The 144,179-nt window shown below is 43.1% G+C and overlaps 4 protein-coding genes across 9 annotated transcripts; all 4 read right to left on the bottom strand.

The window, feature by feature from the left end:
- Positions 1 to 18,235: 18,235 nt before the first annotated feature.
- HLX (H2.0 like homeobox) lies at positions 18,236 to 22,233 on the bottom strand. The gene is made up of 4 exons (XM_054630475.2): positions 21,355 to 22,233; positions 20,590 to 20,769; positions 19,938 to 20,122; positions 18,236 to 19,135 (listed from the first exon to the last, which is right to left on the bottom strand). The coding sequence occupies exons 1-4, from the start codon at positions 21,926 to 21,928 to the stop codon at positions 18,794 to 18,796; spliced, it is 1,281 nt and encodes a 426-aa protein (XP_054486450.1). The 5' UTR covers positions 21,929 to 22,233; the 3' UTR covers positions 18,236 to 18,793.
- Positions 22,234 to 58,914: 36,681 nt separating this feature from the next.
- MTARC2 (mitochondrial amidoxime reducing component 2) lies at positions 58,915 to 68,408 on the bottom strand. The gene is made up of 7 exons (XM_054628943.2): positions 67,917 to 68,408; positions 67,592 to 67,765; positions 64,371 to 64,533; positions 62,863 to 63,003; positions 62,139 to 62,200; positions 61,979 to 62,050; positions 58,915 to 61,465 (listed from the first exon to the last, which is right to left on the bottom strand). The coding sequence occupies exons 1-7, from the start codon at positions 68,162 to 68,164 to the stop codon at positions 61,336 to 61,338; spliced, it is 990 nt and encodes a 329-aa protein (XP_054484918.1). The 5' UTR covers positions 68,165 to 68,408; the 3' UTR covers positions 58,915 to 61,335.
- An 8,904-nt stretch (positions 68,409 to 77,312) lies between these two features.
- On the bottom strand, positions 77,313 to 81,996 carry C3H1orf115 (chromosome 3 C1orf115 homolog). Its single transcript, XM_054630327.2, has 2 exons — positions 81,090 to 81,996; positions 77,313 to 78,764 (listed from the first exon to the last, which is right to left on the bottom strand). The coding sequence occupies exons 1-2, from the start codon at positions 81,375 to 81,377 to the stop codon at positions 78,645 to 78,647; spliced, it is 408 nt and encodes a 135-aa protein (XP_054486302.1). The 5' UTR covers positions 81,378 to 81,996; the 3' UTR covers positions 77,313 to 78,644.
- Positions 81,997 to 84,201: 2,205 nt separating this feature from the next.
- MARK1 (microtubule affinity regulating kinase 1) lies at positions 84,202 to 143,186 on the bottom strand. 6 transcript variants are annotated; one of them, XM_054629925.2, is made up of 18 exons: positions 142,866 to 143,158; positions 120,174 to 120,377; positions 119,537 to 119,590; positions 111,849 to 111,897; positions 110,667 to 110,732; positions 109,629 to 109,699; positions 108,590 to 108,646; positions 104,652 to 104,888; positions 104,445 to 104,564; positions 100,239 to 100,338; positions 99,506 to 99,618; positions 98,170 to 98,323; positions 96,915 to 97,108; positions 94,212 to 94,312; positions 91,923 to 92,081; positions 90,887 to 91,141; positions 88,380 to 88,424; positions 84,202 to 86,304 (listed from the first exon to the last, which is right to left on the bottom strand). In XM_054629925.2, exons 1-18 carry the CDS (start codon positions 142,914 to 142,916, stop codon positions 85,950 to 85,952), a joined length of 2,385 nt encoding a protein of 794 aa, XP_054485900.1. In that variant the 5' UTR covers positions 142,917 to 143,158; the 3' UTR covers positions 84,202 to 85,949. The 6 variants fall into 6 exon arrangements, 5 of the variants coding, with proteins under 5 accessions (XP_054485900.1, XP_077032049.1, XP_077032050.1 ...); XM_077175934.1 differs by having other exon boundaries at positions 90,887 to 91,138; positions 142,866 to 143,156; XM_077175935.1 differs by lacking the exon at positions 88,380 to 88,424 and having other exon boundaries at positions 142,866 to 143,159.
- Between the last annotated feature and the right edge of the window lie 993 nt (positions 143,187 to 144,179).

Raw genomic sequence — 144,179 nt, 5'->3', positions numbered from 1 at the left:
GGTGGCTGATTTATTAGCTTTCCTGTTTTCATCAAAATGTTCAAGTTGCTAAAAACCCACTCTGCTAAGCCTAATGTGTCTGGCATTCATCTTCACCTCAGTACCATCTGCAATAACAAGCAACAGATCCCTGATCTACGGCTGTAATACCTCTCCAGGACTATCTGCCAGTAAAAAAAATATTAAACAAAAAGAAAATGAAAGGATGAGTAGGATGAGCCTTCCTCCAGCTTGGAACAATTCCTTGGTCCTATTTTCCTTGGTAATCACAATAAACTGTTACACTTTCCTTTTCTTTTGGGGAGGGGGAAGGGGTTTCTGTTTTAATGAGCTCATAACCTGGCAAATAACAGAGGTTTTTCCAGTTCCTGTGGGAAGTATCTGTTCTTTTTATTTCTGCAATAGTGAAATTAAGCTGTGAGCATTGGGCAAACAATTAGAAATGTGTCCTATGATCACTTGCCCCAGTGAAGCTCTTATGTTCAGCGACATTTCCTTTCTACAGCTTCTCCATTCCAGTCTTGGTGGAAGCACCACTTTGCTGACAATAACAAGAGGGAAAAGGGCAATTTTGGTTTGTATGCCTGTGAATGAGCAACTGAAGCACCATTCACCCCATAACATTTACACTCAAAAATTTTCTTAGAGCTTTCTTAAGAGGACCAAAACCCTGACCCAGAGTCAGGTCTTCCAGAGGGACTGCTGCAGGCTGCCAAGGAGGGGGGTATAAAAGCAGGGTGAGGTATTAAACAACCCCTCCCTTACACTATCCTACCTCTAACAACTTCTAAGCCTTCCCATGCCTGATGTGTTCACATCCTTGGTGCCCCTGAGTGAATTTCTGACACAAATTTGTTGTCTCCCCTTGAGTTTTGTTATCTTCTAGCATTCACTATAACCTTGGAAAGGCTTCCCCTTTTGTTGGCCTTCACCCTGGTTCCTGTTAGTTCCATTTGAAGGCCCCTTGATTGTGCACAGGAATGTGTGTCTGTCTCTCTGAGTTCTTTCTCATTTCTGTACTTGAGTGATAGCACTGAAGTGTAGCTTTAGTCAGGCTCAGATGATCTTCAAGCCTTCCAGAGGCACAAACGGCAAAGGAGGGTATGGCAGATATACCATGGGAGGCAAGTGAACCCTGTGTGTGTGCCCCACAGGCTGTGAGCTCACAGCTGGCTGTAGAATCACTTCTAAGTAAGAAAATTGCAGACATTTAGCCTCACACACAGATGTCCTGCAAAGAGAAGAAGGAGTTCAAATCTCTGAAAGTATTATGCTGTGAGTAGTTCTGCATGCAGGTCCATTAGCAACAAACATGTTGGAGGAAGAGTATTATTGTGGTAATTTTATTGACAGAGCTGGAAAATCCCTTTGTATCACTTCTCTCATTCTCTTCACCTTTTGGTTTGTTCTGCATAAACACAGTAGTACCTCTCCTAATTTGGGCTCTCCAGGCTAAGGCAAGCAATATAAGAACTGCAATGACTAAAACGGTGCAAAAGAGTTGACAACCAAAAAATCCCTCAGGAGCAATTACTTTCATACCTTTACTTTAAAAAAAATAAAAGACAAGCATTCTTGGAAGGAAAGGTGTGAAAAAATATTTAATAGGCAACAGGAGAGCTTCATTTGTAAAATATCAAGAGCTCATCTCAGTAGAGCTTGCTGAGATCTTAAGGGACATTATTGCATGGGGAAGAAAGAGTGAAAATCCATCCTAGCCAAATTTGAAAGGGAGTATCAGTACCAGTTACCCTCATTTCTGACTTTATCTTCATGAAAGCTACCTGCTGAGATGTGGTTAGATTCCCTTTGAGACATTTGTGTAAATATGAGTCTAAATATAAGTGATTGGAATATTCAGTGCCTTGGCATATACCTGGGAGTGTGTGTCACAGCAGAGCTTTTGGCCACACAGAAAAACTGACAAAGTGCAGGACCAAAGAGTGACATTTGAGGTGGAGAGTTCCTTACTGTTCCTTTAACAGTATAGGAGTAGACTGGACCTAGATGGATAGAAAATTGCTCTACAAAATCAAATATACTGATTTGGAATAGAAGTATTTCACACAGAAAGTGCCTGGGGCATCTGGTAAACAGCCTGAAACTGGATAGCTGAACTTGGACTGCAGCACTTGGGGATAAAGTTAGTGACAATGAGTTTTTTAACAGGATTGAGAACAATTTGGATTTTTGAGTACTATGAGATCTGATGAAAAGCACCAGGAGGGAGCCAAGTGTATAATTATTGTTGTTATTAAAAGCAATATTACAACACTGATATTATGAAAAAATCAGCAGATGGCAAATGCCTTTCAGTGAAGGCAAAGGCAAAATAATGTGTCTGGTAGCAAGGAGGGAAGCTAATGATTATGTGCTAAATGAAACAGCCATTCAGCATGCTGGTCAGGAAAAAACATTTGGGAGTCATTGTGGAAAAAACATGGAAACCATTAGCCCAGTTCAGAATAGCAGAAAAGGTAAAAGCAAGAGAGGCTGTGTTGTTCCTGCACAATGCTCGGGAAGGGTGCCCTATTTCTGAGCTCTCCTTGTGTTGTGGATGTGTTCACATTGACCACAAAAGCAGGGGTCCCATTCAGCTGGGCAAGGTCTCCCTGTATCCAAAAGGAGAGTCCCTGCTCCAAGGTATTTAGGGTAGAAATCTCAAAAATGCCAGAGGTACTCAAGGGGGAATCCCTGGTTGTCCCACTGAGGGCACAGGGCCCTCTTGGCCATCCAGATCCAGAGGAAGGAAGCCCTTCTGTCTCCAGCATTCTGGGAAAGGCAAACCAGCCAAGGCAGCCAGCAGGACCAGGTAGAGGTCACAGGTCAGCACCTCCCGGCTCTCTCTGCCCACAGGGTGAGAGGGCAGGATGCTGTCTCACACCACCCCAGCCAGAAGGATGAGGTCACTATTGCCATGACCTGAGCTCACACCCTCCCAGAACCACATGGAGCTGCTTTGCCCGGGATGGATGCTTCATTTCTGAGCCAAGCCTGTTGAAAGGGGTGAGTGAAGCTCCTCTCCATATCCTCAGTGGAAAGCAGGGCACATGGCTGAAGCTGGACGGAGGTTACAGTGAGAGAATCCAAGAGTTGATTTTAACTGTGTGATGGGGATTATCTGCACAGCATTCAAAGGGTACAAAACAGGGCTTCATTTGTTATAGGATGACACAACTGCTCCAGCTCTAGCTGTCCACAGCTTCCCCTACTTCAGCAGCAATTTCTGTCAAGCCTTTCTGACTGCCAGGGCCAGACCAAGCCATTAGCACAGAGGTAGATGATGGCTTTTGTTTGCTTTTCTCCTGATCCTTTTATTTTTTTTTTTCCAAGTGGGGTCTACTGCTAAACTCTAAGAGTGCTTTGCTCATTTAAAAACAGAAAGGTCCAGTCATCTTTAAGTGACTAGCTTGCAGCCAGTTTTCCCACAAAAATAAGCAAACTGGAGAAAGGAGTCAGAGCCTAAGCCCTTTATGGGAGATTGATTGTAAAGCTGGTGGTAATGTGACAAGCTGATTTGTGGTGGCTCCTCAAAGCTTGTTTCAACTGTAAACCTCAGTCACATTTATTTATTGTATCAATAAATAAATTTATTTATTTATTTTTGAACATAAATTTATTTAAATTTATGTTCAAAATGCTGCTATCTCATGCCCTGACCATGGAATGCCAGGCATGGGGAGGGCACAAGTATGTGTCTGTGTGTGGGTACATGTGCATTCATATGTCTGAGACACACTGTGCATAGCCTCTTGCCCGCAGTTATCCTCTCCCCTGCTCCAGTGTATGCTGGATCAGGAGTCTGGCTTGCTGCCACATTTGGTGATGCCAAAGTTTCCATAACAGCACCAGCCTGAGGCTTCATGGCTCCTTCACGGTGACCAGGACCCCTTTTTGAGGCTTAATTTGCTGACTGTCCTCTTTTCCAGTGATAGCTGCAGCAGCTGTTTCTTCTTCCTCCATAGCATGTGGGTTGCCAGAAAGCCTGAGGGGCACACCAGCAAATTTCCATACTTGGATCTAGGTCTGTATTTGCATCATATTTTCTTGAAACAGGAGTCACATGGTGGGTCTCTCTACTTTCTACACAAACATGATTTAATGTTTTCCTCAGCAGCACTGAGCTCATATGCTATAACTTGAAATTGTAAGGAGGATTGGCTCTTCTCTCATTAACGTAATCACTTTAGAGTAGTTGATATGTCCTGTACCCAGCTTATGATGTAGAGTTTTATGATGTATTCCTTCACCTCCATATAAGTCTAAACTGGTCATAAAAGATAGCCACTTACTGAAGAAAAATATATTAACGTTGCTGAAACTAGGACAAGAAAGAGATTTTCATAGCAACGAATAAATAAATGCCTTGGCACATGTCCTACTTGTTTTGCACAGAAAAATGCAGATAAAAGGGAAAATGCTATACCCTTCCACCACTTCTTATCTTTTACTCTGACCTTTGACTCTTTCCTTCCTTCTCTCATCAGCTGTGATCAGAACCATAATATTAATAATGCTAAAAGCACTGCAAGCCTCCTGCTGGTACCGAGGACCCCTGGATTCATTGGCAACACGTTCTGTGACTCCAGTGGCAGTCTTGGAAATGTTTTTGTCATTTTTCTCAGAGGTATCAGCCCACTGGAAAAATTAATAATGTTGAGAAGCAGGACTGTGCTGTACCTACCTCGAGTACCAGAAAGCAACACTGAGGCAGACTCTGGTGCTGAGTAAAGCTTGTCAAGACACAGAATTAGATTGGGTTAAAAAGACTTCTGTATTTCTGCTCTCTTCTGTTTATATGGCTCATATCAACACAGTATTTTAGTATGTAATGTCTATTTATATATTTAACAGTTGTTAAACTTCTGTGCAAAGCACTGTCTTGGTATTTTTATTTTAGTTTAAAAGTGAGTCAAAATACAGTTATATGTGTAGCATGATTTAAGGCTACCAGAGCTTTCCAGTGCAAAGGACAAAATTCAAAACTACTTTTTGAGAAATTGTGGATGTCCTTCTTCTGGAAGTATTCAAGGCCAGGTTTGATGAGGCTTTGGGCAACCTGGTCTCATGGGCCGTGTCCCTGTTCATGGCAGGAAGGTTGGAACTAGGAAACCTCTCTCTCTAAGGGCTCTTTCAACCCAAACCATTTTATGATACTAACATAGACCCACCTTGCCCATAGCCATGAGGTCCTCCCTTCATCTGAATTATGCATCCCACAAGGAGTCCTTCACTGTAGGACAGGATTATAAACACTTGCAGGGTAATTTCCAGCAAGGCTACAGTAGGAACAAATTTGCCAGAGCTGGAAAAATGAATCTGTCATCACAAGATCAGTACTTGCAAGTAAAAGTGTTCAAGTTTAGCTTATGAAGTTGTTTGCCTTGGCTTCAAGTCTGTCACTTTTAAGAGATATTTTGTATTTCAGAAGCATAGAAGTGAAGGAGTGTGTACTTCCATCTATATTTCAACAACCTCTGGCTTTGGAAATATCTCAGACAGCCCATCTCTCCACGTTTTTTGCTGCTCATATGTAAAAAATGGCATGATCTCTGCTATTTCAGCAGGTGGCTTCTCACTGTAATGTGCTCCATGGGCTGCACAGGTCTGCATTTTCCTCCTGCAGTCGCGCACCTCCGCGAGCAAAGCAAGCTCAGCCCTCACATGATAATGTCAACAGTGCAACCCAAAAGTCAAAATTTGGAAAAAACAGTGCCAAGCAAATGGATCCACACTGGAAGCAAAAACCAAATACCAAATACAAGAGCTGAAAGCTGGATTCGTTTCACATGCCTGAGTAAGAACAAACTGAATCTGTCAGTCAGCAAAGGGCAGTTACAAGGAATTGTCTCTCAGGAACTCCACTCTCTGCCATGGATGAGAATGTTTTACCTCCATCAAGCATGGGATGCCTATCCATTTTCATATATCATTCCCAGGTAGTAAGAAAAAATTAAATCAATCACGAGATTCATAATAAAAAGTAAGTATGTATCACTTCATCATCACTACCTCTCTTAGGTAACAGTCTCTCATTGAGGATTACAAAGATAGGGTTATTGCCCCAGATAAACCTTCTTCAATATCCTCTCAGGCATTTCAGATTTCACTCTTCAAGGGGCAAAACAAACCTGAAAGGAAAAAAACTGTTCCCAGAAATGCTTGTTAACAGAAGTTACCTCCTGCCTTTTAGCAAGGCTGTTTTGAGGGGAGCAGTTCAGCCTTCTGTCAGAGGCAGTCCCCAATTCATGTTTGAGGGCATTAACTCCACCCTAGCTGAATCCAAGACAAAAACTTTAGGCACCAAACACCTCTGAATCACTTCTTGCACACAACTGATTAGTACCAAGGCAAAAGCTTTCACTGCACTAGAGGTGAGCTTAGAAAAGCCAAAGCTGAAAATAATTCAACATTCCAGTGCAACAGCAGATTAAATAATTGCTCAAGAAAATGCATGCAAGGCCCATTATTGGTACATAGGAACATTTTAGGAATATTTTAGTCAACTGCCTTTAAAAAAAGACAAGTATGGATGAAAAATACCCACTTAGCATTTCTTTCCTACAAGGAGCAGCCTAGGCTTTCATTTGACTGATTTTTCTGATTACTATTCCACACCACCCTTTTTAAACAACGTCATTCAAGGAATCTTACCTGCTGTGCTTTGTGTAAACTGCCTTTAAAATACTTACATCATGCTAAAATTTCTTTTTGAAAGGTCAAAAAAATTGATTAAACAAACTCAGTCTTTTTTTCTACCAGCAGGCTTATTGCTATCACTTTTTCTTTTTGCCCTGATTCTTTTTCTGCCTCATGGTTATAGAGATAGTACAGCTGGCAAAAAAATGGGGACAAATTTAAGCCTAAGTAAACCTTGGTCATGATGCATCAGATCAGTGAAACTTAGGCCCAGAATTGAGACTTCCCCAGCAGAAAACCCTTACTTTTAATCACTGTCTTTCACAGCACAGATTTTGACATAGGCTTCCATCACTGCCAGCTCCCAGGTTGCTGGCATGGGTGAGTCTCACCACAAGGGCAGAGGTCCACACAAAGCACAGATCTCCACAGTAGGTTTGCCTCAACCTTTACAAAGGGAAGGAGAGAGCTGTCAGTGTTTCTTAGGACCAGTCTTGTTGCGCCCAGTTTGAGCAATGGGGTCTTTGTGAGGTTGCACTGCTGGCTGGGTCAGTTCCCACTCAACCATGTTGTGCTACCAACCACCACCAGCACTGGACTAAAAAGAGCAGGGACTGTGCTGAAATTTGGCCCAGGAGGGACAGTGAGAGTTTAGTTGGAAGGGGCACTGACCAAAGGAGAGCTAGACAGCGCTCAAGGCTTCAGCAGCCCATCAGCTCCTGGCATGGAGACCACTCCACTCACACCTACCCCACCGTTCATGGGGATGGAGAGCCACCATGCTGGGATTCATGCACTGGCAGGGTCTTCTGGCCTGCATCTGCTCCAACATCAGCCAAGGGGGACCCTAAAATAGCACCTTAAAAATTTGAGTGGGAAGAAGGAAGGGGAAAATCTGATTACCTTCAAGGCAAATGGCCCTTTGATATCAAATTCCCAACCTCATGGCAGCAGCCTGCTGGTCTCTGGGGTTCAGTGTGACCCCAGAGTGGGTGGGCAGTGGGTCACTAAATGGTGCATAGTGACCCTGCCAGCAGGTACATGGGCTGGAGAACAGCTCCTTTCTAATGATGAGGCTGTGGGCCAGGCCTGGGGCTCATCCATGGAAGTGTGGAGTGCTCCAGTGACCTGGGCCAGCTTAGGAGCTCATGCATTTCAGAAACACACTAAATAAATAAGTGGACCCAGGATCAATAACCACTGCTCCTGAAGGAAATCTATGCAATGAAAAAGTCATCAGTCCTACCTTTTTTTATCCATTCCTCTCATTCCTCAACTTGAATTTCTTTCCATGCTGTGCTTTCCCACTCCTCAGCCCCTGCCTTCAAATGTCTGTTTCCTTCAGAGCTGCAACACTGGCCACAAGCAAGGAAGAAAAAGCTGATAAAAAATGATACACAACTCTCACTATTCCACAGTTTTCTCTAGGCAGATTTAGAAAGGTCCCGAATGCAAAGAGAAATTAAATCAGCAGGTAGGAAGACAGATGTGAAGTGAAATTCAAGATGCTGAAAAGCTGCTTTTCTCCAGAGTTCCTACTCTCCCCTCTGCCCGGAAGACAGGAAAGAGCAGAATGTTCATGACAGAGGAGAGAAAACTTCAGGGGGTCTTTAGGGGGAACTCAATCAAAGAAATTATTTTCCCACAGACCAGAGCTGAACAAACCTTAATGGCTTTTTCCTGATTGAAGAATAAACCAACTATTCATTTATGACTTGAAGTGTATAAACAACCTTCCAAATGTTTTCCAGTTCTGTGCATACTGATGCTCATGTCTTTTCTGTTTGGGTTTGGTTCTCACCAGCTGATTTTGCTAATGGGCTAAATATACATCATGAAGTTACATCTTAAAAAAAAAAATTAAAAATGGCTAATTAAAAACAAGGGCCAGCATAATGTTATGTGTGTGTGCATAGAGAAGCACATGTATTAGAGATAAAGCATAAGCACATGGTGGGCTGGAGGGAGGGTGCTTGCACGGGGAAGGCAAGGGCCCCTGTGCAGATCGCTAGTGAGGGGACAATCCTGCTCGGCGTGAGCAGTGACAGAGCAGAGGGGCTGCTGGGTGACTTGAGCACACACGGCATCGCTGCCGGGACATCCTGCTCACGGGACTTCTGCCGGATGAACGGCTCTGGATCGCTTTGTTTGTTTGAATGAAAGCCGACGTTTTAACAACAATAAAGGGCAGGCTAAATAATTCACTGGGCCGGTGAGTGTGACCCCTGAGATTATGGGCTGCGTCTCAGAAACTGAACCCCATGGCACCTTGGTTTGTATAAACCTCCAGTTTGGTAGACGCGATAAATTGTAACATGAGATGGCAATATTAGCATCTTCCCTTGGCTTTCCCTCACCGAATAGAACTGCAGAGGGAACACTGCTCAAGAATTTCCTTTATGCTCGTAAGTAAATCATAAAACATCAGGGAATGAGACGGGTTTATGGCTTTCCAGTAAAATGCGATACAACTCGCAGACGCTGAGTGATTTCACAGTTACCTTCCCAAGTGCGGCAAACAGAACAACAACCAGGGGGGGAAACCTCAACACCGTTTGCTTCTTGCTGTTGAAGGCTGACAATGAGGTTGCAGGAGAAAATAACATTTGTGACTTCCGAGCCTACTGCCTATGGACAGAAATACCAGCGGTTATGAAGCCACGGGACACTTAAAGCTAATTTATTAGAGGATTGGGCTCAAAAGACTGAGCGCCGCCCCCAAAAATTTAAAAAAAAAAAAAAATTATGCCTTCACTGCTGTTTCAAAGTCAGGGACGTAGTTGGGGTTCAGATTTTCGTGATGCCTTTGGCAGCCCCTGCCCGTCCGTGTGCTGCTGCAGTGTGTATGGAAGAATTAAACTGTTTTCCCCGAAGCGGTCTGTGCCTTCGGCGGAGGCGGGGAGGGGAGGTGCAGACCCCGGGGGACAGTGAAGCCCCCCCGGGTAGGTCTCTACCTTGTCCCTGGGCAGAGCCCGGCTGCCTGATGCCGGTCCTCCCTCTCCCCGCCCGCCCCAATATCATCCCTCTTCCAGGCGGATACTTCAACGCCCCTTACACCTCTGAGGCTATAAAGAAGACGGTCGGAATACAATAAAATACAAAAATTCGCCTCTTTTGTCGCACCACCCCCACCCAGGCCTGTGGGAAGAGGGGGAAAATGAAGCAACCTTCCACCATCATCCACTTTAAAATGGGAGTGGACTCCCCCGCATGCTCCCCTCGGGGTACGCCCGGGCGATGACTCTCACGGGTCCCGCTACATACGCCGCTGTGAGGTGCCTTTCCCTCTTTCCCGGCTCAGCATCTGCGGTGCTGCGCCCCAGTGCTCCCTGTTTTCAGGTTTGGGAGAGGTTCCCGACGCCTTCAACAAGGGAGAAGAGAGAGAGAGAGAGACCGAAGGGGAGTCCTGAAGGTCAGCGGGCACTCTCCTCCGGGTTGGTAGCCCGGTGGCATCTCCGAGCCCGGCTCCTCTGGGCGAGCATGAAAATCTGCCTCCCGCCCGCTCCAACCTTTATGGCTAAATAAGTTCACAGTTTACACACAGTATAACGTCGATATTGCTCTTAATGGTTGCGGGAAACGGGGTCTTCGCAGGGATCCTCATAAAAACCCTTTATTTAGTTTCGAGCATTTTCTTGTAATCAATGAAAGTTGTCTGTTATCTCCCGGTGCATTTAGCGGGGAAGTTTATTGCCTGCCGGGCGGATTAAGGGCGAGACAGGAGTGCACCATACATGGAAGGGACTCCCGAGTCCCTAGATCCGTGCCTCGGATTCATAAAATATAACCATCCATTACGTTGCCGATATCTGGAGCCAGCAAATATACACACACCATAAATTGTCGCCGGCGGGGTGCGGGCCGGCCGCGGGCGCGGGGGCTCCGCCCGCCCGCATTCCTGCCCGGCCGGGGGGGGCGCCGGGGGGGGTCCCCGGCCCATCCATCACCGCCGTTATGACTCTGCGATGCAGCAAATGGGTTGTGTAAAGAGGCAGCGTTTGACAAGGTGGCATGGTTATCCTGTCCAAATGATGCATAATATTAGTATTAGGGCTTAGATCATCGCATGCTTTTAAAATCATCACCGCTAACTAGGGCTGGTGGGGGGCGGGGAGGGGAGGTGGGGAGGTTCCTGGGGGCTTCAGTGGGCAAAAGTTTCCATGTAGATAATGATTATAGATGGTGGGATTTATGGGGGGGGGGGGGGGGGGGGGGGATGCGCGCACAAATAAACACGTCTACTGTAGCGGAGAGAGGAGCCCGATCCCGCCGGGGCCGCGGGGCCGCCCCTCAGGCCTGCTCCGCCCCGGGGGTTTGCGGGGGCGAGGGATGGCGGGGGTCCGAGCAAACCGCAGCTCCGGAGAGGGCGTCAGGACCTTTCCCACCTCCACCCCATCCCGGACATCATTCCCAAAGTTTCAAAGTTTTGATGATAGAGAGCTCTTCTTCCTCACCCACCAGCGGTTAACGCGCCACGGCTGCAGTCACAGTCGCTGGTGGGTGCGGGCGGGAGAGGACTCTCCGGGGATGGAGAAGGGGCCTCTTGAGGCGGACGATCCCTATTAAGATTTGTCCTTGTAAATACAATGCTGTGAAGCTAACGGTATTAAGTATTGTATTAAGTTCTAGAGAACTGAAGAGCTACGGTAAAAAGGGAAGCCGTACAGAGCCAAGCCCGAGCCAAAACTAAGCTCCACATCCTCCCTGTTACACCACTGGTAAAAATACCATCTCCTGAGCCGTGCTGAAAGGCTGTAGCCATAAGAAGGGGCTGTTGTATCAGCTGCAGTCTAGGCCCTTTTCTCCTCATCAACAGCCCATGTTTGTAGACTAAGCTCACGCTACTTCATCAAGTCATCTTATAGTCACTGTCCTGGGCATCTCTGTTAGGGTCCAGACAGGTCTCGTTATGGCCAGGAATTAAACATGCCTGGAATCTAGGCACTTGTGCCGAAAAGATATTTTAAAGACATTGATACCTCGCACGGTCCAGTCATTTACACAGACAGGTATTTGCAATGAGCTGCTTTTACACATAAATATGCGTGTATGTATGGCCATGTCCATACTCCAATACCTACGTACGGATTTCTGCATGAAAGGGCTGAAAAAGAGAATTCCGACATACTTCTACTGTCGTTAAAATAATTATGATAATAGATAAGTTCAAATGGATTGCTTGGAAAACACAGGCTGTAATTCCCTCGAGTTGTTTTTCATCTGCAACTACATGTTTTATTTATGTGGTGTCAAAGGACAATGACAAGGCTTAGGGCCAGGTCTTGGGCTCGTCCATGGGAGCGTGGAGCGCTCTAGCGACGCGGGTCAGCTTGGGAGCTCATGCATTTCAGAATCGTACTGGGTTGTTTTCAGGGAGACAGACCGGCTCCATGCCGCATCCCATCCTGCTTCCTCTTGCTTTCCATGGCTACGTTCAGGCACGGGCTCGGGAGTCAGATGGAGCTGGGGGGGGGTCTGTCCCGGCCCCGCACGGGTCACAGCCATTGTAGCTCGACTTAAATGGACCAAGGCCGGGCGGGCTCCGGGTTAGGGGGTGAGGGGGCCGGAGTGCCTCTTCATTTCGTATCGGTTCTGACCCTTTGCCTCGGGCCGGCACCAGGGCACAGCCCGCGAAGTGTTTCAGCAAATCCCGGTGACGACGGTGATGTGAGGAGGATAAAATTCCTGCTCGGCGTGATTTATCACGCTGTGCCTGACCCCTGAATACTTGACTTACACGGCTGGTGACACATTACCCGGGAAATGAGGCTGGAGTGATTTGCGTGTGTGTGTGTGTTTGTGAAAGCGTGTCACTTCCCCACCGACCCCTCTCTTGGGCTGCTGGGCAAGAAACTCTCCAACCTCTGTGTTCTCTCCACCATCCCCATCCTTTCATCACCCCCACTCTGCCATGCATGTGACAGACCAAGTGGACAGGGGTGGTCCCGAGCAGCCGCCTGTTTTCGTGGCCGAGGAAAGGAACTGGTCATCGCGAGGGGGCGGGAAGTGCAGGCGATGGCACGAAGGCCAGGAGAGATGGCCTAGGACCAGGCATAACTGGAGGGCTGTGATGGCTAGAAACCTTTGATTTGGGGTTTGCCCGGAGAACGGGAGTGGAGGAGGGCGACCCGGGTTTTTTAAGGCAAGCAGAAATTTGATTATAGTGTACGGCAGAGCTCTGTGATTTGCGGTGAGCGGATTTCATTAGCTACGGCCGTTTGAGTCTCGGAAAAGCTGCTCAGAGCCGCGGGGCCGGGAATGAAGCTGACCCCGAGGGCGGGTGACGAAAGGGGCTCAGTCGTAGCGCCGGTTCTCGGGGCCGGGGAGAGCCGCCGCGGCTCCGGGCTGCTGCGGGAGCGGGGCTGGCACGGCCGGACACTACCCATGCCGCTCCCCTTTTCCCCGGGATCGGCCCCGTCGCCGCTTTCCCCACTGCTCCGGCGGACAGGGACAGCCCCGGCCCCCGTGCTTGCTTTCCGCAGGGGGAGTGTGGGTCACAGGGCTCCTTTCGCCCCACCTGCACTCATGTCACCTGCCGCAGCCGGCACCGAGGCGAGAGGAGAGGGCTTGGCTCTGCTCGCTGTGGGGCTCAGCTGCGGCGTTTCCACGTTTGCTGAAGATGACGATGGTAGGTGGTGATGGTGGAGGCAGCAGCGGGCAGGAGATGCCCGGAGCGGCCGCGCAGCCCAGCCCGGCCCGTCGGGGGCTGCCTGGCGGGCCGCCGGCGCTGCAGTAGGATCGGCTCTGATTGCCGTCAACGAATGTCACCAGCAGAAGGAAAAACAAAAGCTGCTTCCAAAGATCGCGCAGCAGAATTTGGCAAGGTTCCTAAAGACACCAATTAGCAAAGGCTAAACCCATTAATGAAGTGGCGGCTCTCTGGTTTCAGCCAGGTGGTGCAGATCAGAGCGCCAATATCTGCAGCAGAGCCCCACTTCCCTCCAGCCGGGACCTCACAGCAAACCTCCACATCAATAATACGCTTAATGGACCTCATTAGGGCTGGGGCCGCGAGTCCCGGCCTGGGAGCGGCGGAGATGAGGGGAGCAGGAGGGCAGTGCTCCCCGCGCCGCGCCGGGACGGACCCGGCTCCCTCCAGGGGCGATGGACGGCGGGGCCGCCGCTCCTTGCGCGGGTCCTGAGCTCGTGGGTCTGTACGAACTGCGTTTATAGGCGGTTCTTTCCGAGATAAGCGGGACCTTGGTATCGCCTCACCGGGCTCACCAACCCACAAGCCACACACCTTCCCTTATAATCAAAGCTACCTCTGCCCGCCGAGCCACGAGCATCCGCCGCGGCCGGGCGGGCTGCGGAGGGCGGCGGTGCTCCCGCAGCGCGCCCCCGAGCCGGGGCTGTGCAAGGGAAGAGGAAGGGGCTTCTGCAAATGGATTTAAAAAGAAAAGCTCCCGGACCACACCTCTGTAAAAAGGGACCGGGGGAAAGGGACGAAATATTTCCGCTTCAGCTGGGGAAAAACATAAAAAGGGGTCGGGGGGGGGGGGGGGGGGGGGAATGAAATCCGAAGTAGTATAAACCTGGCTGAGGTGAGCTAGCATATTTAGCTAATGGACGTGGACTCTGAAAAGAGACCTCATATTTCTCTCCGAGGAGTCTCTCCAGGTCCGCAGCCGAGAATACACACAGAAAACGTTGTGCTTGAATTATAGCTGAGGCTTTGCTTTATTTGAATTCACTGGTGTTTATTTAAGAAAGTGAATAAAGGTTTTGTGTAAACAGCCATTATTTCTGATGAGCGCTCAACAGTAATAAGAAGGGGGTGGTTTTTTTAGTCGAGATTGTGGCAAAAGTTGACATTTTGGAGATTGCAGTTTGTCTTGCCGACGCCAGGCAGTCCCGAGGCATGAACTGCAGGGAAAGCTGTGTGTGCCTGCGAGTGTGAAACGGCAATGCCGAGCGCACTGGGGTCTGAAAACAATTATTTTTTAAGACATCAGCTTAAGCCCGACATTAAAATAAAATAAAAATATTTTCCTAAGGAGCGGGGCCGGTCTCGCTCTGCTAACGAGGGAGGCGAACTCAGGTTTCGCTGCCGCCGGCTCCGCGCCCACGGGGCTCTGGGAGGAGCAGCACCGAGGCGGGGGAACCGCGGCGGACACCCCGTCCTCGCCGGGCAGGACAGCGGCGGACCCTGAGGCCAGTTCCTCATCCAGCCCTTTTGCACCATGCGTCTCTTAATTAAAATATTGCTTCTGTTTTGTTGTATTATTGTTTTGGGTGTTTTTCTTCTAATGTGGCTGTTATTTGTGAGGTTGACTCAGGTCTCTGGAGATGGGAGGTCTCTGGTAAGAAATCGGGCGAAAAGAAAAGTATCTCGTTGGGTTTCCTAACACAGCGCCGGGGAAAGGTGGGGTTATCGGTAAACTGCTTCCCGGGAAGAAGGCTGGCCGGACCTGGCTCTGATCACTCCGGCTGCGCATCTCTGCGAGTATGGATGCCCCTAGACAGGGCTGGGATATCGGAGCGGCACGGCGAGGCCTCCCGCTTCTGTATTAATCCGATTTCCCATACATGCCAGGCAGGAGGAGGCAGGAAAACCTCCGTGCGGTAGCGTGTACCGCTCCCGCTTCTTGGTCTCTGGTACGACTTTTCATTATAAATCAGCGCGAAAAATTTCTGCGGGGCGTCCGGGTGGGGAAGTGAGGAGACGAAGAGAGTTTGTGCGGTGAGTCTGCCCTGGCCGGGACCGCGGGGACCAGGGCAGCGCCGGGGAAGCTCCTGCGGCCTCCGCGTGGGGACCCCGGCCCCTCCGCGACACCTCGCTGTCACCCGGCCGCGCTGTGGCGGGCGGGGAGAGCCCGAGGGGGTTGCGGTGCCCGGCACAGACATGGAAAGAGTCACAGCGGATTTAGGGGAGGTGAAGAGACCGCCACGAAAGCTGCTGCTCCTATTGAAACACCGTCAGGGATTTTCGTGTCTACAGTAAAACAGTGTGCTCGGGCGTCTCTAGTTCAGAGACAACCAGCATCAAAAGCCTTTCGTGTTACCCGGCCATAGCAAGCAAACAAAATAGAGGCTCCTCCAAGTTTTCTCTGATCTGTTCTGGGAGCGCGGGTGTTGCGTTGCACTACGGACATGTCGCCTTCGCCAGCCAACGGCGTTGGAGCTGCCTGCGGTCACGACATTGTCCCTATTTTTTCCTGCAGAAATAGAGCAGTAACTGCAGCCTCGCGGGACGGAGAAAACTTCCTTCCCTGAAGAGACGGGCACAAATCCCTCCATGGGCTCATCTTTTCCTAAACTCGTTTTCGTGGCTTTGCTGTACCTGCACGAGCACAGCAGGGGCAAACTGGAGAGATGTAATTAATTTTTCCTTTAGCCGGGGGAGAGGAAGAAACCCACCCGCCCGTTCCACCACTTGGCCCCTTGACCCGAACAGCACCCGAGGTGCACGGAGCACAAAAAGTGGGCGCAGGATGAAGGATTTTTATCCCATCCCTTCCATTCCGACCTGAATGTCTTTACCCAAAGCTTGAGTCCCAACAGCATTGTTCCCCCCCCCCCTTTTTTTTTTTTCTTTTTTTTTTTTTTTCTTTTCTGTGTTATCTTAAAATTATGCCATAAAGGCATTGCCTCGCTCTCTCCCCGACTCCAAGTCCAGGCGGGCGTTGCTCCCGTTATTTGGGGAGGCCGAAGTGGAGAGAGCCTAGACCCGCGCAGCCAGCCCTGAGTTGGAGGAGGCACAGATTCCTTTAACCCAAGGGAAGAGAAACTCTTTCCCGACGCGCTTTTCCTTTCTCATCTGACAAGAGCCACTCCAAAACCCTCTCTCCTGCACGGGCTAGTCTTCAGGAAGCAAACTAAAGAGGCAAACAAATTCCTGCGGTTCCGTGAGCCGCACCACGGTGGTTTATCAGAGGAGAAACAGTCGTGTTTCGCTGGGCATCTGTCCCGCGGCTTCCCTTGCATTTATGGGAGTTCCAACATCATGGCAAATCCTGCGCTGATGGGAGTGGGGCTGAAAGCGAACTGCAGGGCCCACACCGTGCCCCGATTAGCCGTGACACCCCCACGATTCCTCCCTGGCAAGGTTTTAAAGGCAGAACATTAAATTACAAAGCCCTTCCAGTTAATTTCTTCCCCCGTCCCACTTCTCTGTCCCAGGACGGGTCGTTCAGGGACGGCGCCCGGGGAGCACTACCTCGTGCGAGTGCCGCGGGCATCCAGGAATGCATCAGAACTTTGTGAGCGCCCCCCTTGGAGATCACCCTGCCTGTGATGGCTCTGACGGAGCCTCTGCCCTCTCGGTTACACGTTTTTACCAATTCGCCTGTCCCTTCTTCGTCCCGCAAGATTTCTCTTGGCCTGCTGTATGCCCCAGCTTCTTCTCCCCAGGGCTTCTGGTGAGGGAATTCTATGGGTGTTTCCCTTTCCTCGGGGCTTTGCTCTCGCTAACAAGGGTGGTCCCCGAGGAAAGCGTCCTTCCCGGAAAACTCCCCCGGCCCCGAAGGACCTTCTGAGAAGCAGCGGGCAAAGGCCAGACGTGCACCCGCCTCCACATCACTGGACGACACCGGCATTTTCCCGATCTTTCACTTTATTCCTCTGTCTCCTCTTTCTAACGATGTCCCAGGTTCAGCGCCCATCGGCCGAGCTTGTGGGGAAGAGGGAGGGCGGCTCGGCCTCTCCTGCCCTTCCCCTGCCTCCGTGAGCAGCTTCCCTGCCCTCGCGGATTTCTGTGCCGAAGCAAAAAACACTCTTCCCAGAGGGAAGCACGGGAGCTGCTCACCGCCGCGGCTATCGCCCTAATCCGTGCTGCTTGGCAGGTGAGGAGGGGGAAGCAGAATACCTCAGAAGCAGGCCCCGTCCTCCCTCGTGGCCCGGGAGGAACGGAACACGGAGTAACGCGGCGCTTTATATCTTTCCGAGGGCGAAGCTAACTCTGAACCCGAACGAAGCCGTCGGATCCCGGCCTGGACCCCGGGGGAGTCCCGGCGGAGCCGCCAGGCCGCACGCACCGGGAGGCTCCCAGGCCCAGCGGCACCCACCGGCGCAGCGGGAGAATCCGCCGTGTGTCCGCCCCAGCCCGGTGCTCACCCTGCCCCCATGCCACCGCCCGCCTCTTCGCCGCGCACAGTGCCTCTATGACGTCACATCGCGCCCCCGGAGTCGCACAGCGGCGCTGTGACGTCACGGGGGCTTGCGGAGAAGCGCGCGGCGAAGCGGAGCGACAGTAAAGCGCGGCAAAGCGAAGCGAAGCGAAACAAATCACACACGTCGTGTCCCTCCTGCTCCCTAAAACTGCCCCGACAGCGGCGCCCGGGAGTCGCGGTGGGTCGGGCAGCCCAGCCCTGCCTGGCATCCGTAACCAAAAGCCACCTCACACGGCACAGGCACATGCGGGGCTACGAATGGCGCTGGTGACTTTCTCACCGGGGGCACAACTTTGCGTCATCAAATCCAGTCCTTGTCACTGCTTTCATAAGAAAAAAAAAGGAAAAAAAAAAAAAAAAAAAAAAAGAAAAGGCTGCCTGGGGAGGCTCCGAGGCGAGGAGAGGCAGCTGCTGCCTTCGAGCGGGGTGAAGGAAGCTGGGGCAGTCACGCCAGCCCTCGCCCCTGGTGAAAAGACTGACGTGGCTACAAACCATAGCAAACATTTTATTTACAGGAGTTATATATATATATATATATATTTATATATTTTGTCAGTGCAGTATTTCTTGGCCGGATTATTCGAAGCAACAAGTTGCAACCAATGAGGACGTTGGCAAAATACTTCACATTGTAAATTGGTTGGGGGGTGGGGGGGGGCGGGAAAGGTGGGTATTTCTGAGAGCGTTCTCGCAGTCCCTCGCTCGGATTTTCCTTGGAGAGAACGAGAGGCGGGAAACGGATAATTAAATTTTTTTTAAAAGGGGAAGAAAAGGGAAAATCCCCCGATCTCCTGCGGGTAGCTCTGAGGGAAGGGCGGCCGCCTTATGCTCTGCCGCCCCGGGACTGGGGCTCCCGCTCCGCCTGCAACCTCGACCCCTCGCCCCGGGCCGGGCCGGGCCGGGCGCTGGCCACAGGCGGGAGCGGGCTGGGGCCAGAGCCGAGGCCAGGGCCGGGGCCGGGGCCGGTGCTGGGCCGGCCTTGCCGCGCTCCCAGGGCGGGGGAAGGGACATAAATTAGCGCACAGGTCCCGGGCCGCCCCCCACTATAGACCGCTCCGCGGCTCGGGGCTGGCGGCGGCGGGCGGCGGGGAAGGCAGGCCGGTGCTGCCGGAGGACTTGCCCAGCCCGGCGGCGGGCAGGCTCCGCTCGGCGCCCTCAGTCCGTTCCGTGTCGCTGGGGGCCATGTCGAGGGACTCAGCGTCGCTGCTGTCGCTGTCGCCGTCGGAGCGGCTGGGGCTGCGCTCGGGCTCCCCCGGGGCGGCGGGCGGTGCGCCGGCTCGCTGGGCCGCCGGCTCCGGCTCCGGCGGCGGCTCCTTGTCCTTCTGGGCCTGCGCTTCCTTGGAGTGCCGCCACTTCATCCGCCGGTTCTGGAACCACACCTTCACCTGCGGCCGCGCCGCCCTTAGACGGGCGGCCCGGCCCCACCGCGCCCCGCACCGCGCCCCGCGCAGCGCCCGGCCCCGACCCCTTCCACCGGGACCGGCAACGCGGGGAGATGAGGAGGCGCCGTCCTCCCCTCCCGCTGCCCACATCCTTACGCGACTAAAGGGCTTTTTTTGGTTTTTTCCTCCTTCTAGTTAGTGTATTTAAATACCGCACACACCCCTCCCCGTGTTTGTTTGTTTGGATGGAGTTTTTTTCCTCTCTCCTTCTACTTCTTCTTCCAGGAAACCAAATCTTGCTCAAGAAACCACAGCGTTATACAATTCTGTGCGCTGCGGGCCTCAATAGTGGAATCATTACAGAGTGGCGTTTAATGCTTCCGTTTGAAGAAGTGTTTTCACTTCCTCAGAACGAAGGATTTCACAACGCAAGGAAAGATTTAGAACAAAAAAAAACTATAACAAAAAAAAAGGATATTAAGAATAGTGTTTTCGCTTCTACTTCCTTTGCCCTAAACTGCCTCCTACAGCACTCCAGTAAAGCGCACACTGATGACTTGCCCTGGCCCTGCTCATCTCTCCGCCCAGCCTGCTCCTCGGTGGCCAAAGGAAAGGCAAAAATTCCGCGCCGAGTCACGGTACGCCACGGAACCTGGGCGCAAGAGATGCTCGGGGCAAGGTGCAGCTCCTCAGACAGGCTCCCCACTCATGATAAAGGAAGAGAAATCACTATGAAACTTCACTGCCCTCTGGTATTCATCTAAACTGGAAGTAAGGTTTGAAATAAAAACGAAGCCATTCTTACTTGAGCATCTGTCAGCCCCAGCATCGCCGCCAGTTGCTTCCTGTCCGGTTTGGTGACATACTTCTGGATTTCGAACCGTTTTTCTAAACCTTTCCTCTGCAGGTTGGAAAAAACAGCCCTGGACCAGGAACGTTTCCTCTTGTACGTCTGGGGCAGCGTGTCCTTGGTTAGAACTGCGTACGGACCTGGGGAGGGGAAGAGAAAAGGGGGGGAAGAGAGAGGGAGACTGCGTTATTAATATTGCAGCCTGAAAGGAAGCCTTAATTCGATCTAAATAAGAGTTGGAGTGCGCTGTGCAGGAGGGCCCGGGCCAGCATGGCTCTGCCTGCCCGACGGGTACGTGTCCTGTCAGCTTGTGCTGCCTCGAGCGCGGGCGGAGCTGTATGGAACTCGAACTTCTTCCTCTCCCACCTCCCCGCTTCTTCTCTCTCGGCCCAGGTTATTACTCCTTTACTCGATGGAACGGTCCTCTAGATCAGGCCCAAGGCAGCTCTTCCTCCCCCCCACGCAGCCCGGCCTTCGCCCAAAATCTGGACCTCGCTACACACACCCGGCCTTGCAAAATTGCCTGGTGAGTCCCTCCGGGAGGAAGGGGGCTACTCCAGGACGGAGGGCCCTGTGCCACGGGAGGGTCGAGGAGGACGAGATGTACCTGGAAAAGTGTCTTGAAACTGGTGCTGCACTGAGCTCCTTGGGTTTGTGTTTAAGGGACCCAGGATAGCAGAGGCCTCGTTAATAGGGTCTAGAGACGCGAAGAACTGGCCGGCGGAAGGCTGCAAGTTGGGGAGATGAACCCCAGTTTGGCGGCTCGTAGTTAATAAGGAGGTCAGATCTGCGAGCACAGGAACAAGGAGAGCTCTGTTATACCGCGGTCGAGACCGACAACCCGGAATGACTCGGAGCGGGTGCCCGGTCGGAGGGGCTCGGGGGGCCACCAAGCAGCCATCTCCCGCCCCCAGGGGCTCTCCTCGGGAGAGGAGACCCTGCCCCGGCAGCGAGACATCCTCCGACATATTTACTCCCTTGGTCAGGATGTTTACAGACCGCGAGGAGAGATGGATTGAGGAGAAACAATCACACGGGCTGTGTCCTAGGAGGCAGAAATCCCCGGCCGTTCCGGGAAGTGCGGAGCTCTCCGCTCGCTACTTTCACGCTATCGCTATTTTCCCCGGGGCGTAAGCCCTGAGCCCCGGCTCTGCCGTGCGGAGGCCGGAACGGAGGTGGCGGGGGGGGGGGGGGGGGTGTGTGCTCAGTGAGAGCTGTTAGAAACTTTGATCTATAACTTTTTTTTTTTTAATAATTCTTTTCTCGCCTAGATCGAAAAGTTTTCTAATCGCGGGTGTAGTCGCTAATCACAGTACAAGTAACAGAGCATCGAGAGCGTTAGCAGGGAAAGCGGATAAACCAATTTCTCTACCTCTCAGCGTGTTGCCTTCCTTGACTTTGGGGTCAAACTCCGCCGATAAAATGCGGTCGATGCCGAATTTCAGATCCTTGCTGGCGGGCGCCGGCGCCGAGCCGTGCGTGTGGCCGCCGGGCAGCCGGGCGGGGGCCGGGGCGCCTCCGCCTCCAGCCGCCGCCGCCGCCGCCGCCGCTGGGGACCGGTGCTGCGGGGGGCGGTGGTGGTGGGAGTGGTAGGCGGTGGAGAGCGGCGAGAGGCGCGGCGGGAATGCGGCGGCGGGGGCGTCGGGGGCCACGACGGGCGTGGGCCGGAGCGGCGAGGCCGTGGCGTGGAAGGGACCACCGTGGTGCACGGCTCCCAGCGCGGCCGGCATACCGGTGCCGGGCCCTCCGGGCAGGCTGTCGGCGGCTCCGGCCGCCGCCTCGCCGCCGGCGTGGAGGATGTCGGCGATGCAGAAGGACGGCTTCTTCGCCGCCGCGGCGTCCAGAGGGAAGCAGCCGCCGGCCGCCGGCCCCGATGCAGAGCAATACGCCGCTGACCACAAGCTGAAGTTGGAGGCGTAGAAAGGAGCCAGCCCGGCCGTGTACATCCTGCCCGAGGAGGGGACGCGCCGCTCCGCAGCTCAGCTCCCGGGTGCGCGCCGCGGAGCTGCCCGCGGCCCCGGGCGCATGGGGAGGGATGGCAGGGCGAGAGGCGGCTGGTGGAGCACTTCTCGGAGGGGCAAGGAGAGAGAGCCAACCACCAAAAAATGACGAAAAGAAAAAATTAACCCTGAAAATTAAAAAGAAGTCCCCAGAACCCACAGCCAGACGAAGAAAGCGAGCGGCCGAGGAGCAGAGCGGCGCAAACAAAACAAACCCAAACCAAACCCCTTTTCCTCGCACTGGGGGAAGAAAAAAACATCCACCCCTCCACAAAACTTTCTCTGGCAGCGAGCAGCCCTCGCTCCCTCCCCACGCCCAATCCGCGATCCGCGGGGCCGGGCAGCACCGCCCGCCGACACGCCCACGCAGGGCCGGGGCTGGGTTCGGCCACCGCGCCCACAGCGCCCGCTGCGTGGCCCCGGACACGAGATTCGGAGCGGTTTGCCCCACAAAGTACACCCTAACACACGCCTATACCCCCTTAAATTGCGCTCTCGACTTTGAAAAACCGCTTTTCCCCTTCCCCCCAAAAAAATACAGCGCAAAATCGCCGTGCTTGCTGCCACCGCGATTTCCAAACGTTTGAAAGAAACGCGCGGGGAAATTCTTGGCTATCGGAAGCAGGTCTGTTCTCTTGGAAACAATTCTCAAGGACATATGTTTTCTTCCCGGATAAATGAGCCTGGGATAGTCTGGAAGAGAAGGAGTCCATGCTGATGCATGCAATATATGTATTTATGAGAGCTCCCAGATATTCTGGGCCCAGGACACCTTGGATCCTGCATTAGTAGCGATTAATTACCTAGTATTATTTTGACGACAGTGTAATTTTAGGATAGATTTTTGTCAGGCTCTCCATCCCAGTGACTGCATCTGCTTGCAGACCAATTTTACCTTAAAATTACTTAATAATTTCTCAGACATTTGACGACAGAACTATCCACATTTTTTTTCCAGTACACCAGAATCACATGCTATATTCACTGCAATGATTTAGGGACAAATCTATGAAAGCATCTTTGGCGCATTTTTTTCCCTCCCCTCTAACATCACATTTGTCCCGACCTTACTCTGAAAATCAACTATTTCTTTATTTTTAGTTTTCGTATGAGTAAAGCAGTCGCTGTCGTTTTGAGCAGCCTGCCGGGTCAGACGATTGAAAGTTTACTTTGATTTTGTTTCAGAAATATCATATTATTTTTTCCAAAGCGTTTCCCAAATTCTGACGGTTTTGGGGGAACCGCCAGAAAGGCGAACTATTTTTCTTTCGCCAGGTATGAGGATGTAGCTTCTGTGGGGATATTGAAACCACCTGCAAGCGAGAGTGAACGTGTTCCTTAGCCATAACCGCGTGCTATAACGGATGAAGGTGAGTTTGGCTCCCCGGGAAAAGCCAGGCACTTCTTTGCTTTGGTTTGGTTCTCGTTAACGAGACAAAACCGAAAAATGAAGATGGGCTGTCTTGCCAAGATGTGTCCGAAACCCGAAGGAGGCGAAAGAAAATGTTGATTATGTCTCAACTTTTCCTGCCCCGACATCGGAAAGCCCCTTTTCCTTGCATCTCTCCCCCATTCTCCCTCACGGCAGCTGACCCCAGCACTATCCTCTAGCTCTCAATCCGAATCGAACGACTTCGGTTCCACCCATGTTCCCACCGCCGGGCAGAGCCACTCCGCCAGCCCGCCCGAAGGACAGGCAACGAAGTGTGCCTTGAGTGCTGCATCTCGGCCTCAGACCGTCTCGTTAAATTATTGCTGCAATTACCACTGCTACCCGGGAGCGTTGGACCAGCCCGTGCCTGTTCACCAGGCAGTCAATGCAAAGGAGAAAAAAACCCCAAAAAACCAAACGCGGTGTCTTTGTTGTTGCTGTTGGTTTTTTTGTTTGTTTGTTTTTGTTTGTTTGTTTGGGTTTTTGTGTGTGTGTGTGTGGTTTTTTCTTTTAGGAGCTGATTTCAAAACTCCTATCGCCTCGCTGCCGTGCAGGGCCCGTGGGATGAGCAGCACCAGGGGGACGGGCCCGTTTGCGGGCACGGCCGCGGCTCCGCTGCCTCGGTGCCGCCGGAGGCCGGGATCCCGCTGTCATCCCGCGAGCACTAAAATAACACAAAAGGAAAAGCTGAACGCCTCGCACCAAAGCCCTTCATCCCCGGGCTGCGCCTCAGGAGGGCGAGGGAACCGGGGAGTCCTGGCTGCGGGGCAGGTGCTTTCCCGGGGCTCGGCTGCGCTGCGCACCCGCGCACCCTTCGCGGCCGAAACCAGGAGCACCTGCCTCACCCCCCGGTCTCTCCATCTTCCTGGGGACAAGGGTGTCCTTTCTCCCCAAAGGCCTCCTCCCTGCCTGCCCGGGGACGCGCAGGGCTGCGCGCCGCGCTGCCGGGGGAGGCAGCGGCCCCTCCTCTCCGCGCAAGGAGGGAGAAGGCTGCAGGAAACCCGGGGCTCGCTGCAGTCCAGGTCATCTCCTGTTTTTTGAGAGGTTCCAACTCGGACTAAATGAGCGGATGTGCCTGCGAGATTTGTCCCAAAATAGAAGCGGCTTTAGTATTTTAGGATACAGCAGAAATCCTTATTTCTTCCGGAGAAAAACTTCATAATGAGCGCGAGCACTTCCCTTTTCAATATTTGTGCAACTTTATCTCGACCAGCAAGTTGCTTTGGTGACGCAAATCCGCCCTTGTGTATTGCAACTACAAAAATAAAAGCAAGGAAATCAATTCCCTTCTAGCAATGAAAACATAAATATACAGCTGCGACTTTCCCCTTTAATCTTGCTTTCCGAGGGACTCGAGAAGGAGGCGAATGAACTGAGCGGCAGAAGCGATGCTGCTTTTTTTTTTTTTTTTTTAATAGAGTCTCGAAGGACGTTTCTTCTTCTTCCTCGAGGCCGACAAAGGAGGTGGAAAAAAATTATTCGAGTTTTTTATAGGGGAAAATAGAAGGACTAAGCCCGAGCTCTGCAGCTCCCCCGTCCCTACTCGAGGGCACGGAACCGGGAGCATCCCGGAAAGGGCCGGGCGCTGCCTGCCAGCGCCCCGCGGGAAAGGACGGACAGCCCTTTCGGCCAAATGCCTGCCCCGTCCAGCTCCCCGACGAGCTGCAGGCAGGTCGATCCCACGTATCCCGCCGGGATGCTGGCAGCCCGAGCCCCCCGCCGCCTCTCCCGAGCCCCGAACGGTGCTCGAGCCCGACGCAGCCTCTTCACCTCACTGGGGGCTTCCCGTCACCGCAGGCAGCGCTCGGCGGCCGAGCCGCGGGGAATGCGGAGCCAGGTTTGCCCTTCCGAGCCGGCCCAGGATGCTGACAGAGCGGCCTCCAGCCCTCCTTCTCCGTCGCCCGCGGCTTGCGCCTTGCCTGTTGGATTTTAGGCTTCTGTATATGCTCTGATTATTCCTATGTTTGTATCTAGAAACGTATATGTGCGAGATAAACAAAAAAAATTTGAAAGTTAAAATACCATTATATCTCTCTGGAAGAGTACTTGTAAAAATAAATATTTAATCCTCACGGGAAGCCCTCCAGGAAGAAGGTTCGCTCGGGTGGCATTAGCGGAACCTCTGCACCCCTGCCCCGGGCGGCCCGGGGAGCCGCCCCCCCACCCGCCCGCGCCGGGCACCCCCCAAAGCCCGTGCTCTGTCGCCACCTGCCGAGTCCCAGGGACGGGGCTTCCCCACCCTTCCCAAACCTCCCATTTCCAAAGAACCCACTCTGGGGATGCGAGAGCAGCGGGCAACCACATTTGGGGAGCCCCTCCCTCCGGAGCCGCCCTGGGCTGGGGCTGCAGGGTGGGCAGGGGCGCAATGCGGGAGCCGGGGGGGTTCCGGGGACTGCCGCCCCTGCTTCTCCCGCACCGCCGCGGAATGCGGGGAGCGTTGCAGCAGGGCCGTCCCCCGACCGCGGGCCGAGACCCCCGGCCGGTATCCGCCGCTGGAAGCGGCCGCCGCCGCCGCCGCGGGACTGGAGGGACTTCCCCCAGCTGAGCACAGCTCCTTATCTGAGAGGCTCAACAGCAGCGCAGGCAGGAACTGCCCAGAACCGCAAGCGAACCCAGAGACTGAGCTGGTCAAACCCTTGGCGTTTCCTTTCCATTGTTTCACGCGTTATTTAGTTGAATACCTGTGTCAGTAAGTCACGACTAAGGTTATGTCATCTGCTGAGCAGCCGTGGAAGGCATCGGAAAGCAGGCGGGATCTGGGTTTCCGTGCAGAAGGGCAGAATTTCAAGCTGCCTGCGGGTGTATTTTAACTGCTGTTTGAATTCGAGTCATGTGCTTTTGGAGGGCAGCGCCTGATCCTCCTCACCTGCAGCTTTGTAACAAGGAGAGGCTGGGATGCACACCCAGGAATCCTAGATGGGAATTGAGTCCACAAGGCATGCTAAAATTGCTCTGGAGCAAGATTCCTCTGAAATGCCTATGTTGTAGTTGTCTGAAAACTCCACGGGGTTTTCTGCATGTGAGCAGTCCCAAGAACTGTTCATATGTTCCAGCAGAGTAGATCCCATTGAACGGGTCCATATGGGAGAGCTGATCAAAGCCTGAACCTCCCAACTCCAGGGACAGCACACCAACCACTGAGCTGGAGACTTGTTTCACGTAGTCCCCCAAATACTGTTTAATGCCTCAAGTCCCTTCAGACAGAGAGGGGACCTGAAAACACTGATTCATCTCTGCTCTTGAGTGCCTGGCTCAAAGATCTGGGATGTGGGAGGGCACCGCATCTTTCCACAGCCATGCACACAAAAGAAAGGAATGATCTTTCCTCTCTTCTTTTTTTTTTTTTTTTTTTTTTTTTTGGTGTGTATGTGTGTGCATGTATGTGTGAGACAAAAGCTGCAGATTCATAAATAAATCTTACAGAAGGGTCAGGGTAGGAAATATCAGCTGGAGAGAAGTGCCTCCTCACTTCCCCCAGGAAAATAAGGCAGCATTCTGAGGACTAGCAGGATGAGAACCTTCCTTCCCCAGGTTTTCCTATGAGTTAGAGCAGGCAGGTTCTGCTCACTGTGTTGGCTTTTACAAATCCCATTTTTAGCGCACCTGATGCTGTGCTGGGAGATAGACACTGTGATCCTGTAATGCTGTGATGGTTTAAGCTGCTTGAAGTTACAAGTGCCAGTCTGACATTCTCCCTGCATTCCGGCCGGACTGCTCCTACCCCTGGGGATATCAAATTAACTCTGCCAGTGAGAAAAGTTTTATACTGCCATAGTACCCCAAACTAGCTTTTTTATCATGTGGCCAGCCAAGGTGAGGGTGCTGGGAGAAACACACATTTGGGGGACAGGCTGGCAGGACTGCTGTGACCATCTTCTAGTCTGCTCTAACGTCTCATCAGGTCACCCATTAATTTAAGTGCTGCTTCTTGTATCTGCTTTCTGCAATCTAAAATAGGTCCTTCATGCATGGAGAGCCCCTGAGTTTGTTTTCCTTTCCATCAGCATCATATCATACACACCATCCAATCATGCTGATTTCATAGCTTACTCCACCTTCCAGTCAGACCATGATCTGCTTGCAGGGGGACTTATCATGGGCTAGTTTCGATTTCCCAGGGCTCACCAGCAGAGAGTTTTACAGAGAGCTGGTGTGCAATTAACCCTCTGCTGGCTGATTAAAGGTGACAGGATGTGCAGAAGAGCTGACCCCCTGCACTCATGTGCAACCGCCCATCAGGTAAGCATTTGCTTGCACATGCTGGATTGAGTTAGCACAGTGCACAGTGACTGAAAACAAGCACCACTGCGTAAAATGAAGGTGATTTGACTCTCAGTGAGAAAAGACCATCCACAGGTATTTCCTAAATCTGACAGGAGAGTGTAACTACACCTGTTTTCAGCAGAGACCTGAATAGGCAGCTCCTTAACTGAGGTAAACTACTGCTGTTGAGGACAGGCTCAGGGTACCTCAGTTCAAACTGAATATTTAGATGCAAGTATAGATGAAAATTAATGTTGGGTTTTTTTTTTTAATTCCCATAATGGATCATCATCTCTATGGTTTTGCCAGAACAATCCCAGTCTATTTCCACAAAAGCTGGCTGATGCCTTTGGCCCTTTGCTTCTCCAGCAGCAGTAGATTAAAGTTACAGCACAGAAAAGCCATTCAATATTGAAGAAGGAAATACTAATAACTGCCTAATAAAAGTCTTAGTAAGAAACAGTTTCCTCCTTCTTGCCAACAGTGGTAAAAAATGTGGGGAAGCTGGAAATAAAGATATCAGAAGGTAGACACATAAAAGGCAAAATCAACCCCATAAGGAAGGCAAGTTTCTAGAAGAAAATTACTCTGTAAAACTCATCTGGATTTGAGAATATTTATTGTTTTTCTTCTGCCCCTCTTTTCATGTTCAAAGTGGATTTAAACACAGTAGGTACGTATCAGCCCAACTTTAAAACCAGGTCTTTCCTTGCTATTAGCATGTATAAAACACCAGGAAAATAATGTCATCAAGGCCCTTACAAAAAGTCCCGTTTTAATCTTTTTTAGTTCAAGGGAGATGCTTCCTGGTGGATGCCAAATGGGAGTGCCAGCCAGAGGAGTTTTATGGGCCCATAAACAAACGTGCCAGACTATACAGCATTATATAGCACCCTCCAGAGCTGCTTCCCTCACTGGAACTGAATCTGCTCTAAATAAAGTCCAGCCATGGCTTGGACAGCTCACAGGTTCCCTGTGCCAGGCTCCACCAGGTCACCTCCCTGTGAGACACCCAGGAGGGTGGGCAGATGTCCTGGAAGCTGAGCAGGATGGTGTAAGCTATCCCCTTCCCAGCTGTGGGTCTGGGATGCTGCCTACGGCAATAGCTGCTCCTCCACGCCTTCAGCAAATGGAAACAAAAACAGAGGAGGCGCAGTCAACACAACAATGCAGCACACAGGGGAAGTAATTTCCTACTGATACCTCTAACGCATCATTTTATATCTCAGTGCCTGGGATTTGGTTACCTTTATCTTAGCCAAAAGACTAGCGGTCATAAAAGGTATTTTGCTTTTATTTCTTCTAAAAAATATTATAATGAGATTTTGATTTATCTGTCCTGTAGCAGTGAATTCCAAAGTCTCATTATCTCCCACATCTGCCTTCACTGTCCTGTTCTTAATTTTTTTTCCTGATTTCTCAGCTCCTTGAGGCATCCATTCATCTCAGAATTGTGAAATGGAGAGAAAAAAGGCAAGGCTGACCAGTTTTTCATTTAATTTCATTTGTCACAGTGTCTAACCCAAATGTTTACTCTTGCCCCCCAGATGTATAAACTCCTTTCTAAGCCAGGACATTCTCGTTTTCCCAGCTAAGCAATCCATTTCATTTTGAGGCCACTCTGAATGGTAATATGAACCGCAACACGTTTCAGGTCTCAGCCTAACTGCAAGGAATAAAGACATCGGAGGTGGTCCCATTACTGCGATCTTTCTCAAAGCCTAATGAAGCAGCACCCTCTAGTGCAAGCTAACAATAAAATCCTTATTCACAACAACCCTCCTGGGTCACATTTGGTCTGGGTGCATGGCCACTGGAACTGCTGGGAGTGAGCTCAGCCACAAGGCTTTACTCTTCTCTCTGAAACTTTCTCAGATTTCCTCCCTAGAACCCTAGGATGCTTTGGGCATCCGTTTGATGTTGAATGTTCTCCAGGGCTCTGGCATACCCAAGCAGCAGCATTGCCTGCAGCCAGGAGGCAGGGATGGCTATCGTGTCAAGCTGCTTTCATTTCTGTGGGGATACTGCTACCCACCAAAGTCTGGAAGTAGAGAAATACTCCTTGTGAGGAATCTGTCTCCCATCTTGGGTGTTTTGAGTTATGTAGGAGGTTTCCTACCTGATTTGAAAGGACCAGAAGCCAAAGTGAAGGTGAAAAGGAGTCAGCTGATGCAGGGAGGGGGCTGAGCTGAGGGTTGGGCTGCAGGAAGCAGGGCTGGGTGTGGAGAGGGGAGCTTGGACTTTCACATGGAGAAAGGCACTGGTTTCTGGAAGCTCTGGGGAATAACCAGGTGTGAAAGCTGAGGTTGAGGGCAACATGGTGTTGTATTACTTCTGGTGCAATTTGCTTTCATTACTAGCAATTTCCATACGTTTCATCAGTTTTATTGTTGTTAGGAGGAAAGAGAACAAGAAAATGACACAATTTTGGCAGACCCTGAGCAGGGGGTGACCTGCGGGGTGAGCGAGGGGGAGCGAGGTCATTCCTGGATGCCATCGGCCACAACACAGAGTCAAGTGAACTGTGTCGTGTCCCACACAAAATCCCACTGCTCCAACGCATAGCTGGGGGTTTTATGAAAACACAGACCTCCCCTCTCACACTCTAAAAATAATACCAAGTAAATGGCTACTTGAGATTTTGTAAAAATTAAAAGAAACCGTACCTGCTTCACCAGAGGTGGGAATTTTGTCCAACATTTCAAGACTAAACTTTCCTTTCATTAGGAGCTAGAAGGAAGCTGAAGTGCTTAAAGCAGGGAAGGAGAGTAAATCCCTCAGTGTCAAAGCAAGGTGATGCTGAGGTTTGGGAGCCACTGTGTGCCTGCACAAACACAGGGGTTGGCATTCACCCCAGGCACATGCAGTCCTTACAGAGTGAATACCAGAGCCAGAGCCCTGGGGAAAGCAGGCAAGGCACCAGAGCTAATGAGTTGTATGGTGGTTTCACCCAGTTCTAATGCTTCTGCTTTCCTAATATACCACTGTGAGACCAGCTGTGGCTTCAGTGTTAGGGAGAAATGTAGGAACTTCTGCTTTTTCTTGAGACGTGAGAAATAATGTCCAGAGTGGTGATTTGGTTTTGGGGAGGGCTATTTTTAGGCTGACGACAAGGAGTTCCACAGGGTGAGGTTGAACCATGTGGGTAAGGGGGTGGAGGTGGCCTGAAGCCATCTCAGCTCTCTCCAAATATGAGGCTGCCCTGGGGAGGAAGCAGGGGTGGAGGGAAGAAGGGAAGCAGGGGTGGAGGGAGGGAGGCTGGACCTCTTCTCTTGCCCAGCCTGGGTGGGGGCCTGCGAGAAACAGGACAGCAGCGCTTTGACCCTGGGCCATAGCACTGTAGCACTGTTCCAGTTTTCTGGAGAAGCTCTTCCCCTCATCACCATTCCCTACCACCTCTGGGGGCTTCTGTATAGAGGCTGGATACAGTTCTGCTAGGCTGGGAAGGGGATATCTTACAGCAGACACAAAAACCCATTGCACTGGAGGGAAGAAATGCTTCTCTACCTTCTCCGTCTCCACACTGTATGTTACTATTCTCTCCAAATGAAGCAAACATCATTATTTCCCATTAGGTGTTCCTGGTGTAAGAGTATTTCATTGAAAAATGGTTCTTTAATGCTAATGGGAATTATACTCCTAGCGTGATTTATATTAATAAGGCATGTGCAGTTCCTTAGTACATTCAGATCCAGATGGGAAATGGATTTTTTTTTTCATCATTCCACACAACATCTGATGAAGTGCTCCAAGCACACAATTTAACAAGCTATTCTCCTCTGGCCTTACAGATGAAAAATAGTCCGTTGTGTCAACTCCTCAGATGCCTATTTTTACACCTTCTGTTTGTTCTTAGTTTGACGTTGTTAATCACGGTCCCACCAAAGCCCCATTGTTCAGCTCTTCAAGAAGAATGTTGTTATATTGACTGTGCGTCAGCCCAGCTCTCTCTGGAGCTGCACTTGGATGAAATTAGATAATTTCCATTAGGAGAACAGGCATTATTAGTCCCCAATGCCAAATTGGAAAGAGAGCCAAGATTACTATTTCTGGCCATGTTCACCTCAGGAAGGAACCTTCTCAGCTTTAATGGGATTTTGCTATTGTTGGTTGCCTTCTGTTTGACACTGGGCCAGCAGGGTTGAAAATTGTTTAGAAAGCTGCATGAAATATAATAGAGCCCAAGCCATTTGCTGCAGCACATTCCAGCATGATGTTTATTTTGAAAAAGAAAAAAAAAAAGGAAAAAATTATTGTCCTTGGCAGTGAAAAAAAATCCCACTAACTTGACTTACAGAACATATGCTTCTTGTTGCTGTTGTGCTTTCACAACATGCTGCCAGGATTGGCATGTTACACAGAGAAGTGATAAATCTAATATTATTTGTAATGATCTCCAGCACTTGTAGAAGCAGATCACAGGCACAGGCAGCAACTTTATGACAAGAAAACAAGGTGAGGGATGATACCAGGTCAGGCCCAAAGGAAGAAGTCAAGTCCCACAATAGGCAAGAAATGTGAGTCCTTGTGCTCTGCTGCTCGGTTTTCCTATCTGTAAAATGGGGTCAACGTCTCTCCCACAGGAAGAAATTAGAAAAACATGTGGTCCCTGAATGTTGCCTTTGTGGGTGCTGGAGGTCATCTGAGCCAGGCTCAGCCTCTCTCCAGCCCCAGGGGCACAGCTCTGCCCATCTCACTGCCTGCATCTCTCTAGCCGTGGCCAGGCTCTGCTGTTACTGCTATTGCTTGGAGGGCAGCTCTTTTTTCTCCCCTGTGTCACACCCCTCACCACCACCTCATGTGAACACCTCTCCTGCATCTCAGGATGCTGATCCTTAACATCCAGTGTGAGAGTGGGGATGGGGCCTGAACTCTGCCTCAGCCCAGAATTCCTCATGGGCTTCTTTCTGCTCCACATAGTACTGTTTTGTTCTCTCAGTGCCATCTTATTAACAAAAGCAGAGTTGACTTTGGAGTGAAGGTTTCTGGTTCCTTGGCATTTCCAATGTGTAAGCTCTCTAAAGGTACCAAAATGCAAGACACTTTTGGGATGAGATCAGAATCCAAAACCACATTTTCCTGCCGGGCCCCTTCAGAGCCAGACCCACCTTTGCAGCACTTTACCCCTTGTCTATTCAAGCCCTTATGAAGCTGTGCAAATAGAACAAAGTTATCCATCTTTAGAAAAATAAATAGAGCAAGAAATCTTCAAAGCCTTCAGATGAGGATCCACACAACAATGTCGGTGTTATCCCTGGGCAATAAACCAGAGCACTCCTTTGTTTATATAACCTAGTGTTTACTTCTGTTTTAACCAACAAACATTGACTGATTGCATAGTCTTGGCTCAAAACCATCTGACAAATAATTAAAAATACAATTGGGCTAAAAGGAAAAAAAAAACCCACGGCAGATGCCAGCCGATACATTTCCTCCACACAGAGCTGCCACCCACCTGCATGGAGCTGCTCGGACTCAGCCAGAGCACAGCAGTGATTGTCCCCAGCAGAACCAGTTCCCAGGCCCCTGCCTTGACCCAGGGCATTCGCCACCCACAGGGCCTGCTCCCATGGAGGCTCTAGTGGAGCTGAGCTGGCAGGTGCTGTTCAGATTTGGCAGATGCTGGGCTAGGATGATCCATTTCTGTGCTTGCTCATCTCCCACACCAGCTGTCCAGTGGCACTGGCATTTTTAGGAGAAGTCTGAAGCTGACCCCAGGTTGTCCTTGCCCAGAGCATCCTTTGGCATTGGTCTGACACAGGAGAGGTTTTGGGCAGGCTCTGGGAGATGTTGCCCCTTCCCCACAAAGCTTGGCAGCTGGAGGAGGAGGAGGTTTCTGTCCTGCAGGAGGTTTCTCTCCCTACAGCTCCAAGTGCCACCACCCAGGTCAGACTCTGGTTTTGCAGCCCAGCAGGGGACAAACTGGTCCCAGTGTGACCTGTTGAGGAAAGCCACCCCTGGTGGCTTGCAGAGACACTTCTCCCTGCCATATCCCTTCATAATTGTCACCCCTGGCAACTACTGGAAGTGAGGTTCTTGGTATTTTGGCACATGAGTGTGAAGTTCATGGGCTCCAAATGGAAGTGTCCAGACATTGTGCAGGTCCCCATTTTCACCCCTCAATTAACTCTGGAACTGACTCAATGAGTGAAATGTCTGGAAGCTGTAGTCAGACAGAAAATAATCTGTGTTTACAAGGCTGGGGGATCTCATCTTCACCTTGGCTATCTCTTCACTTAGTGCATTTGTCCTCTCACCAACATTTTTTTTTCTCTTCATGCTGTGAAATGTTCATTGTCTCCCGTTAAGGAAAGCTTGATAAGGATCTTGCTGAGAGCGGCTTTTAGGAAAGCCCATTGCTCAAAAAAGGAACCAACTATTGTAGAAGCCAGCACTTCAAAGTTATAGCAGTATCTTGTTTTTTTGTACCAAATAAATAAATAAAATGAAGATGAACAATGTGTTTCCATTTAAGGAGGAGTGTGGGAAAATCCAGGTCTCATCAGACTGGGAAGTGGAGTGGTATATGCTGACTAAGAGACTGGAAATAGCACGGCTGTCAATTGAAGGAATTCAGGCTTGAATAATCACATCAGGCAGGCAACGTCAGATGGGGACTGTGGCCCCCAAACATGTCCATTTGAACTCCTTGGGATTCACATGAGGAATCACACATTGGCTCCACATGTTGCTTGTGCTTCTCGGGGAAGATCACTGGGCCTTCCTTGCACCGAGCTGGCAGGAACACAGATCTACCGAGACACCCACCACAAATCTACAATTCCAACATGGAAGAGCATGCCAGTTATCTGTGCCACATTATGTTGCAACCAAAGCTGGTGCCAGCCCTTCCAAAACCTCTTTCCTTGCCTTCAGAGAGCTTTGAGTGGGAACTCTTAGGACCTGGACCCTGGGTGACAGAGGGACTGCAGGTCATTACCTTTGCCTTCACAAAGGCATTTTCTGCTCTTCACCTGGCATTGGTTGATTCATGCCAGGATCAGCTGGATGCCTCAGGTCTAAGAAAAGTGCCATTTTTTTGCAGCCTGATCCATTGTCAGGATGGCAGCTGTTTCCCCTTCTCTTGTTTGCACCCCAGGGTGCTGCAACCTGTGCCATGTCTCCATCCTGCACTGCCAGTGCTCTCAGCTCAGTCCAACCATCAAGGATGGTCCAAGTGTCCCTCAGTGTTTTCTTTTATGTCTAATTATCCTTTTTTTTTTTTTTAATTAGCTGTTGAGGAGGGGAGAAAAGAGCAAGAGAGATCCCATCCTTTGGTGCTGTGGGACTTGGTACTGTTTTAATAACAACAAAATATTGCAAAGGAAAAAAAAAATTGCAGTATATCAGCATGTTTTTAAGGTTGGTGGGAAAAAAAAGACCTCTAGTCCCAGCGGTATCAGCAAAGAAAATGTCCATTGGATTCTAGTTCTTAAAAAAAAATCTGAGTCATGCAGAAAGCGCTGGGCTTGGGTAATGTGTGGTTACTGGAGTGCTCAGTGAGGGGGGAGGGAAACACACGGCCAGCCCAGAGCCTCATCACAGCCTCGTGAAACTTAACATGACTGTGTTCTCTAAGGAGGAGGGTGCTGCAAGCCCAGGGGAAAAGGGAAAAAGAGGGGGAGAAGAACGGATGTTTTGTTTCCATCTCACTACAAGCTTGCTAAATTCAGCCCTTCATTTGCTGAAAAGAAGAACTGGAAATCCCACTCTGCCTGGCAGGACAATTTTCCCCCTAGTCGTCAAAGTCTGGAAAATGACTGTCTGCACTGCAGGAATTTTTATGAATAGTGAATGACAGTTAAAACTTTATTCCCTTGCCCACTATTTTATTGACACTTACATGAGTCCTACAATCTGTACCCACAAGGAAACCTGTTTTCCAAAGGTGGGATCAGGCAGAGACCCTCCACAGCTGCAGGGAGAGGGTGTTAAGTACACACACATGCACATACTCAAGCATGAGCAAAAGGCAGCACCACAACAGAGAGCTAGAGCACCACGCAGTCACTTTGCTCAGAGGATGGAGCTAGAACCATGGGAGAGGATGAGAGGATTCAGATACTTCACTCTTTTCTGGAAAGAGGCTTCTTTGAAGGTAGGCAAACAACAGAAAGAATCATAGAATCACAGAATCACAACTCACAGCCCCATCCCAGAGAGCTAAGGGAAAGCTGCCTGAGCTCAGGGCAGCCTGTTGGTCCTTCCAGACTTTCCAGATGGCATTTGGTTCTTCCTATGGTTTAGGGTCCACCATAGCATAGCTTTTGGTTTGAGGGTTACATGAAAATATGGATTCCGCCATAGTTGTATGATTTAGGAGCTCATTCCTCAGGTTCAGACTTACTGCTGGTGTCTTAATCCACCCCCCACTACAAGTGAGCTTCTTTATCAAAACCATTCAATTTTTCAGGTTTTCAGTTAAAAAAAACCCCTTTGTTAAATGTTGTCAAAGGAAAACCTTTTATTTTTATCAACGGTTCCCAAGGACATGTATTTTCTCAACAGCTTCATGGACAGGATATTCCAGTGGGAAAGATATGGGTTTTAATCACTGTCCCTCACCCATGCCAGGTGGAAGGAAGATGTGTTTTCTGTGGCTTATACAAAGATCTCATTTCCAAAAGGAGCTGGTGATAGTGGCTGCTTAGCTAGAGGCAACCCAAAGGGATCTATCATCAAAGGACTGGGTCCTCCTGCTTCCTGAAACATTAGAGCTTCAGGGCATGACAAAAATAACTATCCCAAAATGAACCACACAGAATCACAATCCCCTCAAAAAAACCAACCAACCAAAACCAAATAAATGGGTACGTTTTTGCCTGTCATCCACATGCAGGCTGAGGAAGAGTCCTCTGAGATCAGATCCAGCTTTACAGAATGAAAACAACTAGAATATCACACTGAAAGCATCTCTCTAAACACAAATATCCTCACTAAGAAAAACACTTCATAATCCTCCTATTCATGACTGTGCCTCCAAATTTAAACATGCATTTAAAAAATTAGGGGAAGGGTGATGTGCAGGAACAGCTTGCTTCTTTGCTTTTTTTTTTTTTTAAAATCAATAAAACAGTCTTTAAGAGGCCCCCTCAAAAGAGTTCAGTTCATTTATTTTTCTTGGAAACTTCCAGTCTCCTTAACTCCTTTTAGACACATAAGAGGTGAATGATTAAGTTGAAACTATTATCTTTGCAAAGAACATCTCTGCTGGCTGCCGGCCAAGAGAAGAGGAAAAGTGAAATGAAATAAACAGGCTGGAGCTATTGTGTCCCTGACGGGTCCTTGTGGCAAGGTGCTGGGAAGCTTGGAGAAGTTGAAAGGAGGTCCCTGGGTGGGGACTGCTAATGAAGCAGGGCACATTTTGGAAGAGTTTTCTCTGGCCAGAAATATGAGCGTGTGAATAACTTAATGTGAGACAGAGTCAACCCTTGCATTAACAGGTGCCACTTGGAGCTGCAGCCTGCTGGTGGCCACTCCTGCCAGCTGTGGCTGCCAACTTCCCTTCCTCTGATTCTCCTACAGAACACGAATCCAAAACCCTTGCCAGTGAAGGGTATGGAGCAAATTCAGCTTTACAGTGCCCTACTTCATGAGCAGGCATAATGTCCATCACTACTCATGCTGTCTCCACAGGGCTGCAGCGCTCAGTGCTGTGCACAGGGAGAGGAGCCCCTGCAGTGCTGGGCAGCAACAAGGCGAACAGCAGACATGTTCTCTGCCCCAAGATGTGTACCCACCGAACCAGTTGTGTACCAGATGTGTGCCTGGATCTGCCACCAGTCAGTAACAGCCTGTGTGTTCAGTTTCCAGTTGACACATGAACTTTGGGCAGACAATGCCAGGTGAGTTTGAGAAGCATTCAGGTTCTGTGCATAAAGAGATGAGCAATCTCAGGGTCTGACTGCCAGGGCTCCAACAGTTACCACTCCCTTTGGGACTCCAAGGCTGGCACGTAGCTCAAGGACAGCACCAAGGCACTGCTGCGCTGGCATCAAGGAAGCTCAAGGACACATCTAGCTTTTGGTTCAGGGAGACACAAGCTCTTAAGCTGCAGCTGTCTGGGGAGACAATTCACAGCACTAGGATGATATGGACACCAGGCTGCTCAGGGAAGAGGCTTGTGCCAAGGGACTGGTGTGCCAATAGCCAGACTGCTGGCCTTACTATGGACCCAGAAGGAGATCAAACTTGATGGCCCACTGGGCTTATCCTCACAAAACACCCAGACAAGTGAGCATCTAGAATGATTACAAACACTCTGTAACAGCTCCATCTGATACAGCAGAAATTACGTGATGTCCTTAAAAATGAGGTGATTTAAAAGACCTAAATAGTTAAAGCCAGCTTTATTTCCAGATTTCAGGCTATGGATTTAATTTGTCTTGAGAAGAAATATGAGCTGGAAACCACAGATTTATTACTACAAAGGGATTACGAGCAACACTTCAATACCTTGCTCACAACAGAGACATCAGTCAGTGGACAGAGCAGTGGGATTCATGAAGTCAATTACACAGGATGCACATATTGAAGTTGCTTCAAAAATTCCTCTTACTTGCTAATCTTATTTTAAAAAATGGTTGCTAAGGTATTGAAAATTGTCCCTGGATCTGACTGAGCCAAGGAAAAGCTTGAAATGACCACCATAGGCCCATGTGTCTCACGTACCAGCTGACTTGCTTTGGAATCGCCCTATTGGATTAATTAAAAAAAAAAAAGGCACAAAAGGGCCAGAACTAACATTTACGTCACAAGTCACATCTGGTCCTATAACTGGTTTCCTGTCGGCTGTTTTCAGTGGAGAAGGAAACCCAACTGAAGCAGTATCCAACAATGGATTATAATTCCCCACCTTGAAATCTCCAAGTTTCTTGGGGAAAACCATGGTGTACAGCTGACCCTCAGCGTGCTGCCGTGAGGACAACAGAAAAGTCAAGTGCTTGGCTTTGACAGAGTGTTTTCGGATCCATGTAAGGAAAGGAAAACGCAGAAAATCTCCCCTGTGAACTTCGTACGTGCGTACGTAGCCCCAGACAGCACAACAATGGCAAAGTCACCTGCCAGGCTGAGCTGTTGGAGGAGAGGAAAACCCATGAGAAAGTAACAGGGCTCATTGAGGCTTAATCTTCCAGCCACTTGCAATCAAAAGACAAACAGCCCAGCAGCAATAGCAGTTGTAGCACATGTGTGTGGAACAATTGCACAGCAGCCAGGACAAGCTGTTAGACTGTGGGTCACTTAGAAAAGAGCAGAAAACCTGGCAGACTACAGAGAAAGGGAATAAAAGTTTAGCTTAGTGCAAGCCATTTCCAAAGAAAGTTTGAAATGTGCACCTATTTCTCATAGGTGAGAAAGGGTGGGTTCTCTGCAAGAACAAAAGGGGGGCATGATGCAAAGACTCTTACTATACATCTTAGCTTAGATAAGCTAATAGATAATTTCCTTTGCCTCTTTCATACCAGAAGGAACAAGAGGGAGCATCTGTTCAGTGTTTCACCAGAGCCAGGATTTTCTGTGCTTGGATTTCAGAACTTGATAGATAAATCCTGAAGCATTTCAGCACTAAGGCACAGAAAATCCTTATTCCACTACTGCTGCTGCATATAATCTTTCCAGACTGCATGCCCTCCTGCTGCTGCAGCAGCATGTCTGGATACCAGGTGTTCTGCAGAGATGTCCTGAGCAGGACCGAGCTCACCCTGGATTTGCTCAGCCTGTCACCTCACTGCCCCCACAGCAGTGATGTAGCTCTGCACACTGGAAAAAAAACAGGTATTTTTCCCTTCCCTGCACAGTGAGCACCACACAAGTCTTCTATTTTTAATTCTTTTTTTATAGCATTTGGTCCTGATGGTGGTGGGCACCCACAGCTCTTGCTGGCTTAGCCTGCCAGTAAGAAGCTTTGGCTGCATCTCTGTGTGAGCTGTTGGGAGAGAGCAGCCATGACTTCCCCAAGCAGATGGAAAAATGATCTGCCATGAGCACTGGATCCAGGCATTCAGTATGACTGTTAATGCCAGATCTGCGGGGACTGATTTCTGTGCTATGCCTGTCAAGCCTAGAGCATCAGTCCCGTTTCATTCATTTTCTTCCTTTTCTTAAAGAAAATCTAAAAATTATTCCAAAACTATTGTTTTAGCAGACATCCGATAAAACAGACATTGTTAGGGAAGATCACCACTGCTCCCTGAGCCAAACAGATTCCCATATTTCCTGGCTGAGGATGGTGACCATCAGGACAAGCATTACGTATCAGCTTTGCTTGAGCCTGAAGTCAGTGAACAGCAAGAGGGTCTCCATCTGGAGTCATTTTATAGCACTAGCACAGCCCTCCTCCAGCAGCAGCCGCTGCCTGCTAATATAAAAATACTTGGGAGAAAAAGCAATACATTTTATTAGGTAGGTAGGAAGGGAAAAAAGCTCTATTCAAGACTTCCATTAACTTTTATGAGTATCTCTAAAGACATTTATTTTTACAACAGCATTGAAGCAGAGGAATAAAACCCAAGTTTCTTGACATTCACAATTTCTTACTAGAAACAAGTCCAGAATGTCTGTGTCCAAGCTCTGCTTACATGAGAAGCTCTGAAAGCCTGAGCCTGTGAGAGGAAGGGTGGCTCTGTGGCATATTCTGAGGTCATAATCTGGTACTGCCTCAGGCTCCCTGAATGAGCTTCTCTGCATCACTGTTTTGTGCTGGGGATGTTCAGGTCTGCTTCTGGAGTCCCACCAAGCACTGAAATAACCTGTTCCACTGCAGATACTAGCTTGTGATAAACAGAGGTCACCTTTTGCCTAAAAGCTTAGTATTTCTACCCAATTAACACCATGCACCCTCTCTTGACTTCGGTAACTCTCAGCATTCCTGCTACCCGTCCAAATTTCAGCCCTTTCAAAGCCCACCACACAGCTGGCCTTTGCTGTCTCCGGAGGCAATGAGATCCTTAGCCTGGAACCACCTCATATAAAAAAACTTCCTCTGATCTGAATTTACCACCTTCTAATTTCATTGAATGCCCCTTTGTTCCAGTAATCTGCCCCACTAATCTATTTTCTCTAGACTATTATTTTCCTTCCCCTCTTAAAACCTAAAGTTATGTTACGGAAGGAGAAAAACAAAAAGAACAGAAAAGAAAGAAAAAAGCTTCCCAGGAAATTGTTCTGATAAAAACTGGTCATATTTTATGGTGTGGCCTTGCTGCTCTCTACAGCTGTTGCAAACAAAGCTGGATGACGTTGGGCTGCTGGGACAGAGGCCCAGGTGTGGTGCACTGGCATGGGAAGGGCAGAAGCCAGGGAGCAGAGAAATGGAGGCACTGTGCTCATGGGCACCAGCCCCAGCAACATCCCCAGCACTGCCAGCATCACAGCTGGGAATTTGTTTGGATTTAAGGCCATGATAGGCAAACCCTGAAGCATTCCACCATTGCAGCTCCCACCCAGACACTGCCCCCAGAGAGGGGAAGGTCCCTAACTGCCCAAGCACGTTCTGATTCTCACAAGTTGTGCTTTCTTTAACTCAATGGAAAATGACAAAAATATCCCTTGGATGAGTAAAAGCCCCTCAGCAGGGAGCACTTTCCTAAAGAGACTTCCAACACCAGCTGGGAAGCAGGAAGCTGCTCAGGGTGTCTGCAAGGCTGCTGTGGCAGGTGGCTCCTGCCCTGCGCAGGTCTGGGGATGTGCTTTACAGTGCAGTCACTGCAAAATGTGAAGGAGAAGACACTCAGCCCCCTCTGCAGACACAGTTCCATCCTGTGTCCTTTATGCTTTCAGGTGCATTCTTAAAGCAGGTTCTGATTTGTCTGTGACGCACTGCCCAGCAGCTGTGCAGGTTCTGCTGGGAAGGTCTGAGAAGCCCACAGAAGCTGAGTGACATGGGACCAGATTTAATACTGGTGCAAGCAAGGTGGTCACACTGGGCCCCTGCTGGGTTTTTACAGTCCAAGGGGATGAATGAACACTAGATGCTCAGCCTTGGCAGCAGACATTTGCTCCTGGGTTGCCTTTTGTCTTCTGCCTTCCTTTGAGCCAGTTGAACAACTCCAAAAGCTCCAATTCTGCTGTGCAGCTTCTGGAGTCATTTCCCAAGAGACCCTTTTGAGCAACTCAAGCAGCTGCATCCTCCCTTCACCCAGAGGCTCTCAAATGAAGAGAAGACCTGTGAAGAAGAAGACCTGATACCACAGGTGCTTATTATTCCCTGTGGAATAGCCCAGCTCTCATGCCCAGTCTAGGGCCACTAAGTACTGGGATGATGCAGTAATCAACAACCCCTCCAACTGCTTCACCCAGCAAATCACCAAGCAGCTCCTGCACTGGAAGGCTGGTGCACAAGAGGCAGAAGCAGCAGCTTCTCACCCATCCCTGGCTAGAACAAAGAGTAGGGCTGACTCTTCTTCAGGGCTCAAACCCAGAAACTTCAGCTCACCCTTGATTCCCTAGCACAAGTGGAGTCCAGCTTTGGCTCCTTATCCAGGCTGACACCATTTAGACCTTCCAAAGGTTCTAAGCAGCTCTGAAGGATACAGAGCAAAGCATTCAGTGAACAAGCATGGTACAACCACCCTGTTCAGGTACTTGAAATTTAGATGGAAAAATGCCCACAAATGCCTCAGGATATTGTATCCTAAAGTGAGACAAAGCTTCTTTAGCTGGAATGGCAGGCATTTATCTTTTCCAGGGAAAGAGGCTCTGCCTCCTTACTTTGCTTCCAGTAATCGATGTCCCATGGGCAGGACATGCTGTGCATGAGAACAGCACACTCTGCTCAGTGCACTGGGACTGTCCCCCACTGCAGGGAGGAAAATAGCTCAAGGCAGCTCCATTTTAAACTTAAGAAGATTCCTATTTCAGCCAGGATAGCTTTTTCAACTGTTGTTGCATGTCTCTGCAGCTCCTGCTCCCAGTGCAGAGAAGCTCCATGTCCTGTCAGCAAATCGTCCAACTCCATAGCAATATCAGAGACTGAGTACATGAATCCATCTCTCTTTTTCTCCACTTCAGGAAAGTTTATCTGGGGATGGGGGATGCTCTCCATCGAAAGGCCAGGGCAGCAGGCTCAGCCTGGAGCTGGGCTCCCAGCTCCGTGTGTGGTACCCGACTGCCCTCTACCTGAAAGTATGGGACACACAACGTGCAGCTCCTCAGCAGCCGGCCCCTTCCCACCCCGTGCAAAGCAATGCTGTCAGCTATAAAAAATTAGAATAAATGCATCCAGTCCTCAGGACATACCCTCTTTAGTTTCTCAAGATTCATGTCACAATGCCCCGAGTAAGGAAAATGTGCCATTGCAAATGTTTATAACATCTGATTTAATGTTACAGAGTTTCTCCCCGTCATAAACCAGAACAAATATTCCCAGGATTTATTACATCCTTCCCTTCAGGGCCTTAAGCAATTGCACTTGATTAATTCAGCAGTTAAACAGCACTGAGCAGAAGCATGATAATTTTGCACCCAAGATTCCTAAGACACATACCACTTTCCATAAGGATTTAGGTCTAAAACCAGAGAGCTGAATCTTTAAATATGTAGTTATCCATATGCATAGGATAATATGCAATGGATGTTTCCATCTTGCAGAGACATGCTATGCTAAGTCTCTTCTTGCTCCCTGACATCAAAAATCACTTTTTTCTTCATCACTTTTTGTAGCAGTAAATATCTGTTCCTCAGCTTACTATGTGAATAGGACAGATATTTGCAAACTTGCCTCAGTGCAGTGTCATTTTGAGTGAAAGAAACGTTTCTCCAGTACCACTGTTAACAGGAGCTAAAAAGGGTGGAGACTTTCTGGTGCATTTCTCCTGTAAACCGAAGCAGTGTGGAGAAACTTCCCTTTATCTGAACCCACACATAACCAAATTTGACTCAATTCTGCTTCCTTGCAAATCTATGGAAGAGTTTTGAAAATTCACTGTTTCCTTTCTCTGCACGAAAGCCTGACAGCAAAGTGTCCACGAGGGAAGTTTCCATGATGTTGGTAGCATGCTGGTGTCAGAGTACAGTGACAGGCGGTTCTCCACAAAGGCATTGGAAAAACAAAGGCCAATAGTTTCTTATACATTTCCTTGGGACCTCTCAGGGCAGGTCTATGCAGCTATTCAAACACCAGCTAGGAGATATGAAAGGGAGCTGGAAGAAAACAGGGAGACTTTCTGCTTTGCAGCTTCTTCTAGACTTCCATTCTGCCCTGAGAGACCTACGAATCAAAGAAACTGTGTAAGCCAAGGAACAAAGCCAACCTTTTTACATACAGTTAATTAATTTATGGAAGCGAAACCAGAACAGAGCACTTGTGGTCACTGTATTAGTCTCGAGGTTCTAGAGCAACAGCAAACCTATCACTGCAGTGGGTACTGGATAGGGTGTACTTCAGTCAATTATAATGTATAGAATTATTATAAATGAAACTCTTTGCTGTACATGGCCATTTGCAAGTACTGTCAGATCCAAGTCTTTTTACAGCTGATTTTTCAAGTATTGAAAAAAACATCAAAACAATATTAATTGAATGCTCCCTATGCCCTTCCATATCCTCAAAGACATTTACACATCTTCAAGTAATCAAGAAAAAACAGCCTAGATTGTTTGCATCAGATGGGCCATTACTGCTCTACAATACCTCCTGGAAAACCATGTTAACAGTGCTTTGACAATAATGCATTTGAAGACACACAAAAAAAATCGTGGAGTGTATGGACTAGTGCTTCAAATTCATTTGAAATATGGCCTAGCATTTGTCTTGGCTGCATTAACAAGGTCTGTTTTACCAATACATTTGTATTTATGATGGCTAAGGGCAGATTATAGTTGTTAAAATTTGTCCTCCTGACATGAAAACACTACTTTGTCATTAATACATTTTGTAGCATAAACTATGATGTCAGGTCAATGTAAAGGGTAAAAACTTTCCTAAAGTATGCACACATCATTTTTTTAAAGCTATTGAGCCTAATGGAATAACAAAGGTCATAATAACAAACCATTACAGCTTTGGTCTTGGCAACTATGTCCACAGAAGAATCCTCTAAGAAACAATCATCATTTCTCCAATGTTATGGCATTAGGACGACAGGAATGTTTCACAAATGAGTCATGTGAGCCCAGAAACGCAGTAGCTATGTGAAAGCTGAGCAATCAATTATTCATTTGTTTACTGAGAGCTTTCTCAGCTGACATTAACCAGAACTTCTTAAAAAAGAAGAACTTTACAGCTGTCCTTGCCTGTCCCACGAGGCTGTGCTCAGAGGGTGAAAATTGCTTAATTTCTTAGTAAGTAATCTGGTATTTTTATTGAAATAAACAGCAACATATTGGTTAATTAACTGGGTTCAACCTGAGATCCAGCAGGTGCCAAAATATCAGAGACCCAGGTCTGGGTGGATGATAAGATGTAAGACAGGGCAGGAAAGAGGACCTTCAAGCAATCAAAATGGAGCCCTTGCTCCAAATGCAGTACATGAATTCCCAAGTAAGCTTTCCTGTGCATGGCATATTGAGGATACATATACATACCTTTGTGGTAATAATGCATGCAATTAATCTGCTCTGATTGAATTATATTTTTCTCATTTCTTAGTGATTGTTTACCCCAGACCCTAACAAAGCTGTTAGATTGAAAAAAATTTCAACAACAAATTATTATGATTTAAAGAGGTTTAAATATCACACCTTCAACTCTCTTTAATCTATGCTGTTTTTGCCTTTTTTGGTATGAAAGGCCCATCCAAACCAGGGAAAACTGCCACACAAACAGAAATGAGAAAATTTGGACATAAAAACAGTGCAATGAAATTCAAAGCAAGCTCATAAAAAGAGCTAATCTGAGAGGGACAAAAATGTTGCTTGGGTTTGTTAATTTGTTTTTTTTTAGTTTCCCCTACACACTAAAACCAATGAGGAACACTAAAGCTTACGATAAATGCAGACTGCATTTCTGCAGACAGCACAAAAATGTTTATACATGGGACTCCATGTATATTTCCACCAAATTACATCTTAACTCTGTGAATATTTTGGATTAAGCCAAGTTGATAAAGACCTGAAATAGTAATATCCTTCATGCTGACATTCCCTTTGTGTTCAGGCTGCATTCTCAAGATGCTTGCTATCTGTGATACAAAAAAAAAGCAACTATGGAATTGGAGATTTTGTTCTTTTCTAAATTGCCAGTAAATAAAAAAATTCCTCCTTTGAACTTATGGTATTTATCTTGATCAGTCAGCCTCAGTTTAATTCAGTGGTCTTTTCCAGAGTAAAAGCAAAAAATGTGTGCATATTTTAGGAGAAATATCACCCTTCACATTGGCCTGCATCTTCTTCTAGAATCAAGGGCAGTAAAAATGACAGTTTTAACAGTGTAACTTATGGCTGGACTCGGTCTTAAATACCTTTTTCAAGCTAAATGATCCTATGATTCTTTAAAAAGCCTGTAATATTTCTGGGGTTTGTAGAAATAATTCAGATTTTGGCAAGAAGAGAGTCCATCAGGATTTAAGAGGTGGTGTGGCACTACTGTGAGATCCACTTGCAGAAGAAAGAAGGGTCTCACTTTTCATACATTCTTTTAGCATTTCTAGAGATTTTACCTACCCATCCCATGCATTTTTCTTGAACCCACTGTCCCTCCTCCATCATTTATAAGAACAGCTGAGTAAAACTGGTGCTTACAGGAATAACAGCTGGGATAAGTGGAGTGCCTTGCCAACCAGAGAAAGCTTGGAGGAGAGCCAAGAGTCCTGTTTTTACTTCTTCCCCTGACCATGCCTAATGATGCTGACACTTCAGATAGATAATTACTAAGCACAGTTCCATCTTCCAGCTTTATGAGGAAAGCAAGTATCAGTCCACCCATATCAGAGATAAAATACAGAAGGCTCAGAAAAGTTGAGCAGGGTCACGTTAGGCAGAGCTAGGAACAGAATCCCTGTCTAAACAAAAGTCTTATCCATTTCACCCCACCACTCTCCTCTAAATGACTATGCCACTCCTGTGAGCTATGAGTGCCTGCACATAAAATATACCCTGTCTACTTTCACTAACAGATAAATGAAGAGATAACCATTACCAAAACAAAGAGCAAAGGAGAGAATTGGCTTTTCTGCATTAGACACTGCAAAGAGGAAATTCAGGAGAATTTAGGGAAAACCTAATTCCCATCATGCAGCTACAGCAAGAAAAGAGATAGATACAATGTGCACCACCACTCTTCCAATACAACTATCTCTATTATCACAGACTTTTCAAGATACTTAACCATCTAATACAAAAACCTGCATAGAAGGAATCTGGTAATTGTTGCCTTTGATAGACATACCTTTAATCATCTTTTCTTTTAAGTGTGTTACACTTGTCTCAGAATTGTTTTGCTTTGTCTGGGTTTTTTTTTGTGGCTGCACACATGAATTGGAGGATGGAGTTATACAGGACACATACAATATAAAGACCAGAAGCTGACTGAAATGAAAGCCCATAACCTTAAATCATGTATAACTAGACACCATAAAAAAATCTCATTTAAACAAACTTTTCAGCATTTCAGTTGGTTGGAGCTCTTATACATGAAATACATTGTAAATACAAACACTTATTGGAAACACTATTCATTTGCACAAGGTCTGAGCTGCTTATTCAGATCAAAAAATGAAGCTGTCATTACAAAGTCTAAAAAGTATAAAAAGTAAGACTATGAAAAATGAGAATTTGAATATCTGAGTTACAGTCCTGTTTTCAAATAGTATACCATTTTATGAAGTTATTTGGAAAACTGATGCAATATATTAATAATTTTCAATGGTAAAAATGTCAGGACAATATTATTCTATACAATTCTAATAGGTTAAGAAAGCAAATAATGAGTGTTATTAGGAAAGAGAGCCACGGCAAGGAACCACCTCATGAACACTGCTGAGTAAAGACAAAGTAAACTCACAAGGACAGAGTAGCAAAGGGAGAGGAGACAGGTGGTGAGAAAGCAAATGAATGAAGACTATCCCAATACAGATAATGGTGCTCATGGCTAAGTGACTTGCAACAGCTGTTTTACAGCATTCCTTGTGCTTGATAAAAGTTTTTCAGGTCACTGTCCAAGCTATAATTGCACAGAGAAGAAAGCAAAACCATCCCATCCCTCTCATCTAATCTAAGTGTGTTCTAGTTACATTGGTCTATTAGAGAAAGTACAGTAAACAAAAACTGCCTTCCCTGTCACATTCCTTCTGTTTCCTTACTCTGCCAACCAGATAAAACATATGGTCTAAAATATAATTGACAATAATTTCAGGACTGTTGTTCTATTAGACATAGTAAGCATATATTGTAAGAAAACCTGAAGATCAAACATTAATATATCACTTGCTGGCATGAGAGGAAAGAATAAATAAAGTTTGGCCAGTCACAGAATCTCTGTATGAGTAATATTTTTCCAGAGGTCAACATGATGCAAAACACAACTCAGAAGGGGTATGGGAGTGAGAGAGAGAAGCTTTCTTAAGATCCCAGCCAAAAGAATTGCATTTTCCAGTATTACCAAATCACCTAAACAGCAAGGGGAGCAAAGTTCCCTGAAACATTCAGCCAGGGGTGATCTGAGCTCCTGTAACAGCAACAGAGCCCTGACAGGTGAGCAACAGAAACTCTATTCAAATGTGAGTTTAAAGAGTATTTATATTTTATCTATGATTTAAGATCCTAACTTTTGTATTTATTTAAAAAGCAGCAGCATTCTCAAACAGCTGACAGTAAGAGTAAAATACAGCTTTACTTCTTAAACATCTGGAAAAGGATAAGAGTAGAAGAACAGTTTGCTGACAACTGTAGAGCTAGCACAGATTTAGGACATTGTGCTGCCAAATGCAAAGCTCCTTCAGGCATGAGCAAAGGATCCTCAGCTGGATCTGTCCTTTGGGATGCAACGGATGTCAGTCTTTCAAATTAATGATTCCCTTTCCTGGAAACCTACAGTTTGTTGTGACTATGGGAGCCTAAAGTTCATGCACAGTCCTAAGACAGACTAGAGGTCATGATGAATTCTTTTATCTGGAAGAAGCTTATGAGTTTTGTTAGATGATCAAAAATAGAAAGTTCGGTTTAGTTGCATTGAGGCCCTTTATAGACAGAGTTCTCACTTAATCTTACAGCCATCTTAGTGAGTAGGTACATGGCAGCAGACCACATCAGGACTTCTTGGATGCAGACTTCAACTGGAACAGGTCTCACAGCAGAAGTGCTGTTGCCAGTGCTGCATTTTTATATATAAATAACATAGTAACACAAACAGGGATGGTCCTGTGTGGTAAATTTATCAGGCTCATCAGCTCAGACAAAAAAAAAAAAAAAGCAGAGCTCTGAAGGACGCAAAACTAACCCCTGCAGTTCCACAAAAACATCTTGAAGGAAGGAAAAGACAAACATCATCTGTAGCACACTGAGATCTCAAGTCAAATCCTACTCACCTTACTCAGGAGAAATGATTTTTCAGTTTCAGCTCTAGGCCTTGGAGATGCTGGATATATGGATTTTTAGGGCTTACAAACCCTTAACTTTCACAGTTTAAAGGAGATAAATCAAAAAAGGCCAGTGATTAAGGCTATGTGTATTCAAACAAGAGCTACTGAAATGTGGAACATGTCAGTAATCTAAAAAAGGACCAAATAAGCCACCCTAAAAGCACTTTTCAGTGGAAATTGAGGGTAAAAATACACCATATTGCACTGTGAGCTTTGACAAGTATAAATAATAACTGAAGAGAAACCACACAGGTTTGTTGTCCTCACTGGATATGTGAGGCCAATTCAGCTTGTCAATGTGCCCACAGATTGCATACAATCTAGATTTTGTTTACTTTTTTGTTGTTGTTGTTTTTCCCAGAAGGTGCAGGGAGAGTTCAAGAACAATCTAAATTTCTTTAGCCTGCCTATTTTTTCTATCCAAAGTTATCTACTGCACAACAGGCAGGAATTAGCATTTGTTGTTAATGATTTAAAATGCCATATCTATTATGCAAGTGCCTGAACCCAAGGGCTAAAATGTTCCGAACACTTTTCTGTACTTACACTTCTAGAAAGAATTTACAGAGTAAAGTACCAATAAAAAAAACAAAACAAAACAAAACAAAAAAAAAAAAAAAAAAAAAACCAAAAAAACCCAAACCCAAAAACCAAAAAAACTCAACCAACCAAAAAAACCACCAAAACAACATAACAAGGGGCTGGAAAAGACTGAGATTAACCATTCAATTTAAATCACTACTCTGTTACACAAGGTTTGTCCAACTTGTTCTTAAAAATCTCAACCAGAAAAGCCTCTCCTCATGTCTGCACAGCCTTGTCTACCTTCTCTTTCTCTTGAAAAGGAGGCTCAGGGGTGACCTCATTGCTCTCTACAACTTCCTGAAAGGAGGTTGTAGCCAAATGGGGGCTGGTCTCTTCTCCCAGGTAACAAGTGACAAGACACGAGGAAATGACCTCAAGCTGTGCCAGGGGAGGTTCAGGTTGGACATTAGGAAGGACTTCTTCACAGAAAGGGTTGTTAAACACTTGAATGATTATCCAGGGAAGTGGTGGAGTCACTGTCCCTGGAGACATTCAAGAAACAACTGGATGTGGCATTCGATACCATAGTCTACTTGACAAGGTGGTGTTTGGTCACAGGCTGGATTCAATCTCAGAGATTTTTTTTTAACATAAATGTTTTTATCATTCCCTCTTCATCACCCAGAAAGGTTTTCCTAATGCCTAACCTGGACAAGCCAGCTGCTCAGCTATACACAAACTGAGGGCTACCATACATTCATGACTCTTAAATCCTATCCGTTTATGAGGGCAGACTGTTTGGGCAGCAGTAAAGTTAGCGAGACAGGATGCCCTGCAGAGAAGCCATTCTGGTTTCTGTTCCAGCAGGACACATTAAATCCTCAGTGAGCCTTTTGCCCTTCCCCTCATAGGAATGAAATGCAGTTTTGCCACCACTGCGACTGTGGATCAACACTGACTAATCTGTGGTGGTAACACATGGTTATCACCAGGCTTTGCTTCAGAAAGGGAGACAACTACCACCTGTACTGCAAGGGAAGAGGAACTAAAGGTTCTGTACCCAAAAAGCAAAGGACAAGACAAATAATCACCCCTGTAAGCAGCAACCCAAGCTCCTCGCAGCACAGTGGAGCAGCAAGCAGAGATAGCCCTCAAGCAAAATTCATGTGTTACCTCCATTATGGATTCAACCTGGCAAAGCCCTGCTAGCTGGCTCAAAGTTCCTTGGCCTGCACCACCACGGGCTTCCAGACCCAGCTAATGTGCAGTCTGCCTGCTGGCACACCAAAGGCTCCTGGATGCTGCCAGCTCACTGCACATGCCCTGCACAGCACACACAGGCTCCTGCCTGTCTCTGAGAAATGCCTGGCAGCCCTCCAGGAGCCAGCACTTTCTAATTGCAAAATGCTGCCAGGGCTTGACTGTCATTATCAAAGCATTTTACCTCTCATGTTTCACTCCGCTTTCTCCAAGAAAGAGAGGATGATTATCCATCTCCCTTGGGGTTTGTAAGGAACCAGGTGAATTAACATACCTGAGGTGCTGCAAGCCCTTCACGAGGTGACCAAAGAAGTATTTTACAAGTGATTTCTGGCTCTAATTCAGAAGTGGTTTCCTGCTCCTGTTGGCTGCAGAAGCAATATTCAATCATGTTTTCACAAACTTGTGAAAGAGGGTTTGGAGATTCTTGGTGCCCTCCACCACCCATGGGTGCCACCTCCTTTGCACAGAGCTGGTGCAGCAGTGTTGAGCATCAATGTGAAGCAGGTTCCTTGGGCTGAATCACAGCAGTCCAGTGCTCAGAGGAGGGATTTCCCCAGTGCTCTTCCAAAATGTAGTGGAAATGTACCTGGCTTTTTTGTAATACGTGAAGAGTGCTTTCTTCCATTTGTTCTGATCCATCAAAAGGACATTAAAAGAATGTTGTTAAAAATACTTAATTTTGGCCAAAACGAAAGGGAGTGAGAGACAGCAGTGTATGCTTTGGGGATGAGAGCACTGAATTGAGGAATACCATTCCTAAACCACAATGCCACCTCAAAAGCTTCCCAGAGATTTCTTTTCCAGGTAATTGTTTTTCCAACTTGTTTAGACCCTGTTGCAGAATTTGCCAGAGCATCTTAAAGCAGAGAAGAACAGCTTGAAAGGTTTTGTTTAGCATAGTTATTCTTTCTCAGTGACTGACAACATACACAGCGTTTTCAAGAAGCTGATGTATGTCAAACCTTCATGTCACCCTTGTGTCTCTGCCTGACATGAGCTTATTCCATGCAATTTGTGTAAGGCTCCCTGCTATTCAGCCATACCACTAGCAGGGACTGGTTCCAGTCACATATGCAAATGAAACAAACAAAACAAAATTAGGCACAAAATTTCACTTGGGACAGCTCTGAAGAGAGAATCTTGGTCAGTTATTTATTTCTTGGCACTGATGAGTGCCAAGACTTTTAATTTCCTTATGGGGTGAAGACTGAACGCAGAACTTCTAAAATCAATGGGATTAGACATAAATAAATTCACTCTAACCAAATCAGCCTGGGGCATCCTATATCCCAAATTGATTTTGCATCTTTCTTTATTTCTCAGTATATCATCTTCAAAAGGTAGATATTTGGCATGCAGCTGATGCATTAATCCAAAGCTTCTGTGACAGTACAGGCACAACTAACTGGAAAACCCCACATGTCCCAGTACAGTGCAAAAGACAGCAACAGATTTACTGGAGTTTCAAAACCAAAATAAGTGACATTATTTTCCAGAGAAGGCCAGCAGCCAGCCCTCAACAGAAGTGTCACAGCAAAAGCTAAAGCAGGCTGCAGCTGGTCATTGGCACACACAAAGCTGCTCTCCAGTTCCACTGGGTACGCCACGTGGCACCATCCAGCATGTGGAGGCCTCTTTTACCAGGCTCTAGAGATGTGCACACATTGGAGCAGTGGGACGCTGCTGGGTCAGCTTGTCACCTCTGTGCACAGTATCCCCCCAAGTGCCATTGGGACACCTCCAAGGTGCATAGCCCTTTGATACAGTACAGCCCACCAGGCACCAGGGGTTGGCATTTTCAAGAAGGGACTCCATTTATGACCATACACTCTCCAAAAACCTGCCTGACATACTGGGGTAAAACAGAACTCCAGGAAGAGCCATGAGGTTTCTATGCTCCCAGTAGAACTTGCCCTTATCCAGTAGAAACCCATTTTTCACTGGGCTTTGGCAAACAAAAAACTCAAATGATTTTCCATTTTAATGGAATTATGATAGTTGTTCTCCCTTTCCTTTCCCTCACCTCACCACACATTAAGGTGAGCAGAGTCCCAGTGAAACCCCAACACTCCCTTCCCATCTGGCTGTACTACACCCTGAATGGCTACATGGTCAATTGGACTAAGAGCCACTGAAAGGTCTAGGAAAGATGTTCAACTTGCAGAAAAGGAGACTGAGCACTCAAAGGCACTAAGAGATGCACAAAGGCACTAAGAGATGTATGACACTGAGGGACTTAAAGTGGAGCAGGAAGCACTGAGGCTGAACACTTAGAAGAAACTTCCTTTAAGGTGCCTTACACCAGGTCATTAACCAGTCATTAAACACAGATGAGGAAAGGAGTAAGAAGACTAAGCCAAGAAAAATAATGGAAAGAAAAAAAACAAAAAAAAAAAAAACCAAACAAACCCAAAACCCCAACAACAAATCAATCAACTTTTATATCTTCAAAAGCCAATTATCACAACTTCATCTAGGGCTGGGACACTGTGTACCTTCCTGCTTTATTTCACTGATGCCAGGAGACTTTTAGTCCAGAGGATGTACCAAAAGTAATGCCTCCATTTTTATAGTGGAAACCTGCCAGGAAAGAAAACAGAAAAGTCCATGCAAGCATCTATAATAGGTTGTGGTGAGTATGAAGCAAGAATAGCAAGTCAGGGAACCTTCATATTTTGCAGGAATGGAACTTCCATTCCCTTCCACAAGTTAAACATACTATCCCAAAAAGATTTTCTCATGGGAAAAAGTAAGCAATCAGGAATGGAAACAAACTGGTTAGAATTGATTATGTTGCTAACTCTGAGATGACTTCAGACATTCGTTTGGGGCAACCTTGGGGAATGTGACAAAACAAAGTATTTGAGTATAAACGAAAACCAACCATTTTGAAACCAAGGTTGATTTCTTAGACATTCAACAATAAATATATATGCATGCATATATACACATATTCCACAAACAGCTCACTACTTTATGGGTTTAAGATGCAAAGAAAAACATCCATATTGAATTACCCAATTAAAAAAGTGAGAGAGGACAGAAGGAATGGGATTGCTTTTTTCAAAACCACATTTGTGTTGCATGATTTTTTTGTGGTGAATTTCAAGATTTTGCAATTTTTGGGAGAACATGCAGACTGAACATTGACTTTCCACAAATAAATATAAACCCTAAATAAAACCAAAAGCATTATATGAAGTCTATTTTAAATAATGGACAATCAAATTTTATTTTTTTAAAAGGGATAAATGAAGTTGGTGTAAGTGTGATTGCTTTCAGACTCACCTGCAGGCATATATCCACCAAATTTACAAATTTTAAATGGTCTTTAAATCCAGCTCCAAATCCACTTTGACAGCTCCAACCTAGATGAACAGTTAAACACACTGACCTCCCCTTTAATTAACAGAGGATATGTTAAATAGCATCTGTGGGAGGCCCCTTCAGAACAGGCATGCAAGACACACGTACTCTATCTAAACATACTCCATTTAAAAGGGCAAACAATCCCAGGGGGATGGGGGCGGGCAGGAACTATCTGTGATACTGACTAATAGCTTTAAATATAGTTTATTTTCTTCAAATGTAGCTGGTACCAAATGTCTTTCTGTACATAGAAAGTTCAGTGGGGTAGGAACAGCTATTTTAGGGTTGATGGAAGGTCAGCAGAACACAAGACAAGCACTGGTGTTCCAAGGCTCTTGTAAGGATGCTAAACCTGAAAGGGCTTTTTAGGAGAATGCATTTTTACTAAAGAGATGCTGGCAGAGGACTTCATAATGATTATATGCATTAAATGAAGGACTCCCTTTTTGATCAGCAATGTGACTTCTCTACTGGTTGAAGCTGTGTTATCAGGAATCTTTTTCATAATAAACAGCAGAAAAAAGATAGAATTTTTACTTTCAGGGTTTGGAGGTTCTTTATGGGGGGAGGGAGTATTTTTGTGTTTGTTTTAAATTAAATTAAATAATATTTTAACATATCTGTGCAAATAAGGTGATAATTTTCTTTTGAAAAGAAGATTAAAAAAAAAACTTCAAATGCAGTGACTTTCGTGGTCAAGCAAAGTTAACTAAGGCTTCATACAAACCCTAAACTCCACAGGTGCAGGAGCTAATCTCTTCTGCTCCCCATGCAAGAGACTACCTAGCTATGCCGTCCATAGCTCCAGTTTCTCTACAGCTGGTAAGTACAATACTTACTGTGTAGGTGGTGAGGCACTGGCACAGGATGCAGAGCTGTGGATGTCCCATCCCGGGAAGTGTTCAAGACCAGGTTGGATGTGGCTTTGAGTAACCTGGTCTAGTGGAAGGTGTCCCTGCCCATGGAAGGGGGCTGGAAATAGATCATCTTTTAAGTTGCTTCCAACCCAAATCATTCTGTGTTTTGTACAGAATTAAAAAGGGGAAAAGCATACTATTTTTTTTTTAATTTTAGCAGCTGCATGTTCAAACTAAAGAAATCAGATAGATTTTGCTCTTGGCAATCTTAAAATAAGTATGTATGTCACTTGCCCCTTCATGGCTGCACATCACTGATGCCAGCACTCCTGTCACTACTTTCCAAGAGAGATTCCACAAGACCAACCTGAGGCCAGGTGATAAACTGAGCGAGGTTATCAGCAGTGCAACAGAACTCCCAGCAAGCTGTTTAAATTTTATCTGCTCTCAGCATCCTCCCAGGTGCTGATTAGGCCCAGCAGCTTCCTGGAGCACAGTTGCTCCCAGAACAGGTCCTCTGAGAGCGCACAGCCAACACTGCCACTCTGCTTAAAAAAGAAGAGTCTTGCTCTGACGGAGACCCCAGCTGACCACTTGAACAGGTGTTGCGGTAGCACAGCTCAGCACCATTTCTTCAACTAGAGAGCAGCAATACACTGGGTTGTCTGCAAGCAAGGTGCAGCTCAGACCTTCTGCTCCTTCAGATCCAGTGCCCAAGAGCTCCTCTTATTTTAATTGGCTTTTGAAGGACTCCAGTGTGCGCCTTTCCATGTCAAGTAAACTCAACCTTTTCTTAAAACCATCACTTCCAGGGCTGAGAAGATACTTTCAGAATTCCATAAAACACATTGTTTTATTTTTCCAGACTTTTTGCAACTAAGTTTAGAGTGATGGATCCAATTGTCTTGCTGGTTCTCTTCAAGGATTAATTACACAGTAACCTGCACCCCCTAATTAGGATGTTTGTGACTCACATTTCTGAGCACAGGAACATGAATTGGAAGAGATTTAGTTATGCTAAAAGTCCAGGATGTGGAAAACTATCATTGGACAGCTGTATTAAACAGAAATAAAGGACAACTGAAGGAAATTAAACTTCATGTTACCTGTTCCTTGAGGTAATGACAAAGACAATATTCTGCTTTATCTTAAATAAATTCAAGAAATGGAGAGTGAATACAGACCACCAAACTGCACAACTGTAAACACAGTGCAAAGGAGTTTTTCAGGGAGTGACGTCTTTATCTTTGAAAGAATCTAGGACATTGCTGGTACTCTTTATCTCTACCACGATATTCTTGCAGTCCAACTATCATTGTGACTTTTGATCTTTTACCAAAAATAACAAGTTTTCAATGGAATCAGGAAGTTGAGCCAGTGGCCCATGCTATGTGAAGAGATCAAGCAAGTATTTTCCTAGTCTAAACTTAATGTCTATTTCTTTGCTTTCTGCAGACAGAGAAGACTGCATTCTTACCCATCTGTTTTAATTTTTTTTAGTCCTACATGTCTATGTGTGAAATCTTGAAAAAACTGAGAGATTTAGCTGCCACTTTTAACTTATGCCAAAGGGATTTAGGTAGGTCTGCTAAAAATAACTGTCCATGACTTAGTATAAGTAATTGTGGCTGCTATGACTGAGGAATTGTCATCCTACATAATCTCTCAAAGACAAGCCTCAATTAACAGTGAATGAAGCTGGTTTTTGGAACTCAACAGTAAAGATGTTGTGAGGGTTAGCACATCAGTGAAGCACAATAATTGTTTCACTGTGCTTATTATCTAGTGACTACAGAAAATGAGAACACTCAGCCATTAAACAAGCAGTGATAAGCTGTCAGAACAATTTTGTGCCCTAGAGAAGATACAATTCTCTACAATACTGCTCCTGGAGAACAGGGGAATTTCAACCAGCCTAGCTATCTCACACATAACAATCAAAGGACAAAGGGCAAAAATGAGAGGTTCCCACCCAAACTCTTCACTGTGATGTACCACCGGCTGCTCCATGTCCTTGTTCTGCACAGGTGGAAGATAGTCTCTACCTGATGTTTAGCTCAGGCTACAATTACTTGTGGTTTGATTTTATCAGTGTCCATAAGTACCCAAAAGTGGGTATCAAGAAGAAGGATCTCTTCTTGGCGGTGCCAAGCAATAGGACAAGAGGCAATAGGCAGCAACTGATGGACAGAAGTTCCCCCTGAATATGAAGAACTTCTTTAGTGTGCAGGTGACCATGCACTGGAACAGACTGCCCAGTGAGGCTGTGGAGTCCCCTTCACTGAGGATATTCACAAACTGTCTGGACACAATCCTGTGCCCTGTGCTCTGGGGTGACCCCGCTTGAGCAGGAAGGTTGGACCAGATGACCCACTGTGCTCCCTTCCAGCCTGACCCTCTCTGTGATTTCCAGAAGTCGATGTGATGAGCTGTGGCCCACTGGGGAGAACAGCATTCCTCAGGCCAGGTGATTGTTGAATACTGGGTATTGATGCTATTCCACAACCAGGGCTCATTCTGAGTCCATCTGCACACAAACACCTGGAGAACACGGAAGCACCCAGCACCCTGCCTTCGTTGACAGTCCCATCTTGAGCAGCTCCAGCCCTAACATACACCCTCTACACATCTAAGCCTTGCTCATTTCCTTTCCCCATCCAACCATTCCTGTCCTCTGGTCACGATGAGTAAGCAGATTTCTTAAAAAAAAAGGCCCAGTGTGTGAAACCCTTACTGAGTTTACCAATTTCTTCAGATAAAATGCAAAGAATTACGAGTAACAGTGACATTCTAAGTTGAGATTGTTAACATTAACACAATGAAGATTATGTAAAATATAATATTTTACATAATAAAATATATTCTCTTCCAGCTGAAGGCTGATACACATGTAGGCTTTATGCCTGCATCACTTTTTAGAATCTCCTGCCCCAAAAGAAAGAGACTTTGCAGTCCTCAGCCCTGCAGCTACCTAGCACAGGGAATTTCTAATGGATCTTAAAAGACAAAAAGGCAATTTAAGGTGCTAGGATAGACCAAGAATGAACAACCTGTGGCAGCCCTTTTTGAAATTTTTGCCATTTGTAGAGGCAAGAGATTTGTAAATCTGTTGTCTTCTTACAGAGCAGCAGAGTGATGCCTTTGGAAGGCTGTTTTTCTCCTCAGAAAGCAGAAGCAGATCTTTCGCAGGTTTTCTTGGATGAAAATGTACCCACCACAGATCTTAAGCAACCCAGAAATTTCTGCTTTTAACAACTGTCATTCTCGTACATAGTCCTCTGCAAGACTATTGGTACAATAAATGCTGCAATAAAAAGTTTTTGGTATTATACTCTGAGATATGACATGGATTGACTTGAGTAAACTCTCATACTTTTAAACATTTTCCCCTATTTTCATATGTCCCTGGAAAAAAAAAAAAGGCAAGTCTATAAACATCTTCTTTTTTCTTCCCTCCTTACCAAATATCAATTAATGCAAAACCAGCACACTTATCTAGGATCATATGGGATGCAAAACTGAGTCTGATGACTATTTATATCTAATGGTTCTGCTCTCTTACACATATCCTCTGGTTAACTGCATATATTTCTGAATTCAGAGGTAGGATTAAAAAAGACAATCATCAGTATTAACTATGAGATCCTGCTAACAACAGTCAAAATTAAATGCTGAAACAGAAAACAAAAAAAATTTCACAAACAAATGTTACGCCTTAAGAAAGCTGAATTCATTAGAAGTTTATACTTTTGTTTTCTTCTTCTAGAGTTAAAAAATTAACAATTGTTTAAGTACACAATTTAAAAAACAGTGGCTCATGATTGACACATTTTCAGTCAACTTTCTAAATTACTTAAACAAAATCAAACACAATTCCTACAGTTACAGCAAATCAACAGTCATATGAAGATATTTACAGTGCAATGTTCTAACTCATGCTCTCAGCTTTACAAAATGGCCATATAATTGATTTGAGTGTCATCTGTGAAGCATGTTGCCCCCCCATACAGACCAGTTTTAGGATTCCAGCCATATTCTGCTAAGAGGCTTAACAGGAGTAAATCAGGAGTTTAGATCTATGGCCTCTCCCAAACAGGGATGCAGATGGCAGTTTCTTCTTCCGAAGACAGCCCCATATCCAAATCAGCCCAATCAACAGCAGCCTAATGAGGGGCAATGGGATCTATACCATGATTTGTGTTATGTAAATGATGTGCCACTAGAACAACAGTGGAAAAAATAAGTTTGGCCAGAAGCAAAAAAAATCAGCTCTTTTTCCTTCCGCTTCTGTGACTTAATGAAGAGACACATTCTTAACTAATTGCTTTGGCAGGCCAGCAGGCTGCCTGTGCTTAATGATACCATTAGGAATTCCACAAGTTTTCAGCTTCTAACACTAAGAACTTCCAACATGTGCTTTTTAAGAGTGAACCTTGGAATTCTTTTTCTTTTTAAAAGATTTTTCTTTCATTTCTTCCCACTAGCCACTGCATCAGGCATAACAATACACAAATATGCAACATGCACTTTAAACTGGGCACTTGTCTGTGCCAGGAAAACTTAATATTTACAGAGCAACCCTGCCAACAAAATGGCATTCAGAGCAACTCTGAGTTCACAAATAATAGAAAACTACCCCCTCAACATGACTGCTTCAGTCTTATCACGTACATCCACCTGCACTTTCTCAAAGCTCAACAGCTCTTCATTTTACAGGTCTGAGTTGTGAACATGCACCAAAATTCCCTTTTCATACTTACAACAGAAATGAAGAATCTAAACATCAGATAGGATCATATTTGTCCTTCTTCACAATTAATTTGCTTCCTCTTTTAGGCTAGGGCAACACTTTTCAAATATAGTAATCCATAAAAAAGAAACGAGCAGACAAGCATTCGAAAGATGGCTGGTTTTTGTCCTGGAGGCTACTTAAAAAAAAAAAAATCACATAACATTTAAAGAAAAGATAACATTGCTGTAATTCAACTAGTTTTCTCCCTTATTTGTTTTATGCAGCAGAAAATATAATTGTCAGCTTCCTACAAACAGCTGACACTTTGGATGTATTGGAGCTGGACTGGGGGACAACCAGAGATTTAAATGTAGAACTAGTAAGGATGTTAACAGGCTCAAACTGCAGCTTCCCAAACATCTGCTTAGCAGCCTAACTGTCTACATAAAGGGATTCACTGAGCCAGAGAGGAGCTGTGCATGAGCCCTACAGTATTGGCCTGGACAGCAGCTTGAACAGGGCAGGCTCAACATCAGATCATTCCCTAAGGCTTTTCTTCCCCTCCAATGCCCATGAAGTCTCTGACACAGTGAACATCCAGTTCTTTTAGTCAAACTGGAAATTCTACTGTTATGTTAGCAAATGCATCACTACTCTACAGCCTCAGTGTTACTGTATTGCTCACAGGATAAAAAATTGACAGTTCAAACTGTCAAGCTGTGGTCACAAACTAAACAAGCCCACAGCCTTACACATCATTACCTGGCACCTCCACCTCTACACCTGACTATTTAGTCAGCTCACAATCTTTCTGATATTGCTTCAATCTCAAGAGACAATAGCAATCTTCAGGAAACAACTGCAAGGAAAGAAACACTGCTAAAAACTACCTCTGGACATAGACAAGGGGCAAGATGATTAGGACCAAATGAGGGAACCAGAGCCCTGCCATCTGCACTCCATGAAAACTTGTAAAGGCAGCTCTGTCTGTAAAGACAAATACACTTTGTGCTTGGCATGACTGTTTTTGTGGTTCTTTATAGGCACTAAATGTATCTAACATGTGATGCAAACTCTTGTACACAAATTTGGATTCCAATATTACGGTTGACACAAAATTTTAGGAGGTGTGATATTCAGTAGTGCTGTGAAGTCTGTTATGGATCAGTTTCTTCTACCACAGCCTCCAGGAAAACTAAAGATGTGGTTACTACAGGTATGCCAGAAGATTACGTGATCTGAAATGACTGGCACTTCACAGTGTCAAAGAACCTCCTGCACCTTAAAAAGCACAAAAAATATTGCAAGGAAGAAGAAAAAGTTATGCTGGTGACTGTATACATGGAAAAAAGATCTGCATATCAAAGTGAAAAAGCATCTTCTGATCAAAGTCTCCTTCATTCCCAGACCATCTTGTACACAGGGTCTCCAACTTGAATTGTTCCAGTTTTGTCAACAGCAAAGTATTTCCCAAAGAGAGGGCTGGTTTTGTAAATGTGTTTCTCAGATGGGTCACATAAGCGGTAACTGCAAAGAGAAAGCCCTTCTTTAGAATAAGTGGTAGCAAAAACTACACATCAAAATATCCGTGATGAAAGAGAGGACATGCAAATAATGATGCCTTGCCTTGGTCATTATATTAGGCTAAAAAGACCCAAGCAGTTCAAATGGAGGGAAAAAAGCCTGACTGTATTCACACCTTCATGTTTAATATATACAAAAATATTTTTATAAAGAAAAGTCAAAGAAGCAAAGTTAGACCTTTAGATACCTTTAATACCCGCTACCCCAAGCTTTCACTGTAGCAGATATAACAGAGATAGGGAATGTGGAGTTTGCAAGAAAGAAGGGAACATCCTGAATTTTCTTACCACACAGAATTGCAAGAAGTAGACGGGAAGCCAATATACACAGACCTTCACACTGCATTATTATGTCCCACACGCACTTCAAACCACTTTTAAAACACTAGTCTCACATCTGTCAGGGTCTAGCCTAAATCCTCTCCCACAGTCTAAGAAAGAGTGGTATTTTTATAACCTTTTCAATGTTTCCAAGGGCTCCTTCCTGTCAATGACCCCAGTGTCTGGATTAACAGTTGTTAAAATACACCTGCAATGACAGACAGTGCCAAATCAGTCAGGGTTTCTTATCATAAACCTCTTTGTTCCTATGTAAAATAAAGGTCTCCAATGTTTACCTGCCACAACACACGGTCCCTTTCATTTCCACATCACCAATAAGAATATCCTCCCAGGTGTCCTGAGGGAAGTAAACATTAGGCACATATGAGACACAAGCACATGCAATTGCTTTTCCAGAAGAGGCACAGTCATTCACAAAAAGGTGCACCATTCCAGATGATCACCTTTACTAGCACCTTCAAAATATGCATAGTTACACCACAGTACTATAAAGAAAACCCTACTGTCATTGCATTTATCCAATTCAGGACACACTAATAATTCTATCCGAAAAGAGAGACACACAAGTAATGAACCCTGTTCTCCAACATACACTTGTCTGAAGCACCAAGCCTAAAGCAATTTGTTCTTGCTGTATGGGTGATAATCTGATCTGTGGCCTCTGGTAAATCTACAGTTTTGCAGAAAGGAAATTTTTAGGGGAAGTAAGTTTTTGCTTGTCATCTACACAAGCTTTCTATTGCAAATCCTCCTGGGACATAAAAATCTATTCTGGCTTTAGGAGCTTTTTCAGTTTGAGAAATAATCATTCATAGACCTGTGACCTCCATCAATGTTTCACATGCACTGATGTGAGCTGAAGCTTTATCTCTCTGGAACTCAGTTGTAAAAATCACATAGCAGCTTTCCTCACCCTTGTTGGCACCATCACACAAAGCAACTAAGTTACAAAGAAACAAAAGCAAGCCTTCAAAAAGACATTTAAGACAGTTATTTTACCTCCTCAAAAGCACTGCAGTCTGTTACAAAAATATTTGGCCTGAAGTTCTGTATCTTAGCTTTCTTTTCCAGCCTGGTATTTAGATCATCCATTGAAGCTTCGGAGATGATCAAGACTGGACTGCAGTCAGGATATGCAACCTACAGAAACAAACACCACCAAATCCTAAGGCTGTAAGAGTATGGGAAGAAAGTCAGTGCACAGCGAAAGACAGATATTGGAACCAATGGCCTTTTAGGCTGCTCTGTTCAAGTTTTGATTTTCCTGAAAGTAAGTTAACAAGGAAAACAACAGGCTCTTCCCTATTTCAGTCACCATGGCAATTTTTGTGCGCTCAAACTGCCTTATCACAACACCAGAGGGAGTTCTACATCCAGAACAGCCCATGCTCAATTACAGCTGTCCATTAATCAGTCTAGGATGCCTGGGCAGTGGGAGGGCCATATAAGCAAATAAGGTAAATGAACAGTACTTAAAAACCTCTAAACCTCCAAGAAGTGGAGTTCCACAGAGGTGGGAGCATTAAAAAAAAGACATTTTGGTAAGAATTTTAGTATATAACCCTCCTGCCTTTCTCTTACATTAGTCTTACTCCATTCTTGTACGTGCCTTTCAACCACAAGATGATGAGCATTGAAATAACTGTCCAAAAATTCTACCTTTTCTTTCTTGCTATGATTCCAGAACATCAGCCCTCCTAATCTGATGTCCCCATTGCTGAAACATTGTGTCTGTATTGGTCTCAGTGCCTTTACATAACAAATGCATATCTATAGAAGTCTATAATTGGATATACCTTCTTCTCTTTGTGCAGCAACAAGCATGCCCTACAAATAATAACATCGCTAAAGCAAGGTACTCACAATTTTAATTTGTTTAAAAACCTTACATTTGATACAATTCAAAGTATCTTCACCTGAGAGAACTGTTCAGAAAAAAAGAAGGGCAGCAGTGGCTAAAATGATATAAGGATGTCTGAGCACAGCATCTCCTTTCCATACCTTTCCATGACATTTCTTTAATACCATACCTTCAAGCCTCTTCCACAGAAAGAGACAAAACCTCTGAAACTTCCTTTTAATTCCTAGGCCCACAACTGTAACCAGCCTGTTTAAACATCATTCCTTTGAACAAAATACAAAGTAACACAACTTGTATCAGTATACTCCCTTCTATGCAACACAGATTACACCATCAAAACATCATTAATGATGTAACTTTTTTCTATTCACTAACACAAAAGGGTATTGTATTCTGCAATGTAATAGTTCCTCTTCAAGTATCAGTTTCAGACTCTTTAGCTGTGAATGGTCAATAGTTTAAAACCAATTTGAAGTAAAAATTAAGCAAGTCACCTCTTTACAGAAAAGAATACTCACATGGCTGTATTACACAACTACACACCTTGCTAAACTGGGCTCAATCGCCAAAGATAAAACGGGCAGTTTCTGGTGGGTGGGTGGAAATGGTTAAAAGGACATACTTCTGAGAAAAAGTGTTTATTTACCTCATCTGTGTTTCGGAAAAGAGCTATTGTGTCCTTTGACTTTCTTGGCACCATGGAGGGCTCAAAGTGCACCAGTCGACAGGGCTCTGAGTTCAGGAAGGTGGTGAGCCATTGAGCCACTTCATCACCACAGTCTCTGCCTTGGATATCCTGTCCAAACACCCTGGAGAGTCACAACACATCAGCAAGTTAGCTGGAAATATCACGGTTCAATGAAGCTTCTTATTCAAAGGTAAAAAACCTGTTTTAATAATGGTAGCAATATGTAGAAAATGAATCATTCCCAAAGGGCAACCTCCTTGTGGCCACTGTGTTTTGAAAGCTAAAGAACATAGACATGACCAGACAATACCAGCTGGTGAAAGAATGAGCTCTGAAATAGTGTTAATGTGCCCAGAGCTGACTGCCCCATCAGTGACAGTAACCTACCTGCTCCCCCTGCTTTGAGGGAAAAGGGGCCTGCTCTTGCATTTGCACGTGACTGCTGCACCAAATGATTTCTACTGAGAAGTCAACTGAGAGGTAACTAATTTCAGAAAATGAACGATAGTTTGAAATTATGTGATTAGTTACCACAACTGATATGTACAAATGTTATTAATTAAGTGTTCCTAACTGCTAAGGAAACTTTCCTTCAGATTTTAGTGCTGTCAAACTTTAGCCAGAGATGAGTGAGACTCTTCAGCTCAGACTTCACATACAAAATAGCTCAGTATCTTAAAGGAGGTTAAAGATTTTTACTGCAAACAAAGTCCATGGGGCTCAAAAAGCCACTGCCAGTAGAATACAAACAAGTTTATGCAAGGAACATTTTCCTGGCAAAAACAGGTAAACCTTGACTCAACCTTTCAATAAACTTTAACACCAGTCATGAGTAGTTTTGTTACACTTTTCAAAGTAGGGATTTTGACCCAAATGCACTGCAGTTTCCTATCTGCAATCAAATCCTGGGCAGCTTGAAGCATCGATATGCCCATGAAGTTCATCTAGCCCTTACATCATAGCCCATGAGTAAAGAAGGGCCCTAAGAGCCCTTCTTTACTCGTGGTGGAGTGATCATTAGGGTGCTGGAAGCAACATCCTTGCTCCATTTGCTGGGATTCCTGTGTCTATCCTGTGACACAGGCTGGAATTAAAGGTCATTGCTCCAGATAGCATTCAACTGCCTTTCTCCTCCCTCCATCCCACAGTTCCTGCATGCATGTCTGACTGGCAGGACAACAGTGGCAAGGCTCTTACAGCTTGCAACACTACTGCTTTCCACTCAGGAAGTGGATCTGTCCTAAGCACTCAGTGCTGTAGGGATCCATGGGGATAGATCACACAATTTCAGCATTACAACACATACTGACAAAGGGCACAGAGCATGAGGTTTCTTAGCCAGAGGGAAGCACACTAGCATTTGCACAAGCAGAAAACATACCTATACAATGGCTTTAGTCCTATATTTGACTCTCCCAAGCACAGGATTTTTAAATACCTGTGTAAAACTTGCAAGTAGACTTAGTAGTTTTCAAGATCAGCACACGCACAGCTGTATCCAGCCAGAGGCTCTAAGGCACTGCTTCAGCTCCAGCTTACAGGGCATGAGCTCCTATGAGCACCCATCTGAAGGCAAATTTATTAAGGCAAAGAAAGAAAAAAAAACCAAACAAACAAGAAGAACGTATCACTGAGCTCTAAAATTGGATAATCCAAGAAATCCAAGCTAACTTCTCATTACTGCAATGTATTAGGCTATTTAAATATTCTTCCAATGACACAACAAATTTTAGAAAGACGACATGGTTTTGCAGGACGTGTGCCATTGGCTGACACACAGGCATTATGCACAGGTTTGTAAAAGCTGTTCCATTTCTCCAGGAGAAATGCTACCACTTGGAACTTGCATCTGCCTTGTATAAACAGAGATACTGAGCTATGCTGATCAAGGCTTTCCACAGCAACAGACTTATGCTAAAAGCCAGTGCAGTTCTTTGCCAGCACTCTTTTAGTTACTATTGTAGCAGCTGGTGCATCAACCATCTCTGCTATCCAAAGAACGAACACTCACAGTACCTTTGTAGGGCCTTACACCACTTAGAGTTTCTAAACACTTATATATTAATGGACATTTTAGCAGAGAAAAGGTTTTCCTTGTCCTGCTGGCAGTTTTCCAGCATGGATTTCTATACATACATAAAATAACTAGGCCTGCAGTCACACAACAAAACTCTAAGCACAAAGCTAAATCACTGTTTGTAACCCATCCACCTGAAACTCCTTTGGGGTAGCACCTAGCAAGGAATGCCCTAAGTCCCTGGGATGCCAGTCTTTCCCTTGTGACCTCAGGGTGAGCCTTGGACTACCAAGTTTCCAACTGAGGCACCTCAGTTAAATGGCAAAAGACAGGGACCAAGGAGTCTAAACCCCAACATTTCACCAGCTCTGAATGGCCAGCGTGCATGCAAAAATGCTGATGCACATTGTAGTTGTGATCAAGAAATACCAAAGTACATGACTGAGGCTCTGAGATGCAGCTGCTCACCCAAGCACGAGCAAGAAGACTAGAAGTAAAAACAAATAAGCAAACATGATGTTCTATGAAGACAGAAGATCACAGTTCATTTGGCAGATGTGTAACCCCTGGTCTTTGATACTATGTCATCTTTTCCTGAGATTTTTTTTCACCAGTTTAGCAGATTAAAAGAAGAGCTTTTGTTATGACAACCATTCCTGGCCTCCTGTGTAACACATGGCAGAGAATTTCACAGAATTACAGAACAGTCTGGATTAGAAGCAACCTTAAACACCACCCAGGACAACTCCCCTAAAATAAGCTGAGGCACCTTCCACTAGACCAAGGTATTCAGAGCCCCATCCAAACTGACCTTGAACACTTCTAGGGATGGGGCATCCACATCTCCTCTGGGCAACCTGTGCCAGTGCCTCACCACTCACACAGTGAAGATTTTCTTCCTAATAGCTAATCTAAATCTACTAACATCATTGTGCCTTGTCTTGCCAGTACAGGCTCTGGTTTGAAGTCTACCTCTCTTAAGCAGACAGTGAGAAGTACCCACACAGAAAAGACACAGAGGTACTGAACTTCTACACTCCAATTTCTGCATAAGAAAATGCGAAGCATTTCATATTACATACACAATCCTGAAAAGAAAAGCACATGAGAAAGACAGCATTGAGAGAGAGGGAAGGGGGAAAGAAAAATCCTCCTTCAATACCTGCAGTTGCGGACGGGATTTTTCTTGGAGAGCTTTACAGGCACGCTTATCTTCTCCATGTCCCCGGCCTCCAAGACCAAGTGCCCGTTTTCACAGATGGCAGAGACAAGGACGAGCCGCGGCTCCTGGCGAGCTGTCACCATGTGCCCGTCCTCCCTGATCACGAGCCAGAACCTGCGGGGCGTCGGGGCACAAAGGCGCCCAACAGCGTTAATGCCGGGCTCGGCAGCACCCGCACGGCAGGTGCTCCTTCCCAGGCCCTCAGGGAAACAAACACCCGACAGCCGCGGAGCCACGCGGAGGCTCCAGGCCCCGGCCGGCCTACCTGTCCCGCAGCTCCCCGCTGCGCAGCCCCATCGGCGTCACCTGGGCCCGCCGCACCGACACCCCCCGGCACGACTTCACCGGGTACACGAAGAGCCTGAGCACCGTCCCGACCCGCTGCAGGCGGCGGCGGCGGCGCGGGCCGGCCCAGCGCCAGGCCCCGAGCAGGGTGCCCAGGGCCAGCAGCGCCGCCGCCACCCAGAGCCAGCCCTGCCGCGCCGGTCCTGCCGCGCCCCACAGGCCGCTCATGGCGACTGGGCCCCGCTGCGCGCCCGGAGCGGCCGTGGGTGGGAGCGGCACAGCCCGGCCCCCTCACACCGCCCCTCACACCGCCCCGGCCCCGGCCCCGCCCAGCCTTCGGGGCCTGCCCCCTGCCCCGGCGCTGCTGCAGGCTGGGCGGAGCGCGGACCGCGACCTTCGGTGAGAGAAAGGGGGCGGCGCAGCAGGGAAAATGCACGGCTGAGCGTCCGGCTTGGCAAAGTACCGGTGAATGATGTGTTCCGTCTGATACGCGGGCTTTTAGTGAAAGCAGCGCTACAGGAAGTGTGGTCTGTGTGGGAATACACAAGTGCGTCAAATTCGCGTTGGGTTTGTCTCAGGGAAGAGGGGAACAGGTGGATGGAGGCGTGGAGGGCAGCAAATGGGGTGTCCAGTGCTGTTCGGCCGCCTTGGGACATCTGCACACCCCAGCTGCCTGGTACCAAACTCCTAAGACCCCTTCCGAGAGCTTCCTGTTTGTTGGCAGGGTCTCAGGGAAGTTGCTTTGTGGGATAACCAGCTGCAAGGCAAATATGACATCAAATACAGGCTGGAGCGACAAATGTCACTGTTGCCACAGGTCTGTTCTCACAGGCAATGCAAGAGCTTTGGGATACGATGGCCAAACTCACAAACTGAAATTTTTATGATAAGTCTGCTGAGAGCAAAGTCACAGAATACAGAAGATGGTGAAGCTCAATGTTGGGCATTTCTGGGGAGATTCAGACAGCCCAGCCACAATGGAAGTACTCCATCAGCAGCATCCTGGTGGAGAGGGACGTTGAAGGCTATTGTGAACCTTTTTGATAATGGGTACGTGTGAGCAATCAAGCCAGGAGAGTTACTCACATTGACCTCAAGAATCACTTGATCACAACCAGGATCAGAAAATGTTCCTGTGAGTGGGAATCACCACAGATTGTAAAAAGTATGTTGGGACTTGTGAAAACCTGCTGGTGGATGAAGACAATGTGATGGATGTCAGAAGCAAAGGCAGTGACAGCAGATCTCTCCCTATTGGTGTGACCCCCAAAATCTGATCTTCCTCATGGGCAAGAAGGGAGTCCACAGAGGAGTCCTTTATTAAAAGGACCAGGGTATGACTGTGAGTAGGAAATCATGACATAAATAGTGCCAAAGAGACAGACAGCTGCCTGAACACAGAGAAGGGAATTAAACCTGGTTTTGTTGCAGATGACTTTGCCTGTTTCTTTCAGATGAGGGGTGCTGGGCAGGCAGCAGTGCTGGGACACCAACAGTCCACCTGAGTAGGTGTGGTGCAGAAGGGAGTAATGTGTACATTCCTCATCAGGATGCCCTGAATTACTTTTGTGGTCTCCCAGCCACTTTGGGTAGTTGCTCCTTGTTATTCACGTGTTACTAATTGATGTTGGGGTAAAGGTCCCTGGTCACATTAGCTTGGTGAAAAGACAAGAAGGAGGGACAAAGACAAAAAGACAAGAGAGCCTTTGCCCTCTAGTTCACCACTTTGCTGTTCAAACCATGCCCTAATTTCAGTCATGGGTTTTGGGACCTTTCTCCTTCTACAAGTACACCACAACATTAAAGATAAACAGAACTTGTGTTTATTTTGAATTTGCCCCCTGAACAAGCTCAGTTCTGGAAATTAAGTATTGATCAGCAGAGCCTTGTGCTGGTGTTGGATTGTGTGGGGGATGTGCAGAGACAGCCTGCTGCCTGCTCACCTTCCATGACACTTGAAAGCCCTTCTTATGCTACCTTACTGGGACACCCTGTCCTCCATATCCCTGGGTTCCCCACATTGCTCCAGGTAAATCATAGGTGTTAAACTGCTTGGTCTGGTAAAACCAGACCTGCCCCAGCATCTTCAAATCATTGACCCACTGAGTCAAAAATAATTACTTGTGATTGCTTTTCTGACTCCTCCACAGACACAAGAGGGGAACCAACCCTGCTGAGCGGACTGAGAGCCCTTGCACTCTTTGGTAACCATTAATCTTCTGATTTAACATGAAGTCTATAGTTTGTTGAATTTAACTGAATTCACACAGAGGTCTTTAATCTGCACCTGCACCCACATGAGCAGAAAAATGCTATAAGGGGAACCAGGCATCTTATGTGTTAGCAAATATTCAACAAAACTGCAGCAACTGTCTAATGTCTGATAAGCAGTGCTTGCTAGCAGGAACCAAAACATACTAACAAAATACTAAAGAAAGAAAAACAAAAACCGGTTTTAGAATTTAACTGGGAAAGCAATGCATCACATGAAATAAATGAATAAAACAAACTACTATTTATGCTGGCCACTCCTGACAAACATTAATGCTTATTTTCACGAGCTTAAGGCAAAAATGAAGAACTAACTCCTGTGGTTTCTTGAGCACAGTATTCTCCACTGTGCAAACTACAAAGTGCAGAATTATTTTGCTCTCTGAACTTCTCTGTGTGAGGCATCAAAATAACAGAATTTAACAGAATTTTGAGAGAATTTTTTCTGAAAAAAAATTGGGTGATTTACTGCTTGCTTGCTTTGTCTGGGTGCCAGAGAAAATAGGTCTGGAGCATGTATATACTCTACCAGCATGAGAATTTGGAGAAGTACAGACCTTGATGATTGTGAGAAGCTACAGCTCTTTCCTAGCTGCACATTATGGGCAGTACAGCGATGTAAAGAAGCAGTTCTTTTGGTTCAAAGGACTTGTTAACTGAATTCAGAAATAACTCACTTTGGCTAACATTTGGGTGTTAATTTAGAGAAATATTTCAAAATCCAAGAAGGACCTTAAGCTTTCATTCCCTAGATCTACTGACCTAAGGAGCCTAAGGAGATTTTATTTAGACCAGCCCTTCTGTTACATTCAGCCCTAACTCTTCTTGAAGAGTATGGTGAGAAGGAGCTTAAGGAAATAACAGAAGGCAGCAGCATCTGTATAATCTCTCTTCTGCTATGAAACACAGAGCATAAAATCAGAAATAGCTGTGGACAGCACAATTGTGGCTAAACGTTTCAGGTTTGAGTCTGCAGGCTTTGAGGAAAGCCCTCTTGCCCCATGTACCTCTCAAACAGCCTCCAGTAAACAGCCTGACCAGCAGGTTTGTTTCATCCTCCATCCCAGGCACACTGGTTCTTACCTAGGAGCTGTCGGCTCCTTGTACTGTTAAGCAATGTGAATAGAGCCACTCAGACAAAATAGGTACTGGTTTTGTTGCAATCCAAACAGAGCCTCTTGTGTGACAGAGCTATGTTTGTTGTAGCCAGAGCAGGCACAGTATTCCTGCCCTTAAAAGCAAATGACCATGTTTTCAATTGCTGATAACATCATCAAAGTTCAGAACAGTTGTGTTGAAATTCTCTGCACCAGGATCTTGTTTCAGGTTTCCTTAAAATGTGTCTGATCATATGAAAAATTCACAGTGTCAGCCTTGTAGCAAACTGGGGCTGGGCTCCCTCAGTCATGAAAGTGATGATGCTGACATGTCTTTAAAAAGCATGATGTTAACTCAGTAGCACAGGACAAATAATCAGGTAGAAAAAAATTTTATGGAGAATGTAAAAGGCATATCTGCCTTCAGATGTAGTGGGCAATTCGAGATAATTCTAGAGACAAACCTAGACACTCTTGTAGCAGCAGCTCAATCGGAGGCCTAAGATAAATGGTGAAGAAAGAGTTGAACAATTTTATTTGTTTCTACTACAAAAATGACCAGCAGCTGTGGATCTTCTAGGTCTTCAATACGTACACAGTGCTGTACTTTGGAAAGGTATATATTACCACATTGAGGGGAGAGGTTTGGATAGACATTATGGAAAAAAAACAGTGACACAAACAGCAAAATGCTGTCCTCAATTAGGTGTCATTGTGTTAGGATAGAGCTAAATGTAGCCTGGGCTTGTCTCAGTAAAGGAATTAAATGCACACATCAGGGCTATTGCAATTGTTTTTTCAGTGACTCTCTGCAAAAGGCAGAGATGAGGGGATAATGTGGCAAAGTACACTGATTTCAACACGATATGATAAAAATCACGTTATACTCACACACACACAAATTATATCCTTTATATCCTTTTTCCAAAGTTAGAACAGACAATAATTTCAAAAATACCTTCACAGAGAGGAGGGGAGGATAAAAGCATTGCTGTTTCCTCTTAAAATCTTGCAGGATATCAGAGTTCAGTGAATCATGCACTAGAAATGAGCTCATTGAAATTCATGTGTGGAAAAATCTCAGGTGAGCAATTGGCGATGACAGAGTTATAAGTAGAGTCATTAATAATAGATGCCTTTTAATGGAGCCAGAGCAAAGAAATAAAAGGATCTCTCGTTTTGATGAGGTTTTTCCTCTATGGAGAATTATTTATACCCAAAACCCAGATGAGTTGATTGGCTACTTTGGTAGCTGTCAGCTGTCATTCCAGACATATAGGAAGATGAATTGAAAATTCTCTTTTTCTTCCAGTCAAAAGCTAAACTTCAGTCTCTCTAAATGCACCAGGACAGCACAGAGATTGTTTTTCCTGGCAAATGTTTGGCCCAGTATTAACAGAGGCTGTTGACATTATGAGTTCTCCCAGTGTTCTGTAAATGCTATTTTCCATCTGAATATAACATCCATCAGCAGCTACAGGTGTCTGAGGAGTCAGGGTAGAGCTGTGTGTCACCTGGGAGAGCAGGTAAGGACCAAAGGAGAGAATTTGAGGGGAGCAGGGCATTTGTTCTGCAGCACAAACATTAACACTTCTGCAGCTCTGGTTTATCAGCCATCATGGGGCAGGATGGGATTCACCAAGGACAGGAAAGTCCCCACCCTAATTCAGGCACAGCTGAAAAAACAATCTGATGCTAGTTTAGTGTCCCAGGAAAGGAAGGAGCAAGGAGTCCTTTATGGGAAGCAGAAACAGGGGAATACAGAAAGCATGAGGAGGCAAACTTGTGGTTTGCTGGAGCTGGGGTCCAAGGCACTCCTGGGTGGGGGGGATGTCTCATTCCAGTCTGCCAACCTCCAGTTCCAAATTACACATCTCTCCAGAAAAAGATGAGATTTAGAAACAAGAAGTGGCCGTGGCTCATTCCCTTGCCTTCAGTGAATCTTCCTTAAGGAATCTTTTTGAGAAGCAGCAAGAACTTTGGGGCAAAGTACAACACATTTTTAAGTGTTGAAGGAAAAAAAAACCCGACACAAGAACAATGTTCCTATGGCTTTACATTTGAAACCCTTGGACAGAGGAGGCTCAGGATTCCACTGGGTAAGAAACACCGGTGTACAGAGGTGGACGTTACACTGCAGAGACCCCACATCCTGAGGATGGCTCTGGACAAAGAGGGAGGCCAGCCTAGGGAAAGGCAGGAAATCCCTGAGGCAGAACAACGGGGAAGGCTGACGAGGCTGGAAATATGTGGGTTTTTTCCCCAGGAGATGGCAGTAAAGGACAACAGGCTTTCAGCCAGCAGAACACAGGGAAGTGAAAGCAGTGGTGGAAGCTGAGCTGCTCCTCAGGCAGCGCTGCCATCCTTGCCAGTCGCTTCTTGTTACCAGGAACAGAGCTTTATTCTTCGCGTCAGTGCTTCTAGCGAGGGTGAGGAGCTCAGACTTCATCATTTCCATACAGTAGGTAAATTAAAAGCTTTTTGCTTACCATAGCAGAATCCCACTCACAACTTCATCCAGAATGGAAGAAGCCCAGGAGGTCTCTCCTCCAGCATCCCACTCACAGCTGGTGAATGCTGCATTCGCACTGGGTTGCTTCCCACTTTGTACAGTCATGCCTTGAGACACTCCACAGACAGACTTCAGCTTCCTGAAGTAACCTCTTCTCATGCTTAATGATCATATTACTGCTTTCCCTGACTTGTTTCTGGCTGAAAACTGCATAGTTTGGGTTTATGACCATGGCCTCTTGCTGTCTGGCTGCAGATTTCAGTAAGGAGCCTGGCTCCATCATGTTGGAAACCCTTTCTTATGTATTGAAAAGCTGTTGTCAAGTTTCTCCTAAGTCTTCCCTCCTCCAGGTGAACAAGTCCAGAGCCCTGCATCTCTCTTCATGCATGTTGCAGGATTCAGAAAAGTGCACCGCCCTCTCTGAGCCCGGTCTAGACTTCACCCCAAAACAGGCCTGGCAGCCTAATACTACTTCCTAAAAGGAGAAAAAAGGGAAGGATTTTATTCCTTTATCTTCTCTTAATTTAATTATCTCCATTAATCTACAAGTTCTTCAGGCTCTCTACTTTTCCTTGAAGAAACAAGATTTCCAAAGCACACTCTGTACAGGTAATTGCAGCTATTTTGTGCATATTTTAGGATCAGTTTTGTCTCAGAAGAGGCCAGTGTTCAGCAAACAAGGGACTCGGGATAGAGAAAGAGAGACAATTGGTTTTACTGCACCCCAAAACAAAACCTTCCCCTTTCCCAGTCTTACAGACAGGCAGAGATCAGAAAGGACATTAATCCCTGAAGTGATCCATGACCTGGGAGGGGCAAAGATCTCAAAGTGCTGAAGTGCTGTGGTGTGGTACAGCTCTCCTCAGTCACTGCACTGCCAAAGCAAGCTGTGCAAGAGTGCTTCCTTGCTGCTAATGTTACAGGACAAAGGACAATAGCTCTGAGTCCTCTGCCATTTCCTCAGAGCCTAGAGTAAGCCAGAGGAGTAATTAAATACTCTGGCAAAACCAGCAGAAATATGTTTTTTTCTGCTTTGTGACTCATTGGGCAGTCACCAGGAATTTAAAGTAAAAGTGACTTGCCAGGCTGTCTGGTTTGTGGAGTTTGTTTCTGAGAAAAGCATGGACAAGTTCACTATGTATTTCTTGCCACTCTTGCATGTATTCACCTTCCCGAACCTATTTATCCTGCTATTTTTCATAAAGCACAGTGAAAGGTGTATGGGAATCTGAAGGGAACTAGATAGGACAGCAGCACACCATTGAAGACAAACCTGGCAAATGAAGCCATGGGTAGAGGTTTCATGCAAGGGGCTGAAGGGAGGAATATATTTTGTCCAGCTCAAACATCAAATTGAATCTTCCCCATGTACTCACCACGGTATCCACCACATCTCACATTGTTTATGAGCAAGTCAAACATCTATTTTGGTCCTCAGAGGCACCAGGAGTTCAGCTGCAGACAAGCCTGCTTTAATAAGAGAGCCTCTGTGCACCTGTGGGTTGAAAATTGTCCCTGCTGGGGTGGCTCCTCCAAGGACCACTTTGCCAAGAATACATGACACCTGTGAAAAAGCCAAGATTCAGTCCCACACTGCCCTCATGGCTTGGCACCTGCCAGGGCTGGGAACCTAGCTTCCTCACCAATCCCAGCCTCCTCCCCATCACCAATGTCTTGCTCTTCTTCATCTCACATGCAGACTTTCATCATGGCAGCTCTGCTTCAGATGGAGGCTGCCCATTTTGTTGGTGGAGCAGCTGACCTGCCAGCCAATGTTGAGGGGGCCAAGAAACATTTCCTCATCTCTCATGTCACCGAGACAACATTCAGCAACAGAGCTGCAGGACCTGCCCTGTTCCATCTGTTTGTACCATAGCCAAGCCAGACCTGGCCCAACAGATGCTGCCATGACTGACAGGAAGTACAGCCCTCTGCCATCCACCCAGCTGAAAAATGAACCTCACCCTCTCGATTCAGATTTTCTAGACACTGCTTCCTGAGCTGGGCTAATGAAGAGAGTAGCAAACCCTGAGGCCAAGGCTTGGCCTCACAAATTCCCTTCAGGAGCTGAGGAGTGAATTACTGCTCAAGGAGAACTGATAAAGAGCACTAATTGGTAACTGCAACGAGAACCATCAGTTCATTTTGAGGGGGAAAAATGAATCATTAGCTGGTTTATTGCAGCAGCATAGGTTAGTCACTTACTTTTTCTTTCTTTGTCCTCTTTCTTAGTTTTTGGTCTATTTTAGAAACATTGGCCAGCCAAAGCTGACTCACCAATATGCCTGAGGCTTTTCTTTTCTCAGGCTCACACAGAAGCACCATGGGACATGTCATTCAGGTTCTGTATGGATAGCAACCAGGTTATTCCCTTAAAGTTGCACCAGGTGAGCAGAGACTGGATGTCAGCAGGCAAAAGTCCACTGTGCTGAGCAGTTCAGGAGCTAAGGTTCATGTTTACCTTTGTGGAAAGTCTGAATGGACTGGACTGTGTGTGTTGCAATGAGGGAGCAGCATTATTAGTCAGGGGACATTGAGACAAATAGATGGGACACTCACTCCACACAGAAAAATGGAGACACAAATCTCTTCCCGCATGGCTTAAGTAATTTGAAAAAAGGTCTAATGATTTATGCTGTAAGAGCACTGTAAAACATGGAAGGATGTAACAAAATCTAAAGTTAATCCTAAACTCTGCAGGCTGGTGTGGCATGTGGGTGTTAGGACAGCCCTGTTCTTATTGCATTATCAACAGCCCCATGGCATGCTGGTGGGGCAGATAAGAGGGACAGGTCCGTCTGACGCCTGTCGAGACTCCATTCTTCAGAAAGTGAATCAGAAGGCTGAAGGCCAGCTTAATGAAAGTAGCAGGTCCTTTTGTAATATGACTTGCTAAGGTGAGACTTGATTGGTCTCTAAGTAAAAACCTCTCACACTATTGGTGAACTATGAATAGCGTGCTCTGGAGAATTGTATCTATAAACAATGGTTACAGAAAGAGAGATAATAATTGTTTTAATTCTTTTCTCTAAGTTTCCCACAGCTTCTCACAGCTTCCCAGGAAAATCCTGGCACAGCTATGTCTCTCTGTTCAGAGGTTATGTGATTACTACAGTCTGTCCCCACAAAAAAGCTCAAGAGAAACAACTGAAGGTATGAAATCAATGAGCAAAATCCCTTTGTGGTGGTTCCTACCCCAGCTTCTGCAGCCTTAGATCCTCTGCAGCCTCATCTCCACACCTTGCTGTTCCTGAGCATTTCCACATGCTCTGGGCTACAATCATGTCCTACCAGGGTCCTGAGGCCACAGGCAAAGCAACATGGGGAAGTTTACACTGCAGCTTCCCCTCGCTGGCTGGGTTGCTGCTGAGAAACTCCTCCTTTGTGCGCTTACTTAGGTGTGTAGGTAAAAACAGACATGGATCTCACGGCTTTTATTTACAGTCCAGTTACAAAAGAGCATAACACCCTGCCCCCCCCCCCCCCCCCCCCCATCGGATTCATTTGCTACATTTAAAAGAAATACAGTGTGGTTTGCCAAGACATACAAACTCCTTTGTTCTGAAAAGGCAAAGAAAGCAAGTGAACAGCATTTTTTTCCAGTTAAGTCAACTCCTTGATTACAAAAACACCATCAAAACTAGAAAGATTTATAATACACAGAGAAAGTGCTACCAGGGAAGTCAGTTACGACTACCACAAAAAACTGACAGAAACAAACAAAAAAACCCCACAAAATTTTTAAGGCCCATAAACCACCTTGTTCCTGTGTCATCAATATATGGTTTATGTCCCTGGAGGTGTGACATGGAAGCTTCTGCACCTGCAGCACTGAGCTGAGCTATCTGGTATTGACATCCTCTGCTCACAGCTTTGAGGTGCAGAAATGATGATGGAGCTGGCAGGTTATTTGGCCCCATTCTCATACATCACACCTGTACATTCTTATACCAAATGCTGTATGTATATTTTTTTCTCAGATGCAGCTGGCAAACATTTGTTTTTACCCTGGTGAACACCACAGAATTAGGTGTAAAATGCCCCAGCTTCCAGAATCAAGTACATCACATATAAACTCCATTCCCAGTAAAAAAATACATGCAGATTTCATAGTAGCAGAGGAAAAGTTTAAAATGTTAATCACAGTGAGCCTTTAATACCCCAAAATCACAAATACACACCTTGTTTTCTTTCTGTATTTTTACATCTTATGATTATTTAAAGGCTTGTTATGTCCAGGGTTTGAAATGAACAACCATGATGCAGCAAAGCCCTCCGTGTCTCAGGCCACATTCCATTTATGTCCAAGTATATTTTTAAGTACACTCATAATCTTAACCCTCTCAGGTAAAAAAACACAACAAACTCAGAATCTCAGAAAACCAAAGACTATCTTTTCCTAATCCTCTGTTATCTGTTTCCTCCACTGCTCTGACAATTTCTCTCACTATCAAACTCATCTCCACCTCTCCAGCAGCTCTGCCGTCTGTTGTCCTTCATTTCTCTCTCCCTCATCTACTTGCTTTTCCATCCATCCTTGGCTCCCTTCCACACAGCAGGAAGCTCTGGAAAACCAACTCAAGCCTGAAAACAAACTTCAGTTCAATTATTCAAAGATTATTTTCTCATCCTTATACTTCTTTGACTTGATCTGATTTTACAAAGCACCAGAATTTTTTTCAGAGAAGAGCACTCAGTCTTGGAAAGGGCCTGGTGCAGGGGCTCAGGGCTGTTGGTCCAAGAGGTTTTTCAGATCCAAGTCTCAAATTTAATCCTGAGAAGGCAGCAATGGCCTTGTGTCCTCTCCCATGGGGCACAGGGAGCTGCGCTAGCGGACGAAGGATGCCACATGTGCTGACACTCCAAAGGGAGCAGAATAGGCTGCTGCTAATCCTTGCAGGCCAACCACCAAGTAGTGACAACCCTTCTGCAGAACCTTCCCGACATTCTGGGGAGAGATGAGAAAACGGGATAAAAAAAGGACAAGGTGAAAGAAAATACCTTCACATAAAATCATTCCAACAGCCAATGTCACAGCCCCAGAAAATTAAATTCTCCCATAGCTAACAAGGGCTGGAGAGTGGAAAAACATTTTACCACCTATTTTTACATCGGCCTACACACCCACAGGGTATAGTTAAACTGAACGGATGCAGCCTCCACAGGAAGCCGGGCTTTTACATGTGATTCTATTCAAGAATAAAATTAGTTTACATTCACCCTAGTTTCTAGAAGTACATAATTCCCACATTACATGTTCTAACTATGTTAGCAATCCTAGAAGTTCATAATGTGCCAAAACTGGAGCTAAACAAGAAGGCAGTAATCACTGAGAATACTTTTATGGAAATGTCACTGCTTTTTGTCAAAATATTATTTTTTTGTCAAAATAAGAAAGTTTTGGTCCACATCAGTACACATTCAGGAAGTCACCTATGTACTGCACTAGAGATAAAACTTGCCATGGATTATTTAACTGAAAACCTTAATCTAATTTTAATTTCATTTTTGATAGTTTTTGCTCATGTGGCTGCTCTCAACTGGGGAATTAATACAATGTAGTCAGATTTGGAGAAATATAAGAATTAATTGTCAGTAACTCCTTATGGTTATGTAGGACTAGATTAAAATGACCTCTTATAACATGGAAAAAACCAAATTTGAGTAAGTATTTTTAAATCAGTGAAATCCAGTCAATATCTATTATATTCTTATGATTTCTTAAAGCTGGATTACAGAGGTTCTGGCACATAAAAACCTTCAGCTGTCATGATGCAACTACACAGTTAAACTTTGCTGGTTTTACTCCCATGGAAACTTGCTCAAAAGGAATTAAGATGCCAAAATAAAATGTGGCTGGGGGCAGATCCTGAGGCTTGAGGAGGAGATGCAGGGCCTTCCCTTCCTATATCTGCCCCTGCTTCACTATGTCACGCTGGAGTCTTCTTTCCCCCTTCCTGCCCTTCACTTACGCAGACCTCATGTGTTCTTTGTTGAGTTGTTCTTTATGCCAGAGCCAAACTGGCAACCCTTCCCTGTGGGAATGTTATCTGATCAACACAAAAGGGAATACACAGTGCCCAAGAACTGGCCTGTGCTCTAAACACCATTAAAAGCCAACAGCAACAGCACCACCAGCAAAGTCATGACCTTCTGCAACCATTCTCACAAAACTGTACAGATTAGGCCTACAGGCTTGAGACAGCTTCCTACTGCATGGGACCTGGAAAACACAGTGCTGGAAACTCAAAGAATCAAATTCATCATGAAAGAATGAAATATTCTGTTAATTTCTTTATTAAACAGTAGGATTTGAGAGGCAGTTCCTGACAATGTTGACATCTGTAAACTGAATTTCAAAAGTAACTTTGACAGGCTTAATGGCATTTTCTGCATGTCAGACATAGCAAGCATATCTTTACCAAAATAATGGGGTTTTTCATAGAATGCAGTAGAAAATCATATCTCATGCTGACATCTGTAATCTCAGCAGCAGGATAGGATTCCTGACAACAGATAGGTTTCTCCTGATAACACAGAAACTATTTTTTGCTACGAACATCCAAGACATACCTGAGATGTACTTAAGTGACATGAACAAGAGAAAACAATAGAATTCTTCCACCATGGCAGTTTTGTAACCAAAGGCACCCATCTTCCGGTGGGAGGAAAACCAAACCACCAGACTGTAGGACTTGTGATTTCCCACACAGGAAAGCAAAAGAACAATTTTGATCCAAAATTGTTGTTACAGATGAAGAACAAACTGCCTTTTTTTTCCCCCCGGTAAATCACAGCAGTGATTTCTAAGGGTCACCTTGGCCAAAGAATGTCCTGCAGGGCTTTTTACCGTTTCTTTCGGGCACTTCAGTAGAAGGGAAAAAAGTGCAGGCCAATTAAATGGAAGTTTTAAGAAATAGTTTTAAAATTATGACGCCGAGGAACGCAGAACCAAGCGAGACAAAACACCCGTCACCGTCACATGGATCAGCTTAGTGTCATTTTCACTTCGAACAGACAAATTTTGTGCTCTTTGATCCAGGCGACGGTCGGTGTCCGCCTCCCACCCCCCCCCAGCAGCACCGGCTCCTTCCCGAGCAGGTCCAGAGCAAGCCCTGACCCCACGTCGGAGCCGGGCGCTGGCTCTGAAATGCCGGCGGGATAAGGGGCATTCCGAGAGCCCCGTGGAACTGTCGGTACAGCAGACCCCGTGCCGGGGGTCCCCATGCCGAGGGTCCCCGCTCCGGCCGTCCAGGGCGCGCTGTGTCCTCACCTTTCCGTACTTCTTCAGGCGCTTCCCGTAGGGCCGCTTGCCGGGAGCCCGCGCCGGGCGCAGCGGCTCGTAGGAGCCAGGCAGGACGGCGAAGCGCACCTTCCTGCACCCGGCGCCCTCCTCCTCCTCCTCCTGCAGCGCCGCCGGCCGCGGGGCCCCCGCGCTGCCCCCGGCCGCCGCCGCCGCCTCCTCCTCCTCGCCGGGCAGGATGGAGACCTGGTCGTCGCCGGCCCCGTGGCGGGAGAATCTGCCCCTCACCTTGGCTCCCAGCCGCGCACCCACCGTCATGGTGCCCTCGGGCTCCGACCCGTCTGCACCAACCTCGGGCGCTTCCTCCGCCGCTGCGCCACAGGTGTGGCCGGAGGCGGCCGCTGCCCCCTCCCCGGGGCGGGACGGCCGCGGGAAGAGGCGCCCCGGCCTGGGGCAGACGGGCGAGGACTGGCGGTGCTCCGGCTGCGGACCCTGGCCCTTCCGCCGCTCTAGAGCGGGAAGCCGGGAGCTGCTGCGGGAGCCCGGGATTGGAGTCCGTCAGCTCAGCGGGGACAGGCAAGCGCTGACGGGGCGGCACAGCCCCGCACCGCGCCCGGGCTGCTTCGGCCTCGGCGCCGAGAGGGCCGGCGAGACCCTTGGAAGATCCTTCCGTGGCACCGCACGCACTGCTCCGGCCCACGGCTTTCCTCGTCAGAGAAAAAGGTAACGCTCTTTCCTCGTCAGAGAAAAAGGCCAAGCTCCTTGGACATCCCTCAGTTATAGGTGTTCCTACTAAAGTCACGGATGAACAGCCTCTTCTGTGTCCAGGGCTGCGTTCGAATACCCCCCCTGGGCAAGGGGAAAGTGATGAAGTTTCTCAGTAGCTTTGCCCAGATGGTGGGGGAGGCTGTGATAGCCCCACCTCCGCGGCTGGGGTGCTGCAGTGCTAACAGCTGCCTCTCCTAAGCGGTGTTCCTCTGTGTTCCTCTGCTAGGGCACATCAAGAAACACAAAATTGTACAGGGAGGATAGATACAATTTATTAAACCAGTTGGTGTATTTATCAAGATTATGCATATGAAGGTTTGGACAGGCAGATGCAACAAGGGGACAGACTAAACCTTTTCCCTTTAGTAAGAAAAATCTAAGAAACAAAGCCTTGAACCCGCATCTCCCCAAGATGTGTGTGTAACATTCAGAAAGTAAATCCTGCACTTCACAGTCTTACCTGCCCCAAGGATGGTGATTCACCACCTTCCCAGCTCCAGAAAGCTGTGTAAAGAACAGGGGGGCGTGACCCTGAAGGGTGGAAGGTGTGAGCTAAGTCTCAGGACTGTCACTACAGGAGAAGAGCTCTATCCCAATAAATGAGAAGCTCTGAGGTAGATAATTTTTCCCTATCTTCCCAAGAGAGGCAGACCTTTCCCCACAGACTTGGTTTGTACCTTGCAAGCTTGCTTCCCTTTCCAGAACTCAACTATCAAAAACCTCACAGAATACATCTTTCAGCTGAGATTTAGTGTCTCCATTTGCACGGTGGCAGGGGAATCATAACATGTTCTGAGATGAATAAGTTCAAGGTACCCTCAGGTGTATGACACCAGATACTAAAACCTCATGTCTAAACAGTTCATGGAGTTTTAGCATCATCCACTACCATGTGGCATAATGACCCCACTTGGTTCCCAGCAATGCCATTCATTTAGTGGACCAGGAATGACTGTTTATTGTATTTTCACGGATTTATATACATTTTAATATTTTTAAACTGGACTGTGTGAAAAGAGATGCACTAGTTTTGGAAATGTTGATATACCTCAAAGCAAGAAATGCAAAAAACCTCCCAACCCTGACTAGCTGAACCATGTAGTAACCTCACTGGTCACCCTCTACCCATCCCAAATACTGCTGCCAATAAATTACAATTGAACTCATGAGGTCCCTGAAGATTTGAGACATCTGTATCCTTGCCTCAAGCTGGGAAGTTTGATGTGGCATTTAAAAACTCTTTTGTATTTCTAAAGTTAAAGCTGTGCTGATAAAATGCCACACCAGTCCCCTCCCACATGGAAGTTGGGAACATTTGGATCTGAAATACAGCTTATCCCACTCTTACCTAAGGAGTAACTGATAGTAAACAGGTCCAGCATAAGGCAGCAGTTGAGGGAGCCCAGAACCAGACACTGAGGTAGGGTAGGCACCATCTCACTGATCCCAGACTAAGACTCTGCTTGCCAATAAAACAGGAGACCTTTTTCAGAACTGCTTTCTTTGATCTTCCTGTCTTACTCCTGCTGGGGCAGCAGATTTGGAAAGCCAAATGCTGCACTTGTGTGTGCACACACCTTCTACACTCAGACTGTGTCCTTGAGGAAGCTCCAGGTGTATTTGCTATGGAGAGCATGAGGTGGGTCACAGCTCATCTTCCAGCAAGGCAAAAAGAGGGCACAGCGTTTAGGAATCAGGGCAATTTCACACTGCTGGCAGCCACTGGACAGAACACCATTTGCAAGCTGCTCTGATATATAAACATTAAATTGGCAGTGCCATGTTTCATGGGAAAGTTGAACTAAAATTTGTCAGCTCTGTCCTCTGGAAAAGCTAAGTGTCTTTTATGGAACATTGCTACATCTCTGGTTACATGGAGCAGAGAAAACCAGTGGCAATCTAGGGCAAAGTTAGCCATGGAAAAACAGCGCCTGTAGAGCGGGAAGCTCTCCTAAGTACTTAATCTACTGTCTCACAGCATGACCTATATTTTTTTCACTGAACCTTCTGAAAAGGCAAAGGGTTTTGTTTCATGACCAAGTTCACACGTGACCTTAGATTAGCATCACGGTTACATTCCAGTTGTGTATTTTTAAGAATAATCGAACATTTATAGACATTTATGGGTAAATTCAGTAGACACACAACCCCCTCCTCCCCAGGTCGATTTTTGGTGAATTCCTGTAAAAGCTCTTGGACATCCATTTCTCAGCAATGCTAAAGCACCAATAGTTTCTGAACAGTGCAGGACTACTGAATCTATGCAATGCTAATTCAGAATTCACACCATGCTGAAGATGGAGCCTGTGCACCTTGAAACTGTTTTGCTACCTGCAGTAATGATTGTGCTTTTATAAAGGGCAAACAACAAGTATTTTAGTATGAGAACTGTTCAAGTAAGTTTTAATAGAGTGCACCAGTGAATCAAGATGACTTGCATCAGATTTGGTTCAATGAACATCAGATGAAAAAAAAAGAAAAGGGGCTACAGTTCTTTCTTTCCAAACACCACCCTTTTTCTAAGGCAACAATACACGTCCATTTCCGAACATAACTGTTACATAGGAAAGCTACATCACAGTACAGTATGTAAAGTCCATCTTGGTCAAGAAGCCATTAGAGAATGGCACATTTACTACACTTACAGCTTTCTAACTTAGGGTTACAGAGTTTACCACAGCTTTTTTTTTTTTTAATTTTTATTTTTTAAAGTGACGATTTCTTAATGAACTTTCTATTCTTCACAAGAGTGTGCAGATGGGGCCCATATGTTGATATTACAGTAATTACGACATTAAATAACATTGCACAACCAACCTCTATGGTTAATTCAGTACAAAAGAACAAGTATTAAAATGTACCAGTACTAGTGGTTTTACATAGTTTATAATCATTAATTATGAAGGAAAAAAAAATGTGGGGCTGTTTTTTTTTCTTTTCTGTAGGCAAGTGCCTAATTACAAAGCTGCACATTACAGGCATAATGATGTGGAATAAATACAAGAAATCTGGTAAAATATTAAACACAAACAGGTTACATGGGAACAAACTGTACAACCACAAAAGCATAAATCAACAATTTATCATTATAAACAATGTATGTTTAGCTGTAAAATATTATGTGGAATTGCATGTATTCTTTGGGGGCACATGTTCCAAAAGCCAAGCTAATTCCTGAGGTGGTATTATTAACTTACACAGTTGGTCAACACTTCAGATTATCTTGTGCTATTAAACAGTCCCAATCTTAAGAGAGTTCCATAAAATGGAATTTGTATTATTCTGAAGGCAGCAAATAAGTGATATTTTACACCAAGATATTAAAATGAAATTATTCTGGTACTTTATTTTGGTGCTACATTTGTTAATGGGCCATGGGAATAAGCACTGGAATTTGCAGACAGAAATCACTTATGCCTGGTTTCTGTTCTCCCACAGCTCCAAGCTGGCCAAAGGCAGAACAAAGTTTCTAAACTGTAAGTGCCAACACTGTAAACATATTTATTTGTCTCTTTTCTTCAACTAAACACTATCCAATAACAAAGGTAAGAGCCAAAGATAAGCAGGAACAGTCTCATGTAGAACAAAAGCCGATTACTCATCGACTTTTGGTTCAACTCATGAACTATTTTTAAATAATTAAAAATGGTCATGCTACAGTTGTGAAAACTAGTTTGTGCATTTGACTCAGGACACAAGTTTTTTAAAAAATGCATGGTAGAGGTAAGACTTATAAAACCCACCAAAAATGTAAATGATAGGGAAGAACTTTTCCAACTCAAAGCATCAAACATACATTTCTGTGCAGAAATCTAGACAACTATACAAGATCTGAATTTAAGCAGTCATCTTTTTATTATACAACTCTATGAACATAAAATGAACAGAATGCTCTATATACTTACCTGTACATGTGAACATAACTTCTTTAGCTACAGTTATTTAATATAGGTCATACTGGATTTAACTTTACAATTCTGAATAACTATGTATAACCTTATTGCAATAAGGGCAATTTCTACATGGGGAGTTTCACAGGCCAATCACATTAGGCGAAACCAGTACATTCAAAGTGTAGATCATGTATGAATCTTCCCTGATCCCAAAGAATTTAGGTTCTCTTTACAGCTTAAGCTCGTTTGCTATCTTGGATGCAATGTTCTTAAATGCAATAGAAGTCCCAGATATTCTCTTGAAGCGAACTCCATTGAGTGACAATCGTGGCAGTTTGCAGACTTCCATCTCCCACTGAACAAGGCTGTCTTGTCGTGCATCACCGTGGACACAGAAGAGCAAAAACCTCTCTTTTTGTTCATAATCACAGTTATTGGCATCTAACACCTTCCGAATCTCTCTCATCATATCGTTCGGGTCCATGGAACTTGTGGTCTTCATACTCCACGTGAAGCGCAAGGAGCGTGGCTTTGAATCTTTGCTATCCTCCTTCTCTCTGTCTTTAGGCTCCCCAGAAACACTCCTGGAACAAGTGACACAGAGCAAAGTCAAAACCAGAGCAGTGTAGCTGAGAGAGAGAAGAGAAATACAGTTCTTGAACAGGGGTTTCTAAACTGCCATTGAGATGCCATGAGTCACGGGAAAGCTAATTCAGAGAGTGGGATGAACACTGCTGGAACAGCCCTGCCCCACGTGCTGCGTGTGTGTGCTCAGCACAGCACTGTGCCACTGTAGTGGCACGCAGCAAAGCAAGTTTGGAAACCCCTGCTCTACAATGTTCTGATGACAACATATGCAATGGGAACTGCAGCAGACACACGTCACTCCATACTGCTCCAAAGAAAGTGGAATCTATGTAAAAGCATGACTGAAGTTCTGCTGATTTCATGATCTGGAGCATGCCATACACCAACAAAACTGAAGTTGAGGGACACAATCCTGAAGCAGAAATCATACGGTAAAAGCAGCAGAGGAAGAAATCCCACCCTGCAATTCACAAGTCTTTAGTTAATTCCCTCCCTTCTTTTCTGCCTCCCCCCCCCAAACCCTTTTGTATTTGTTTAGATTTTTGACCTCTCTCTGTGTCAAAAGACCTTATAATAACATGTTTTATTTTAACTGATGAGGCAGATTTTGGACTGTAATTTGGTTGAGAACAGTCTGTTGGTCACCATTTGAGTACATGGCCAGGAGCTTTTACAAGTAAGAAACAGCAATGTGTATTTTACAAATACAGACAAACTATTTTATTTGATAAAGGACAAAATTGCAAGGGAGCAATTTCCAATTAATGCTCTTAGTCTGATGCTTCCTTATCAAATAGATTACTTGTTCCACTGCAGAAAATATTTTGAGAACCAGCACTAATTATTTTAAAGTAATTCCACAGTCAGCTGTTATCTGCTCTTGCCCCAAGGTACTCCTGACGCTGAGGCCTCCCCATCCATCACTGGGGAAAGGTGCTGCTCTCATTTCAAGTCTATAAACTGTCATCATTATTCAGAGAGGAGTCAAAATAAGCATTTTTAATTCAACTTTGTGTGACCCCCAGAGAACCACATTGATATTAAGGGATAGAGCAGGGATAAGATCTCAAATGACTTTTTAGCCCAAAACAGACACTGTAGGATGACAAAAAGCAGAGAAAGCTAGAGAATGAAAGCAAGAGCTGAAAGCAACTTTACATTTAATTTGAACACTCAGTCTCTTTTCCCTTTCCATAACCAAGAATTTGACAGCTAAGAGACTCTGAATTGAAAAGGGCTAACTTAGATAAATGCATTGTGCATTATATACAGTGTATCTGGGTAAGAATGTACTGTTCATTTTTTTTAATAGAGGCTTTCTGTTTTGAAAACTAAATCAATACTTTCTGTAAGTGACCAGTTTAGAATGAATGCAAACCACAATGCCTGTTCATTAGAAAGCAGAAAAATAAAGAGGTATGTACTGTGCTTAAGCACACCAAAAGCAGAAACATGGCAAAGTAGCAGATATACTGGAAAATGAGCATATGAAGAATGTTTTATTGTTAACAAAGCATCTATACATTTGTGTACAGTGGTTGCCACAGAAATTCAATATTTGGCAGTCACCAACCCTTCTGTCTGAATGTCACTTGCTTTATTTCTTAGAGCAAGTGACGTTCATTTCTCAGGGACTATAAGGTGTTTACTTATGGCAAGCAGCAGCTTTAGTAATGAGCACAGTATGTAACTATAATAGAAATTTAATAGATGCATATATAGACAGACACACAAAGTATTTACACTGTCCACTGAAACCAAAAGTAAACACATTAAATATTTGTAAGTCAAATAATGATTTTAAGTGCCTAAAGGATTGGTTAACTCCTACAGGGGGGTTTTATTATTCAAAGGAATACGCTTACATAAAGTTTTGTATTAAATACTTCGCAAGAAAGCAGAAATGAGGGATAAAAAGGACCTCAACAAGACCCCCTCCCCCCAAATAGAAAACATTTTTGAAATACAGAATACTTAAGCACTATTCTCTTTTACATCCTGATTTAAAAGGCTTTAAGAAATCACTTGATTTGAAAGACCTAGGAGCGAAGTATTAATAGTGACTCCTCACCTTGAGGTGTCAGTTCTGCCACTGGCTTCGCCTTCACTTGGATCCCTCAAAACAAAGTTAAGGTTGAGATTCAATGATAAAGGTGAAAAATAAAAGTTAAGAAAACCTACACCTAGAACAATGTTAAATAGCTACTGACGAAAAAAAGAATCAGCATAATAATGTTAAGCCTAATACTATTTAAAAGAATTTTTTCACAGCTGTAATTTTAGTTTCCCTTTATGACACCTTAGTGTTTTCTGGCTCTGACATGTAATTGTTTAAATTTTTTTCCCCAGCTGATGTCAAAATTAACACGTTGTTCTGAACCTACTGCAGACAGAGCAATGGCCACATGTAACTCCAGCAAGCACCGAGGAGCAGTTGGTCAAGGTGGTCTGGGGGGGCTCCACTCTGCACCCTTGTGGGTCAGGCCTTTTGTATCCCTGAAAGCACTTTGAGACAAGCCCATGCTTAAGCACACTCAAGCAATTAACAATAAGATGTGCCTAAGAGTTTGAGAGACCAAATGTTTGCAGCCCAGTTCAGGAAGGTTACTTCAATGTCTGCTTAACTTTAAGCAAATCAGCTGTTACACTGACTAATTCAATGAGATTACCGGAGAACTTGAGATTAAATGTATCTTTAACTTGTTGCATTAGAGATGTACTTTGCAAGGAACTGTTTTATATTATGTTTTTTTAGTATGAAGCAACTTAAAATAAATTCCCAGATTGTGTAAGCCACATAGGCATGTACCTAGTGCTGCTGTACCAATACTTAGCTCCTAATTTCAATTACCTGATTAATGTAATACCTTCAAAACACTAATACTTTAGTAACTAACACCAGGGAAGTATCATTTGACATAAACCATTGATTCAAAATACTTCAATACCCTATTCACTAAGCATTCTCATTAGGCATTTATTTATATACTTACCAGAATAGGCATTTACCCTTGTCAAAAGTTAGTAAAAAAAGTCTTTCATGACACCTTCTAGTAAAAATATGTTTTAAACCATTATTTTCTGAACAATACAGAAGTTATGTGATCCAACTCAAAGAACAGCAAAAAAATAACCCCCTGGACCTCCACCCAGGTAATCCCAGCCACTAAGTCTTAAACACACCAAATTAAAAATAAAAAATTAAAAAAAAAAACACCCTACCATCACCAGTAACAAAACAGACACCCTGCAAGGCCGTGACAAAATATATTTTTAACATTATAAAACATACTAGAATCTTCTATAATAAAAATAAATTTAAAATATATAAATTTAGGATCTCTTAATTCTAAACACATCATTTAAAATATAATTTTAATATTTTAAGATAATGTAAACATTATTTCTTTGTTCTAACTCTTAAAAACAAAGTCAAGATACCATTCCTTGCAAAAAAACAAGGAGCTATAACACAAAAAAGCAGCCTGTACTGTTGAAGTTGATTAGTTACTCAACAGAAAATACCTTTCTTCCTATTTAGACATCTACACTGTCAACAGTTGACTAGCTTTACCGTAATACTTTTTTGCTGTTTAAAATCAGAGAACAATTCTCTCCTTACAACTATATAAGTGCTGGAGATACCAATAATGGAAGATCACAGTCCTGTATGTTCAGGTTTCTGGAAAAAGAAAATAATTCATACACTTTTTTTCTTTTTAGGTCTTCATAGGAGGTATTACTTAGACACACACTGATGCACTATCAGCTCACCAGGTGAAATTCATAGATAAATCACTGGTAGAAAGAGGCAAAATGAAAACTACATCCCCTTTTGGGAAACCTCTTGTGACTGCTAAGTCAACAGTCATTTGATCTTGAACAGTGTATTTGTAAACCTTTCTCAGCACCTCTCCTCACAGGATTATTACTGATAACATCATCGCAGGAATGAATGCAGATCCAGGATGTGTGGGTTTTCTTCTTTCAGAAACCTGAACTTACATTTGAAGAAGCTGCTGACATAATAAAACAGGCTCTATGATACTGAAATACTATTATTTCTGCACCTCCAGATTTCTGCCTGCTTCTAACTTCTCATTTATTCACAGATTTTAGAATTACTTGAAATAACTTGTGAACACCTACTCCTTTTAAGCACAGCAATAAAGTGATTGTAAATATCATCCTTGCAACAAACTGCATCCAATTAAAAAAGTAAAATATTGTTAACATTAAATAATGACTTATTTTGAAGTCACTCTTTTCAGTATTTAAATGAATTTGATTTTACTTTAATTGTATCACAGCTGTGAAACAGGGGTAAAAGCCCCTTTTGACCAGCATTCTCTTGTTCCTTTAAGGTAAAGAAGAATAGCTGGTCAAACAATGGTTACAATATATACACAGAAGTGAAACAAGGCAGATTCTGGAAGGAACACACATACAAAGTAGCATTCTAACTAAATTTATATTTACTTCAGAGTTAAACTGGAAATTGTCAGACTTCCTTTTAAAGTCCTGCTTACAGGCTGGGCTTTGGTAATTCTTTTTTCTCTTGAAACTCGAGGTACCAACCTGCGAACGAACTTGGAGGTGATCTTGCTGATGATGCCTGTGGACGTCCCTCTCCTGGCATGCGCGAAGGCGCCGGTCTCGTGGGAGGGCGAGGCGGGCGGGCCGTTGTAGGTGGCGTTGCGCCGCTCCCGCAGCTGCTCCCCGTGGAAAGTGCTGCGGCTGGAGCTGCCCCGGGGAAAGCGGGTCCGGTCTGGAGTGGTGGTGCTAATGCTATGAGCAGATGGGGAGGCAGCAGGCACTCTCTGAGTTGCACTGCTGGGAAAACAGAAGCATAAATAACGAGAAAGACCAGGCTAAAAGCCCTCCTACATGACAACTGTTTCTCAAAGATGGGAAAGAAACCCCGCTCTTGATTCTTTTAAACAACTGAATGTGCTACTGATTTGCTCTTAGGATTCATACTTGGTTTGATTTTACAATGAAAATATCTCTTATTTCTATCTCAGGTATTGGAGCTGTTAAAAAAAGTATACACAGATAATAGGACAAAAGGAAAAAGGTTAAAAAAGTGTGTAGCAAGATCTGAAAGTGCCCCCAGCATTCTTCTGGAAAAATGTGTTCATTAATTCCCTTAATGCACTCCCAAAAAACTTCATGGATATTGCTTAAGTCATAACCTGACAGAAATAAGTGTCTAAAGCTATTCAGGCAGTTAATAGAAAGAACAACTATACCATGGTGCTTTTAGACAACAACGAGTTTAGCAACCTACAAATCAGAAAGGTTTACATTCCAGTATTTAATTTCAATTTATGGTGGCCTGTGTTCTACAATCCCACCTAAAGTAGTCAAATTTTTAACTACTTAACTTTCTGAGAAGTCTCTGGAGGGAGGCAGTCAAAGAATTTCTTTAACTGTATACAAACATGCGCCATGCACAACATCAGGTTTAAATCATCATTTAATACCCACAATACTTGAGCAAGCTCCTTTTTAAAACCAGAATGCGATGCAGCAGTTTTGACTGGATTACAAACACTTTGATGTCTGTCACAAACTGAACAAGAGCAAAAAAGAAATCCCACCAATCTGTTACCTTGGTCGGTAAGCTTCAGTACCATCTTTGATGGTTGGCAGTGTGACTTTGATAGGGTGACCAGAGGCAGACATAGACTTTTGATGCCGAGGGCGTGTAGAGACAGAGGCCACTGCAGAGCCTGCAGAGGATGTGCTGCTTGCAGACATTTCTGTCAGGCTTTTCCATGGTAGCAAGGCAGCAGGGATGGATAAATGGGAAAAGAAATATTAGTGTAAAAAAGAAGAGAGAAAAGAACTAATTTATTCTTTTAGAATGAGCAGTACTGCTTAATTAAACAGAAGACTAGGTGACCAGGCTGCCTGAGTCAGCTAAAGTAAAGAATACAAAATTCTAAAAAAATTATGTTAATCCATAAATGAATTCTCCATATATGTTAAGTTAGGCCTTATCTTTGCTCCCACAATTAAAGCTTACACACACATTATTCAAAGAAATGAAGAAAGACTGCAATGAATACCAGGACATAATTAAAAAATACTGAAAAAGAAATTCACAAAGACTTAAATAGATTGATTAAACAGATTTTCCTTTTGTGAATACTCTTATTTGTAGTTAAACATCTAAAACATGAAACAATTCGAACTGCTGTCACATTATCACTTGGAAGTTACTGGTTTTTAAAGGACCAACTTGTCGTCCTCTGGACAGCATCCTCCAGATGCTGCTGGGCTGGGTCAACCCTTTCAATGTACAGTTCCTTCTATCAGTACTTTTATTTTTCCTTCCTTAAGTGGCAAGAAAGATGAAAGTAGTGGCGAAAGTATTATGCCATTAATTTTTAAAACTAAAGTCAAATGAATTAAGGCAAAACACAGCTTTGCCTCTACAAGCATAAGTGAAATTGCATTAATAATGTATTAGCAACTGGAGTCCCACAGCTAAATATCAGTAGCAAAGAGGTAAAGACTTCAGATGAATAATTCGATGACACAAGACATTCAGCTGCACCAAATCCAAATTCAACTGCAACATACTTGCCATTCTTGTAGGAAGGGCAAATAATAAAACTCAAGAGAAAATTCTTCCTAATTTTTCAGAATATGCTCCAAGAACTGAGCACAATATTCACTGCAATCATGAAAAGAACAAGGATTAAGGATCTTTCAATACTATAGAAAAAAATCAACTGTAAAATTAAAAACTTTGGGAAAAGTCCCTTCTGTTTACAGTATTTTATGTATTAAATCTCTTGAAAGAAAAATATCTCTGTCAGATCAGAAAAGTATTGTAATACATATTATAATGGTCTATCTAAGAAACATCTGTTATCTGTTTGGTTTTTTTTTTCAGAGAAGGATTTTTACTACCTTTGTTCAAATACTTGAAACTATATACAAAAAAGCCAAAAGTGTTTGGGAAAACACTTTTGAAAGCACCCATCCAATAATTTGAAATTAAAATGCTTTAAGGAAGTACATTAAAAAGCAGAAAACTAATTTTAAGTGTTTAATTAAATAGTTATCTTTCATGTGTTCCACAGCTCATAATTTTACTGTAAATGAACAACCCTGTACTTCTTATTTCTAAAATTTTATGCATCATTAAAAAATTCAAACATCATGATGGAAAACAAAAGAAAACTAGTTTACTAGGTTACACTACTTCATGCTATGAGCTTTTTATTTATTTTACAGTAACTGTTGTATTTGAATAGCTTGAAAAGCATCAGAGTAAGAGCTGTTATTTGAGTCTCAATTTTAAAAATCCAGGTTTTTTTATACTCCATTAAAGCCAGTATTTTATTTTTCAGTCAAGTACAGGGGTTAAATAACACTAAGGATAAACAAAAGATTTTTAAAAAAGACTAACTGGCAGTGTTAAACACAATACTACTCAACAAAACATACTAAACTGAGCTTCATTGTCATCCCACAAACGGACACAAACTGGTTACCATCACTATGAAAATACTATTTAGGCCAAAAACTTATATTGAAAGCAATTGATAAATTTTAACCATTTCAGCTTTTTGAGTGGTTAGAGCAGAAATTAAAAAGGATCAGGCTACACTGTCAGAGTAATCCATCTGAAGCTCTCCACAGCACAACTGCCCACCTAGCAATTAGTTGTTAGCACAATTACTTCCTCCTGTGTTGGAAGACAACCCTCAGTAATTAATGTGTCCATAAAAAGAAGCAAAGGCTGACTGACACATTTAGCTTAAAAATTCATTGCAAACAAAGAAGCAGCAGTGGAAGATAAAAACATACACTCGGACTTTATGTATTTCACATTGTGATTCAGTTCTTATACCCAAAAAAATAAACAAGGAAAGTTGAACAATACCTGTTGTCCTTCCCATTCTGTATTGCAGAATAGCGATCTGAAGAACGTTCACAAACGTAAGTGTTCCTCCTTGTCATTCCACTACCAGAAAACACATTATTCTAGAAGAGGATTAAGAGTAAAGTTAAATACTTTCTACTGTATCTATATTGGACAAAAATCTAAGCATTGGAAGAAGCAAATCAAAACAGTGTTTCAGCTACTTATGTATATTGTTAATGCATTCAAATGTACAAAGTCAATCTGTCAACACAAATCACTTATATCATCAGCTGTTTTTTCCAATAGCTCATTCACCATCTCATTACTTCCCCACTGAGAACACACTGAGAGAGCACAAGGAAGTTTAATTTTGCTGACACATACTTTACTAAGTATTATTATGCAATTCCCACATACTGTATTCCTGTATTATTTGTCCCTGGGATCAAATAAACTGGGATCCTAAAGAACACACCTATAGCTGACTGAAAGGTTTTCCTGCACAGCATAATTTTCCAACAAGCACTCCGGTTTGTTGCCCCTGTCAAAAGAGCTTTCAAGAGGAAAATGGAAATACTATGAATCTATGTCAGTCAACCCAGAAATTATGATGCAAATAAAATGGCTAACACTTCTTGTTGCAAAAATACTGATGGTATTTCTTTCTGTTGCTAATTTCCATTTGGACAGACTTCCTAAAATAAGCACAAACATACTCTCCCATCCCTACCAAGCACAGGTTAGCTACTGAAGGCTTAGCTTTAGTACATGACATACAATTCTCACTTTTCAATACACTACATACTGAATTTGGGGTGGGAGAAGTTGCACTGCGCCAACATTACATTCTGATGCCTGCTGGCAAACGATTTCAAATACCCTAGACTCAGGTACTGTAGGACATCATGAACTCTGCAAGATTTACTATGTTTAGGTCTCTCTCACCTACAGTTTTACAGCATTAATATGAACCCACAAAGATCACTTAATAAACTGTTCTAAGGCCAATTGTAAGGAAGATTGACAATTGCAATAACTGTTTCTGAAAGTCAACTCCCTTGAGTTACACAAATATGACTGATGGTCATAAATATGTTTTCAAGAAATTCTGCTTTCTGAAGGTAACATCACATTACCCCCAAAGTTACACAAAAATATTTTTAAACTATCCACATTAAATTAGCTTTTTTCACTTTAAATGTTTGAGTTTTAAACAAAAATATTCACTATCCGTGTAAGCTGTTCAACCTTGAACTACTGTTGCAGTATCAGACAACAATATTCCCTAATCATGCCCATCACAAAGCCTTTCGAAGTCCCCAGTATAGTAACAGAGCTAAAAATGCACAAATATTGAAGTTGCCATTAGCAAGTAAATCAATTTCTCATTCTTCACAGCAAAGATACTCCATTTAATTAGTTCTCACAAAGCAGAGAAATGCTTGTGACATATCAGCTTGTACCACACATGACTCTAATCAGCTTTGGGGCAAGACATTTTGGAAAAGCTCAGATATGAAATCTAATCTTAGAAGACTCAAAGTTCCTGCATGCAATCCACACAACCATAATTTCAAAGATTTTTGTGGGGGTGGGGAGACAACCCTATTTAAAATTAAAAAAAAATTAAAGCATGTGCAGATGTATAGCAGAGACAGCCTGCAGAACATTAGGAGTTAAATGAACTTCAGCATTTATTTTGCTTTCAGAAAATCCTAATAGAAATGCACATCATCTTTCCAGAATATTCAAGATGGAAGCATACCGAATCCCAAAGGACAATGAGAATTCCTGCTGCCAGTCAAGTGTACTAACAGATGGCAAGAGTTTTTGTATTTAATAGACCATGTCTCTTAATAGCACAAAGTATACTCGAATCTTAAATCATGATTCATGCCTATTTTTTTCTCCTCACATGAACTCCTGCTCCTAAGTAGCTGTTTAAACATCATGCAGTGTTTAAATTTTTTCACTGTGAACCCTAAACATCAATCCTACTACACATGAATTACCAAAAGGCAAAGTAGATGCTTTCACAGTAGAAGAGAGAGACTCTCCAATTTGGAACAAAGGTGTTTGAGGCAGTAATATGATAGCAGTTTACAGAACTGTGAATATTGTAACAGAAGCATTAAGAAATTATTCATTTGCTAGTTCAGTTCCTTAATACAACAGCCAGGTTGTAAATCATATTAGCAGGCACACACACCAGGGAACAAGTGGGTTGTTCCAACTCATTTCACTCCATTTCTGAAGTCCAAAATTAAGTGGTTTCAGAGAACCCAACAACCAAATTTACAGAGAAAGTTCAAGAGAGATATGATGTAGGATTAATCAGATGAAATCCCTGAATCAGAAGTCCCTTGACTTCCTTTGTAGATAGACAAGCATTAGAAATCAGAAAAAGAGCATCCCATATTGGCTCCATTCTTATGTTCTTTCCTTAAATGTCCAGTATTTTTCTTGACAGAAACTGAAGTTTTCCCAAGTGCAGACATTCTCATGTTTACTGTTATGTTAGTGTTAGAAAAAGTAAAGTTGAGGGGGAAGGGAAAGGTTTATTTTAAAAGACATCTACTGTAGCCTATTTCTGTCTGCCAGTAAAAGTTACCAGAAATAGACTTAGTGGCTTATTCAGGACCCATTATGTCTATAGTAATCTTGTGCTGCACATTTTGTTTAAATAGGGAAAAATAAATATAACAAGCCACTGGTACTCACACTGGTAACTGCACTTGACTTCTTTCTTTCTGGACCCACAAGTGGACTTGCAGCCATCTCTCCTTTGGATCCTACTGTAGTGCTGCCGAGTTTGCGTGAGACATCCTTGTCCCAGTCCTCTTTCTGCTCACTTTCCACACTGTTTGCCTGAGACCTTTTTGTGTATGACACAGCAGGAGGAATTGAGGGGCCAACTGCCAAATAAAAATAGAATTAATAAATACCTAAAAATAATCACTGCATTTTTCTTGGCCAAAGTAGCCTAAATATAATTCCCCGAGTCCAAAAAAAGCATTTGAACAACTCTGACGGCAAACTCAGCACACAGATCAACCTACTAAATCGAGCTGTGACAGCCTGTGCTCTTTTTCCCTACTCTCTCTTCACTTCCAATTTGCAGTTCAGAATTACTTCCCATTTCACATCAATATGTAAAACCTAGAAGAGCATTTTAATTCTCATTTTAAATCCATGCATTTTGTACAGTACTATGAAAAAAGGAATTAAAATATATTTTTCAAATTTTTCTTAGTACTTTTTTCTGTATATCTTTTCCTCTAAATACTATGAAATATTATTTTCCCCTGAAAACCCTAGGCCTACTTTGTTTACAAGCATGTTTTTACTTGAAAAATATCACAATTATTTTCCCCTCATCATTCTTTAAAATGTTTTGGGAAAACTCCTCCATCAGCAGACTTTTACATTCCTTTGAAATAAAATCATATCAGCTAAGAAAATGCAGAAAACAGTAATGTAAATTAGGCAGAGAAAAGGGTAAAACATTTTAGAAATATTTATAGCAATTTGACAGCTGAGGAAAAAAAACCCTTTCATTTAATGTTTTAAATATGTATTCTTTTTTGATAGAATAATTTTCACCTGAAAATGTTTCCTGAATACTTAATAAATTTGTTGTCTCTTGGAAGCAAACAATTTGGCCCCATAGCCAAATGTAATGATAAAATAATTGGTTTGCTGCCCTTGGGGTTATCCAGAGCAATAACTGCCATTAGTTCCTAAACACAAAACACCCTCAGCGTCTCATTTAGTGAGTGAACCAAGTAACAAGTCCAAAGAAATAAATCTATGAGGTGCACGGATCCAGATTTACCACAGAAACCTTCATATAGACACACATCACGATCAGGTACACAACAAATGTACAGTATGGGGGCCTTGCTAGGCTTACAAAACCCTGCCCATTCCCACTAAGCTGTGTCTGTAACTTCACTTGTTGGAATGTCATCCCCACCGTGGTCGCTGAACCGACGCTGTTTCTGGTTGGTGGAGATGCTCCGCTGGACCTTCAGGTGAGCAGGGGACTGCACCGAGCTGTTGTTGAGGTCACTGCTGGGGCGAGACCTTTGACCCAAGCTGCTGCTGGACAAGGAATCACCTGCTTCAAACTACAAGGAAAACAGGTTTTCAAAGCATAAACAAAATTCAACTCTACTGGTACTTCTATAGCATTATAAAGCAAAAAGTGCCAAAGGCACTTAAAAAAAAATTAACATTGTATCCAGAGTTGAATATTCTTCAAGATTAATTTTATCACTTCATCTCTGTTTAATGTGCTTTAAAAACACATAGCTAAAGCTGCACAGTTAATGAATGCTCAAAACAAAATTAGAAGGATCATGACAGAAACAAAAATGGTGCTATTTTAAAACCAAAGCCACAGAGTGGTTTTCCCTGACTTTTTAAATTTTATTTTTAATCCTAAGAGCATTCATAGCTCCAGAACAATTTTAAAATGCACTGGACTGAGTCAGGAGGACTAAAAAAGCAAGTACTGACTAAAGGATCCTTTATGGCTTTCAAAACATCTTTATAAGGTCTGTATCTCAGCCACTGAGTTGTTCATCTTTAAGAAGACTAAGTTCTATGTAAATGCAGAGGAGAAGACAAATACCCTCTTCCAAGCAATTTGAGCCAAAATGATTTTAGACCAATTCCCTCCATGCGCTGCCATCAGAAGGGAATTCTGGCTCAGAAATGTGAGAAAATGCACTCAAGTATGCACATATCAGATCTACACTTTCTTGGAATTGAAGGAAGGCCAATGAAGCAGCAGGGAAAAAAATTCCTTCAAAAAGAAAGAATTGATCTTTGATTTCTTGAAAAATCCATGTGGTCTACAAGATGTACGGATCCTTCTAGTTCCAAAAACAATCACAAGATTTTCTGCCACAAATCTATTAATAACTACAATGCAATAACTTACTGAATAATTCAATATACTATAAAACAGTATATGAATGAAAAAGGATGAGCACATTTCTGAGAAATAAGGATGTCACATCTGAGTAGCCAGAAAAATAATTGTTATTAACTATTTCATATTTTAACTGAAAACACACATGACAAGAAGAAAATTCAGCACTTAAAGCCATGACACTTCAGATTAACAGCCAGCTTTTTAAAAAAGCAATTCAACACATTTACAAGCAAACATGAACATACTGGAGGATTTAATTTATTTCTTCATATGGGAACTAGCAAGATATCCAAGAGGATATGAAAAAAAACACCAGCATTCAACCCAGCAACATATAAAGGCCAAACCAGAAAATGTAAACAGCACTTACTTCAGGTGGTTTTCTACCTAGAAGCAGGTAAGTGGCCATGACTTCATCGTACTTTTGGTTTACTAAAGATTCATGGATTTCTTCTCTTGAAAAGCCCATTGTGACCATAATGTCTAAAAGTAAAAAGGGCCAGATATATCAGCAGAATGCGTTTGGGTTTACTGACAACTTAAGCACAGTGAAAATAGAAAAACAGCCTTATAATTTACAAGTAACTAAGATTCAAATCAACCCAGTGAGGTTTTCTTGCTGTGCAAAAATAGAACATGCTACTAACTCCTCGCTTTTGTGTTATTTTTGTCTTAAAAACTCCCAGCTACATTATACAACTCTTAACTAATTTATAAAACATTCAATGTTATTCAACAACAAATAAAGCACTGGCAAATAGAAACTGTGCATAGCTACTGGGCCAAAACAGTAACTTTGTCTAACCACAGGGGGCAAGAAGTGTTGCCTTCATAAGAAAATCTGCCTCTTCCTGTCTGTTAAATTCTGTAGTCTTATTTGTCTTTTGCTGTGCTTCAAACTAAATTTCAAGATTGATGTCAGCTCAGTGAAGTCACAAAAGTAGTTCTAAGGAGGCCATTGTAATGGAATTTCTCATTTAAACAAAAAGAATGCATTTTACCTGTATGATGGGATTGTAGGTGAAATTCGTAAGAGCTTAGTTTGCCTTCCAAGATAAAACTGCCTGTGTGCACCAGATGTAACATCCTTCTGAAAGTCTTACCTATTCTTTTGGTGTCATTGAAATCTGGTTCAGGCTCAGTATATGGTTTTAGTTCTTCTTCTTCATGGCCAACATTCATCCACCGATCCTTCATGATTTGCTAAGAAAATAAGAGCGCTTTAGGCCAACATGCTCTTTACCATACCCCATTACACTTGTGCTAGCTTGTCTGATGAAAAGCAATTTCATAGGAAAAGCAAAATTCATAATAATCTGAATGCTGCTCTTTCCCTCATACTTTTTCTCCTCATGTCTTATTTTTCTTTTATCTTTCACATCCTTATGCTCCCATAAATTCATTCCTCCTATTTACCATTCCCTATACAATCACCCTGCCTAAAATACCAGAAAAAACACTGAAAAACAAAATCTTTCATTTTGTTTCTTCGCTTCCATGTGCTCTTCTTGGTTAACATCCTAAGATGCTAATGCAATACCAGCTCTATCATGATAAAGAGCTCCTTTGAATAATAACAAAGGAAGTGTTTAGAAACTAAGGTATAATTCAGAAAAGTGCTGATGCTTCCTACAGTCATTAGTTTCAAGATAATGATGCCAACTGGTCATTTTTTCCTATGGATCTGCTCACGGCACTTGACCTAAATATGTTTCCAAGTTTGACTGGAGGGACAAATGCCTCTTAACTCTATAACATGCAGTTATTTACTTCAAAAATTTCTCCTGCCTTCTTTGGAAAATTTCCTTCTGTTGTGGCCTGGATCTTTTTGAAGGCCTTCAAGATTGATTGTCCGGAATCCCTAACCATCACAATTTTTCCTTTAAGAGCATATTCATCTTCAAACAGCCGAAGTAATTTTTCCTCCTACAGCAACAGGCACGCGTGTCTCTTCAGGGGCAGATGCTAATACTGCTCACTACATGGATACAAGAACAAAACAAATGCCAGCAAGTCAAGTTCCCCACAGGCTCCAAATCTGCCTCGCAAACACTAAATTAAGTTATTTCTCACAAAGAGCCAAAGACTCAATTTTCCATTGATATAACCTAATTCCTTGTATGTAGTGCTGCTGTCAAATTACAGACCCCAACAGCTGTACCCTTACAAGAACAATACAGAACTTTGTGCCAATTAACATTTTGCTGACAATAACACTTAAAGATTTTTTCTATCATGGAACTGATTTTTTTGCTGTTGAGGGGATAAAGAGGGAGGGATGGTGAACACATACTGCTATACTGTATTTCTGACATACAGAACATAAGTCTACTTGACAACAGACTTGGGTTATGTATTTGTAGCCTTGCAGGAACAGAAGATACTCCCCAAAGCGTACTATGCACTCTCTGCAATCATAATTTTGTAAAGATACTGTTAAGTAAATCTGAAGTTTAAGCACGATGAAGTGGATGACAGAAACCACTGCTCAAATTCTACCTCCCTTTTCTTTATCCTTCTTGAATTAACCAGCAAGCCTGGAAATTCCCACTAACAGTTTTTCATGTCTCCTCAGTAGGTGGATCTGGAGTTCAATGTAATCTGCTCTCTGTTTCCATCTACATTTCTGCTGGCTTCTGCCTTTTAAATACATGATCTCAGAGGCACATTGAGTTATTGTACAACTCTTCAACAGGCTCTTACAATTAAGCATTTTGAAGCAACACAAACAATCCAATTCCAGGATCAATACTACATTTGTGTAAGTTCTGCTGGGCTTTCAGTCAGCTGATTAAAGAGCAGCAGCCTTGGTGAGGGTATTTAGAAATCTGACTCAAACTGTACTTCTTAAACATCAATCCAAACTAAATTTCAACCAATTAGATATTATTGATAAGTTTTCTCTCAATTTTTGGGAAAACTACCTAATAAAAATCTGGTCGGGCTCAAGTCCTGTCTGTGTCAAAATTATTTTGCTTTATTACACTCTGTTAGCATAAATCTACTCTGGAGAAATTTCAGAGCAACACTATGCAAAAGAATTAATGACTGGGGCAGAGGGAAAGAGGAATTGGTTGAAAATCTGACAGAAGTATTTTCTGACAGTACATTTTTCCCATCGCTTCCTGGGAAGATTTACTGGTTTATAACAACATTCTCTTGTTTCAAAAATGTTTCTTCTCAGCTGCAACCATGAAAAAGTTGAGAGGAAGCATTTTAATAAAGATTTGCCTGGTCCTTACCAGAGGACAAGTGCTAAACCTAACCCATATGGTGCTGGTCCTCTGTGGATTTCAGGTTTGATGCTGATATCACTGACAAACATCCTTTTGGATGGTCTCCCAAAAACATGCATGGGAATTGAGAAGCTGTACGGCTGGGACTGAGCAAATAATCAGAAGGCAAAGCACGAAAAAAATCCCCCCTCATCTAAGATGACATTATTTTTCCACTTGTAGAAGTTTCCAAAGCATTTATAGTTTCATTCTAAACATGTATTTTTAGAAGTGTTCAGACAGAAATTTCTTTCCAAACCACATACCACACTTTTTAATTCAGCAAATGTGATTTCAGAAATATTCCTCCAATAAAAAAAGGTTGTGATGCCTCTCTCCCCCTCAGGTTAGCATACTGATCAATGCCTGATATCAGTATTTTGGAACTGGCTCAAGACCTTGGTCACACATAACATTTATAACATTTACTTTCTCTATTCCACACAATCTGACTGCCTTGTCCTTTCAGTGAGACTGCTATCCAACACCTTTCTCCAGGGCCAGGAAGGAATTTTACAAAAACTGGGTAACACTACAAAACCTAGAATGAAAGTGAAAATAGATTTGAAGAGAAACTGCTGAAAATCCAGAAGAAAATCCAATAAAAGAAAAACCTATTTCCCTAAAATCTAAATATGACACACGTAAACTGTGATCTTTGAAGTGACTACACTCTTACCATTATGTTCTTTAGACAGTAATCACAGAACATGATGAGCACATCAACAACAATGAGCACATATCAGTAAAGCAGATGCTATCATTCACTAGTCTCTTCAGCAGAGATTTTATTCAACTTGAAAGTATTTATAAAAAGCCATAAACCAGCAACAGCTCAGAATGAGTTGCATGCAGACAGAGCTCAGTGGCATACTCAGAGGGCATACTTCCTTGCACAGGTAGCCTCCATGCCAGGAAGTATAAGTCATGTCACTACAAACAAAAAGCTGCTTAAATGGGATTTATTCTCTGGAACACATCCATTGCTGCATAAGTGTAGAAAGATGAAACAAAAGTCACTAGTGATTAACTCATGCCAATACCATTTAAAAAGTATTCTATTTATCTTCTGCTCTACTTTCATCTCTATGGTAAGTAGATGTTATTTAAAAAAATCCCTCTCTGTTAAAGAATTCATACAATAGAACCAGGCAGCTTTTGGAGTGAACTCTACACCAATTATTTGTTAAATATCAGCTATGCATCAAGTATTATCCAAGACATCAATCTTGAACAAAACAGTACCTTAAAAAACACTGAAGCTTTTACACAACTTACAAGTTGTGCACAGTTCTTTTCCGCATCACATGAAAAGAAAACCTAATTTACTAACAATGACAATCATAACTCATTAGAAATCCTCAAAACAGATTTTACCTGAGGGACACAGCAGGAATTATTATATATATAAAATTTCCAGCTACTCAGAAACAAAACTACCAGAAGAGGGGGAAGAAAGGCTCAAACAGAAATAACTAGCCATCATTAGCTCACCATTCACAGAATTTGTAGTGTTTACATGTATTACAGCACTAAAGCAAACTCCACACTCTTTTCCATCAGCTAGTTATTCTTCTCCCACCTATGCTTTTTAAAAAGTCATGAAAAAGCTAATGGTATTATCTGCTGCTGGTTGCTAGTCTTGTTTATATATATATATATATATATATATATATATATATATATATATATATGTATTTATGGAAGATATTTACAATCTTGTCCTGCTTTCCACAGATTTTGAACTAGCTCCGTTATCTGACTGAAACAAGTGGAACAGTTCGCACTTTGAAATGCTCTTATTTTAATTGTTAATCAGCTGCAATTAAGGTTAGATTTTCATTGATTAACACTTTCTATTTTCAAGCTGCGCCATTTCTGGAACATTGCCCTTTTTTTTTTTTAACAAGAGTTTTGGGCCCTTAAAACAAGAACAAAGTATCTATCCTGAAAAATTAAGAATTCTCAAGCAACTGTTGTATGTATTTTATTCTTAATTTGAGTCCCCTTTTTTTCCAAGACAAAATTACTTACTTCCAAGCTGCCTCGTTTTATTGGATTCAGTACTAGTAGCTTCTTCAGCAGATTTTCACAGTCTGTGGACATATAGAATGGAATGCGGTACTTCCCTCTCAGTACACGCTCCCTCAGTTCCTGTAAAATCAGAGTTTTAAAAGATGAGCTCCTGATGACACAAAAATTAAAGCCAGCAGAAGCCAAGCTTTCATACTGTAACTGTACCTTTAGATTCTGACCATCAAATGGCAGTGATCCGCTCACTAGTGTGTACAAAATCACCCCAAGGCTCCACACATCCACTTCAGGGCCATCGTATTTCTTTCCTTGGAAAAGTTCAGGAGCGGCGTAAGGTGGGCTGCCACAAAACGTGTCCAGTTTATTACCAACCGTGAACTCGTTACTAAACCCAAAGTCTGCAATTTTAATGTTCATATCTGAATCAAGTAGAAGGTTTTCTGCCTAAGAGGAAAATAAAAGAGGAAGAGGACAATTTTTATATCAGATTAAGTATAAATATATATATATAGTGCAATATATAATTTATCAATAAATACAAAAATGTTTTTTCTAAAACAGTTCACTATCTGCCTCTTTCTTGCAGAATAAAAGAAACTAATGCCCCATACATGTTACAAGGACTGAAAATCAGGAATGCTTACTCAAGAAAATATAACTATTAAAAGCAGTTAAACAAAACTAAAAGTCAGCTGGTCAATCAAATATGAACATTTTATACTCTGCAAGAAATAACTTAGTTCAGCTTTAGAGTGAAGTATCTAGACATCTCAGAATAGCAGTTGAAGCTTTTGACAGGTTCATACCAATTTCTGATGCCAAGGAGAGTAAATTGAATCCTAGACATCATCTACCATTATGGCAGAGTAAATCTTAGAAGGAATTTAAGACTTAAGAAAAAGATACCTTCTGCTTGTAAGATGAAACACTTCAAGCTACATGCTGTACTTTAGCATTCTGTACAAAAAAATCCTCTCCCTCTTATTATTAGTGTTTGCTTCAGCAATAGCAACACCAAGGTGTCAGGACTCAAGGATTTAATTATTTTCACACAGAACATATTCTATACATCTAAGGTTAATGCCTGTGCAGCAATCATGTGAATGCAATGCATCATTATACATAGATGGAAGTGTACAGGTACCTGCAGAGTCAGTAAACAGTATCTTATATTTAGCATCACAGGTAGATAAGAAGATTAAAAGGGTGAAGTTACAGAAATACTAATACATTATTGGGGGAATATATTGATTTCAAAATGCAAGACTGCTGTGCAAGGAGTGCAGCAGAACTGGGCAATGTTTATTTATCAAACTGGGTCTCAGCTCCTGATCTGCGTGCCAGCAACACAAGACAGCACCAAGCAGAGCACAAATCATACTTTTTCAACAGGAGGCCAGATGTTAACCAGACTAGAGGGTTCACCTTATGCCAAACAATAGCTTTACAGCAAAGAGACATCTCTCATCAGATGCCGTGCCCAGAATTGAGCCCAGAAAATACAAAAATGTTTTGGCTCACAATCAGAGAAGCAGCAATCTAATTGTCAGCAGATTTGATTAAAGGGTAAACATGATTTCGTCTGGGTTTGTTTGAGCTTATTTCTAATAATTTCGCTTACACTCTCTGAACAGAACAGCAGACTATTAACTACCAATATATCAAGCCAATAGCTGCACAACAGAATTTAGCCTTTATCAGGAGTAAAATACAGCCCATTTTTACAAACTCTATCCTGGAAAATATTTTATTTTTCCAATTCATGACATGTAATCCCAGCTGGTTCCAGCAGACAGACTCACAGAGCTGTTTTCCAGATCTGACAGCTTTCTACACTACTTCACAAAGACTTCATTTTCCTTGTGGTGAAAACAGTACTGTCGGTGCAGCTGCTCTGTGATTACAATTGTCCTCCTAGTTCAACAGTACTCTGCTACCCAAGTGCCCCATGCTTACAGGTTTCTTACTTCAAACAAAAATACTGAAAGACCTTTTTAATATGCCAAATAGAAAGACGATGCTCTTGTTGATTACATGTTCAGAGTAAAAACTAGGACCTGAAAAGGCAAGTTCTGTGCATCACAGGATGAGCAAAACTGGAATTGGTTACAGCCCTCTCAGAACAAATTGTTTATAACTACAAAGTAAAAAGGAGACAATTTTTCAATCAGAATAGCCTGGACAAACTCACATATTTTCTTCCACATCTCTCCAGTTTAGTCTGAAAAATCTTGTAAATAATAGAGTTTACCTGGTTATTAAAACCAAAAAGTCTTATCAAAAATATCCAAAGTGGTGCTAGATCTCTGTCTTGTTGTGCTGCAATATCAATTGCTCAACGTACTGATACTGTAGAGAGTCAACAGAAGCAGATGAGAAGGCAGACACCACTTTAAAGTTGCTTTTCCTTCTCCACAGCTCTATGAGAAGAGTTTTAAATGACACAGAGATGTCATATCACTTGGAAAGAAGAGATGAAGCAGAAATACCTCCTCAAAGCCACACATTTAGCCTTTTTTCCTCTGGAAAATATATTTTTCATCGGCTAGGCTGACTGGCTCTCAATCACACACTTTACTCTGAACTTTTCAAATGAGTCTAGCATAACTCCAGCCAAGAGAAGACACAGAAAAAATAAAATAAAAGTTATTTTGGAGCCTGCCTGGCTGCCTTGCAATTAGGAAAGATATCAGCAGCAGACTCCTTGTTGCAGGTAGTTCCTGTGTGAATATTGCAAAGCTGTTTTGCATAGGCTTGAGAGCACAACCTGTGAGCTGTGTGTGCTATGGAACTAAGAAATGGAAGAGAGGTGGAGGCTCTAAGGGGCTCTGGGAGAAAGAGCAAGACACAGAATGCTGAGTAACTGCAGGGGTTAATGAGGCAAGATTCAGTCAATAGCTGGTCTGAAGGAGCCAGAGCTAGATAAGCATGAGGAAATGGCTGGCTCCCTACTCCCAGCCAACCTAGAGAACCTGGGAAGGGCTTGTCCTGGCTGACCAAGAGGTGCCTGGGTGCAGTCTTCTGCAAAGCTCAACGGAAGTGGCTGCAGTATTCTCCAGGGAGCCTGACAAAACATTCACAGGCTCCAAACCATCAGGCAAGATATAGAGGAATTTTTTTTAATCAAGATTTCGGTGAGATTCAATTCTTTTTTTCTTCCTTGCATTCCGACTTCAGAGTGCTGGGCAGGCATCTCCACCATCAGATGACAACACTCCTGGGGCAGGGACAACTCAGCAGAAATGGATGTATTTATTTGTTATCCATCCTCATGTGCACATGCAGGAGCTGGGAGATTTGTAGGTATCAGGGAACAGATTTGTATAAATGAGGTTCAAAGAGTGCTGCAGTGAAGATACTGGTGAAGAAAAACCCTTAGGAATTATTCAACCTCAGCTTTTCACAAGTATCCAGATACATTAGTAAGAAAGAATCAACACCAGTGTTTTCTTTGTAAATGTTCCAAGACATCAAAGCAACAGCACAAGACAGCTTTTAAGTGGGTGAAGATGATGTCCAAGTCTCATGATACCTAGACTTGACATGAAGACAACTTCAGGCAAGGCTTAGGTTGTACCTGAATTTGCTTAACTCTTAATATGGTCTGGTGGTTTACACAGATACATTAACAAAAATAATTTTAAAAACCCCAACTAATTTCTGTTTACCTTTAATTGATTTTCCTGTCCAAATTAAACACTAGAATACACACCAAGAGCTCAAAGAGACTAAAAACTTAATGTATTTCTTATAAATCACTGAGGAAAGAGTGGTTTATATATCCTTGCAATATACCTTAACTGGAAATATTTTAAATAAATAGTGATTGCTGGTATCAATTGATCTTCTGCAGCTTCACTGTGTAGATACCAGCATCACAGCAGGTATAATTCTTTGGAGAGTATGTCTTTTTCTTAAAGCCAAAACTAGAATGAAAGTAACACATGTTCTATTCTTGTCTCTTCCCTGTTCCAAGAGGCAAGCTGCAATATTTTTGCGCTTCAGGAAATTGAGAATGAAATATAAGTGATAGAGTTCCTTCATTCACATGTTTGAAGCATTCACAGGCAGTAGCAAGGACTAATACACAGAATGAAATTAAGTCTGTATGATAGGAAGCAAAAATAAAAGAAATAACAACCTACCTTAAGATCACGATGAACTATGCATTTTTGATGACAATACTGTACAGCAGATACAATCTGAAACACCAAGATGATCAGTGAAATATTTTATTTCAACTTCTTTAAAGTTTTTGCATATAATTTAGTAATTTTGTTTCCTGATATGATTCATTAGAACATAAGAAATGAATAAAGTGTTTATCTTAAAAAATATTCATCTAAGTTTCTTTCATTAAAGCTTAGATAGTAAAACCAGAAAGTTCCTATAAGCAGCTCATTTTCCTACTAAAAAGTTTTATACATACCATTCAAGATAACTGGAGAACCATATTTTTAAAATGCAAATCACTCAATGGTAATAACTATTGAAAGGAAATTAATCCACCCTTCAAGACAGTAGCCAGATACATCAGCTCAGAATTTATCTTCTAAAATATCAACTGTGTATCTTTGCAATTCATCCCTAGCAGAACAATTCATTTGACATTTTCACGTCTTTCACATATACAACAAAAAACAAGTCAGAAACAGCTAAGAGCAGTTTCTTTAAATGTTAATTATATAACTTAATGCTGAAAAACACCAAACTTGATATATTTATCTGATTAAAGCTTTTCCAAAACAATCACTAAAACCAGAGTAAGAAAAGGATTAAGATGAGAAAGTCTGTAATAAGAATATAAAAGCCTATTACAGAATAGCCTTCATACGAAACAGTGACATGATACAGCAATACCTGTCATCGTATCAACATCTCTAGATAGAACAGCTGTAAAATTCTAACATATCCAGAAAATGATTTAAACCTCAAGTGAGTCACAAGAAAAAAGGTGACTCTTAGGAAAACTGACTAAAAGAAAATGTAAAACAATTTTATTATCTTTAGACACTATATAGGAAGCAGATATTTTTCTCTTCTGGGATTTTTTTTCCACTGCAGCTTTAATAAACATTATAAAAAAAAAATTTGTTAAGTAAAAGAAGTTTGCTCACACTCATGTCTATCTGAAAGCAACATAAATAGAAACAACAAAAAAGAATGGACACACTAATTTCATACCTGCCTGAATTTTGAACGAGCCTCTTTCTCTTTCATTCTTCCATGTGCAACTAGGTAGTCAAACACTTCTCCTGAGCATGACAAGGACAAAACATCAGTATTAATTTTTTTTACTATCACACACAATCAAAACATGCTTGAAAGTAACACACACTTCATAGTGCTCCCCTTCTTGAAGGGAAAGCAAATAGAAGCAACCAAGAAAAATTCGTTCTGACTTTTTGTACTGGATTTCATACAGACAAATAATAACTAAGAAGTAAAAACTAAGTAGTATGAAGGAAGCCTTCATACTAGGACTTCTTCAATTTTTAACATAAATTTACTTAATCACTGTGAAACAAGCAGAATCAATCATGAAAATTAGTCACATCGTGTGTAAGACACATTGGGAATCAGGCAACTTATGCATCAGATTTGTTTTGAACATCTCTAGTGGCATCACTTAATGCGATTTATATGATTTCTGTTTATTCTCTCTCATTCTTTTCCTAATAAAGCTGCTCAAATGCCTTTCAGATCCTCATCTTTGCACTGTCTCACAGCAGCCTTTCCTAGCTGGTCACTGGCGCTGTGCTGGATTCTCTTCTCACATTCAAACATTTCCCATTCAGATGCTAAGCAGCTTCTCAAGCAGGCACTCACTATCCCTCTCACTATGAGCCTGCTGGTTCCCCTTCCTGTGTTACTGATTCCCATCCCCGGATCTGCCTCTTCAAGAGCTTTGGCACACATTTGCAAGATAAAATGAGGCACCAGTGCTTGCCTAAATATAGCTGATAAATACAAGTGGAGAGTTTCTGCCAGAATCTGTGCCAGATTATCTCCTGATACTGCAGCAGGAGCCTCAGAATGAGAACTACCCTTGAGCACAAACCTAAGAGGTTGCTTAACAGAATCAAGAAATCCTGCCCTGAGAGGTCTGCTGGGACTGCTCTGAAGGCCAGATTGAAATAACCCATTAAATCCTTAAAGCGTTTCTAGGCATGTAACTGGCATTTCCGTTTATCCTTAACGCACATTTCAGAATCTACTTACCCCCACTGGCATATTCCATTACCAAATACAACGTCTTTTCAGTCTCAATAACTTCAAATAATTTTACTGCAAGAAAAATGAATGAGAGAGATTGCAGCCAGGAGTAAAAGCACAGCACAAACAAACAATTATACTCATGAAATGAGTATAATTTATGGCCAGTGATAACACTAAATCATACAGAAACTTTATATCCTTTAGGCAAGCATTCTTTTGAGAGGGAAAAAGACCAAAAATTAATTTCTAAATCACAGTTGATAATAAAGCATATTAATTCACAGTTTTCACAGAAGTTTATGTGCACTGTACAAACGAGTTCATGCTGAAATTAGTTTCATTTGACACAGACTTAAATTAAAGATCATACAAACCTCCCGTTTTGCTAGCAAACTGCTCACAGTCAGAAATCCAAAATTCTGACCAACTAAAAACCAAGTGGATACCAGAAATGTTAAGTCTGACTTTCCTCAGATTGCAATATAACCACTCATTTAAAACAAACACACCCCCACCACCACCCCCAAGAAAACAAAAAACGGCAGAAGCTATGAATGCTGAAAAGCAACAAACAATTTAAGGGATGAGAAGGGAGTGCCTAGCATGTAATAACTTGTACACCTCATCCATACCTTGTATGCAACAAGCCCTCTGGCCAATTCAAGACCATTAACTGTCTCTGGAACAAGACTGTCCAGCCCTCCTCAGCCAGAAGAATTGTCATCACAAAGTAGGGCCCTGAAGCTGTGGGGTAGGTGAAAGAACTAAAGCAGAAAGGGAAAATTACATACTTGGTAATTCTAATTTTCTGGAAATATCAGTCAGCAGGAGTCTTTCCTAGACTGAACTAATGGAGTTCTGCTACTCTCACCTAAGAAACTCATGCTTTTGGGTCTGAAGAATAATTTCAATAGAAGAGGGGAATTGGGGTACTTGATAGACTGGAGAGCTCACATCTACTCTGTGTAAGGCTTTCCTGGACTGAGCAGTTTACCTCCTCTGAGCAAAATTCTTGATGCAAGCAGAGTCAATAAAAGAGGGGAGACAATGAAGCATTTACTGGATGCTTACTGTCCCTATTAGCTCCAGAAAAAGTTTAACAGCAGTACATTCAAATATAGCCAAATAGAGTAAAATGTAAACAGTATAACAGAAAAAAAGTCAGCAGAAATGCAGGGCTCCTACCAATATTGGGATGATTCAGAATCTTCATTATTCGTACTTCTCGAAACAACTGTCAAGGAAGCAGGACAATTTCCTTAGAATGTGTTTATTAGGGAAAAATTACACAAGATATGCAATTTTAAATGGCAAGAAGACAGAAAAGGCCATAGAAAGTAGCATTAACATAAAATACAGACAAATATAGTGCAGTGAACTCCAGAAAATATAATCTACATCTTATGCATTAAAATAAATATAACGACCTCAAATATCTACATACCAAAACCAAGCTAATTTTTAAGCATTATGCAAACAGACAGAGTAAGTTGCACAGCTCTTTCTGGAGTTCCACATTGACCAAACCCCACACATTGTTCACACAAGCATTCACACTCTCTTTCTCTGATCTCTTTGGTGACTGGCAAGCTCAGCCAACTACCCCGAACACATCGGAACTATAGGTGCATGTACAAGGTGCAGCTTTAGACAGAAGTCACACAGAGATGTTCAAATGGAATAAGCTACCAGGAATTCTGACATCCTCCAAGTCCTGCTGCTCCACAGAGGTGAAGCAGGCAAGTTTGCTTTCCCCACAACTACCAAATTTTACACTGGTCACAAGCAGTGATGAAACACACTGGTTTCAGCAGTGATGCCCCCTCTCGCCCCCTGCAAGTCCTGAAGATTTATCATTGCTGAAAGTCTGCTGTATGACACTGGATCACATAATTATAAACAACTGGACAAACTTAAAGCCCTTAGTATATACACTTCTTAAATTTCTACCATTCATGGCTTTATTAATTAGAGGTGCATCAAGATTAACCTAGGGGCTCAAAGGAAAGAAGGCAAATAAAAGAAATAAAAAATGCCTATGTAGTTTGGTGCTGTGTACTTGAGGTTGGCAATACTGATAGGTTTGCCCTGTTTAATTCAACAGCATAGCCCCTATTTAATGTGCTGCACACTCTTTGGTCCCTTATTGGGCTAACTCAGGATGCTGAAATAAATTAAGAAATGCTCACTCTTCAGTGTAATGCTTAGACCTTTTGGAAACATCTTACAGTCCTCCTTAGAGAGAAACTGGGCTCAACACATTAAGTGTGCTGCTGCTGTTTTGCTTCTCTCATGTTGCAGAGACATCTCACCCTTTCCATTTTCAAAATTAGTCCCATTTGATCAGATGCAACCACTGCAAAAGGGTACAGTGATGCAAGGCAGAGACTGAACAGCTCCCTAAAGAGTAGCACTTTAGGGTATTTTATGTTTCTAAAATTCTGCATTTAATCTACAAGTTAAGACTACAGAGCAACATCTAATTGACACTCAGCTTTTGATCATGTACAATTGCTACAGCTCAAGTAATAATATTACAGATGTATACTTCCATTATTTAAGTATTTCACACTAGTTACTATGCATTTGCCTTATAACTGCCCTTAAAACAATTTCAGAGGGAAGTAAAAACTACAAAAGCATTTCTCTGAACAAATATGAACAGACGCCTTTTGCTTACGTCCAAAACAGAAAACAAGGGTATGTAATATTACGCACCAGAATTAACTTCAGCAAATTTGTTTTCCTCATAAAATCAGCCATTGTTAAGGAAAAACACCACACCAGGATGTTCACTGTGAATTTGTTGTTTTTTTAAGTACTGTAATTTGTTGCACAAGAATAGATTTCTCAGCTAAATCAATATAAACTAATCAGAAGCTAACAAATCTAATCCAATGGATGGTACAGCATCAGTAGAGCTTCTAAGCAGGTATGTGGAAAATCAGTTCCTCTTCTAAAGATTGGAAAGATATTTCATAACTTAAGACTGGCCTATGAGGTAGATATCATAATTTAATGCTGGTATAAGAGGTACAGAAGTGAGCCTTCATAAACTGGATTAAAACGAGACTTCTACAGAAAATAATTTCAGCCCTCACATTTTTATATTGAATGTAAAGTACATGGGAATTGAGAAAAAAAAAGATGTGCATTATTCTATTCAATATTCTCAGAAGATTTAGAAGTTTACTAATTGGTTTAAGACTCTGTCATGGTTTGACACTGGTACAATGCCAGTGCTCTTATGAGAATACTTTCTCTTTGGTTTCTGCTGTGAGATGTGACCAGGAATAAGCAAAGCAGGCTCCTACTTAGAAATAAAAAAAAAAAATATTAACTAAACTACAAAGGAAAGGGAAAAAAAGAAACACACAAGGAAAATGAAAACTTCACAAATACATCTCTTCCTCCTCCCCACTGAATTTCTAATACATCCATCTCTCAGATCACTAACTCTCAGTCTATCCTACTCTTTAGATAATCAATTCTCAGTTAATCAAGGAGTGAGGAGTCCCTCTTGTGCCACAGGCTTCCCCAGGAAACACCATTGAGACTTTTTGTGTTTCCTGTCACATGTGGCACCGCCTGGAGATCATTTGCCATCATGACATCTTCCTTCTATGCTCAATGCTCTTACCACTGCCTATGGACCAGAGCTGCTTCTAGGGTTTTCCTTTTAAGGGTGCTTTGTCCAGTTCTAAAAAACGAGCACAGTCTCTCATTTTCAGGACACCTGTCCACCCCAAATTCACCCCCTGAGGCCGAGGGGTCTCAAGAACAGAGATCTTCTCTTCCACTGAAGATCAAGGGCACCAACCATCTTCCTCACCCGTTCTCTCTGTTCATACACTCCTGTAACATCACTGCACTCCCTTGGCTCCAAGCCATTGCCGCCCCCCTAAATGCAGTCTCTGTGTCACAGGAAAGAAAAATGGTTCTGTCTATGGCTATACAAGAAAAGTCCAGCTAAAGGCCATTCCATCACCTCCTCCCACTTAAGATTCTTTTCTCATGGCCCATTTCCTCTTATCTCATCTCTATCTCTCTTCTCATTCAGCTCCAGGAGGATCAACATTTGTAAGGTTTCTATCATCTAAGAAAAGGGTTAAAAATTTCAGTCTCTGCCTGTCCAGAACTCCCACGGCTGCCCTGCTGGGCACCTTCTCGCCGCACCCCCGCCCCGCCTTCTTCTTCTCAGCTGGCTGCTATCAAATTTCAAGGTGGCACAGGCACTAGCACCGGCTCTCCCTGTCTCTCTCCTGGGGGAGGGTGGCTGCCCGATGTCTCCTGGCGCTCCTCCACCCTTCCATCCTCAGGGCCCAGGCCTTCCTCACCCGGCCGCATGGCTTTCCCTCCCCCGCCCAGCCGCAGCAGCTGGGCAGGGGAGAGGTCTGACCTGTTTCGCCTCCGGAACCCAAAAGAGCCTCTCAGGGGGAGAGCCCTGCTTTTGACCCCGTGTTCTCAGAAGCAGATCCAATGTCCCAATGGCCACATTAGGTGCCAATATTAAAATCTGAGCACGCATTGGCCTGACCACAGCATCCCAGAAAACGTATTTCTTGTCAAACCACCATAGGTTCAAGATTCAATTTGATTTTACAGAGAAAAGAAATTTTGTTCCACAAGTATTTCTGAATAAAAGCCTTAACAGTATTCAAGGACATGATTTTATATTGCAACTCTGCATTCCATGAAGCACTACTTTGACATTAATCTCCTCCCCGACACTTTACCCATGCAGAAGCACACTGGTCATTAACACCTACAATGCCAATAACCATGTATTTACAAATATAAACACCTTTAAAAATAGCCACTACACCCCTCAATAACACTCAGGATACACCTCTTGGCATATAGAGGTATTTAAGCAAAAAGAGCACAGTTATTTCCTACAAAGCCAAGTTGGTTAAACTTACAAAAATCGGGACAGAACAGCGATGTTTGTTCTCTGAAGACAAGGCAATCTGCTGCAGGATTATGATCTATTTTACTGATGAAAAATAGCATTTTCAGAATTCAGACACATCTGTATTTTCCTGAGCAGCAGTGTCCTTCTCTCTCAGAAGGTGTAAGTCACTTATCTCCCTGACTTATCTCTCATCACCCCACAACATATTTATAGGACCACTCTTCATTCTTAAAAAACGCTACCATTCAAAAAAGCTCTTGAACAAGCATCTCCTTGTTGGAAAGGTGCTGCAGCCTCAAAAGCTTCACTTATAAAAAGAGACAGCCAGCACTGTACTTTACACTGTACTAAATTTTTCTAAAATTTATAGTTAGGAAAAAGCCACAAGACTTGAAAAATTGCTTCCTGTATTTCCAGCTTAATTTTTCAAGGCACAAACTGCAGAAAGCAAAGATCTGCCACACCATTAATAACATTTCTACTTGCTGTCAGATTGATACCTATGTTTAAGATTTACTTTTTAAAGTTACTACAAACTGAAAATATTCAGTTAACCAAGGCTCTGTCTTCTTTGAAAAACATGCTTGAAAGCTGCTCTACTTTCTGAACTGTTACTGAGAAAGGATGTGGCAAAAGGAGCACAACTCTCAATAGGTAACACATTGAAATTGTTCCAAATCTTCCACACTGCTTTACTTCTGTTCTGCTTTTCTCAGCAACAGAAGGAACTTAAGTTAGAGGCTCCAAACACATTTAAAGAATAAAAGCTTGCTGACCCCTAGAAGGGTTATATCTGAAATAACCATTTCCTAATTAAACCTATTAATGAAAAAAAAAAAAGGGCACCTTCTGGTCTACTAGCAGTTTGCAGAAGAGCAACAGAATGCTGTTTCAGAAACATCTCTGATGAAGCCAGTAGAAGACAAAATTTTCAATGTAACAGACATGAAAAATAGACCAGCTATTTTGATACAAACTTGTGTTATGACAAAAGCCAAATACTTACATTTGGAAACAAATTACAATAGTAACAGTGGAAAAAGCTAAGTCAGTAAAGTTACTATCAAGATCACAAGTCAACAATAAAGCCAGCTCTGCTCTAAACAGATGCTCACTAAGTACCATGGTAACCATATACTGAGCAAACTGAAAACAAAGTAGAAAGGCAGGACCCTTAATTCAACATAGGATTTCTATTTAAAAAGGTAGAGGTCCTCGAGCGAGAAATAGAATGTAAGTTAAGACATTAACATAAGCTATCACATTGCATGGACAAGAAAGCAAAATTAAAAATTCACAAGGTCAGCTAACTTAAGCCATCAAATATAAGGCCATGACACAAACTAAAATAACTCTGTCTGGAGAACCCTGTGCATACAACAGAGCATGAAAATCACTGGTGAGCAGCTAGGAAGAAATGAAACACTCTTTGCTTTTATACCTGTGACTAACTACAGACCCAGCTTGTGTAACACTTCCAGCAAGTGAAGTATGTGCTCAAATATTTCTGTTTACAAAACAGAATGGTGCATGTGAAGACATGATGACTCATTTCACTTAATTAGGTCAGTAGCAAGTACTGTAGCAAAACTGACTTGCACTCAGTATCCTTCATACTTTGGTGAATGGAAAGGGGATGGTTTTGTAAATGACCCTACACCCAAAATAACCAGAAATTTGTCTTGTTTGATTAATAGTGATCAGTAGTGATTGAAAATGTAAAAGTTTTGCTGAACTGCAAAACTTATCAGTTTTGAAGTTCTAGAGACCATCCTCTCAACCATGAGAATTTAGATGGGTTCAAACTCATGAGTGGTATTTTTGTGCCAGTAACATACTCCAATATCCTCTATAGACCTTCATTAGATAAGTGTATGTTCCTATCAACACAATACTACTATCACTGTTTCCCATTCCCAACACTGCCTCCTGAAGAAAAAAACCCACCACTTAACAGACCTTTGTACAGCATAAGCCTGATGAGAAAACTATAAAACTTCACACTGCAGAGATACTAAATAGTACAAAGAGAATTACAAACAAAATGTAATAGTTCAGTGCAGAAAGAAAGAAAAGAGTGACTGATTTCATACAACAGAACAAGATATTTTATTATTTGACTAACAATCCACAAATGACCCACTAAAACATTAACAGAAATTATCTTAACCATGCTAATGAACCACCCTCTCATCCTTATTTGCCTTGTATTTACAATTGCTTCGGTAACTGTGAAAAATTGTGTTTAAGTTTACTTTTTTGGGCAACCAGTATTCATTTACTCAGTCACAGCTAAAGACATATAACGCTTCAAAACAAAGATTATTTTTTCTGAAAACCATAATCAGTATTTTACAAATGGAAACATGATCCCAACAAATTACCCAGTTTTTCAGTGTGAGCAGAAGATGCATCAATATATTTACAAGTTACTGAAGAATGAAATTCCAGTTAGATCACTAAATTTAAATGTCTATCCTTAGTTCTACTACAAGCAGCTTTTAACAGTACCTAACACTGTTTGTCTTGTTGCCAGCTTCCCACTCAAAAAAACCAAATAACAGCACCAATGTCCTATCGCATGAGTATTTTATGTACTATTTGTGCAGCGTGACAGCATCTTCTGTATGCTATGGAAGTCTTATTTATACTTGGAATGGTTTATTGAATTATTATTGAGTATTTTTGTATGAAATACAACTTAACATTAAAACTATTCTCCCAAAGCTGAGTTTTTCTCACTTAGTTTTCTGGAAAGTTTTAACATATTTTAGCTTCTCATTGCTCAACTATGAGACATACCCAGCCCTACAAGTGTGAACAGCAAGCTAGCTAGGAAATAAGCTATGTGAGCAGCACAGGATTTCCACAATATGCTCTGTCACACACTGCCCCTGTGGGTCTCTCTCCTCTAGCTCAAATATTAGCAAAGAGATTTGCTTAATAAAGGATATAGGACTTAATAGCAAAGCCTCTGCATGGACTGCACAGCAGGTTGAATTAAAAAAAAAATCCAGAAGAACTCACACTCAAGTACTACAAAAGAGACATTAAAGCAAATAAAGTATAAAAGAGATAAAAGAAAAAAAGAAATTAAAGCAAAGCTGTTTACAACTCCCCATAATCAAAGTTACACAATAAAATAAATTGTAGCAGCAGCCAGAGATAAAAGAACAGCAGTAAGCCCTGGCCTCTCTCACTTCTACAGCAACAGACAACAGCAGTCTAGTATTTGTAAACAAAAAATACCCCAAAATTTTATAATGGGCATCCCCCAGTAGGACAATACAACATTTCTGTGCTTTAGCCACAACAAAACATACACAGAGTTAAACAGTAAAAATCCAAAGCAAACTAAAATCCCCAGGGTTTTGATAAAACCTTGATCACAATGACTATGAAAGACTTCTGAATTTCTATCTACAGGCATAAACAACACTGTTTTGATTATATTCACTCATTTGTCAATTCTGTGCACAAAAAGTAATTGCCATAGGTCCTCTGAGTTCAGCAAATATTTCATTAAAGTTGAAAGACTATGAAGACAAATGTAGAAAAGCCCATTAAAGCAACAGAAGTTGGTACTCTTAAGTCCACAAAAAAACCAATTAGTACATTAAAGAAAAAATCCAAGAATACCATTCTTTACAGCATTAAATCTTGGTTTAGCATGTAGACAAACTGTTTGTATACCTAATTGGAAAGAAATGTTACTGTTGACAAAGAGGAAAGCTAGAGGAGGAAGGAAGAGCAAAACAACAAAGCTCAGATAGGAACCACATGGAGCCACTGCCCCCAGACAAATGAATGTGCACATTATAGCAGAGACTATGCTCTCCCAAGGTCACACACAAAAATGTTGTTTAGCAAGATAAGGGGATCAAATATTTCTGTCAAGTAAATAAAGGATCATGGCTCAACTGTTGACAGAATTTCAGATGTTATGGTCTATTCTTACCTTTTGCAGGCTAGTAGGATTTAGCTGGGTTTTATCTATTATTTTCACAGCAACCTGGGGAAAAAAACAAACAGCTATGAATTACTAAACTTAGAAGAAGTTTTGAACAAAAACATCCTGCACCTCTGTGAACAAGAGCATAGATGCACCTCTAAAACATGCATGTGTGTCTACTTCTACACATTTCATCAAGCAAAATTCTCAAACCTATTAAGATTTACCAGCAGGAACTTGGAACTTTGCCACCTAGGAATCAGTTTTATACATCTGTCTGTGTTTGGACTGAACAACATTATCTTGTCCAGGCCCTCTAAACATCAGATTTATCTATTAACAGATCACTAATATCAATGAAATCTGCCTATCAGTATGTTTCTCTTCAGTTTTAGAAATGCTTGGGGATGAATGGACACCTTCCCAGCCCCAAAATACCGTTTGATGCAGAACAAACATTTTGATCCTTTCACCAAGAAGCTACATTTTAAAAAGGGGGTGGGTGGGTAGCTGGTTAGGTGGTAACTGAGGCATGTCAGGTAACTTCTTCTATATGCTGAAACATCCTCTAGAAGGAACATTTATTATAAAGATAGCCAAAGAAAACAAATCAGACTATCAGTCTTTTTTTTCCAAGGCTTACCTCTCTTCCAGTAAGCACATGCCTTGCCAGCTTCACTTTGGCAAAATTTCCTTTTCCTATTGTTTTCAGTAAGCGATAATTTCCAATGTGAGGATGCTCCTCATTTGTGGATGTTATGGAGTTCCTACATCGGGGGATGTTTTGTCTGCTACTTGACTTGATAGGCTGAATGTGTGGTTCAGTGTATCCATCCACAGAGGTGTGCTGCAAGGCAGACAAAATAGTTGGGAATTTAGCTACTTGAATTTTAGACAATTGAAACAGAATAGACCACAAGTATAAAAAGATGTAAAGGGGAGCAATTTATTTAACTTCTACAATATAACTGATAACTCTGGATGGCAGCCTAAGGAGAAAATGCTGCCTTTGGGCAGAGTTCAATACATGTCTCATAAAAAAGTCTGCAGAAAGATTTTACCAGCTCTACAAGCAAAACTAGATACCTAGGCAGTAATCTACAATCCATTGCAGACTCTTTAAACATGCCAAACCACACAGTACAGCTGTATGTTGCAGATAAATCTGTCTAATTATAATCAAATTTAGTCTTTTAAAAATACACTATGCAAAATATATTCGTACCTTGGCATATTTGGAAACAAGGTTTCACTCTTTTTTTGTTAACTTTCTTCAGTCAAATGAAATTACTTTTTTTTTCAAGTAAACTTCATTCCCCAAACACGTTTGCATCTCTTAAAGTTCTTGTTCAAGTAGCAAACTATCTACATCTTTATTTAAAAATAATTATTTTTTAAAACTCCGTGAGATTGCATAAAATATTTTAAACCTCAAAAGTCTGAAGAACTAAAAGGAAGTTATTTTTAATGCATGCCAACACATCATCCCACATTAAATGTTAGTCACTGAAATCTGCTTCTGTACTCTAACTTCCAAGTATATAAGGGGCAAGTTACAGATGGGGCTTGGAATTGTTCCAAGGAGAAACCAAAGTAATGAAAAATGTCAAAGGAGTGCTAAGTGTTTCAGTATTTCAAATACTTTCTAAGAGTGGCAGATGGGTACAAATGCTTAACAGGTAAAATTTAGCTTCTAATCTTTTAAGTTACAGACTTTGAAAGCTGGCAAATACTGGAGGTAGAAAGAATGTCTTCCCAGAGCAATTTTTAGTTTTGTAGAAGAAAGGCATGCTTACTCTCAGCTAAGCATAAAGCACCAACAGACACCTGAATATTACCTGAATATATTCCCATTACTGATTGCCTCAATTAAAAAGTGGGCATCTTTGTACAGAGCACTAACAAGCCTTTTCCTAGATCCATGACCTTAAGCTGAAAGTAGTCTGAGGGTAGCTGGAGTTTTATTGCTTCTCCCAATACCCAACCTAATGCTGGGCTGTGCTGATCTCATCCATCATTCCTTATGGAATTATTTTCATATACAACCAGAATTTAAAGAAGTACTTCCAGCTTCAGTCTCCATTTGTTGGAGACAGAAGCCAACCCCCTCCTGTAAACACTCAGGGTGACAGGCAGTCCCACTGAACCAGGCAAGATTATTTCAGGACATAAGCAGTAGTGGAATTGGGAAAAGTAGCAAACAGCTGCAACACAACCGGAAAAAACAAGGAGTATACCACAACCAGAATGTTCTTCCCAAATGTAGCACAACCCTGCTTACATCACCTCCAGCATTATTAATTATTCACTATAGCCAAGAGAACAACCCTAAATATAATTTTGTTTGTCTTTTCTTTGCATGAGTCCTTCTGCAAAATACTACTGTACTCCCACTGCTAAACTGTTTTCCAAATTACTGGAGAACCAAGCAAGCCAGGCATGTTTAGATTCTGTATATTAGACAAATTTATTCAGCTGTGAAATAACACGCTAGTAATAGTATTTATTCTTTAGAAGCACATCATTAAAATACTTTTTGTGGACTTCGAAAAAGAAGATCAGAAGGGCAGCTCCAGGCAAAAAAGGCTTTGAAACATTCTTTCAGCACTGGACACCAGCCCCACATGTGAAAAACCACAGCCCTAAAAAAGTCTCCCCTAAAAATACAACCTACAAAATCAGTATGTGTGTGGTGCTAACGACAAATACTTCAGCTGTACTTAGAACCTCATCCAGGGCTACAGCACTGTGTTACACAAACAAGTTTTAGAAGTCTTTAAGCCTCTTTACTCACCAAATTAGATCTTCACTACAGGAAATACAATGCCTACCAGAAGCATTAGCAATCCTAACATCAATTGCCATTCATATGCTTCACAGGATTAGACTACTCCCAGCAGATACCTGAAGGGATCTCTTCAAGAAACAGTTGGATAGACTTAACCAATGCCATGGGCAAACAGGAAGATGCCTTCACAGAATAGATCATTTCAATGCAGACTGAACAGGGAAAGCATTATTTAATCAAAATGACAGTATAAGAGTACCAAATCTGAAGAGGAAAAAAGAGTAACAAGGTTCATGGTCATGATGATTCTGGATTTTGGTCTTTTTGTGACAGAAAAACTAAGCCACTCTGGATGGTTCCTAATTATTCCTTCTCAAACAGATTCTCTTCAGAGTCAACCAACCATTCTCTCCAGCTATGCCCAAGGATGACAGAAATCATGCATAAAGAAGGTCAAATTTCCTGGTTTGTGAGGCACACATAACTAAATATATACAATTTCTGAATTTGAACAGCACTAAATGAAATTCAAATTATTCTTGTAACAGGCCTCGTTTCTGCACAGCAACAGCTTGCTATTGCTGGAAGGTAAAGAGGAATTTAAAGCAGAAACTTATCAACTTCTAGAAATCAACATTCAGTGAAATTGAAACAAAAGATTAAGAAGCTGAAAAAAATTAAAATCAAAGTCAAGTAACAGTATCTCAGAGATTATTTCCAAAATATACTAAAGCTGAATTTCACAGAATTATGCAACATCCACACTGTCTGGGCAGGCTACATAGTTTTCAGATTCTTCTGGTCCGTTACAATACATTCATTCATTATGCATCAGCTACTATGTGGCTATTTAAAATGCCATTTCAGTAGACCAATCCCTAAATTCTGAGAAATTTTTCAGGGTGCTGGAAACAAGGTGGTTGTAAAAACCAACCCTCTCCTTGGCAGTTTGTTGTCATCCAAAAACAATTCCAGTCAACAAGCTGCATTTTCCACACAGGATCTCAATTAGAGATTCTGTTATTTCACTAGATACCCTGATTTTATATATACACATATATATACATATATATATATATATATATATATATATATATATATATATATATATATATGTATGTATATAAAATGTAGTGGGAAACACTACCTTACTAGTACACCATAAACATGACTCAATATATTCACAATTTATGGCAGTGTAAAATCAAGTCTCTAGAAATAAACACAAAATTAGATGTTTCTTAAAATAAAATGCAATTTTAAACAGAAATAGGGTGAAGCTGAAACAGTTTATTAGAGTATTTAGGTATTTTGCACATTAGTCAGGTACTTTAAAAGAAGAAAACTCATGCAAAACAAAATCCACCTTTTCAGGAATCCCAAAAAAGTATTTCTAACATTCAATTTTAAATTGCAACTGAAGAGAGCTCAATTAACACTTATTGCTCCATACTAGGTCTGCTTCTCACATATTCCACCAGGGTTGTTACAGAAAGCCAAGGGCAGTAAGACCACAAGAGAGTTAATCTGACCCATTGCTTCTCAAAGTTATAATTTTCTTTGTTTACCCAAGGTAACTTTGCCAAAGCAAGATGACCCAATGGCCACATCATCTTTAAAAAAGTGCAGAAGAACTAACCCTACCAAGTAGGTACAATGTGTGGGTTTCCCTATACATATTCAGCATCCTTTAGCCACTTACCAGCCACTGGAGCGGTACTCTCAGGGATTATACACTGTAATCAAACTTACAACATCACCTATATTAAGTGCTCCTACAACTTGGTCTTAAAAATTCCCCCAAACCATTCCAGTCACCAATTCACAAAGTCTTTCTCAATCAAACAACACTGAAGGCCTCTATAGTCCTTCATAGTAAGAGGGTAATTTCCACACATCAATCTGCCTACAAACACACCTCACTTGATTAAACAAGCCTCTTAGTCCTGAATTTTCCCCATCTTGATTTATCACAAGGCAAATTCCTTGGAAGACCCAGCCCACGCAAGCAAAGTCTCACATACAGTTCTACATACAAAAGTCAAATTATCACATTTTCTCACTCAATATTTTCTATCCTGTCCTGGACATGAGTATCTCACAGCCAATTTTTATATTCATAACTCCTACCATTTCCAAGTATGTGCCATACACATGAGCATTTATAACAGCTGTCATATTTTTCAAATATGCAAATATTTTTCCAAATAGCTAGCCCAGACAAAGGGTACCTGAAGGGTTGAGAAGATAGTCTTCTAAATAGCTCTGATCTGCAACAGTTTTTCTCTTAATATATGTATATTGTAGGGGGAAACATTCCTTTACTAGTACAACATAACAGGACTCCTGATATATTCAGTTTCAGTCAGTATTAAATAAAGTCTCCAGAAATAAACACATTTAATTTTAATGTTTCTTAAAATACAGTGCCAGGAAAGGAAAGGGAACAAAGGTTTGAAATACTGTCCTGGATGTCCAGCTGCTGTCATGTTGCCTTCTGTCACTAGTCATTAGGACCTAGGAGCTTATAGCAAGACACCTTAAGAAAGATTTTTGCTGAAGCATCAAACTGAACTGAAAGAGTCCAATTTTTTTAAAGCTCTTGGTGAATCTCGAAGTAGAAACCATCAGAGATGCTCAGATGAGCTTGTTCTGCATCATGTGTCAAGAGCTTGCAGGTGGTACAGGTATGATGCAAACTGCACACAATTATAGTACCTGATTCCCCAGTTAGGGGCGGAAGAAGATGGGGATTCCCTCCTCTTCCAGGTAAGCCTCACATCTGCACAAAACCACACCTTGCTCCTGCCACACATATCTATCACATCATACTACAATTCCTAAAGCACCTCTGCTCTAATAGAGCACTATCTAATTTTTCTTCTCAGACATGTGAAGAAGTGTTTTGGAAGGGCCAATTTAAAAGATTGAATGTATGTACACATGATTTTTAAAGTTGCTTAACAGCAATTAAATGCATACTAGATTGTGAATGCATGATAAAAACTTTCCTATTAAAAAAAATCACCAAAATGCAAAGCAACCAACCTTCCCCACTGAAAGAGGAGGATAATATGCAGGACTAAGCTCAGAAAAACCAAAGCAACAATGGCAGAGTGAGGAAAAAAGTAGTTACAGTTTGTATATCAGATACCAAATTCAGTATGGCAGACAAAAGAATCAGACAAAACTGTGATAAAATGTAAAATGCACCCATCTCCTGTGCCTGCTCCTGCACACTTTTCAAAAGTGCAAAAAGAAAACAATCAAACATGTGCAGGAACATCTGTCTCTTTAGATCATTTATATAAATACATAAAAATGCCAGGCATGATATTCTTGAGCCTATCAGCTATAAGATAAAAAAATTTGTTGAAAGCTGGCCTGAGTCAAGCATACACAAACATTTCATTAATTGATGCTGCAATTCTGAAAAGCATTTTATAAAACTTTAATAACTCCAACTATACAGCACCAAGAGACAAAATAAACAAAATAACTTTCTCATTTTATTTTTGCATCTCTTCCTTTTTCTTCCCAGTTGTACTATTGTGTACCTCACAAAAACAACTCCAATGGTAACAGGAAAACATTTCTACTACAAGGTGAAATAAAATCCCCCAAAGCCAATAGACAAATAGTGTTGCCTTCCCAACAGCAGACATGTGCACAGGTGACAGGTAAATTTATGCTGAGCATTGAGTAAATCTTAATCTATGCTTGTTACGATGGTAACTAAACCCCATGGAAGTTTTGTTGGTGGTTTTTTTTTTTTGGGTTTTGTTGTTTGTCTTTTAAGTGCTCAACATATGCGAATCTATGTGAGACATACAGAAATAAGTTTGCCAACTTTGAGACAGAATTGGTTTTTTCACCTCAAGCTACAAAGGATGCAATGTTTACAGTTCCATACTTGAAGGAATCCAGGAAAGAAAACATACCATGATCTACCAGTGCAGAACTAGATACAGCTAATAGGAGTTTCAGAAGTTCATACTAAAAGATCTTTGGAATAATTCTCATTTTCATGTGGTTACACCAACCTGTATTAATCTTGTGCATGATACAGTATGCTCATTACTTTTTTTTAAAAAACACCGCAGTAACATCATATGGAAGGGTGAAGTTCATTATCACATGAATTTACAGATCCTTTTTATTTGATAGATAAAAAACCTTAGAAATGTGCTGGTCCATCCCCAAGATGACAGCCAAAGCATTTCAGAAAAACAAATACCTCCATAGCATGAAATCAGGTCTTGTAACCTGAACTCAGCTTACATGTTTCCTTCTCTCCCTAGGCCTGAAGCCCTCAGCCTGGCCAGGCATGCAGGTGCAGCAGAACAGGACCTTCCTGCCTTTGTTCTATTTCACTCAGAATTGGCACAGTTATTTCAACCTGGCACTTTCCTTCCTGACTCATCCCAAACACATAAACAAGATTTTCCAGGGCTAATTCAGGACAGCCAGCCCATATCATCTCCATTAATTGCTAGGACAAAATGAAACCCTCCCTGTAGCCCCATGAAAACTGAGAGAAGCCAGCTAAAAGCTGCTGCAGTAAACCACAGGTGGAACCAACATGAGGGGGAGGAAAAGGATAAAGTTTTTGTAAAATCCTCCTGTTTACTCATTTTTGTTATTTGGTACAGTACTAAAAATCACTATGTGCCCTATCAAGCAAAAGAGTAAAATGTTTCCTATCTTGTCAAAATAAAATGTTAAATGTCCCTCACCCATGAAACCTAACACAAAACTGTTTTTTTGAAGGAAAGCACTTACAGGAAGGAAGGAACAAAACTATTCCTGCATCCTCCTGGACACATCTAAACACAGCCCTTCACAGACAAGAGTTCTTTCAACATTTCTTGCCAGCCATTACTCTTTCCTCAGGAGGTGAACAGTTTACCACGCCAGTCTTTTTTGACTTATTTCATGAGATCTTCAAACCTGCCAGCAGAGAGTTCCCAGTGAGCATTCCCATCTCTCCCAGGACATCCTGCCAGCACTTGGAGGCACAGGCAGCTGCAGGGCACTACTGATTCTGAATGCCACAGCACCCACAGTTTACTGAAAAATCCCCTGTGAAACAAAAAGAAAACTAAATGCAAATGTTGGTTGTTAATTGAACCAACCAAACAAGAACAGGAACACACCCAGAGAGTGAAACTTCCGGCAAAGGAAACTGGCAGAAGTTTTCATTGCACTTAGAAATGATGCAGCCAGGTCACTTTTCAATTGGCCTGATGAAAGGCAAAAGAAGGGAGATACGAAACAACCTACAGTTCAGGATCACGTCAAGCACATGGAGCTCCTCAAACATTTGCAGGGCTAAGAAGTAGAAAATGCTTTAATATCCAACTTCAAAACTGAGAGGAAAGAGCTGTTTCTACAGTCTAGAGACTGCAATCCTGAAACCTGAGGCTTGCCTCCAGACGAGGAAAACAGCAGCAGGAGGCAAGGTTTACTCACAAAAGAGTGACCAGATTAGAGTGTGAAGCATGTCTGACACTCAGGATCAAACAAGTGCTCTTCTGGGTCAGCTAAGGTTTTCCTACAGAAGGAAAGGATACAACAGCTAATTGGGACCAAGCTCTGAATTGCAACTCATTCTTCCTCTCAAAGTTTATGAAATGGGCATTTTTTCCTTATCCACTGCATACCTACAACAACTCTGGATGAATCCCCATGTGGCACAATGGCTACTGAAGCTGATCCAACACTGCTCCCATGCCCACACACACACCGACATCCTCACTACTGCCGGGGCAGCAGGACACGTGGACAGAACAGGCAGCGGAGACAGAGAAACCCTTGCAATTCTGTTGCCAGGGTCACCTCCAGCTGAGCACAGGCTCCCACACCGCCCCAGCAGCAGCACAGGCACAAGGACAAAAGGCACCCCCCAGCACTGGGAAGACAGGATCACATCAGCGCTATGTTAAACTGTTGTGGAACTGTGCTATCAGGACAGGAACATGGAAAAGAAAATTGATCACACTACTTTTCTTGATAATCCAAAGGCAAATTGACACCAGTAGTGAAACTTTAGCTAGGAGATACTTATTCCAATTCCACAACATAGTAAAAACACACAAGGACTCAGAAAAGAGCCAAAACCAACACAACAACAAAAATCCCCCAAAACACAAAAAGCCTCAAACAAACAAAAACAATCCCATAAACAAGGCTTGCTTACTCCTGTTGTTTACCCTCAGAAAAGCACACAATGTGAGCTCAAGAAGCTCCCCTTTAGGGATGACATGAGTGGCAAAGCAGCATCCCAACATTTTGCTACACAAAAAAGTTCCTCCTCCAGCAAGCTGGACACTATTTCTCAAGTCTTCATATACCCATTACTGGATTCATCCAGTAGATCCAATGACGAATTCATCAAGAGAGATCACCATCTCATTTTGAAGACTATCTTACCTCATGGTCCTATTAACTTTCTGAAGTAAAGCCAGCTTCTCAAAAGTGAAGAGATGCCCAATTAAAATATCTAACCTGATAGCAGTACATACTAATTGATGCACATGTCCTAGAAAAGAAACTGTCTCAGGCAATGCAGGACGATTTGGCGTAGGCAGATAGCGCTGGTCATTTGTGCTCCTCCTAGGGCTAAAGTAATGAAAGGGTAGTGGAGATTGTTTGATGTTGGGTTTACGAGGCCTGTGACATGTGTAATACCGTAGCCTCCAAGTTTTAGGAGCAGGGCTGCTAGCAGCATGGAGCTGGCAATGGGGGCTTCTATGTGGAATGTTTGAGGATCACATCAAGCTCTGTATCAAATGCCATTACCCAATGTTCAGCATGATTTTCCCATTTTCTCTTGACATTGTCCTTTTAGGGATCTTAACAATTCCCTTCATACAATACCATACATTCAAAATAAATGTAAATAGAAGTAATTCTCAAAATCAACTTGTTGCCTAGACAGAAGCAGGGAATAGAAAGCATGGATCTACAGCAGATTAACAAGGCTTATCTCAAGCCCTTCCACAGAGCCTTCAAGGGAGGGCAGGGAATCCTTCCTGACCTGAAGAGCACTTTCATGGCTTCTTGCACTAGAGCAGACCAGTTTAGTTTCTCCATCTCCAAGGCTTGATAATATGTGCTGGTCCACCACCCTGCAGCCAAGGAGGGTGCACTTCTGGTGTCAGTAACAAGTCTTGCCTCAGAAGACTGAGCTGCAGAGGGTCTAATGGACCTCATCTATCCCAGACATATAGTTTTCATATTTAAGCCAGAATCTCATCAGACCCAGCATTCTGCAGACTTTTTTTTTTTTCATAAACACAAGGTTGACTCTGAGGAGTAACACATACTTTCTCACAGGAAAACCAGAGCACCTTCCTAAGAGGAGGAAGCACCTTAGCTGGCATGGACAGCAAGCCTGCACTCAAAAAGCATTCAGTTACAAGAGTTTTGTGTCTTGAGAACAGGCTAGCAGAGCATGACCTGATGGTGGGAGATGCAGATAAAGTTATAAGGACACCACTAAACTTAGCTTATGCTTTCAGAAGACCAACTATGTTTTACAGCAGAGCAAGATTAAGACAATGTATCCAAGTCAACTGGCTGAGACATGGCGAACTCAAACAGCAAAATGAGGAGTGTCTTCTGCTGAGTGCTCTCTACTTTGTTTTTAACTTAAGTGTTAATTAACAGATCAAATAAAATGGCCTCAGTTGAGTGGTAGTAATTATTTACCTTTATCTGGATAATGCTATACCACATTTCAACTTAGCAAATATATTTACAGCCTTGCACAGATTTATGCTTAACTTTAAGCTGTCCAAACAGCATCTGGCCCTTGGACCTATCTTATGATCAAAGAGTGTGTTTCTCACAGAGCTCAGATGACAATATCCACAGCGCCCCTTGTTCCTAAACTCGTGCAACCACTCTGTTTTAACCTTTGGGCTTCAATTATTCATGATCACAAACTGCAATGTAGCATTCCAGAAATACATGCAACTAGGAAGCTAAATTGATATATGGAAAAAAAGCAAACAGCAGCAATATTCCTCAAAGACTTTGCAAAGGATGTAACAGAACTAGGAAAAAAGAACACATTTCTTTAGCTGTTTTACACTGAAAGACGCAGTGATACAGTAGATAATGAATACTGATAAGCACACACATACAGCACATAGATGTCAATGTGCTGAATTCAAACCATGGACAGAAACCACACATGAGTGTAACTGAGATGCAAAAACCAAGCACAAGAAAAGGAATGAACAAAACAAATTTAATAGACCGTGTAACATAATTTGGCTAAGGAAGTAAAAGAAAAAAACATCACAGGATGCAAAGAAAATACTAAAACCAGCAGATACTGCATTTACCCAGACCACTAAAATAACAAGTTAGGAAAATGTGGAAGAAATAACGTACACACATATATAGGTAAATCTTAATAAAACAAGCCAGACAATCTGTGATTAGAGGTTTGAACAAATCTAGTATGTAGTCAAAATGAATACAGTCATTAAAATAAGCAGCCAATCCAACAGTAAGAAAAAAGATGTATGACCTTCTCTAGAGTCCTTGACAATTTGTGGGTGAGGAACCCCAGATCCCCAGCTATTGTCTTTACACAGGAGCCCAGCCTGCAGGCTGTAAAAATTGAGCCTTTCAGACTCCTTCATCTAAATGGTGAGACATCAAATTACCAGTAGCAGCAACAGCAGCCTTCAAGCCCACCATTAGTAGGGGCAGCTCTCAATTCTGTCCTGAGTTGGACACCAAACCAGTTTGAATACAAGAGCAGCATGCCTAGAAATTCCCAGCTGAAGTGCCTTACCAAATCAGATGCTGTCTCATATTAAAACAGGAACTAATTTGATTCAGTCCCAAGGAAGGGAAAGTCATAAAAGAGAGGAAGTCATGGGGACCTGAGGGCGATGTCACAGGTGACAGGGATTATACAAACCTCCCTACTGGAAACTGGGAATTTGACCCCAAACCTTAAAGGAAAATCATCTCTAAGCAGATTTCCAATGGACACAACTGAATTTTTTCAGATCTTAGGATGAGCCACCAGCAATGTTTTGTTCTCTCTTCCACCACCAATGTGCCAAAGGTCCTTTTTCCACCCACAGTGCCAGAATGCTCCTCGCCTCTTAGAAGATGAGGAAAGCCACACCATGGGAGAAAAGATGATCACATATCCCTTTATGCAGCACTGCAATCCCTGAATTATCACAGGCTCACTAGGAACTCTATTTTTTTCTTTAAATTTACCAAACTAACTAGAATGCTCCCAACCTCTGGGGATGACAACTATTGTGTTAAGATAGTATTTTTCTCTTTTCAACAGTTAAAGAATCTGCTAATTTTCAACTGCCATCCTATGACCCAACAGGTGACCTGAAATCAGCTAGTTTTGGAGAAATGGCAGGAAGACATCTGGAGGTATACTTAATTCCAATATATATATATGTGTGTGTGTGTGTGTGTGTGTGTGTGTGTATAACCCCAGGCCATAAACTTGACAGTCCTCAGTCTGCTTTCTTCTTTTCCTCTGTCCGTCACTTGCTGAGTTTAATCTTCAATTAAATCAAGACAATATTAGGAAAATGGCTGATGCACCATTAACACTTCACTTGATTGTAATTCCAATCCAATACTCAAGTGCTGTATTTAATTCAGCTTCTTCAGGTTAGAAATTATTTCCTGAATGTAATGAAAACAAACAGATGGATACAGGAGTCCACTTTGTCTGTTCTACACCACTCCAGAAGGCTTGACGCCTCTCACTTGAAAATAATTCTATTGAAACTTAATGTTACACACCACTAGGAAATTAATTTAATGAGTAACAAAGAAAAGGTTTGTACACAATACCAGAATACAAAGTTTTACAAAAGGTCATACAAAAAGCTAATAATAACAACAGTAATAATAGCAGCAGCAATAATAATGTTATCTTGTACTATTTCAGAAACATTGAACTTGACTTTTATATGAGTGCTATACCTCAGCATACTTCAATCACTGGATGAGCAAGAATATCTTTCCTAAAAAGGACCTTTAAATGCAATTTTATCAGTCTACTTTGCATAGGCTGTGGGATTAGATTTCCCTTAGCCTGACTACAAACACTGCTGGAGGCATACATTCTCTGGTAATAATAATGTCTTCCACTGACTAATTCTAGCATCTATATTAGCTCAACCCTCATTTCTCATACCAGGTTTGAGGATAAGATTTCACTGGACTCTGCAGTAGATGGAGCAAGAGTTACACTGTAAAAGGCTCTCATAAATTTTCTTTGTTCATGTGCATCTTATGATTATCACTGTAAGAAAGAAGTCTAAAAAGCAGCCACTCTTTTTCATTTAATATCAAATGAAGAAAAACAAGTTTGAAAAGCTATTACACATACATATGTCTGCTAAAGACTACTCAGAACAGTATTATTAATATTTTCTGTATCCATTTCATTGCATTGAATGATTAAAAATGCTATTCCTTTGGGAGTCTGATCTTGAGGAAAAAATACTATTTTAGTCCTCCAACAAGTAAAGACATTCTTTGATTTTTTTTAACCACCAGTAGACTGTCCCTACTACAATGGCAGGGGGAAGAAAATCAGATTATTGTTGGAAAAAAATTACTAAATAAAACCCCAAATGCTTTAAAGAATTATATTATCTCAAATCAATAATATTATCTGGAACAATATACGAGTAAATACATTACACATGTAATCCATTTGTGGAAAACAGCCATATCCTCTCTAAGAGCTCAATGTAGCATTTTATAGACTAAGGTAATTTCCATGGCAAAAACAAGACTCCTCTTAACACATAAGATTCTCTGAATTTCTGAGCTATGCCTCTACTTATTTTAAGTGAAGACAAACATCTAAGTAGAAAGATACTTACATATGATTGAAGCCAAGCATGCACTCTCAAAAGGAATTTCAGATATTTACTGTTTAAGCACAAGTAATTTACACTGCTGCTACACAGCCTGCAGTACACCCTACCCTCCCCTTCTCCAGCTCCTCAACTCTCGCCCATTAAAAATTCCTCACGTATCTGAGTGTAGGGAGAGAATCTCTAGGAAAACATGATAAAATTGTATGTCCTGTGTAAGTAATCACTATGAAGCTTTGGTTACTCTCTGCTGTTACCTGAGAGAAGAAAGCCCAGCCCAGTAACTTTACCAGGGTGGAGGGAAGGAAAGGTGGAATGAGGAAAATATGGTCTAACTGATGAATATTTCAAGTTGTAATAATCATTTTTGCTAATATTTGAAAGAGCCCCCAACACAGAAACAGGTCTTCCCAGTCCACCAACAGCAAAAAATGTTCTCACTCGCATTAGCTTTACAATTCAAATTATTCCCACATTAAAATGCTCCTTGGGATTCCTACAGAAGGGTATTACTTGAAGGATAAACAGGCGCTACAACTACATGGCTTTTATAAAGCTTTGTATTGGGTTTGCTTATGTCATTAAATGAGCAAAATTGGAAAAGGTCCCAGAAAGAGTGAGAAGCATAAGGAAGCTGGCAATGAGTATGCCAAGTTCCAGCACAAAGCACATTAGTAAGCAAAATGGGGAGAAAACAAGGGGGGTGGGGGGAGCCAGAATGTGAGATTATAGCAAATTGCAGGGATTTAATGGCCAGCAAATTAATCAACAGAGTCAATTCGAATCTTGCAAAGACAAATTTTGGATATGTAAGGATAAAGCTGATGTGATGGCAAGTTATAGATTAGCACCAGGTTTAAAATTAAATTGGTCACATTTTTGAGGGACTAAATAAGAGAAATTATTTATGTGACCACCTTAAGATTAAAAATAAATGGCCTTCTCCCTTCTGAAAAAAAAAGGGCTGCTTGAAGACAAGTAAAAGATGTTTTACTTTATTTTTCTATTACTTTCTTCTTGAGCATTGAGTTAAGCTGAAAAAGATAAGAACCAACAGTGGGGAAGGGAGGACTCCAGAAGGAAACCTTCCAGGAGAGATTAAAATAGTACTCTTCCCCAGTGACTAAGGCTGAGCCTCTGCTTACGAGGAGGTGTGTGTTTTACTGCACCATGAGTGAGGTGTGGGCCTCCTACAGAAGCACAGCAGAGGCACTACAGGTTTTACCACAAGTCTCACCTTAGGCAAGAGCCTTTCCAGCAAGCCCTGCTACTATCCAAACCTTATCTATTTTCTTAAACCACATCTGTCTAATGAAAGATATCACTTCTCTCTAACAACCTTGCCTAATTCTGTGCCTGCTTAAGATTTTAAAAGTTATCATGCACTACTTTACTTTATAATACAAAAGCAATTAGACTTTGTCACCAGTAATATTATCATTATCAGCTTTTGCAAAAGACTGCCATGGGCTATCCAGCAACTCTGTATGTTCAGCTACATGAACACTAATGTTTTACACAAGTGCTTTCATCAGAGGTGAAGTAAAGTTCTGTCTTATTAGTCAACATATCAAAACTGTACATGTTTAAAATACCATTCTGCAACTCAGCTGGACAAAACTCCTTATGATTGATCACTTGAAACACATTAAGTTCAGACATCATTCTCTACTTTGATTAAAATTCTGCTACTTTTGTGAATTCTAGAGGTGTTTAAACAAAAACCAAGAAAATTATTCTGCCTCTTCCTAGCACACCAGTAGGGCCACAGTGAAAAAAGGCAGAAGCTGTTCTGAAGTCACAAACCCGATTCATTGTGACCTCAGTAAAACTCCATTATGTGCAACAACCCTTACCTCAGAAAGCATTATGGCTGTGATACACATATCAGTGTGTGGCCATTCAATGCTCTTTTAGGTTGGGTATACATCTTGGACATAGAAACAATTACTTTGGCTAAAGCTTACTGTAAGAGTCCTCTTTCTGAAGAAGGCAAATGTGAAGAAAAAGAACCCTTATCTTCACAACACATTGTGTTGCTGTATTTTATATTTAGATCTCTGTAATAAGCATACACTTTTATAAAACATTGCTAACTGAAATAGTTTACACACAAATGGACAGAAGCCATTGGTACTGAACACTTAAATCTTGAACAGCCATGAAGGGTTCTCTACAAAAGTCATCTTAATGGTATGGTACATTCATGCCAACCAAACAAGTGGAGTGCAGACCACTTCTCATTCTGACATCACAGCCTATATCTAAGGTGTCCCACAAGCACAGGAACAGCAAGATAATAAAAGGAAAATTACTTTTTCCTGAAACCATATGCAACAGCGAAACAGGAGAGCTTGAAAACCCACAAACACATTCACTTGAGCAAGACAGCCTGCTTTCCACAAGGATTTAAACAATGTGAAGTGACTGTTCATCAGCTGTCCTGATACGATGGAGAATTGTAGCATAACATAATGATTTTTCACTCGACAGAGATGCCAAAAAAACCTGTGCTTTTGGGTTTCACATAAATACAACTATTGATCAGTCATTAGACACTAAGCTGTGGAAGTGATCCGTGAGCATGTCTGGCTCATTACTTTTAAGGTTAACTGCAGCCCAGCTGAATTTAACTGTGCAAGCACCCTCCTACAGCTGTGAATATATGTCTCTCAGCAGAAGTTGCTGTTTTCTTTGAAAGCATACAAAAAAAGAAATCCCTGAAAAAAATGCTTATGTTAAAAAAAAACAAAAGAAACCCCAACAAACCAAACCCCACCACCAAAACCAACCAACCAAACTTTTTTTTCAACTGCCGTCCCAGATCAAAAAGAAGCAGGATTATGACACGCACAGAGTGTGGTTTCAAATGCTCTTGGCTTCAACTATTTTCCTACAATAGCTACAGCATGATTGGTCACTACTTAGGAAATAAAAGTTGAAACAGTCACAGGGAAATGTACTTTAAAAACAAGGGCCATCTTATCATCTTGGAATTTTTAACCTTAGATTCACTAGGATGCTCACCAGAACAATCTAAGCTGAATCATCACATACAGCTATGAAGTCTCAAACTGACCTTGAGACCTCAACAAGCCTTTGATTTTGCTATTTTACTAAGTTATTCACAGAAAAACAAAGATGATTCATTCTTAGTGAAATACAACTGGCCCAATTTAAAGCTCGGTTTAGCACTAAGCATGGAGAACACACCAAAGAAAAGCTAATTGACAGTGTGAAGGAAGTAGAGAAATGCTAACAATTAACCACGCTTGCTAGCTGATGTGGAGAAAGAGCTTCTTATTAAAACTCAGATTGAGATGCATTATATTCATTGCACTGAACAATGTGAATATTTTGATGAAACTTTCCTGTTTTCATGGCTGTTTTCACAAACAGTCAACTGAGGAAAACATTTCTTCCTAATTTACCACTGTCTAGAGCAGAGTAAACATTCAAGAACCAAGAGCCAGAAAAAAATTGTGAAATCCTAACAACAATTTTTTGCCTATTCTGAAATTCCAGAAAGATTAAAAAAACACAACAACAAACCCAACCACAAAAAGCAATCACTGTGTTTCCAACAACAACAACAAAAAAAAAATAGATGGTGTCATGACCACAACATAAATAAGCTGAATTTGAAACTTGTCACTGTCGGCAGCAGCTTATAAGTAGTATGTTTAACCTGGAGGCCAGCATAGACTGTAAACATGTATTTTAAAGTAAAGGAGAGGCTGAAGTTACTAAAAGATAAAATCTGAAAAGAAGTGATAAAATGCTTTCTCTCTGATATTGCAATATATGAAAAGTTTGCTCCAACTCTCAAGCCATGAGTAGGCCAATCTGTAAGAAACCTGTCTTAGGGCTTCAGACACACTATAGTTTTTTAGCTCCACATTAACCGTAAAATCAATCTCCTTACTGGATAGTTTCTTAATGAATCTGCTGTACTGGAACACTGTTTAAAGTTCTCTCAAGCATCAGTAAGATTGTACAGTCAGGTCTATCTAAATTCTGAGAACAAGAAAAACTCCACAAGTACAACTACGAATCACTGATTGAGAATATAATTTTAGAGAAATCACAGTATCTGCACTTAAAAATTTAGTGACTATTTTTTCTGTATTTAAACTACTGATAACAATTAAAAGCTGGCAGGAGATTCCTCTGCTGAGCAACGGCAATTATGATGGTAGAAACTTAACACGCTTATAGCAGAAACATTAGTTTGCAAATGTAATCAGGTATCATGGGGAAAAAATTTCCTGTCTTTAATGATGATTGAAACATTTAAAATGCAGAGATAAAAAAAACCATTTAAATCTCTCTTAATATAAACAGTAAGTCCATAGGATCAGAAATATACAATGGAAAAGACCCCACTGGTCAGTTTTCCTAGAACATATTCTCCTTGTTCTAGCTCAGTGTTTAAGTCCACTGACCATGTAAGTACAGTTTTCAGAACATCAACCACAAACAATCCAACTTTATGTTTACCTATGAACCTCAAAACCCCATGAAGTATGAATTGAAACAAGTACTACAAGCAAACTGCATTAACTCTTTCTGAACCTCAACACTGTATACTCATTCAGGATGCTTAGAAAGAACACTGAATCATGAACATTTTCAGTGCTTTGTACCAAAATTTTCCTCTTTACATAAAGTAACCATGTGTATTGCCTGTCTCATTATTCTCTCTGATCCACACAGAAGGTTAACTTCAAACGAACCTTGCTCTCTCCATGCATAGTGCTCTAGCTCAGCACGTTTTCCCCCCACAACATAGGAGCTCAGCCCTTATGTTAAGCAAAATAACAACAACAAGAGAAAATCTGCATAGAGAAAACACAAGAACCTTCAAAACAAGATTAGGAAGACATACTCTCTTCTTACCGTTTCAACAAACATAGAACCTAATGGTGTATTTATGATCAAGGAAAATAAACTCTCAAGGAAAAAACTCAGGCATTCTTCACTTTGCTCAAATCCATCTCCTGTGGATAAGAAAGATACAGCTGTACTCTTGAACCCAAAAGGCTTGGAAATTAGGCCACTCTTATGCTTAAGGCACTGGAGGAAAGAATTCTCGTCAAATACTTTCTCCCACGCCCCCTCTGTCCAAATCAAAACCATGCGTTCTTATTGTGCAAAAGCAAACCCAGAAAGGAAAAAAAAAACCCATCAGAAAGAAATTAAACATTGTATAATCATTATCATCCCAACTTGACTATTTCATTCTACCCTCTTATCTCTTGCCCTCTTCAACTTCTTTCCTCTTTAAAATGCAGCTGTCTCGTAGGCTTCCCTGTCAGAAGGGCATCCTTAACCACACCCTTTGAGCTGGCATCTGAGATGTCACTGTCTGGTAGCTAACCCACAAATGGGTGTGAATGTCTCAAAGTTATAATTATTTGTATGATAATGAAGCAAATCACATGGTCATATGTCACTGGTTTATCCTTCTTAAAATTTCCCCTGCCATGACATCTCAATCATTCTCACACAGCACTGCCTAGGTAAAACAAACCACAATTCCCACATTGCACCATGACTCTGGCCAGAGTTATCATCCAGCAGTCCTGAACTTATTCATTTCTTCTTCCACTGTAAACATGCCAGATTGCTCCAGCAGAATTAAACAACTTCAAGGTATTCGAAAAAAACCAAAACAAAATAATACCTTAAAACTTAGCTAGAGAGGTGAAACCACAGCACAAGTAAACAGCAATACCTTCATACATACTAGTAATACCTTCAAAAGATTACACTTACTATACAAGGAAAAAAAAAGTATTCTTGTCAGACTAAGAGGTCCATATGTCAGAAAAAGCAAACTACTTTCAGCATTCTCATTCTTATTAACCTAAAGTACTATACAGCAAGTAGTATAGAGCCAACTGTTGAATCTCCTTTCTTAAACAGAGCTCTCCAAAAACATCTAAGAGAACATATTACCTATGTATTTCTTCTCTTTTGCCTTGATTCAGGAAAACTGTTCCTCAATTAAATGACACAATACAAGGCAACATATTACTAAGGGAAAAACATAACAGCCCCTCTTTCCTCAATTAATACCAACTCCTCAATTAATACCAACAATGAAAACAGAAGAGATACTCTAGCTCAAAACTTTTGATTCCTGTCCCTCTCTTTTTCCATCAACAGCAGAGATGGGAATCTCAGTTCACCCAAACTAACTCCAAGTGCAATTGTTTGGATGCAGTGATACACTACCTGTCACAGTCTACAAAAATTGTATCAAGAGGCGGCTGTAAATAGTTACATGTACAAAATCAAATCATAGAGAAAATTATTATTTTGCATACTGCTCTTACCCCTCACTTGAAAAAATAAATCCAGTAATACACATGAAAATACAGTACTGCCTCCACCCAATAATTTCCCTAAGATTCCAAATAAACTGTTAGTAAGAATAACTGTTTGATAATCATAATCTACTTTGCTTCCTTAAACACAGCTTGCATGAATGAGAAATAACAATTCCAGTGAAAAGTATTTACAGACATATTCTAGGGAAACTAAGCATAGCACTGGGAGATGTCAGGAATAGCAAAAAAAGGCAAAGAAAAGGAGTGTAAAGCTCCACAGGGCAGACCTATCAGTTACATACACACTGATGCTTCCCGGGCCCTGGCTCCCTCCACCTGTTGCTGGTCTCTTGCTGCTGGTTCCTGTTCTTTTCACTCCAGCTTTCTGATAAGACTTGATAAAGTAATATGCTGCCTGATCTTATCCCTTCTAAAATATTTTCAAAGGGCACTGTGGGACAAGCGGCAAAAAGCGTTATGGAAACAAGCAAGTTTTTCACCCATCCTACCAGGAACTCCTGTAATTCCTCAAGGAATGTATAGGTGCTATACCCAGTATTATAATTTCTTTTTTCAAATGATAGCACAAATGCTTGCTCACGCACTGAGAAAAGCACACATTAAAATTTTATTTGTTTTCTCTTTCAAAGTACCTAAAGCAGCTGCCAAGAGACAGGGGGTGGTGGTGGCAGGGTAGCTCCCCATGGTTTCATGCAACAACCTCACCCCATGTGCAGAGCACAGCTGGACACACACATAGGGTTGGACTCAGAAGCATCAATCAGCTCTCTCCAGACACAGAGCTCCAGTCTGCCCCTAGGGAGTCACACAATGGAGCAACACTGCGAGATGGCCACAAGCACCATGTGGAAGAAAAGAGCCTCTCCTGAAGATCACCATGAGCTGCTCAGGAGAGCTTTGCTAATATACATACCAGAGAACTGGAAATATGCACTACAAAGATGGACGTTTTACCAGCTCCTTAATTCTTCACTCTTCCCAATTACTTCTCCTTTTAGTTACAACTTCTCACCACCTCAGTTACTCAGAGCTTACTAGCTTGACTTTGTCCATCATGAGCCACCAGCATAAACACTTCCCCAGTCCATTAGAGTTTATTAGCAGAAGGAAGCACATTAAAAGTAATTTAGGAGTCTCACCTCACCCTCACAGAATCCATTTTAAATCAAGGAATGTTGCTGATCAGGAAGTCAGCAATGGACCACCTACTCCTCCTCCATCCTCCATTTGCCACTTTAGCCGAAGGTCTGATGTAAGAGACACCACTGGCTGTCCAACAGGCAGAGCTCAAGGTCTCTGCTCCAAAATCCTAGGGACACCCACTAATGACAGCACTGGAGTAACTCTGTGCAGACCGGGGAGCTTACAACTGCACAGATCTTTGGCGTTTATCTGGCTAGAAGATTATACTCATTAGTATAAGGTTTCATACTTACACCAAGGTTTGCAGAAGCAAATGTGCAACTTTAAGTATTCGGATACTCGGTATAAACCTAGGTGTTTCAGATGCCCAATGTACTCTCTGAAATTACAATAAAAACCTAACACGTAGTATTCCTTAGGTTTCAAAACTAAGCACTCATGAGTAGCATAATATTGTCTAAATTAATGACCAACACTTTCAAGTTTTCATTCCATAAAAGATGATGATATTTGAAAATGTTTCCATTTGCCTTGTGTAAATCTTGCAAGTCTTATGGACTGTATTACTGGATATACGCATAAATACTTCTTATCCTTACCTGTCATCTATATTCCTATATACATTTGAAATAGAGATTCATGGGTAACATGTATCATGCAAACCTGGACTTTATCATTTAATTAAATCAAAATTTTTATCCCAAGGACTTGCTTTTGTTCTTAGAATAACACAGAACCCATCAGTCCATGAAGAGTAAGGAGAGACCAAACACATTTATTTGCTTTACTAATAGTAAGTCTGATATTGCTCTATCAATTAAACTTCCACGGAGCGACTGATACTAAAAGCTCTTTATAATAATTCACTACACTTGGGTTTCACTTCTCTAGCTATATTATCTCTTTCTGTTACCTTTCTTTTCCAAATCATCTTCTTACATTCACTTTTCATTTCATATCAGTCAGTAACCTATTCAGGAGGTACTACTGCTTGGGCTTGTACAGTAAGAAACCTTAGGAGCTCCCGCTACTAGCCAGAATATCTATGGAATAGATTGATGCACTACAAACAAACACCTTCTTCAACCCATTTCAGCCCACTAGGCCATCTTCCTTCGTTTCTTACCAATCACCTTTCACACAAATAGAAGGTGGGTATGACTGCATGTGTTATACTTCCTATGACTCCTTTTCCCCCTCCTTTCTGCCACCCCCCCCAAAGGCAATTAAGTATACATACTTCAAACAATAGTGCTTTCAACACTCGTCCCCTCACCCAAGAGGAAAATTTCACAACTGCCACACTACCACCTATGTAGTCACCACTGACGGACAGGACCAGACCAGGACCATGGTCCAGCATTCCTCAGGTACACCGTCCATCATAGCCAATTCTGATTATTTTCTATGAAAGACCACTACAGCAGAGAACACCACTCCATAGAGTCCGGGCGGAGCAGAGACCCCGCAAAAATATTTAAACTGAGCACAAAGGAAGATACAATGAACTCGGGAAGAACCAAGGACACGACCAGAGCCCCCCCTCAGAGGCAACACAAAGCAAAGCAGAGGAAGGGATACAACACCAGGGACCGTCTTGGAGGTGCAAACCGAACAAAGAGCAAGTACCGCTGAACCCTAAAAGAAAAGGCAAGGCCAAGTGCCAGGCTGTCACACAGCCCACAAGTGGCAATCCCAAGGCAGGCGCGGAGGTGCCGTGTGTGGGGGCCGCCCTAAGGCGGGGCACCCCGGCTGCCGCCCGCAGGGGCTACAGGCCTCTCGCCAGCGGGGGCCCGCGGCCAGCAGCCCGTGTGCGCCGACAGCCGAGGACATATAAGGGCAGCGCAGCTCGGTCCGGCCCGGCCCGGCCCAACAGGGCTGGAAAGGGCTGCTGGAGGGTTCCCCGCGGGAGGCCCAGCGCCGCGGGCGGGCTGGGGCGACGTGGAGCGCGGCGGGCCGGACCCGCCCCGGCAGCGCCGCATGGAGGAACCTGGGGCGCGGGCAGGCGGCGGTGCTGGCCCGGCGCTCGGCACGGCCGCGGCCCGCCCGCCCCTGGAGCACTCGGCCTGGGCGGCACGAAGGGCCGGGCCGCCACCGCGTACCGGGGAGAGGCGAAGGAGGCCAGGGAGGGAGAGGGGTCCCGGCGCGACACTCACGTTCTCCGTGTCCCGCTCATTGACGGTGGGCAGCGGCGTGCGGGTGGACATCGTGCGGGCCGCGGCGGAGCCGCGCCCGGCGCTCCGAGGGGAGAGGCCGCTCCTAGGCCTCGGCAAAGCCCGCCGGCCACCCCCGCCGGCAGCCGGGCGCACACGGCGGGACGCGGGGCCTCTTGCCCGCTACGCACCCGGCGCCATCACCTCGCCCGACCGCCTGGCTGCCCCTCCACCCGCCTCGCAGCCGCCGGGCTCCGCGCAGCTCGGCCGACGGCTCCTCCTCCTTCCCCGCCCTCCCGCCCGCTCAGGTGAGCGACCAGCAGCGCAGGGGGGCCGCGGCGCCTCCTCGCAGCATCCGGCGGCGGTACCAACTCCGCCTCGCTCCCGTCCCCGCTTCTCCCCTCCTCCTCCTCCGCCTCCTCCCCCTGCCCGCCCCCGCCCCGGCGGCTCCGCCGCAGGAGGCGCCGGGCGGTACGGGCGGGCGCGGCAAGCGCGGGCGGGCGCTGCTGTGGCGCCAGCGCTGGGGTGGCCGCGGATCCGTCACGGGCCCAGCCTGGGTGGGGGCCGGGCGGGAGCGCGCCCTGGGCTGAAGTGAAGTGGGATCTCATAGTCAACAAGAGGCAGGACTAATCTCTTCTCTGTGGCGACCAGTGACAGGACCCGAGAGAATGGCCTGGAGCTCAGTCAGGGGAGGTTTATGTTGGATATCAGGAAACGGTTGGGCACTGGAACGGGTGGTTCCCTAGCGAAGTGGTCACAGCACCAGCCTGAGAGCGTTAAAAAGCTTTAGGACAGCACTTTTAGGCACATGGTGTGGTTCTTAGGACTGCCGTGTGCAGACCCAGGAGTGGGACTCGATGGTCCTTGTGGGTCCCTTCCAACTCGGTAAGGCCTGTGCTTCTGCGGGAGAGGTGTGATGTTCCGCCAAAGGAGGGCGTGTCGCCAGTGCTCCGGAGCCAGGGCCCGCCGGGGGACCGGGCGTGTTCCTCAGCCTGGCAGGATGGAGGGGCCTCCGAGAGAGAGCCAGCGCGGCTCGCCGAGACGGTGGCCTGGGGAGCCCCAAACACCCTGCCTGTGGACTGTGGGACAGAGACCTTCGGGTGCTGGGGCCGCTGATATTGGCTAATGGGTTGCCAGCAGCTGTCCCTCCTTGGCTCTCCTTCGTCACTGGTAACCAGCAGTATGAGGAAGGGCAGTGGGGCAGCCCTTCTGCCTCTAGCACAGTTTCAAATCTGCAATTCATGCTTTCTCTAGAGGCTTGTAAAACCCTGTGTCAGCGTCAGAGCGTCTGTGTAAATCAAACCGTTTATTTGTGCA

The sequence above is a fragment of the Agelaius phoeniceus genome, chromosome 3 (genome assembly GCF_051311805.1).
Source record: "Agelaius phoeniceus isolate bAgePho1 chromosome 3, bAgePho1.hap1, whole genome shotgun sequence".
NCBI classification, from domain to species: Eukaryota; Metazoa; Chordata; class Aves; order Passeriformes; family Icteridae; genus Agelaius; species Agelaius phoeniceus.
This window is presented reverse-complemented; position numbering and strand designations above follow the sequence as displayed.

Coding starts and splice junctions, on each gene's coding strand:
- HLX (XM_054630475.2), bottom strand. CDS start 21,928: ATGTACACGGCCGGGCTGGCTCCTTTCTACGCCTCCAACTTCAGCTTG. Junction 20,123..20,589: donor GTTTCAAGACACTTTTCCAG/GTACATCTCGTC, acceptor TCCCCTCCCCAG/GTCCGTACGCAGTTCTAACC. Junction 19,136..19,937: donor TGGGGCTGACAGATGCTCAA/GTAAGAATGGCT, acceptor GCGCGGCCGCAG/GTGAAGGTGTGGTTCCAGAA.
- C3H1orf115 (XM_054630327.2), bottom strand. CDS start 81,377: ATGACGGTGGGTGCGCGGCTGGGAGCCAAGGTGAGGGGCAGATTCTCC. Junction 78,765..81,089: donor GCCTGAAGAAGTACGGAAAG/GTGAGGACACAG, acceptor ATCTCTCCCCAG/AATGTCGGGAAGGTTCTGCA.
- MARK1 (XM_054629925.2), bottom strand. CDS start 142,916: ATGTCCACCCGCACGCCGCTGCCCACCGTCAATGAGCGGGACACGGAG. Junction 111,898..119,536: donor ATCCTACTAGCCTGCAAAAG/GTAAGAATAGAC, acceptor CTTCCTTGACAG/TTGTTTCGAGAAGTACGAAT. Junction 99,619..100,238: donor CAATGACACCAAAAGAATAG/GTAAGACTTTCA, acceptor TTTTACTTTTAG/ACATTATGGTCACAATGGGC.
- MTARC2 (XM_054628943.2), bottom strand. CDS start 68,164: ATGAGCGGCCTGTGGGGCGCGGCAGGACCGGCGCGGCAGGGCTGGCTC. Junction 63,004..64,370: donor TTTTCCGAAACACAGATGAG/GTAAATAAACAC, acceptor TTGTTTCTGTAG/GTTGCATATCCTGACTGCAG. Junction 62,201..62,862: donor ACTGCAGTGCTTTTGAGGAG/GTAAAATAACTG, acceptor TACTTCCCTCAG/GACACCTGGGAGGATATTCT.